Raw genomic sequence first — 110323 nt, forward strand, 5'->3', positions numbered from 1 at the left:
GAAACAATGAGAGTTATAACCAACAGTAGTGCCATAGGGATGGAGTCACCCATGCCCTTGGAGTTTGTATCTCACCAATATTTTCCCAGTGCTAGATATGAAACTACAGGATGGAATGCTTGCCCTTCTGAGCTTCTATCTTGCTTTGGTGCTGTTCCTCCCTTTTCTAATGTGAATGTGACTTTGCATCTTGTAAATTCTTTCTTTTGATTTTCAGGGACTCACAGCTAAGAGCTGGCCTAAATCTCAGAGAAGACTTTGGATTGGGGATTTCAGCTATGACTGTCAAGATTGTGGCTTTGCTTAGAGACGGACTAAATGAATTTTGTATAAAGAGATGAATCCTGAGAGGACCAGACATGCAAAGCAATAGTTTGCATCTAGAAGTTCCACAAAAGCCTCATGTGATCATAGGTTGGACTTTGTGAAGGTGATTGGATCATGAGGTGTGAAATTTATCAGTGAATTATACCACAGATCCGTTTATATTAAATGTGATGTTGGGAAGAAATGGGTCGCTGGGCATGTGGATCGAATACTGTATCTCCTTCATAACTCTCTGTACCACCTGCCATGCTATGAGCTGTTTCTCCTCTGCCATGCTACCCTACTTTGAAGTATGCTGACTATGAAATGAAACTTCTACAAACTGTGACCAAAATAAAACTTTCCTGTTGAGAGCTGTAAGTGTAGGGTATTGTGTGTCAGTGATAAGAAAGTAGCTAAGTCAAATAACACACAATAAGTGCCTCAGATATAAAATTGGAACCAGTGAATAATTGAGACAAACTTTCATGGATATTTTCCTGATGTGGAATTTTGAAATAATATTTCACAAAGGATAGAGAGTGAGGACCTGGGCCACACATGTATTCCAGAAAAGTTCAAATATGGCATCCTAAGAAGAATGAAAAGAGAATTGGGACCTTCTCTGAGAGATTTAAAGAAGTTATTTGAGTTTTTGTTGATAGCACTTAGCATAAAAAAGCCAGCTTTTTTGTTGAATTGCCTTAGTGTTTAAATGACCAAGTTGTATATGTTTCTCACATAGAGCATGATTTGGCTAAATAAAAATCTACTTTCAATCTAATACCCTATATTCTCTTTTTCTACTATTAAATGTCTACTTTAAATATGCTACTTGGAGTTACCACTACCCATTCAAAATTATTAAAGTAAAAACTGAGTTGAAAACAATACTCTCAAAATCAGCTTTTCCAAAAACCCTAGTTATTCCTGATCATCAAGTTCACACAATAATTTCATTATTCTCTCCAACAACTCAGTTGAAAAATCTCAGAAGTTCCCTTCACATTTTACGATTTTTTTTTCCCACTCAGTGCCAGGCTAGATCTGAGATCAATTTTAAACCTTTTACAGAATAAGTCTACAGATCAAATCTTCTAAGCAGTCTGTACAAATACTAAGTCCATCTTTTAGGATTTCTGCTCTCCTTGTTGGAAAGTAAATGAAAATAGGTTTGTTTAGGTGTCATGGCAAGTTTTAAAGTAGCAAAAGACTTGATCAACTGGAAAACAGAAGGCAGAAGTCTTGGCATTTAGAAACTTGACAAAGAGTGAATTGGTAAGAAGAGAAATATTTTAGTAAAACATATTGATAGAAACAGGCAGTGACAACATACACAAAGTATGAAATACTAATCAAAGTTTTAAATTCATAGAGAAACTGGTGATGCTGTTGAGACACAAGTCAGGAAAAAGTTTTACTCAGACAGTTTGAATAAAATAAAAAATCAGTCAGAAAAATTGTTGAAGTGGGAAAAGAAGCCTTAAGCTTACAGAAATGCAATTATTATGTGCCCTACATTTGTGTTTATTTCCAAAATATGTTCTTTCCATTTTCAAACTGGATGCTTGCGTTCATTTGATTAAGTCTATGTCACAGCGGTAAATGTAAGGCAAGCTAGGAAGCTAAAAATTTTTTAAAAAAGGAATTCATAAAAAATGAGTGATATGTCTAGGACAAAATTTAGTTTTGGTGGGAAACTGACATTATTATATTTTAATGCTATTCTTTAAATAAACTTTATGGCAAAATGAAAAAAGTGCTATCCTACTTCTTGATGTATTTACTCTCATTTTAGGACTCAGTTTGATTATATGTAAAGAATTATCCCTACTTCAGATTTTAATTTTAATTAAAATTCCACCTTGAAAAGGTTATAGAAGCAACACAATATTTTTCGTGGTTAAGGTAAATGCAAACACAAACTTCCCTCTGTTGGAGCTCTCACCTAAATGGACTTCTGACTGAGACCAGCATTTTCTGATGTGAGGGCAGCAAAAGCATCAGAGTCCATTGTTCTCAGCGTTATCTGAAGCACAAAAGTGATTCCCTCCTAAAATGTAAATGCACAATGAGGTTAAATTCTAAAAAAATAAGTGCTCACACATTTTAGTGATTATAATGGGAAAAGTTTAATGAAAGACATAGTTTCTACATGTACTATTAAAACAGACCAATGTCAGATAGCTGTAAGATTAATTCTGAAATGCTAATTTAAAATAATGTAACCAGGAAGGAAAAAGATACCATCATGCCTTAGCATCAAATGTCAACTAGATTAAATACACAAATGATCAGATAATGAAGAATATGGTTACAAATCTGTGTATTTAAGTTCAGGATTTTTACACAGTACTTTTGGAGAATTGTTCACTTTATTTAAGATACAGTTCTAATGAAGTTTTTGCTCAGATTTTTTTTTTTTTTTTGTCTTTTTCCTTTTTATCAGTACCGGGGATCGAACTCACAACTGCCTGCTTTCAAGGCAGGTGCTTATGCCGCTGCGCTAAATCCCCAGCCCCTTGTTGCTTAGATTTTACAGACAAATTAAATCAGACACAAAATATTAGTGTTAATCTATATTCCTATGTTATGAAGAACTGTCTGGTTATGTGATTTAATTAGCAGTTTTCTTTTCTTTCCATACAAGTCGGCTCCAAGTACCCTGAGAACAGAGATTGTGTCAGGTTTGACTCTGGTCTCCTGTCCCTGGCACAGCACCCTCAGAGCAGAAGCTCAAGAGAAGGTGCACAGCTGTCAGCCCAGACAGTATCACAGTCCTATCCGAAGCCCGGAATGTATAGAAAACATTTTAACCTGTTTCAATGCTCATCTGTGTGATTACTGGCTCTGCAGATTGTCCCAGAGCAATAAAATGAATGATGACCCCGCTTTCTTTCACTTCATTAACACAACCGCTCGCCGTGTGGTCTTCCCCATCAGTCAGCAGCAGTATTTCAGACCCACTCAACTGGAAGCTTGCATTTGTAATCACCTGCAAACGTATTTCAGGCACATTAACCGCTGTAGATCAAACAGATCAATGGAAGTAGACAAATATTAAGAAAATAAAGAAAAATATGTAGAGTAGAAGAGAATCTTTGGTTTAAAGTCAGAATCTACAATCAATATCTGAGTTATTTTTTTTTTTTCTTTTTATTTGGACTGGATGTTGAACCAGGGTCACTGCACTGAAATATATCCAAGGCCCATCTTGCCCTTTAATTTGGGACAAGATTCCTCGAAGACACTTCAGTTTGGCTCAACTTGTGCTGTGTCTGACTCAGCCTCCCAGAGTGCTGGGATTACAGGCACCTACTAACCTATCATGTTGTCCTAGCGAATCTGAGACATGAACGCTGCCCCCTGTTGCAGTATTTATCCAAATGAACATTGGAGGGAGGAGGGCTTTGGGAAATGCTGCTTGCATTAAACAAGGGCTCCATCGCAGCCCAGGAAACTCAAATCGTTCAGATACCCAAAAAAGACTTTTTAAAAATTTTCTTTAACTTGTTTATCCTTTTAGAAGCCTTTAGTATATAAAGTCTATGGTCTGTATAGTTTAATTCATTAACGATCCACCTTAAAAGAAAATGTCATTGATTCCAAGTTAGAAAATTTCTAGCATGCTTATAAATAAAAAATAAGTTCAGTTCTAAACATGGTGAGGTTTGAGATTTATTGGATAGCTATTAATTTACTTCTAGTAGAGGTTTTCATCAAAGTAGGCATGTTAGTGTTGATCAAAGACCAAACGAGAAATGTTTCTTGGGGTCTCTTTGTAGCTTCAACCTTTACTTATAATAGTGCCACATTTTTAAAGTCAGAGTTCTGAATCTAGCTGCCCAAAGAGGGGAGAAAAGTGATTTAAGTTGAAATTGCAATATATTTATTTTCTCTGCTTTAATTGGTAATGGCTTCCTTGAACACCATTTTAAGACAGTAATTCTAGGCCAAAAGAGAAAAATATCAGATAACTAGCAAATTTCTTGGACTTGGGAGAAGAGGTACGTGTAGATTTGGGTAAGAGGGTTTGAGATATAGAAATCCCTAATGAAACTGGAATCAGAGAAAAAATCCACTACCCTCACTAGAAATTTTGCATGCTCTGAGACAACGTGACCCATATATGAAAAACATACTTTGAACTAAACTGAAATATACATAAATGCTTTTAAACATTTATGGCATTAACAGAGCATGTCCCTCACACTTCTGATACAAATCTGAGTGCAAAATGAAAATCTGGGCGCGATGTTGTGCTGTCTATCTTCACCTCTCACTTTCTCGTGTGAGTTTTTTTCACTCAGAACCTACAGTGTGTCAGTTACTGTGGTGGGAACTGCATCGTTTCTCCAGTCACCTAAAGAACTGAATTTAATTTAACATTTACCATGATTTGTGTAAGAGACTGAGTGACACATGAGAAACAAAGGCACAGTTCACATGTACAGCAAAGAAGAGTGTAATCAAGATAAATTTAAATAATTATAGTGTTATCATTTTCTTAACATGATGATTTTCACCTCAAATGCTTTTGAAATTCCAGTGTAGGTGGAAGTTCCTCTGAGAGCTTGTGTAGGCAAGCTCTTCACCAGGGTGTCTTTTTCGCTGTTGCCTGTTATTTGTATTAATGTACTTTTAATGCTTGCAGTACTGTCAAAGTGAACCATTCCTACCCAGGATCCATTTTCCACAGTCTGCATCAAGAACAGTTTTGCTGCTTAATTCATTCGAATGAGGCGGCTATCAAAAAGCAAAAGAAAACAACCAAGTAGTTTTCAACTGGAAGATAATAGCATCACACATAATGAGTATATACATTTACCAATAAGAATTTTTCAATAATAACTACTATGACTGATAAAAATTGTTCTCTTTTTTCAACTGATAATGTTGAAAAATATGACTGTGTATTATGGGACACGCATGGTTTAGTAAGGAGTTTATATTTTTAAACTAGAGATGATTACTGGCTGCTAAATACTGCAGTTAGAGATTGAAGGAAGATGGAGATTGAGTTAAAAATGTGCATGATGATTCACCAGGTGGAGATGCTTCAGTGACACTGTTAGCCTATATGCCATCTACCTCAGATAAAGTCACCAATGTTCACCATGAATCAAGAATATTTTAGAGTTCATCAGAGTTGAACTTGCTTCATTCACTGAGGACTACTTTTCCCCAAGTGGAAAACTTTCCTGAGCTGAGATTAAATTCTGAGAACCCCATTCCCTACCCTGGCCTTTGTTTTCTCCTCTTAACTCTTCCCCCACAATTTTATTCACCAGCGATTTGATTGGAATTGCACTTTCGTAACCTGTAAAGATTCACGCCACCAACCTCACCTATTTCTGAGTGGCAGAAAACCTGAAAGAATTTCTTCTAAAATCAGGTATGAGAGAAGAATATTTATTCTCATTCTCCTGTTCAGTAGGTACATGAAATTTTATCTAGAACACTAGGCAAGAGAAAAAAATAACAGGGATTCAAATAGGATAGGAAAAAAACGCATTATTGCTATTTGTAAATGGCATGATCCTATATTCAGAAGTTCCAAAAGATTTCACTGATGATTTTTCAGATCTGCTAAATACATTCAACAACAATAGGAGGTAAAAAATCAACACAAAAATTAATACCTTTTCTATATACCAATCATAAAATAACTGAGAAAGTACTCAGGAACACTATTCTATTCCATAACTTGCAACATATTTACCTAAGAATCAACCTAACCAAGGAGTTGGAACTCTTCCACCATGAAAATTGAAAAAAGACAAGAAATAAGGAAGAGAGACATTAACAGTTGGACAGACCTTCCATGTTTATGAGTTGACAGAATTAATATTGCTGACATGGCCATATCACCAATAGTGAGGTATACATTTAACGTAATCTCCATCAAAATACCAATGTCATTCTTCACAGAACTAAGAGAAACAATCCTGAATTCATATGAAAACACAAAAAAGAAAGAAAAGCCAATGCAATGGTCAGCAAAAAGAATAAGCCTGGAGTCATTACAACACCTAATTTCAAATTATATTACGAAGGTATATTAAAAAACACTGTGCTTCTGGCACAAAGACAGACAGGTGGACAATAGAATAGAAAACAGGACTCAGAAACATGTTCATATGACTGCCACCTGGGTTTGCCAAAGAGGCCAAAAACTATATTGGATAAAAGGCAGCTCCTTCAACACACGGTGCCCAGAAAATTGCATATTCCTGTGGAGAATTTTAAATTATGTCATTATCTCTCACCTGGTTTAAAAATCAATTCCTAATGGATCAAAGACCTATGTATAAGTTCTTGCAATTTTGAAACATTTAGAGGAAACATATTGGAAATACTTGAAGCCCTAATTACGGGAAAGAACTTTCCAAATTGGACTCCAATAGCACAAGAAAGGATAGCAAGAATGGACAAACGGGATTATGTCAAATTAAAGTTTCTGCAGATCAAGGAAAACAATCAACATCATTAAACCATCTATAATATGGCACAAAAATCTTTTCTAGCTACTCTGCTGACAGAGCATTAATGTTTAGCACAGATAAGTTACTCTAAAAGCCTAATACCAAAAATCTAAGTAGCCCAATCCATAAATGGGAAGGGAATTGAAGAGATGCTTACTTCTCAAAAGAAGAAATATAAGTGGATGATAAGCACACGAAGAGATGTTCAGGTCTTTAGGTAAATGCGTACCAATCTACATGAAAATTTTAGCTCCACTCAGTGAATGTTATGTTTGATATTATTGTGTGTGAAGATAAGGTCAACTATTTTGAAGAAATTATGGTAGCCACTATTGATATCCTGTTTCTTTGTTGTGAAGACCTGTGTTGCTTGCATTGCTTTGTTCTTATTTGCTTTATTCTGTTCTGTTTTTTTATTCTCTTTAAAATAATAGAAGAATAAACAACAAACCAATGCATGTACAGATGGAGCAGGGAAAGGAATCCTTTTACACTCTGGTGTGGAATGTGAATTTGTATTTTCACTATGAAATTAAGTATGGAATTTCTTTTAAAAACTAAAAGTAGAACTACTATTCCATATAACTATAACACTCCTGGTTAGATGCTAGAAGGCATTAAAGTCAGCATACCACAGTGATACCTAAATACTCATATTTTTGCAGCATAATTTGCAACGGTCATGATATGGAACCTGGTTAAGTGACTAAGTGAATGAATAGATGAGAAAGTATGGTATGTGTACATAGTGGACTGAACTCAAGCACGAAGAAGAATGAAATTATGTATTCCTTGTCTTCAATTTGTGTAAAGATTTCCTGTACTTTTTTTTTGTATGGATTCTCTGGGTGACTAAAATAATTCTATAAATTATATATCTTGTATTAAATTATTTTCCTTCAAAACCCTGGCTATCATAGTATATTTACATAGATTATCTAGTGCAAAAAATTGCAAAATGTAGAAACTCCTCAATTCACATTTGATTGGGAATGAGCTTTGATATAGAAGATCACTTCTTTAGTTCCCACAAAACTGGTATGTAGAAGAGATAGGATTATAACCTGAGGTCTCTGTATCCAAAGTCTTCTCACTTAATCTGGGTCAGATCTGCTTGATAAAAATTAGATATTTGACAAAATTTCCTACCTAATGGTCCATATTCATTTTCTTTTTTGCCCAGTACAAAGTCAGGGGTGAAATGAATATATTCTGCTTTTTCTCCACCTTCTGTGAACTGCCTTGTATAAGGTTCATCTCTGTCAGGGAGGCTCGGTGGTGCAACTATCACATCAGCCTGAGAGTGTTGGAAAAGGTTGTTAAGCATTGGGAACATGAATGAAAATATTTAGTTAAAATATATCTGAAACAATAAATCTTGCAAAGGTGGGAGCATCAGAAAATTTCCTTTTTTGCTAGAGAAGATTTTGGCACTTACATGTTTGTAGCTCTCATGTTCTGGCCTCCTGTATTCAGGATTTGCTGCGCAAGTCTCAGGAATCAATATAGACACAGTTTTGAAAAAAAAATCTTTTTTCTGTGGCTTCCAAGAGATAAGTAGATGCTGTGGTCACCATGTCCTGTTATCAAAGGGAAAAAGTATGTGAAAACAACCAAGTGAGAGTGGAATAAGAGAGGAGTGGTTCTTTTCGGGAATTTTCTGTTTCATTTTTAATTCAAAAGCAACTGATAATGTGCAGTTTGCCCACTGTTCTAGCTCAGTCCTGAGCTACTACTTCATCCTGCATCATGAATTGCTTATCAATCTTCTTGCCCCTTACTTCTAAAAGCAACAGTCTATGCCTGGTTTTTGGAGAAGCTGATTAATACAAACACATATATGAACTGTGAAGTCATTTCCTTGTTTCCCAGGGTGCTGTTAGCACTTTCCGGGTAACAAATCTTACTTGATTCTTGTATTGCTCTGAAATTCAGTTTCTTTATGTCTCCATGGATCATTGCTGCAATATTTGATTTTATGTTTGGCATAAAGAAAGAATGTGGTCTGCACATCAGTAGTCCTAACACTGATATCATTTCTGATAGAAGAAATCTGGGTGAAGAAGAGCTTTAGCAGATGCAGGCTGAAGAAGACTGTGGGAATTAGTGTTAGAAGGGGTTTTTCTTTCGCTACTTCTCTTGCCAGAGAGGTACTTGGGCTGGGAAAATGATGAGGGCAGTTATGGAAAAGTGCTTAGAAGAAATACAACTTTGATCACAGAACTGTTGGTTTGTCACCTAGCAAAAAATAATCTGAACCTAAATTTACCATGATAAATAAGAAGTTGCCCCTCTTTAAAGCTTAGCATTCATTGGGAGAAATAGTTGGGTGAAGAGCAAAATAAAAGATACATAAAAAGAGTAGGGATCTGTATTGTTCTCAGAGGGGAAGGTGATTAAGACATGGAGGGATGATAGAGGAAGGGAAGAGATAAGGAATGTGAAAAAGGACTCGGGATGTTTCAAGGACCTGGTAAATGTAGTACCAACTCAACACAAGGATTGTAAACATTATGAACTGTAAACGTTTCCCCTGGCAAAAAGAGAAGAAAGCAATTCAAGAGCTGGGTGGAGAGGAGAGGTAGGGAAGAGAAAGAGGATGGAAAAGGGAATTAAAATGTATTATGTACACATATCAACTACACACAAGGAATGTGAATATCACATATTACACAAATGTATTAATAAACTTAAATTTAAAGAAAGAAATATTTGGATGAAGGGCATTTGCATCATTTGTTCTATGTTATCCAGCCCACTGAATAACTGACAAAATTCTAGGTGATGAGTTATGATATCATCTTTATCTTGTTGGAGCATCCCAGTCTACAGGGTAGACAGGCTCTTCCATGGTGCTTGCTGCTTTAGTGTGATCTTACAATATAACAGTTCTTCGGAGATTCCTGGGCTTTGTTCCAGGTTCTCCTTAAGAAGAGTCCAATGTGTTGACTCACATTTACTGTACAATGTCAGCAAACTGATTGAGTTCAGAACCATGAGTCAGAAGGCCAGAGTTCAGAGAATGGAAGCCCAAAGGACTGAGAGGGAATTAGGAAAGGAGCTTTGGAAAGCTCAAAGTGGGGAGAACCTATATAAGACAGATGAAAGAATTCTGTTTCTTTCATAAGGTTGCCTGTTTTTTCTTTTCTATTCTTTTTCTTCCCTTCCTTCCTAATCCTCATTTTTTCCTGTATAATGTGGATAATGGTGTTTCTCAAGATTACTTGATGGTATAAATGCAAGCACTTTGTAGGAAACTGAATACCAAGAAACTATGTGAAGTCTAGGCATGTCTGCAAAAAACAAAATTAAATATCTCTTTGTAACTTTCAAAAGATGATCGTATTAAGAAGTTTTCGCTTTTAGAAACAATTCTATCTAATAACGGTCTCTAGGCTTATAAAAGTTTGTACCAAATTTTATCTCTGAACACTAATAGTCTATAATTCTGAATCAGCTATGTTATCTGCTCCTCAAGCCTATGTACTTTATTAAAAGTTATCTTTATTGCTCCTGGAATTCAAAAAGCATGAGTAATTGAGCACTTCCGGGCTACAACAGCATTTATGAAGAATGAATGAAAAATGGTAACCATGGAATCGCAAAGTCTCACCTATAGCTTAGAAGATTTGAACAGTAAACATTAGTACCCAGGAGAGGAGAAATTGAATATAAGGAATTGTTAGCTGTTGAAGTCAGGAAAAGAGAAAATAATCAAATACCTTAAGTAGCAATCTCTATACTATATGAAATACTACTGTTGGAAAAATATAGAAAATTAGTCATTGGATCTGTGTTGAAGACTTTCTCTCCCTCCATCTGTCCTTCCTGACACCTACGGACTCATATCATCTACATGTTGATGACTGTCAATTTTTTTATTTTATAGAAGTTTTACAGTGAATTCAGATTCTCATTTTAATCTACATGAATAGGGTCTGAAATGCACATTTATTTAGAAATGGCTAAATTCAGATTTCTAAACTACCAAATTTTCTCCACTTTCAGTCTTTTCTTTCCAGTTGATAATAGTGCCATCTTTCCAAGTGTTCAGGCAAAATTTGAAGTCTTCTCAACTCTTACATTTTCTTCTTTCCTGCCTTACCCCACATATATCTAAATCATCAAGAAATCTTGTCTATGACACCCTCAAAATATATTCAGAATCATAAACATCCCTGTTTTAGTTACCATCACTTCTCACCTGTCCAAACTCCCTGCCTGGTCCTTCTGCACTTCTGTGAGGCCACAGTGTTTATACAGGATGAATGAGCCATAAACCCTCCTCCATATCCCTCTGCCTCAGTCACAGTGACCCCCGAACACGCATGGGAGCATGAGAAGTGAGCCCGTCTTCCCAGTGGTCTCTCCAGGTCCAGCTCCTATATTTTTCCTCCTCAGTCACCACTTTTTTTGTTGCCACATCAAGCAGCCTCTCACCTCCATGCTCTTCGGGTCCCGCAGGTTTCCAAGGGCCTCTTCCCCCACTCATCGCGGCCCCTGGCCAGGCGTCACATGCTCAGCAAGGTCTTCCTGACTCCCCCACAAACAGCAGTCCTCCCTTGATTGCAGCCACAACCCCCTCTGAATCGTCCTTATCTGATCTAACATACTCTGCAGCAATCTTGGTAAGAACCAATCTTGGTAAGAACTCGGCATTTTATTCATCTTTCCAAATTGTACTCCGTGAGGCTAAAGGCCTTTTCCCCTTTAATTCACTGTTCTCTCCTCCAGCACACCATGAGTATTTAGTAAATATTTACCTCATGTGACTCTAAGCGCTAATTTACAGGTGAGGAAAGTGAGGCTCTGGGATGACCTGAGTTTTTTGGTTTTTTTGGTGAGATCGGATTGAACCCTGTCCACGACTCCATCTCCCTCTGTCCCTCCAGCACTGACCACACTATCTCAGGCTGCTGCTTCTTTCCTGTAGCACTCAGAGTTCTATAATAGTCGATCATTATTAGTTTTTTACCTTCATGATTGGTACAGAAGAAACGCCCTTCCTCCTTACCTTTATGTGTTCAATTATTTGTCCATCTTCTGGCACATCAGGATCTATAGCAATGATGATGTCTTCATAGCCATTGTCCTTCAGCTGCACTAGGGACGCGTTTGAGCCCCCCAGCAGGTGCAGGACTAAGAGGGGAACGAGGGCTCTGAACAGCCCCATTGTTCGTCTCTAGATGTTCAAAAGGCTTTTCTTGTACCTTGTTTTTCTCCATGTATATATACTCCTAAAAATTATCTCTGCTGTTGATTATGGGATGGAGACTGTGTAAAGGTCAATGTTATTACACATACAGAAAAATATGTGACTTTAGCTTCCACAATATTTATTGCACATTATTGAAAAGTGTTCAAGCGGCATAATAGAAATGGAATATGTTTATCAAATGTACTGCACATTTTCTTCCTGATACTGTTTTATACTTCCTAATTTTCAATAATTCCCTAAATATAGGCATAAACTTTACAGTTTATAGAATGTAATGTGAACTTTATAGTTTATAGAATATAATGTGAACTTTATAGAATGTAACGTGAAAACTGAGCATTTCAGTTCATGAAGTATAAACCCGTTCAGTGTGCATCTTCCTATGTCCAAAATAAATTGAACAGATGTGATAATGATGTGGCTCAGTTTTGTAAAACAATTTAATTATTATCTAGGTCATTTTTTATCTAAATGATGGTATACAATCATAAGTATAAATACTTAAATGAGGTAAGATGTATTTAAACACAAAAATTTTAATGCCTGTGATAAACTTAAGATTTGATAAATTCAAATTTTTAAATTTTTAAAACTCCTGTTTAGTATGAATAGAATTTGTTTTATATCTATACACAACAAACACAACTGGTACTTTAGTGGTTACTGTAAAGGTAGCATGAATAACATTTATGGTTAACTGTTCATTTGTATTTACAAGGGCACAGGCTGTCTCACTCAATCCTTGCAGGTATGTGGTATATCATCTTCACTTGACATATGCAGAATCTGAGTCAAGCAGAGTTTAAAACTTGTCAAGATCATACAGATAGTGAGTGGCAGAATCACACTCTATATCTAGTTTTCTTATCCAGGGCTACGGATTTAATCATCTCATAAGAAAGAAGCATTGTTTTATGAGGCAAATAACGTAACCAGCTAAAAACTAGGAAAAAGAATTAGTGTAGGAGTTATGATGATAAATCAAGAATGTAGTGCTCTAAGGTAAAATTAACCAGGACACATGAGAACTCCACAGAGGATCCTGTCTCAAACAAATAATCCAATCAATAAAAATAGAATATAGCAACTGTCTTTAAGAATTCAGATGAGAAAACATAATTTTGAAATGTTGACCACATCCTAGGACAGTGTTTTATCGTAGGCGGTTACAGTCTGCTTTCTCAGGCTGCTTCACACAGCTTCCTTCACTCTCTCAGGAGCATCGCAGAGTAATTGTACTTTCAGAGACTGAATGGAGCGGTTGCACTGGAACCCCCGGGAAACTGAGATGACCTGGAGTAGGTGCAGGATGGGATATTAATAAACTTATATTTTATAATCTTGTTCTGGTTCCCTCATTGACCTCCCTCCCTGAGATTAGCTCTCTTTTCTACTTGTGTCCAATTAATAGGACGGGTAATTATGTTTGGACCTAGTGAGATAAGCATTTCCTTTTCAGACTGCATTTTTGAAGGGTGGAGGGAATGCATTCCTGAGTTCTCAAATGAAGGAGAAGCATTAGAATTCCTTATCACGGTCTTAGGTCAGACCATACTTATTACTTTTACTTCACCACTAATATGTGGACCATCTGCCTGATTTCTATGTCTGGTTGTAATCAGTTCCATACTCTGAAAGAGGAATGGCGGTGTTTTGTTTTTGAAAACTTAAAACCTCAATACGCTAAACTAGGAACAATGTGAAATCACATAGCATTTTACATTCTTTGGACACTGTTATTAAGGACTGCTCATCAGCCTCCCTCCCTCCCTGCATGTTTGTTTGTTTTCTTTCTTTCATTCATTTTCTTTCTTCTTATTGTGCTGTTTCCTCTTTTCTTCTCTTCTTCCTCATTCCTTCTTGGACTGTTAAGTTCTTAGAAATCGAAATACTTTCTATACTCCAAAGCATTACTTCACTCTTTCCTACTCTTCATCTCATCTTGCACACTCAAGCCCATTGGGGGAGGTAATTACGTCTATAAAGAGTTATATAGTCTGGCATAAACACAGGGATGTAGCTACCTCCCTACAAGTTCTCTGCATGGAGTTACAGTGTGGCTGATGATTTCATTTTCTGTCCCTGGCGGAGGACTGTGCTCTGTTCTACAAATTTCTTTAAAGTATTTATTGAATGATTCTGTTTTTAAGAATTTTTCCTCTACTGCTGGGTAATTTGTCAGCCTTTTTACAAATTTCTTAGCCAGCAGGATTTTTTGGCTCTGATTTACCTTCCTCATCTTGAAGCTGATGTATGTATAATATTACATTTTCTTTCCAAATTTTTCAAAAACTGATCATTACCTTTGGCAGCACGATCTTTTACTCGCTACTTAGAACTCATCACAATTTGGCTTTTACTTACCATTTCTAGTTGTATCTCCATACACTAATAATAAATCTTACCCTCTTGCCAAAGTGATATACTTAAGTTTTGTGAAAAGTTATATTTATTTTCCACTATTATATAATAGTTATATTATACATATTATATACTAACACACTCAGTTTTCTAATGCTGCTTGCTTCCTGATGAAGCCTTCCCTTAGCAATCTAGTCTCTCATTTCTCTTTTATTGACTTCTCTACCCTTTGTACCAGAAAAGAATTTTCCAAACAGGAAGTCCTCTAGACTTTGGTTTAAGAGTTGCTATTTTGAACAGTCATGTAACAGAGTTTTAGAATTTTCAGAACTTGTATCTAGAAGGAGTCTTAGAGATCATCACAAATTTAGAGTTGAGAATACTAATGTCCAAGTAAAACAAGTGCTTACTGGCAAAATCTGGACTGAAGAGACCTGAATTTTAGTCCATTGTGATCTCCTGCCATGACTTCCTACCAGCCAATGCTGAAACTTGTCCTCCAGAGTCTATTATCCTATTTATTTTTGTTATACTCTCTATATCCTGAGTTCAACATTTATTCTAAGTAGATGTGAGCATACCCAATATGACAGAAATATTTTAGCACATGATTATTAAAGAATTTCTTGGCTAGCAGTGGTCTCAGCTATTCTGCTGTCACTGCCTGGGACCCAGGGCGGTCCATGATTATTCTTCTTGTGATACATTCCACGCTGCACATACAGTCATCATCCCAGGCCTTTGGTGTAATGGACTTTGACAGACAGGTCCTGGCTTCCTAGGTATGAGTTTGCCAAGGTCAGCTGAAACAAAGTACCAATGACAGAGAAGTAGCATGTGAAGACATGTCCCAGGCTCAGTGTGACAACCTCAAGGGCCTCCTGCTGCTGTGTCCAAGGGGGAGTCTCTACTGAAGTCTTCTAACAAATTGTTAAGTAGATCATTCACAGAGTATCTATAATCTTAAATAGAAAACAGTTTGAAATGGTGACAAAAAGCTGTTGCTTCGACTTTCATAGACACAGAACTAAGGATTGATAGATCAGAATCTTATTCCCAAAAGATAAGTACCTATATATGGAGTTGCTGGAGGATATGTGACAGGGTTCAATCCTATTAAATTATACAGCTTGAAGGGATGAACAGTATCTTTGTGCAAATCTTTTAAAGCCCAAAATACATCACTGGAAAGCAGAGCCTAAGGGAGAGATACTCATGTCAACAGCAAACTCTCTTCACTGTATTTGGCCTCATCCCTCAACACACACACAAAAAGATGAAAAACAAGACAACAAAAGGCTCTCAAAGTCTTTTAACTCTCCCAAAAGCAGATGATCTAAGGGGTACTGGTTGAGAGGGAAAGCAAACACCAGTTAGCCTGGCTGTATGAAATGATTAAAAAAGAAGTTTAAAAAAATTCATGAGATAGAGCAATGAACAAATTGATCCATGTGGATCTGAGCGTAACAAACTTAAAAAATTAGAAAAGGTAATTAAAAATAGTTCAAAATATAGATGACAAATGAACCAACAAAGTGTCAAAGCAGAAAACCCAAAGATAGAATATTGTATTCATTAAGAGCAGGAATAACCAATGTGCAGACAGGGTTTCAGAAACTAAGGACAAAATGGAAATGCATGAAAATTTATTTAGAGAAGCCTTAAAAATGATAAGAGAACAAGAAAAATTCTTCCAACAGATACTAGATGATGCTAAGAAGACTAATCCTAAGAAATTAGAAGATAGCACACATATAATAAAAATTTGTTTACAGAGATCATTGCAGAAAACTTACCAAGTATGAAGAAAGATTTCAACATCCAGCCAAGCAAAACTTATAGAACATCAAATAACTAAGATGAAGAAAGAAACTCCCCATAACACACGATAGTCAAAATCCCAGATGTCCAACAAAACAGAATCTTAAAAGCTGTCAGAGAAAAGCAAAAAAATAGGTATAAATGCAAAACTTGGCCGTAATATCATCCCAGCTTAGCTGCGTCTCTGTTGCCACCTTGCCCCATTACACTCTTACCATTTTTCCCTGAGATCGTTCTTTGTAAGTTGGCTATACACAAATCCTTGTCTCAGAGGCTTCAGCTTTGATGCAACTTAACAAAAGGCATCATGTCTTAATTTATTAAGTAATATTTATTAAGCATTCATTGTGTGCCAAGCACTATGTGGCCTTGTTTATATATATTGATTCATTTTACCCCCATAACTCCATAAGTGGGCAGCATTTCTCATTTTACAAATGAGAGAACTGAGCCTTAACTGCTTGCTTGAAATCACACAGCCAGTAAACACCAAAACCAAATGTCTCTAAGTTACTTTCATAACCCTTATGCTACATTCCTCGAGGACACATCATTTTCCCTGGCAGAGATCCAATTCATGGTTGGTCTATGTTCCATCTGAGGAAGAATATTAAAAACAAATTATTAGTTTCAGTGCAAAACCTAATTCTCACATATTTTATAATTTGCTCCTCCTTATCCAGAAGATCTAAATTTCTATAGTTCTCGAAAAGTAGAATTATTTTCTGTAGGGAAAATATAATAGCTTGTATACTCTTTACACTAATCCTTTGAGTATCTATGGAGTATGTGTTTTGTGATAACCTCAGGAGATAAAAAAAATTTTTTTTTACTCAAGTAATCTGCCATTTACAAAGGGGAAGACCTGTGAAGACCTGTCATATAAGATGAATGTCACAATAAAAGTATATGGTGACAGGAAATTGGGAATCACAGGTTAGTGATTCCTAAAGTGAGTCAGAGCTGGTGCAGATTTGAGAAATGATATCAGTTAAGCTGGATCTTAAAGGATAGACAGAGCTTCAATATTTTACTTTATTCAAGGATTTTATCTTTCTAGTCTATCTTCATACTTTATTAAGAGGAACACATGTCAGAATTGTGCTTGAGTGACCAAAATCACAGAGGTAGAAGATGGTCTATAGCTCATCTTCTGATTAAAATTCTGCCATAAAAAAATAGATCCTAAAGCACTTGCTGTGGTGGACATGATATCAGTAGTTCTTTCCTTGACTAACTGTCACAGTGAGCAAAGCCACCATAGTCTTAACAATGACTCAGTCTCATTTTACAATTATAAGGGATAATAGAATTATATGGTGAAAAACATCAGAGTAAAAGGCACAATGTTTTTGTCCCTCCTAAAAATACTCCTCTTCACCTTTGACACTCATCCTTTTGGCTAAGCAGTTGTGGAAGGCCTTTTTCAATGAGTGTCTTTGTAAAGTGTGGTGAAAAATACAGCAAATGCTCCTGAGGAGTCTCATCCGATGGAAAAGCTGGCTTGTAAAAAATATGGTACATCCTCATCCAGTTTTTTTTTTTTAAATCAGCTTTGGCACCGCATGACTTTTGGTTCCTCCCCAAAGTCACAATTACCATGAAGGACTAACATTTTAAACTTCTTTAGGATGCTAGGTCAGTCAGAGACTACAACTAAAGGCATTCATCAAAAACACTTGGCAGCATTGCTTTGGAAAATGGCAAGAATGACAGGAAAAGGATGTTCAAAGCAAAGGGGAGTATTTTTATTTTAAAAACAAAGCAACAATAACAAAGCCAATAAAACAGTGATACAGAATTTCAAAATGAAACAGTAGAAAATTAATACTATTTAATATATTGCGTATTGTTATATTTAAAGTAGTTGCTCAGATTACAAGATTTAAGCATGAAAAAATTGATCAGTCAAACAGTGAAGCACAAAATGGTCTTTGAACTAACAATGCCCAAACTGGTCTCTGAACTGACAAAGATTAGTAGCATATCTTGTACACACACACACACACATAATTTTCTTCTTTTCCCTTCTTTTTTTTCCTTTCCCCATTCCAGTTCTTTCCTTTTGAGCACTTTGCTTCTCTTTCATTTTCACAATATCTATGGTACATTTTGGATCTTATTTACTTTTTCAGTTTTTTACACTAGAAAGACAATACAATATTTACACATGTGAGTCTGATTTATTTCACTTGAGTATGATCTCAATTTGCACCTATTTACCTTTTTTTTTTTGTCTTTTTCTTTTTTATCAGTACCAGGGATCAAACTCATGACCACAGACTTGCAAGGCAAGCACTTATGCGGCTGAGCTAAATCCCCAGCCCCTGGCACCCATTTACCTTTAAAAGTCTCAAGTTTGACCAGCATAGCTGGTCCTGAGCAGGCCTGTGGTGGCCTCCCTGCTCCCAGCCATGCTTGGCTGACTCTGGATTTCTAAACAAGCAAGCAAGCACCATTGGTTCCAGAGACTGGGCGGCCTGGACTTTTCCCTGAGTCCAGCTAGTTTGGGACCCTCGTTAGGCCAGGGACTGGGAACTTTGTGACTTCCCCGGTGTGCTGGACCAGCCCAGCAGGTCCTGAGCAGGCTTGCAGCAGCCTCCCTTCTCCCCGTCATGCTTGGCAGACTCTGGAGTTCTAAGCATTGGTTTCCAGGGCTGGGTGCCTGGTCTAAGTGCCCAGTGCACTTTCCTCAGCGTCCAACTATTTTGGGACCCTCACTCAGCCTGGACAGAGAACTTTGTGGCTTTCTGGTGCACTGGACCAGTGCTGCAGGTCCTGGGTGGGCCTGCAGCAGCCTCCCTACTCCTGGCTGTGCTTGGAGGACTCTGGAGGTCTGGGCGAATGGGCACCTTCTGTTCCGGGGGGTAGGCTTGGGCCAGCCTGCCCCATTCTGAGTGACCCTCTCTTAATCCAGGGAGCTGGGTGGCCAGAGTCCCAGAAGCTGAAGGCATAGAAGAGGGTTTCCAACAGAACCTGGGGAAGCCTTGGAATAACAGTTGAAACACAGAAATATAGGAAAATGACAAAATGAAAGACCAAATTACAATTTCAAACCTCCAGCCCATCCATAGAAACCTAAAGAGTGATGTACATAGAAGAAAATATATGCCATACACCAGAAATTTTGGTCATAATAGCAACTGAAATAAAGAAGGAACTCCAGGAAGCTTTAAAGGAATTCAAACTATAAATAATCTCCCAGGTAAAAGAAGAAATGATAAAAGAAATGAAAGACATGCTGAACATAGCTAAAGAAGACACAGTTAAAAAATTGGAGGAACTAAACAAAAAGAATCCTTGGATGAGCAATATAAGAAACCAACAGAATACATAAAGCAGATGCACAGAGATATACAGGAAATCAAAAATTCCATTGAAAGCTATAAAAACTACCTCAATAAAAGTGAAGATAGAATTTCAGACCTTGAAGACAAGATTGCAGCTAGTGAACAAGAATGGAAAGATCTTTTAAAAGTAACAAGGAATCAGGAAATAAGAATCAACAACTGCAAGATGATGCAAAGAAAAACAACATAAGATTGATAGGGATTAATGAAAAAGAAGGGACAACATACTGGATGTCAAGAGGATATTTAGAGAAGTAAAGCTGAAAATTTCCCAAACATGAGATTGGAAACTGACATCAGGATCAGTGAAGCTTATGGAACTCCAAATAGTCATAACCAAAATAAAATTCACCCAGACATATAATAATCACCATACGAGAAATCCAACATAATAATAGAGTATTAAAAGCTGTCAGAGAGAAAAGACAGATCACTTATAAAGGGCAACCTATCAGAATCACAGCAGAATTCTCAGCACAAAAAGTAAAGTCAAGAAGAGCATGGAGTGAAGTATTTTAAACCCTAAAGGAAAATGATTTCCAGTCTAGACTGAGGTACCTTGAAAAACTGTCTGTCAGAATCAATGGAGAAATAAAATACTTCCATGACAAAGAACAGCTGAAGAACTTCATGGTCACCAAGCCAATCCTGCAAAGAATATTGAAAGACAGTTCAGATACACAAAGGAAAAAATCACTAAGCAAAGCAGACAATTAAACAGAACAGAAAGATAAAGATGCAACAGCAGAAAGATAACATGTCAACATAAACAAACATATAACAGCTATGACCAGTAATGTAAAGAGTCTCAATGCACCAATTAAAAGAAACAGACTGGCAGAATGGATCAAGAGACAAAATCCAACCATATGCTATTTACAGGAAACCCATCTAACCCAGAAGGATACTCACAGACTGAAAGTCAAAAGATGGAAAACAATACTTCATGCAACAGGAACCCCCCCAAAGTGGTAGTAGCCATTCTGTTTGCAGTCAATGTAAACTTAAACCAATAATGATCAGAAGAGATAAAGAAGGCCACTAGATATTGGTTAGGGGAAATCTTCAAGAGGAAGAGATAACTATCTTAAATATATATGCACCAAACTTCAGAGCACCCAGTTATATAAAACAAGTATTAACGGAAATGAAAAACCAAATTATCAGTAACACATTTATAACAGGAGACCTTAACACACCACTAACATCAAGGGACAGATCAACCAGACAGAAAATCAGCAAAGAAATAACAGAACTGAATCACACCTGTGAATAAATGAACTTGATAGACATATACAGAGTGTTCCATCCAACAACATCCGAATACACATTCTTCTCAGCAGTACATGGGTCATTCTCTAAAATAGACCATATATTAGCTCACAGAACGTATTTAAATAAGTACAAAAGAGTTGAAATTATGCCTTGCATGTTATCGGATCATAGTGCTTTGAAATTAGAAATTAATGATAACAGATAACACAAACACATGGAAACTGAATAACACACTCTTGAGTAATCAGTGGATTACAGGGGAAATTAAGAAGAAATTACACAATACCTACAAGCAAATGAAAATACAAATACAATTTACCAGAATCTGTGGGATGCAATGAAAGCCGTCCTCAGAGGAAAATTTATTGCACTGAGTTCCCATATCAGGAAAACAGAATGAATACAAATAAATAACCTGATGTTACACCTCAAACAATCTAGAAAAAGAAGAGCAAGTCAAACCCAAAGCCAAAAGACAGAAAATCATAAAAATCAGAGCTGAAATCTGTGCAATAGAGACTAAAAAAAAACAATCCAAAGAATCAATGAATCAAAGATTGGTTCTTTGAAAGAATAAATAAAATTAAGCCCCTAGCCAACCTTATTTAAAAAAGGGAAGAAAAAGCTCAAATTCATGCAATAGAAATGAAAAAGGTGAAATCACTACAGACTCTATAGAAATACAGAAGATCATCAGCACCTATTTCAAAAACCTCTACTCTCAAAAAGGTTTGATAACACAGAAGAAATAGACAGATTCCTAGAAACATATGAAGTACCAAAGCTAGGTCAAGAGGATGTAAAACTGCTGAATAACCCAATCTCTATTAATGAAATTGAAAATGTAATTAAGTCCTTACCTACAAAGAAGAGCCCAGGCCCAGACAGATTCACCACAGAATTCTACAAGAAATACAAAGAAGACCTAATGCCAACACTCTCAAACTCTTCAATAAAATTGAAAGGGAAGCAATCCTTTCTAAGTCATTCTTGGAAGCAAATATTACTCTAGTACAAAAACCTGAGAAAGACCAAACTAAAAAAGAGAACTATAGACCAATCTCCCTAATGAACACAGATGCAAAAATCCTCAATAAAATATTGGCAAATAAGATGCAGCAAATCATCAAGAAGATTATACCCCATGACCAAGTGGGATTCATCCCAGGCATGCAGGGATGATTCAACATACATAAACCCATAAATGTAATCCACCATATCAATAAAGCCAAAAGTAAGAATCACATGATCATTTCTATAGATGTAGAAAAAGGTTTTGATAAGGTCCAAAATTCATTTATGATAAGAACTTTACAGAAAATTGGAATAGATGGTCTTTACCTCAATATAATAAAGGCTATCTACGACAAACCAACAGCCAGTATCATACTAAATGGCCAAAAATTGAAGGCCTTTACTTTAAAATCAGGCACAAGACAAGAAAGTCTCTTATCACCACTCCTATTTAATATAGTACTGGAAATACTAACCAGAGCAATTAGACAAGAGAGTGAAATAAAAGGGGTAAAGATAGGAAAAGAAGAAGTTAAATTATCATTGTTTGCAGATGACATGATACTCTACATAGAAGACCCCCAAAACTCCATTGAAAGACTCTTAGATATAATAAGTAAATTCAGTGGTTTAGCTGGATACAAAATCAATACTCAGAAATCAATAGCATTCCTATACACTAACAACAAAATCACTGACAGAGAAATAAGAGAAGCCACACCCTTCACACTAGCAACCAAAAAAAATGAAATATTTAGGAATTACTCCCATGAAAGAAGTGAAAGACATATACAGGGAAAATTGTAATTAATACACTGAAGACAATCTCAGAAAATGGAAAGACACACCTTGCTCATGGATAGGAAGAATAAATTTTGTGAAAATGGTCATTCTCCCAAAACTGTTATATAGATTCAATGCAATCCCAATAAAAATACTATCAAAATACCACATAGATCTCAAGAAATCACTCATAAAATTCATCTGGAGCAAGAAGAGATCTAGAATAGCAAAGACATTTCTAAGCAGCAAAGGCAAGGCAGGAGGCATCACAATCCCTGACTTGAAGTTGTACTACAAAGCAACTGTATTCAAATCAACATGGTACTGGAATCAAAACAGAGCTGAAGCTCAATGGAATAGATTAGAAGATACAACCACAACTACAAACACACTCAACCACCTTATCTTTGATATAGGGGCCAAACAGGTTCACTGGAAGAACGACAGTCTAATAAATGGTGTTGAAAAAACTGGCTTTCCATATGCCGAAAACTAAAACTAGACCCATGCCTATCACCATGTACTAAATTAAAATCTAAATGGGTCAAAGATCTGAATATTAAAACAGAAACACTAAATCTACTGGAAGACAAATTGATTAAAAACCTTGAAGACATAGGGGTAGGTAGAGAATTCATGAACAGGACTCAAATCCCACGGGAAATACTTCCCAGAACCAATAACTGGGATCACCTCTTATTAAAAAGTTTCTGCATGCCAAAAGAAATCTCCAGCATAGTGAAAAGAAAACCCACAAACTGGGAAAAAATCTTAGTGAACTGTCCCTCAGACAAAGGACTTCTGTCTAAAACATAAAGAATTTAAAAATATCAGACCCCGAATATTCAAAGATTCAGTCCAAAAATAGGCATCTGAGATGAATATACACTTCTCAGATGAAGAAATACAAATGGCAGCTAAATACATGAAAAAATGTTCACTATCATTACTCATTAAAGAAATGCATATTAAAACCACACTGAGATTTCATCTCACTCCGGAAAGAATGGCCAGGATTAAGAAAACCACCAACAACAAATGCTGGATAGGCTATGGGGAAAAAGGAACTCTCCTGCACTGTTGGTGGGAGTGTAGACTGGTACAACCATTATGGAGTTCAGTCTGGAGATTTCTCAAAAAGCTGGGATTGGAAGTCCCATTTGTTCTAGCTATTTGAGTTCTAGGCATATTCCCAGAAGAACTGAAACAGCATACCACAGTGATATATGTGCACCCGTGTTTATAGCAGCACATTTTGTAATAGCCAAATCTTGGAAACAACCTAAGTGTCCATCAACTGAGGAATGGATTAAAAAGTTGTGGTATTTTTATACAGTGGAGTACTACTCAGCTATAAAGAAGGATCACATTGAGATATTTATCAATAAATGAGCGCAGCTTGAGACCATACTCATAAATGAAATAAATCAAACTCACATGTATGAATATTGAATAGTTTCCCTAGTGTAAGAAATGATACAAATACATAAAAGTCTGTGGTAATCATGATTCCCCATTATATGGCTTTGAAGCCTAAAAAGTTTTCACTCATTAATTGGAATGTTTTATTCTGGGATGTTTGATATTATTCTCTGTGATAACATGAACAGCTATTTTGAAGAAAACAAGACATCATAATAGCTAGTGCTGATTTAATATCATCTTGTTTTGAAGTCCCATCAAACTGTTGTTCTTTTGTCTCCATTGCTTTTTATCAGGTTGTATCTTATTGGATTTTATTGTATGTTACAGTATAAACAAAATTTTTTATAGCCAAAGAGATAATATAGAAACCATTGTTCATTTTGTATTAGCTGGCTCTAAATACCCTGTAATACTTTCATCCTCTTGAATGGTTTCACACTGTCTTGATATGTTTGATGCTATAGTATACAAAGTTATACTCAAATATTTCAAGGAAAGAGACACTATGGTAACTACTATTAAGTCGGGTTATCTTGTGGTGATACACTATTTTGCTTAAATTGTTCTGTTCTGACCTGTATTGTTATGTTGCTATGTCCTCTTTATCTCAATCTCCCCATTTTACAAAAAGTTTGGTTTTTTTATTATTATTTTAATTAAGGGAAAAAATTTAAAAAAATTAACAGGATGTATTATAGTAACTTTTTTTTGATTTCCTATTAACTCGATTTTAAGCCCTGTATTGCACTCAGCATCTTACTCGACTGATTTTACTGTATTCTGTTCTGTTTGATAGTATCAATTTTGAGGGTATAGACAACTACTTTGATAATTTAACTTCTTCTTTTCCTATTTTTATTCCTTTCATTTCTCCCTGTTTTCTGATTGCTCTAATATTTCCAGAACTATATTGAATAGGAGTGGTGATAGTGGACATTCTTGTCTTGTTCCTGATTTTAGAGTGAAGGCTTTTAGTTTTTGTCCATTTAGTATAATGTTGGCTGTTGGTTTGTAATAGATGGATTTTATGAGATTGAGCTAGGTACCATGTCTTCCGAGTTTCTGTAGGGTTTTTTTTAATCATGAATGAGTGCTAGACTATATCAGAAGTCTTTTCTGTGTTTATTGAGATGATCATGTGATTTTGTCTTTGATTCTGTTGATGTGGTGTATTACATTCATTGATTTGCATATGTTGAAGCATCCCTGCATTCCTCGGATGAATCACACTTGGTCACTGTATATAATCTTGATGTTTTGCTGCATTCTATTTGCTAGTTCTTTATGGAGAATTTTTGCACTTATGTTCTTTAAGGAGACTGGCCTGTTGTTCTCCTTTTTGGTTGGATCTTTATTTGGTTTTGGTATCAGAGTAATATCAAAATGAATTAGGTATTCCACAGTGAGTTAGAGAGAATTACTTCCTGTTCAGTTTCTTTAAAGAGTCAGAGGAGTATTGATGATAAATCTCTAAATTTTTATTGAATTCTGCCATGAATCCATCAGGACCTGGAATTTCATTTGTTGATAAGTTTTCAATTATATTTTAAATTTTAGTAACTGATATTGTGCTACTCAAAATTTTTATATCTTCTTGATTCAGTCTTGGTAATTCATGTTTTGAGAAAACTATCCATTTCTTCTTGTTTTTCAGTCTATGTGAGTAAAGATTTTCAAAGTAGATATTCTGAATTTCCACAGGATCTGAAATAATTTCACCCTTTTGCTCCACATTGCATGAATTTGAGTGTTTTCTTTCTTTTTCTTGATAAGATTGGATAGAGTTTATCAATTTTATGTATTCTTCCAAGGGACAAACTGTTCAATTCATTAATTCTTTGTACCATTTTCTTAGTCAGAATTGCATTAATTTCTTCTCTGACCTTTATAAATTCCTCCCTTCTGTGAGATTTGGCCTTGACTTTCTCATCTTCTTCTAGAACCTTGAAGTGTAGCATTAGATTATTTGTCCTCATTGTGTTATCCTGATGTGAGACTTCACTGCTGTGTATTTCCCTCTTTGGACTGCTTTACTAGCACTCCAAAGGTTCCAGTATGTTGTATCAGCATTTTAATTTCATTGCAGGTATTGTTTAATTTCTTCTTTAATTTCATCTGTGATTCATTAGTTGTTCAGGAAGATGTAATTTAATCTCCATATGTTTATATAGTTTTTGTAGTTTCTTTTGCCATTAATTTCCAATTTCTGTGCACTGTGGTCAGATAATATGCATGAGATAATTTCAGTTCATTTGCATTTAGGTGAGCATGTACTATGAGCTATATATAGTCTGTTTTAGAGAATGTCCCATGTACAGCTGAGAAGAATGTATATTCTGATTTTTGTTGGGTAAGGCACAATGTAACTATCTGTTAAGTCTATTTGCCCACAGGTTTGATGGAGTTCTGTTATTTCTTTGCTGATATTTTGCCTAGGTTATCTATTTCTTTGTGACAGTGGGGTATTAAGGCCCCCACCACAATCACTTAATTGTGTACTTGACTTTTCATGTCTATTAGTGTTTATCTTATATAGCTGGGTGCTCCTATATTTGGTGTATATATATTTATGGTTTTTATGTTTTACTCATGAACTTTTCCTTAAACAAGTACAAGTACATAGTGACCTTCTTTATCTCTTATGATCATTTTTGGCTTGAAGTTCATGTTGTCTGCAAACAGAATAGCCCCTCTGGCTTTTTTTCTGGGTTCCTATCACATGGAATATTATTTTCCATTTTTTGACTTTCAGTCTATGAGTTTCTTTTTGAGTTAGATGTGTTTCTTGTTTACAGCAAATTGTTGAATCTTGCTTTTTAATCCATTCTGCCAATCTATATCCTTTAATTGGTAAAATGAGGCCATTTATATTGTGATTATAACTGATATGCATTGATTTATCTTTGTCAAGTTATTTTCCTGTTGTTGGTTCCCAGCTTCCCCAGCTTTGTTTAATTGCTTGCCTTGTCCGGTGATTCCTTTCTGTTGTTGTTCTGGGGATTGTGGTGATTTTTTATTTTTTATTTATTTTTTTGATACTAAGGATCAAACTCATTACCTCACACTCACCAGACAAACACTTGAGCTGTAGAGTTAAATCCTGGGCCCAATTACGATTCATTGTTCTTTGTCATGGAAGTTTCTAATTTCTCTATGAATTTTGAAAAACAGTTTTTCAGTGTACATCAATCTGGGTTGTTGGATGTTGTTTTCTTCAAGGCTTCAAATACTTCTCTCCGAACTCTTCTTGACTTCAGGGTTTGTGTTGAGAAACTGCCTATTATTCTAATGGATTTTCCTTGATAGTGATCTTTTTTTTTTTTTTTTTTCTCTGTTAAAACTATTTTTGCCAGGTCACTGAAACAATTTTTGCCTTAGATAGGACATTACAGCAGTGGGAGGTGGGACAAAGGGATGTTTACCTTGAGGTCATTTTCCACACCCCTAGGCAACTTACCTGTGGTGCCAAAAGAGCTCCAATCAGCTATTTACACATCAGTGATTCCACCTTTAGGCGCCACCCCAGACAAAATCTATATATATGCCCCCCACACCACGTGTCCAACAGAGAAGGTAGTCATGGAGTTTCTCTCCACAAGCTTAGAATAAAGGCCATTTTTACTTTATATTCTCTCCCTTTAACCATGGTGAAAATCCCATCAGTCACAAAGTCTATTTCGGTAAATTGTTGAAAGTGACCCTTGAAAGGATTTTGCCCTGGATGGGATGCAGCAGTGGTGGGAGGACAGGAGGTGGAACCAAGGGGCTTTATCTAGAGGTCACCTTCTCCGCCCCTAGGCAATTTACCTGTGGCATGAAATGAATTCCAATGGGCTATTTGTGCATCACTAAAGCCCCTTAGGCAACACCCCAAACCTAAGCTATATGCCCCCCACAACACGTGCCCCGCAGAGAGAAAAGCCAGACCTCAATGGTCAGGGGGTTCTCTCCCCACATTCTTAAAATAAAGGCCACTTTACTTCATATTTCTGTCTTTTTAGCAGTGCCGAAAATTCTATCAGTTGGTCCCCTGACTGGGAACAGCAGGTGAGTGACTCCTGGGGTTGTCCCAGTTTGAGTCTACTGCTGATTCACAGACTGGACCGTCTCAACATGAGGGAGCTGCTCAACTTGTTGCTGCTGGTTTGCAAACAACACTGATCTAAGTTCATTCACTGCAGGTAAGCCAATTTCTGGCCGAAGATTACTCCACGGTGGGCCAGGCCCCACACCGAATCTTCTTTCTGTCCCTGGACTGGGGTAGCGGTTCTCATGTCCCTTGGGCAGCCCCAAGGCAGAGCCATTACTGCAATCCTCGGGAACTTCACTCATGCCATTTGGTGACAATTAAAAAGCATGAGATTTGGAACCGATTAACTGTGTGTCCAAAATATTAGGTGACAACCTCTTATATTGGCCACAGTCCAGGTTGGCTCATTAATTGAACACACCTTTGAGGTGCCAGATTAAAGGCATCTCAACCTACCAAAAATGAAAAGGCTGACCTTTTATTTATGCTTATTATAATGGTGCCAAGTTGACAAAAACTCTCCATCTTTAGGCCTTTAAGAATGTGTCCCTCTCTCCCTCTGCTCCTCCAGGATCCCTCCCCCTCCCCACACTTAGAATACAGCTCCTTTACAGCTTCTCTCCTTCAGCGCCCATTCACCCATTTCTCAATCCCTCCCTGCACCATGTGCCAGCTTGACTTTCCCAGTGGGATGGGGGGAGGTGCGTGTGGACTGCCTTGGACTGCAATCAGGTGGGGCAGGTGCGGTGCTCACCTATGGGGCTGTGCTGGCTGCTCTGGGACCTAACGCCCTGTGCTGGCTCTGCAATCCCCCTGCAGGCTCCGTGCACCTCCTGAGCAGGTGTACCCTCTGAGTACTCGAGAACCCCATGACTCAGGCCAGACCCCAGCACAGCTACAGGCGGTGGTGTGGAGGAGGAGGCAATGGGACACGGCAGGAGGAAAAGGGGCCAGGAGGAAAAGGGACCAAAGGTTGGCCAGTGAGGCAGGGGTGCCTGGCCATTCCTTCTTAACTCTCTGAGCTAACCAGGTTCCTTTTCTGGTATTGTTATTTCAAGGGATCTCTATTAATTAATCTACAAAAGGATTCACACCAGTCTTATAGTTCAAATTGGCCAAATATATTTGAATACACTCTGATTTTGTAAGATATATCTGTTGCTTGTTCAGCCTGTTTATAATGCACAGATCATCTGTCCATGTCTGTCCTTTTGCCTGGTCTGTAAACAGCTGTTCCATTTATTTGAGCTCAATAATCTTATTTTTCCTTTTGCCAGCTGGTCAAAATGGTGCTAAAACTGGTTAAATAAAATCTCTTATGATGAGGAGACATTGGACAAGACTTCAACTGATAAACGGGAGAAGTGGCCACCTGGTAATTTTACCAGCTCTTGTTTATTAATTAAAACCTCCTATTCCCTAGCCTTATGGGAGACACCTCAGTTAAAGTTCACTAAAGTAATTAAGACAGTTCATTGTTGCTAATCTGATGGTATATTCATGTCTTCAAATATAAAACTAAGATTGTTTCTGCTGCTTTTTTCTTGTGTTCCGGTCAAGAGATACAAATCAGACCAACACAAGGTCACTAGTCAAATAATAATTTTTAAACAAAAATTTATATAATGTATGATGACAAGTCTTTTCTTTCAGATCCAGATGTATGCTTAGAGATGCTTCACAATTTTTTTCAGCGCTCAAATGTTAAAACACTCATGTTAATAGACATTTAATGTTCTATGTTAAGCTTACTGCCTATACTGTACTATACTGTTATCAATCTTCTGGATTTTGAACAACTGAAATTAAGGGATAATTATAAATTCATTTTGGATTCCTTTTGCTGCGATCCACCAGCTCTTTTCCAGAAAAAACGTTATATGATGCAGGCAAAACAACAAGACCAGCACTGGGGCAGAGGCCAGGCTTGAGCCTTTCCCAGCCTGTCCACCAGCCCTGCCTCAGCCCTCCACTGAGCCATAATACTCCACTGGTGTTAAATGACACCATAGCTAATCTCTCTCCTAAACAAAAAAGGTAAAGTTAATAAAACAGGCCATCTTCCAAAAATCAGGTGGCATTAGACATTCTAACAGGATAAAGAGATACTTACATATGACAAATAAATGATATGTCTGTTCCTAAAATTCCCTGGACTTATCCTCCTTATGGGAAGCCATTACTAAAGTTATGATCATAAATACCCTGTTGTTTGTATTATTTGACTCTTGCACACTTACTTGATTCTACAGATATCTTCCACTGTGGGCCACATCCCAAGACAAAAGGTTAAATTTGCCCCTCAAGCCCCACAGGGAGATCTTCTTAATAATGGCTTTTTATGTTTTCAACAACAGAGATAAAAATAACAATCTGATCTTTTAGCAGTGACACTTGGAGCTTTGAGACAGGTAAACCAGCACAAGGTGGAGATGCCTGAGCCCCTCCTGGACCATGCTTCAAATGCAGCTAAAAAAAAAAAAAGTTGTGCAAAAAAATGCCCCAATCCTTTGGGTGTTCCTTTGGGGCCTTGCCCTTAGGCCACTGGATTGACTGTCCCAGCTGCAAGAGAGTGGGTAAGCCATCATCCAACTCCTTGTCCTCACAGGAAATGCCATCACTACCAGATTCATCATTGACAAATCTGCTTGGACTTGCTGCTGATGACTGATGGGGCTCCGGGCCCACAGCCCACATTCAGGTGTCCTTCTCAGAGCCCCAAGTCCCACTAGAGGTCTCAGGTAAGACATTCTCTATACTTGTGGACATAGAGGCCATGTATGGGGTTCTTTCTGAGTTGTCAGGCTGCTATATTAAGTCCTTGGTCTCTATAGTGGGTGTTGATGGCCAACCTATACAGCCTTTATAGACAGGGCCTATTTTATACAGGTTCCAGACTGCTTCTTCTCTGGTCGATCCCATAGTTTGAGATAACTCTAATCCCACCTGTGCTGCCCATGCCATGCCTATTTTAATTCATCTCAGGGATCCTTCAATTTTTCCTTGTGTTCCCCAATATCCCATAGCTTCCAAACATTTACAGGGACTTAAACCTATAATTAAGTGTCTTTTAGACAATGGTTCTCTTAAACCTACCCATTCACCCTATAATACTCCTATTCTCCTGATAATCAAGCCTGATGGGTCCTATCCTCTAGTACAAAACCTTAGGATACTCAATAGCTCTGTTACCCCAATCCACCCAGTGGTGCCAAACCCTTATGCCGTACTCTCTCCCTCTCTCCACCACTCACTTTACAGTCCTAGATCTTAAAAATGCCTTTTTATTCCTTTGTGTTTATGCAGACTGACCCAGACACTCTGAGGTCTCAACAGCTTACACCTGTTATCTCTAGTAAAACTTCTCCTCAGGGATACTTAGCTCCCCCTTCCTTTCCTATTCATCAATTTCTCAAACATAACCCTCGTCAAAACTGACAGAAGAATTTTGCACACATGACTTGCCACAAAACTCTCAAATAGCTTCTCACCTTTGCTTGTACTTTTTCAGGATATATAAAAGACTTTCCCACAACCAGGGAACCGGCTGATATACTTACTAACATCCTGCTACAGCAAATCATCCCAAGGACTATAACCAAGATAGAGCGGCCCATACCTGGTCTTCTTCGCAACCTCAACAGCAGTCAAAGTTGCTAGACTGCCATCCTGGTTTCACATCACTCAGGCTAAGCAGTGCCCTCCCAGCCCTAGATCTAATCATCCTTTTGCCCACTCGTCTCCACCATAGCAAGGCTTCACAACCACAACTCCCAGGATGTCATGTTTTGGTATCTAATTTGGTTCCTAATTTCTTACATTCTATTAATTATCCTTTTTACAGAAGGACCTCAACAGTCTTTCCTAAAGACTCCCACATCATGCATACCAGAAACAAGTCTTATCTGCCTACCCTCTTAACTTTTACCTTTTCAGATGTGGGAATAATCACCTCTCATAACTTCACTGCTACTAACCCCACACTTATTTTTCAGAATTCTACCTCACCGTGGCAATGATTCTACCTCAACATGGTCCTGATAAATGACATCTAAATCAAAGGCACCTTTCATTCTACCTCACCTGGGTCGTTAAATATGATAGTGGCCTGCCTCCTCATGACCTTGTCTCTTTGTTTTTCCAGTCTAACATGTAGGCATTCACCAATGATAAAGTTTGTCCTGGTTGAAATACCTGGCACCAGCTTCTGCATGGGCATCAACCATCATCCCATCAACCCACCTAAACTCCAATACAGTTCCCCCTTTCAGCAGGAAGTAGTAAAAGAAAGAAAAACTTCACCCTTTTTCCTAACAATAAAAGATGGGAATGAAAGGATTTTGCTCTAAATGGGACAATGCAGTGGTGGGAGGCTGGGAGGTGGAACTAAGGGGCTCTATTTTGAAGTCACCTTCCCTACCCTTAGGCAATTTACCTGTGGTGGGAAATGAATTCCAATGGGCTACTTGTGCATCACTAATGCCCCTTAGGCATCACCCCAAATCTAAGCTATATGTATGCCCCTATAACACGTGCCTGGCAGAGAGAAAAGCCAGACCTCAGTGGTTGGGGGGGGGTTTCTCTCCAGATTCTTAAAATAAAGGCCACTTTTATTTCATATTTCTATCTTTTTAGCCATGCAGAAAATTCTATCAACCCTAAACTCGGCTTATGACTTTCATTTTAGTTTACTTCCAAATCAGCAAACAATTCCTGTCAACTATGCATGAACTAAGAAAACAAATTAGTGGCTGGTGTTCTTTCTTTAGGTCCTAAATTTGGGTAGTTAAAGTCTTTGTACAACATGGGAAAACTAACAGTTGGAAGAAAAAGAAAACTATATTGTTATAAACCTGGACCATAATAGGCTTATAAATATGGCTGGTTATATAAACATGTTTTTCTCAACCTACATTCTCTTCTTATTTATCTCATTCATTAAGATGGCTGCACTTCCAAGGCTGTGCCTATAAATGACTAATGGAAATATGTTTTAAATATATTTTAATTTTCTGAAAATAAAGTGAATAGATAATGACTTCTCTCATTCTTTCCCAAAGTGAAAGAAAATGTACATGGATTACTAAGGCTTTTAAGGGAAAAGAGAGAGATACATATTTCCTGATTGCAACTGAAATCAGGAAAACCTATGGTTTGATGGGTAGTATCTGATTTTTTTCTACTAGTGTCTTCCATTTATATGAATTACTATGAAAATGACTTTAGTGATTTTGGGAGTCAATTCTAGTGACTCCCTTTGAATCCAAAACAATTACTATGATGTTGATTAGTTAGAGACTCATTTCCTTATACTGATATGTAAAAGACTGGCTAGGGTATTTCCTTCTCTGTTCAACTGTCTCCCAGCATTGCAAATAAGGCAAGGAGGTGCTAATATGCAAAATGTATAGCCATCAGACAGTCCTGTTTCCACAATTCTTCTCCATAATACAAGATTGAGCAAATAGCTCTGGAAATGTTAACTGGGTTCAAACCTCAAGATAAGAGGCTATAACTCCCCAAGGCACTCATCCCTGAGCCACCCTCCCTTCTTGACAAGATAATAAATGCTGGGAGAGGAGTAGGATAGAGGCCTTTGTCTGCATGTCCTCATGAGGATTGGTGTTTTTACTCTTGCCGTGGGTTGTATTGGTGGTGATAGATTGGAATTATCTTGCTGGGATTCCAATGACATCTCAATGGGATTACAAATATAACGTTTTGAATTTTGAGGAAAACTAGGAAAAAGATTATAATACTAGAATGACTGAACTTGATATTTGGGTTTATAATAAGTGATTACAATATATAGTTGGAGACTTTCAATGACTATAGTACCATTAATTAATACTAATAGCTTCAACACTGAATTTGTTTCCCCAAATATTATTTATTTGTTCTTTTACCCTTGTATTTTGACTATTCAGTGTTAACCTTCTGAAAATGGAGTATTATTATTTCAGGAAACTTTTGCATTAGAAAATAATATACAACCAGGTATGACTATGAAAAATAATCTTTATTCATCACTATGATAAATATTAGTAAATAAAATTATTAAAGATTAGTATGGGCAGTATTTCACAAATCTATGGATATTTTCATTTAATCAAAATATTTTTTCTAAGCTTCTTAAAATTATTTTTGTGAGTTCATAAACAGAAAGGATGAATTAAAAATTCAGAAATATCCTTTACTTCTGTTGCTTTGTTTTTTAAAATCTGTTTCTAGGTCTGCTTAGAGATTCCCTTCCTTTTCTAAAAGACAAATAGTGGTACTACAGTACTAACAAGTGCAACAGATCCCACTGACAACACAATGGCAAAAAGATTAACTTTAGGACCATAATTTCCAGCAGAAGGAGTAGTCTGAATTTCACTAGTAGATGGTGTTGGATCAACTTCTGGGGTCAACAAAGCCACTTGAGCAATGTTGGACACTTTTGATGTCAGATTGCTTTTGTCTACACTTTGAATGGCAATGAAGATGTGGGTTGCATTTTCTTCTGAGATATTTCCTGGTTTAAATGTGAAGGTTTCCTTGGAGTTGGCCTCCTTTGGCAGCAGGTCAGTCGTGTCAACTTGAAGCGCATCATCAAAATTGTCTCTCAGATCAATCATGCTTCCACTTATCCTTATGATATACTGTTGAACTAAGAAAAAAAAGTTACATGTAGTTTAGTAATTGTAGCACATGTTTTTGAAATTCTTTCCATTTATTGTCAGTAATATTTAGTTACGTAAAATGTATGCTCATAACAGAAGTCTCACTCATTTTTCAATAAAAGCTGAAATTTAACTTTTTAAAAAATTTTGTTTTGAGACAGGTTCTCACTGTGGCACAGGCTGGCCTTGAACTCACAGCAATCCTGCAGCCTCCGCCTCCTGAGTGCTAGGATTACAGGTGTGTGACCTATAACCACATCCAACCTAAATTCTGACTGTTAGTCTCTGCCAAATGCTACTGTCTTTGTATGAAGAGTAGGATGAGGGTAAAATGTGTCATGTTTCATTGATTAAAAAGTACCACATTTTATTGTTAATACTTTACTGAGTTGTTAATTAAAAACTATTCTCCCCTAACCAACCCTTATACCCTGTCTTTTACAATAATGCCTTTCACTACATGAGTAAACCACCTGACATTTCATTCTTACCTGTTCCAGTATCAAGATTCTCTCCTGGTGCAGTCCAAGTTAGGGTGATATTACCATCTTCATATGTGGCCTCGAGGTCAGTGATTTGATTTGGTGGGAATGCTTCATTTAGGGGAACATTTCGAAATTCTGACACCACAAATGCACCTCCAGTTGCTGTTCTGCTGAAACTCTCCACAACCTTCAGATTATTATCATCAATTTCTGGTCTTGGTGTGTTCCCTTTAATTTCTCCTGCATTAAAAATCTCTTGTTTAAAATGTGCCTTTGTTTTTAGGACTTAATGAATTACCTTCAATGTGTCATTTATCTTTTCTTTTTCATAGTTACATTTTTACAAAGTCTTGTGACACAGTCTTAAGTAGCCAATAGGGAAAATTCTTTCTTTAGTATTATAACAAATCTCTTGTAGTTGAACTCCACATAACTAATTGCTTTGAAATGAAGATTGCACTGAGATTTATTTTGTATAATTCAATATATGTCTTTGAAGAAAAAAATCTAATGTGTTTCCCTTCAAATTCTCTCCAAGCTAGCAATGTATCTGGAGAAATTTTTACCAGTTCCCTTCCAACCACTTGGGTCAGGCCCTTCCCTCCCAGCTGCAAAAGTATTACAACTGCCAACAAGAAACCTGAAGAAGACACAAAACACAAGGCCAAACAAAGGAAAGGTGTCAAAGAATGCAGAGTTTATGCATAGCATCGCAGTGCTCTATGCACTTCTTCTTTAGACTTAATAAAGACATTGTAAATAAATACTGTTATAGCATGTGTATTCTTAAAGATAAATTCTGCTATGGCATGTACTTAAGCCCATGATATACTAGATTTTTTCCTGTTTCTTGGGCTGAAAATGCATGGTTTTATTGTTGACATTATCAAGGGTGTTCCAAAGTGACAGTATTAGCTGAATGTTCCTTAGGTGCCAGACATTTTTCACAAGTTGACTTTGGAGGCAATTAACAGAGATCTTCTTTCCAGAAATAGGAAAGGTTAAACTCTGAGTTGTAAAATGTGTGGTGCCTACCCTCAGGCAAATCAAATCACAAATATTATTTAAGCTATTGCTGAACTTCAGATACCATAAGGTACTCACCATTCTCAACCAAACCTGGTACAAAGGCACCTCTATTCCGTGGTAAGCTTAGTCTGGCAGAGTTTGTTCCTGCGTAAGCTCGCACTTTTAAGCTGTATCTGCCATCTTCTGAAAAAGCTATAAAATATCTGGAGTAGACTCCATCATCTTTGAAAGCATCAGCACCTTGTTATAGAAACAAGTAAATCAATTATTATGAATTCAAGAAAGAATTCATACATTTTGTAAGATAAGCACTGGTCTTGGTAAACAATATTCCAAATTTATCTTGCTATTTTGAGAAGGGCATCCTAGAATATTTCCATTATTCTCTGCCTAATGGAAATATTGTTCAATTCATGTCCATGAGTTATTTTGATACCTGAGTATCTATACTTCTAAACACACTTTTGCAAATGCATGTTTGTATATGTATAATAAGTACATACAAATGCATACATATAATAAATAAATACATAATGCACCTTTCTTTCCCACATCAATGTGTATACAAGTAGTAGTATTCCTTTTTTAACCATTGCTCTGAAATTGAATTTTTTATCTAATCACATTAATTTTTCTATTCATATGTTTAAATCTCATAGGTTCTCACTAAGAAAATACTATCCCTAATACTATCCTTTAAGTTTTAATATCGAAAGCTAAAACTTTGTCTTATCTTCAACAACTCTTTTTCTTGTTCTTTTTAGCGCTTGCCCTCCTGATGCATTAACCCTCTAGTTTGAAAGAATAAATTCTCTCCTACTTTTAGAATGACAAATTGGAGGAATTTAGAAAATCTGTGCACTTCTTAACCACCTGTTAAGTTGCAAAATACACTTCCTAGCACATTTAACACTCTAAGTCAAAGTATCTTAAATTGAGGTTTAGCCTTTAGATCAGAAATAGCTGTGTCTCTCAAAATCTAGAAATTTTCAAACATGCTAATTAGAGAGTATCCAGAAAAGGGTCTCAGTTTTACGTTTTACCAACGCCTTCAGAGGTTTCCTTTGCAGACTAAAGTGTAAGTATACCTGCCTTCCTATGTCATGATTAATTATTGATATCTTCTTAGGTAAAGGCATCCAAGTAAGATACCTTCCTAATTAGCCAAATATTCAGATGGCAGAGGGCAAAGAAAGGAAAGCACTTGCAGGTAAGTTTTAGTGTTGTACAGCTGAGGAAGAAGAGACAAGGGGTATTGGTGGGAGAGAGCACTGAGGTGCATCAAAGAATAATTTGCCAGCACTAGTTGAAGACACAATTATAGAATGAATAAATTACACTGCAAAAGGTTCATATGGAATTCTGCAATAATTCAGATATGTTTCAAATTGTTCATCTTCTTGTTCTGTGACCTTTAATAGAAGATGAAGTTCCCAGAAAAGCTCTGGGAAAATGTCTTTAAGCACCACTCATCCATACAGAACAGAAAGACAGGGCTTGGTCAGCACTATTCCATGTTCCTGACAGTCAGACCTGGTATCAGATGCCCATCGATGTGCCCTCCTTTCTTGTGGTGGTTTTCGCTCCTCCTGGACCTCAGCGCTCAGGACTGCATCTGTATTTTGTCCCAGGTCTTGGGAATTACTCCTGCTGCTCTCCCTTTCCCTCCCAGGGGCCTGGGTTCGACTACTTAGCTCTCTCTTGCCGCTTGTGCTTCACTCTCTCTGCCCAGGCTCTCTTGAGAATGCAACCTCCAAGAGGCACTAACTAGAAAGCCTGACTCTCTCTTTATGAGAATCTTTCAGTGAGATCTACTGGTGACGGACATTGGCTGTCCAGATGACCATACCTTTGATAATAAATAACATTTCCTGAGTACTTAGCATGTAAAACATACTTGCTAGGCATTTTATCAGTTTTACCTGATAGAATTTTCTGCTGGTGCTCTTATTGCTCTACAGTCTACCTCAATTCATTGGGTGCCTGTCTTCCTGCTTCACGCTACATCTAGGACTCATAACACATCCTTAGTTATAAAATGTAAACTCCTTCATAAAAGCCTGTGAATTACCTGCACCATTGTCCAGTAGATCCAAAACTGTTGTGTGTCCACTGCTTGATTCAATGATCGCAGTCACAGTGACTCCAAGAATGGGCGCATACCCTTGTCGAACTTCTGCATAAACAATCATGGGGTTCGGGAAGGTGTTTGTGACTTTATTCATTCTCGCACTCACTGTGATTGGAGGCACAGCAGCTTTTGCTGCCCGAGAAGTTACTGTAATAGTGAGTATTTGTGAGATTGCTTTGGCTTGAAGTTTGTAAAGCCATGTGCCCACCTAAAATGTTCAATGAAAACATAATAAGTATCATCAAGATATTTTCGGTTTTGACTATAGAGTTCTAAAATAAATAATATAAATATGGGCTACCATAAACAGGTGGTTGATGATTTGGAGATTTTAAAAGACTTAAGTTGTGGAAGTTTGGCTAGTCCACCCCGTTTAGAGTCATACATGGTATATATACTATGTGAAGTATCAACTGGGAAAATAAGTTTGCCTTGGTTGTAGCGTTTTTTGCTCACCTCAGTAACAATGTGCATATCGAGCTGCCCATACCCTTCCCATATTTCCTTAAATCTTCCTTTTTCGCAATACTTAGTTTGTTTTTCCTGTTTTTTGTCATTACAACTTTCAGGACACAAGGAAAGAACGTAGAATTTAATTTCACAGGTGCTGTGATCACTAACATTCAGAGTTATGAAATTTAACAGTTTATTTTCAGCATTAAAAAATTCAGAGGAAGTGTAAAAGCTGATTGCTTACCTGTGCATGTCCGGGAATAGTGAGATATGCCATTTTGGAGTCATTGTCCTGTTTGAAACCTTCTATCAGTGATCCATTGGGAGCCACAAGAGAAATAGCAGGAGTCTGCTCTTTGGACCATGTGATGAGAAAGAACGTGTCCTTTCCCACAGTGCTATCAATTACCACAGTGTCATTCATCCAGGCGCCAGTGTCCAATGTTAGTCCCTTACTTTCAAGCTGTTTAAATATATTTTAAAAGTTAACGACTATAGAAAATAATAATTTAAGTAATGTTTCTTAAAAAGATGATTCTTACTTTCTGGTCTGAAAACAATGTATACATGGCATACCACCTTAGACTGGTCGACATAGCTAACTGGGATTCAAATATTTGTCAGGCGAAGTGTGCGAAAAAAGCATTTGAAGGAAGGCGGGCGTATACTAAGAGGCTTGGAGCAGGAACAAGGGCTTTAGAGTGGGGTCCTACTATTGCTTCCCCAATTTTCTGGTTAAAACGCCAGGTAACCTTTAAATCTTTAGTAGCTACAATCACACTCATAGGCTAGGCCTACCTTAGGGCTGTGTGTGTGTGTGTGTGTGTGTGTGTGTGTGTGTGTGTGTGTGTATGTGTGTGTGTGTGAGTGTGTGAGTTTCTTCCAGTCTAAACATTTTCAAGATTACCCCAAGAATAATAGTAATGGGAGAATAGACTATTTGAGTGGAGGCAAGGTGAAGGCTTCAGAGATAGTAAAGAATTGATACAAACTCTCACGAATATTTTCCTGATGATATTTTAAAATACACCTTTTGATGTAATTTACTCTCATTTCAGCACTAAATTTTATTATATGTAAAAAATTATACCTCAGATTTTATTTTTAATTAAAATTCCACCATTCCATACACATTCCATAATGTGTATACGAGATACACATTATTTTTCGTGGTTATGGTAAATGCAAACACAAACCTCCCGCTGTTGGAGCTCTCACCTGAATGGACTTCTGAGTGAGATCAGCATTTTCTGATGTGAGGGCAGCAAAAGCATCAATGAGTCCATTGTCCACAGCGTTATCTAAAGCCAATTCCTGTTTTCCTCCTAAAATGTAAATGCACAAGCGAGGTTAATTTCTAGAAAATAAGTGCTTACACATTTAGTGATTAATAAGGCAAAAGTTTAATGAAAGTCAGCTTCCACATGTACTATTAAAGCAGATCAGTGTCAGATAGCTGTAAGATTAATTCTGAAATGCTAATTTAAAGTCACGTAACCAGGGTGCTGGGAATTTAGCTCAGCAGCGTAAGTGCATGCCTTGCAAGTGCGCAGTTGTGAATTCGATTCCCAGTACCAAAAAAAAAAAAAAAAAAAAAAAAAAAAGAATCACATATCACATAATCAGGAAGGTAAAAGATACCATCATGCCTCAGCATCAAATATCAATTAGATTAAATACACAAATGATCAGATAATGAAGAATATGGTTACAATTCTGTGTATTTAAGTTCACGGTTTTTACACAGTACTTTTGGAAAACTGTTCACTTTATTTAAGATACAGTTATAATGAAGTTGTTGCCTAGATTTTGCAGGCTAATTAAATCAGAAACAAAGTACAAACTATATTCCTATGTTAGGAAGAATTGTCTGGTTATGTGATTTAATTAGCAGTTTTCTTTTGTTTCCATACAACTCGACTCTCCAAGTACCCTGAGAACAGAGATTGTGTCAGGTTTGACTCTGGTCTCCTGTCCCTGGCACACCACCCTCAGAGCAGGAGCTCAAGAGAAGGTGCACAGCTGTCAGCCCAGACAGTATCACAGTCCTATCCGAAGCCCGGAATGTATAGAAAACATTTTAACCTGTTTCAATGCTCATCTGTGTGACTACTGGCTCTGCAGATTGTCCCAGAGCAATAAAATGAACGATGACCCCGCTTTCTTTCACTGAATTAACACAACCGCTCGCCGTGTGGTCTTCCCCATCAGTCAGCAGCAGTATTTCAGACCCACTCAACTGGAAGCTTGCATTTGTAATCACCTGCAAACGTATTTCAGGCACATTAACCACTGTAGATCAAACAGATCAATGGGAAAATAGACAAATATGAAAATAAAGAAAAATATGTAGAGGGTTGGGGATATAGCTCAGTGGCATAAGTGCCTGCCTGGCAAAGGCAAGGTCATGAGTTTGATCCCTACAAAAAAAAAAAAAAAAAGGTAAAGTAGAAGAGAATCTGTTTTAAAGTCAGAATATCTGGGTTTCTTTTTTCTTTTTATTTGGACTGGATATTGAACCAGTGTCACTGCACTGAAATATATCCACAGCCCACTTGGTCTTTAATTTGGGACAAGGTTCCTCTAAGTCACTTCAGTTTGTTTTGAACTTGTGCTGTGCCTGACTCAGGCTCCCAGAGTGCTGGGATTACAGGCACGCACTAACTTATGTAGTTGTCCTAAGGAATTGGAGACATGAATGTTTTGTTGCCCCCTGTTGCAGGCAAGATTTATCCAAATGAACATTGGATCCCAAATGAAAATTATCTGGCTAAAATTTCATATACTACATCAAACAGGAGTGGTGAAAATGAACATTCTGGTCATACCTGATTTTAGAGGAAATGTTTTCAGTTTTTCCTCATTCAGTATAAGACTGCTGAAGTTAATCCATCTAACATGTAACCAAGGAGTCAATTCCAATTAAACTATTGGTGGATAAATGTTGGTGCTTTGGGCAATGCTGCTTGCATTAAACAAGGGCTCCATCTCAGCCTAGGAAACTCAAATCATTTAGACACCCCAAAAGTACTTTAAAAAAAAAAACTCTCCTTCTCTTTACTGTACTCTTAGAAGCCTTCAGTGTACAAAGTCTGTGGTCTGTATAGCTCAATTCATTAATAATCCACCATAACATAAAAATGTCATTGATTCCAAATTAGAAAATTCCAGCATGCTTGTAAGTAAAAGAAAAGTTCAGTTCTAAACATAGTGAAGTTTGAGATTTATTGAGTAACTATTAATTTACTTGTAGTATAGGCTAACATAAAAGTAAGCATGTTAGTGATGATCAAAGACCAAATGGGAAATGTTTCTTGGGTTCTGTTTGTAGCTTCAATCCTTTACTTACAATAGTCACACATTGAAAATCTAGCTTCAGAACTCTAGATTCAGAACTCTGAATCTAGCTGCCCATAGAGAGGAGAAAGTAATTTAACTAGAAATTGCAATGCATTTTATTTTCTCTGTTTGCTTTAATTGAGTTTCCAGGAACATTTTCTTTCTTTCTTTCTTCTTCTTTTTTTTTTTTTTTTAGGTGCCGGGATTGAACTCATGACCTTGCACTTGCCAGGCAGGTGCTTAAGCCACTGAGCTAAATCCCCAGCCCCTCTGATTGCTTTAATTGATAATGGCTTCCTTGAGTACCATTTTGAGAATCAGGTTCTAGGCCAAAAGAAAAAAAAATGCCAGATGACCAGCCAATTTCTTGGACTTGGAGAAAAGGTACATGTAGAATCAGGAAAGAGAGTTAACATGCAGAAATCCCTAATAAAGCTGGAATCAAGAAAAAAATTCACTACTCGCATTAGAAATTTTACATGTCATGAGACAAAGTGCTATATATATGAAAAACACACTTTGATATGCATTGACATATACATAAATGCATTTAAACATTTGTGGCATTAACAGAGCATGTCCCTCACACTTCTGCTACAAATCTGAGTGCAAAATGAAAGCCTGGAGATGAAGTTGAGCTCCCTTATTTCACCTCTTACTTTCTTGTGTGAGTTTATTCACTCAGCACTTACAGTGTGTCAGTCACTGTGGTGGGAACTGCGTGGTTCCCTCATTCATGGAAAGAATTGAATTCAACTTAATATTTCTCACGGTTTGCGTGAGAGACTGAGTGACAGATGAGCAATAAAGACACAGCTCACATGTACAGCAAAAAAGTGTGTAATTCAAGATAAATTCAAAGAATTATAGTGTTATCATTTTCTTAGCATGATGACTTTTACCTCAAATGCTTTTTTAATCCCATTGCAGATGGAAGTTCCACTGTTAGCTTGTGTAGGTAAGCTCTTCATCATGGTATCTCTTTCGCTGTCGCCTCTTATTTGTATTAACTGACTTTTAATGTGTGCAGTAAGGTCAAATTCAACCATTCCTACCCAGGATCCATTTTCCACAATTTGCAGCAAGAAAAATTTTGCTGCTTGATTCATTCGAGTGAGGCGTTTATCAAGCTGAATAAAAAGCAAAAGAAAACAACCAATTAATTTTCGGTTGGAAGGTAATAACATCACACATAATGAGTACATAAGACTGTCTTAACATGAAATTACGTCCCAGAGTTCACAAATACCACTAGACCAGATGGACTCCTTTCGGAGTTGGAATTGCTCCATTTGCTGAGAACTAAACTGAGATGAGGCTAAATTCTGAGAAGCCCTGTCCTTACCATCCCGTTTTCCTTTTCCACTCCTAATGTTAAACCAACATTTATCCACCAATAGTTTAATTGGAGTTGACTCTTTGGTAACATATTAGATGGATTAATATATTACGGGAGTTAACTTCAGCAGGCTTAAAATGAATGAGGAAAAACTGGAAGCATTTCCTTTAAAATCAGGTATGACCAGAATGTTCACTTTTACCACTCCTGTTTGATGTAGTACATGAAATTTTAGCCCGATCAATTAGACAAGAAAAAGAACTGAAAGAGATAAAAATAGGAAAGGAAGAAGGCAAGCCATCCTTATTTGCAGATAATATGATCCTATACTTAGAAGAACCTAAACACTGCCAAAAAGGTTTTAAGATCTGGTAAATAAATTCAACAAAGCAGCAGGAGATAAAATTAACAAGAAAGGAATAGTTTTTTTCTGTACATTAATTAATAATTTTTTGGGTAATGAAATTGCTGAGAAAGAAATCAAGAAAACAATTCCATTTACAACAGTTTCAAAATTTGCCTAGAAATCAATCTACCCAAGAAAGTGAAAGTTCTCTACAATGAAACTGAAAGGAGACCAGAGGTGATGTAAAGACTTGCTATATTTATGGATTGGCAGAATTAATAGCATTACAATGGCCGTATTATCAAAAGTAATCTATGGCTTCAATACAATCTCCATTAAAATATCAGTGATACACTTTAGGCAAGTAGGAAAAACAATCTTGAAATTCATATGCAAACATGAAAAACTCAGACGAGCTAATGCAATCTAAGCAAATAGCTAGGCTGGAAGCATCTTAATGCCTGCCTTCAAATTATATTATAGAGATATAGTAACAAAAATAGCATACAATAGACATGTAGGCCAATACAATAGACTGTAGGATAAACAAACACACCCACACAACTATAGTCTTCTGAGTTCCCTCAGATGAGTTAAAAACACACACTGGAGTAAACACAGTCTTTTTAACAAATGGTGCTCAGAAACCGCATATCCATATGCAGAAGTTTGGAGCTAGATACTTATCTTTCACCTGGTACAAAAATCAATTCAAAATGGATCAGGGACCTAAGAATAAGACCCCAAACTTTGGAACTCCTAAAAGGAAGCATAGGTGAAATACTTGTAGTCACAACTTCAGGAAAATACTTCCTGACCAGGATTCCAGGAGCAGAAGAAATGATAGTAAGAATGAACAAATTTGACTTTAACAAATAAAAAATTTCTGTATAGCAAAAAAATCAAGAGAGTAAAGATACTACAGAATGGGAGAAAACCTTTTCTAGCTATTTTCTAGACAAAGCATTTGTATCTATAATATATAAATGAATCTAAAACTTAACAACAACAATGTAAATAGCCCGATCAGTAAATAGGCAAATGAATTGGATAGCAATAACCACACCTCAGATAAACCTATTAGTTATGATATTGCCTCTGCTCAAAGTTGGGCAATTGAATTGAAGAGACACTCTCAAAAGAAAAAACAAAAATGACTAATAAGTATATTTTTAAAAGTTCAGGTAGCCATTATGTAGATGCAAATCAAAACTACATCAAAATTGTAAATTGTGTCTCATATCAATGGCTATCATCAACAATACACAAAGCAAAAAATGCCCATGAGGATAGGAGTGGAGGCAAGAATTCTTCCATACTGTTGGTGGAAGTGGTAATTAATACAGCCACTATGAAAATCAGCGTGGAGGCTCCCTTGCCAACCAAAAGTAGAACTACCATGTGACTCAAGTACAAGTCCTTGTTATATGCCAGAAAAAATTAAAGCCTGCATATGGCAGAGATACCAGAATAGACATGTTTATTACCATGTAAATCACAATAATGAAGCTATAGAATCAGTTTAAGTTCCAAAAAATGGATGAATGGAGAAAAGAAATGTGGTACATAACAAAGTATCATTCAGCCAAAAGAAAGAAAAAATTATTTATTTTTAGGGATATAAATGAAATGTGAAATTTTCATGTTAAACAAAGTAAGCGTGATTTGAAATGACAAAATTGCATGTTTTCCCTAAATGTGGAATCTAAAAAAAGAAAACAAAAAAGAAATGAAAGTAGAAGAGACTCAAGAAGAAGGGAACATGGGGGATGCAGAATGGTAAACAGGATGGGGATGAGGTGCTAATACGATGATCCTAGAATGTTACACACCTATATAAGAATACCATGCTGAGATGTAATGTTTGGCAAAATTAACAGGCACTCATGCAACAAGTACAACAAAAAACCAGTGCTCTCATCCCTCTTTCCTAGATGACTGCCCAGGTTGTACACGTCCTCATACATTTTCTTCTCCATTCCCTCACCAGCGCTCTCCTTAGCAGAACCTACCCACGACCTCTACCCAAACTTCCCTCTTGAATTGCTGAACCGAATCACAGTGAAAAATTCCTGTAAGTCCATAGTTGAGGTTCTCTGTCACTTTATTTTATCTGTAAGCCTATCTCTAACAGCACTCTGCCTGGAGGAGCTCATCTTTCTATCAGGAACCTCTTCTCTCTTCAGTGACATTTGTTGGATCACCTGTGTGTGCTGGTGTCAGCACTTTGCTGGCCTCTTTGAAATCCTGCATTACTGTGGCTCATTTCATTAATCTGTATCATCCTCTGCCCTTTTCAATAAACATCTCCCAAGTATTGGCTGAGGTTTTTATTTCTGGTCTTTAGCATGTCCTATTCTACCTCAAGCATTTATCCTTCTTGACAGCCTATCAGGTTACATTGCTTGTTTGTAGTTCACTCATTTCAGCAATTATTTATTGATCACTCCTATGTAATGAACTCTGTTCTATGCCACAAGACTACAAAGATGCATTGGACAAGATTCCAGTTCCTAGAGAATCTCCCAATCTGGTTGGTAGAAGCACCCGTGCTTTCAAAATTATATATGGTAATAGAGGCAAGCACAGGGAAGTATTGGGAGTTAGCAGAAAGGCCTACAGCAACTGATACAGCCAGTTCATTTCCTAGAGGAAGTATCTCTCCTAAATTGGGAGGTAAGTCTGACTTAACCAGATAATGGGGAAAGCGAGAAAGAGCATTCAGTATTGAACCATGAAGGACATGGATCTCTATCCTCAGAGCCTAGCACAGTGCCTTTCATTTGCTGCATGATAATGGAAGGAATGACTGCATCTAAACATACATTCTTCCTTGTGATATTTTTGTTTGTTTCTTTGAGTATAAAGAGGTCATTTATAGTACAAATAAGGTAGCACAAATAAGGAAAATCCATGTTAGGGATCCTGATGAATGTTTCCATTCCTTAACCTGAAATGTGGTTTAATGTCCACTAATCCTCATGTTCTCAAGCATTTTCAAAGAACGAATCATGGCTAAAAGCAATTAAGTCCTTCAATCTCTAGTACTGACCTTCTAACTAAAGCTTTACCAGAGAGAGCTTCACTCTCCATAGTAAATCATTTTCTGGAAAAAAAAGACACTCTGGGGTTAGGTCTTTTGAACTCTACTGACATCTTTCCTTTACTATAAGTTTTATTGCAATATCTTGAGGACATGATCACCAGAAATGATGACACCTTATGCCACCATATAATTTGGAACAATCCAGGCACAGGTAGAATACAGTGTGTTCCTAGCATTTAACTACCTCCACTGCTATGCCCAGAAAAATAGGCCTACTGAACTTACAGCCATGCTTCCAGACTTATCAAGAACAAGGCACACAATTCTCTCATTGATCCTCAGCAATGAGAAGGTAGGTGGAGGAGGTAGTCCCTTCATCGGTGTGGTGCTGTTAAAGTCCTCAGACTCTCTGATGACCTCCCAGGTACTTCTGTAATTGCACTTTAGATTTTGTAGACTTGGAGCTTCTCGGTTATGGTTTTTTTCATTGCAGAATTCAACAACCTAGAAGGTTGACAAAATGAAAACATCATTTTGCTGCAAACCACCATATATTAAAAAAAACTAACTATAAACCTGATCAATTTAAATTATTCTACATATATTCTTTTCTTGGGTGAAATATAATTAACACAAATCAGCATTAACGTTGGCTGACCATAATAACAAGAGATGATATTAGCTGAATGCTTATTGTATGCCAATCAATAATTAACAAATTCTATATCAATGTATTTAATCCTCATGTCATCTGGATGCATATTTCAAAATCAGGTAAAGTGGGGCTAGAGGTGTAACACTTTCGAGTAGCGTGCATGCCTAGCATGTGCAAAGTCCTGGATTAAATCACTAGCACCATAAAATAAAATAAACAAATAAAATCAGATATATGCTTTGATTATGAGTTTTGGAAGCAAGGATTGACATACTTACAGAATCAATACTTTGCATAAACATTATGGATGCTTTTTCTGTTTGAACTTTATCAGGGAAGAACTGACAATCTTTTTCATATAGTTTCGAGGTAGAATTTATTTTGCAGTTTCTAGTTATACAGCTACCTCCTTGACATGTGTAGACTCTGTTTAACCCAGAGATACCTGCAGAACACCTGAAAATATGTGACAGTTAACTTTTTAGTCCTTAGTGCTTTTAAAAAATCATAAATTGTTCTCTTGATGATACTTTACCAAAGTTTTTCTTTTATGTGTTCATGTATTTCCCATGCTGATAGCAAAGTTTAAGAGTTGCAATCAAAGTAATTATCTATTTTTCAAGAAAGTATAATGTAGACATTTAGTTAAAATCTATAGATATACATGACTGAGTTTGCTGGTGGGGTTAAAGATGCTATTCTCTTGCTTAGACATCTCTCCTGCTGAACTTATACTGGTGAATCACTGCAAGCACCTGGATGAGGAAACCTAGGGATCCATTTACTCTGGGTAGCACCTTAGCTTGAAGTTTGCCATAGACTTCTTTCCAAAGAGATATCTGTGTTTTGCTTACTCATTTTTATTAAAAAGGAAATGTGACTGTAAGCAAAGAGTGAAGTTCTATAAAAAATGACGTAGAATAAAGAATGATAGAGGCATTTCAGAAATGAATTATATTACCCAAAATTGGTAATAGGGGGTAGAGATTAGAGCAGATATGTTGGGATGTGGCTATATCTCATTTTTCCATTGGTTTCCAGTTCAAATTCAGAAAGTGATGACTGCATTTCATTTAGCCATTTAGGGGTTCTCAAACATGTTTATGTTTCTATTCCCTCATACTTGGTTAACATAATGTTGTCATCTATATGAACACTCATGATAAATAGTCTAGGGCTGAAAAGTAATCCGGGAGAATATGCAATCAATGTACTACTTTTCAAAATATATCCCTAGCTGGGCATGGTGGTGCACACCTGTAATCCCAACATTTAGGAGGTTGAGGCAAGAGGATTGCTGTGAATTCGAGGCCAGCCTAAGTGAGTTCAGAGCCAGCCATATGGTTTCAAAACCAAATCAAACCAAACCGAACCAAATCAAATCAAATTAAAAAACCAAAACTAAACCAGACCAAACATGTCCTTAAAATCTGGTGCGATGGGACAGAGAAATGGTCTTCATTGAAACCATGTACCTTTTAATTTGCACATTAGTGACAATTTCTAGCTCCAACAGGGCATGTAATACAGACGAGGCTGATAACACCCTACTTTAAATGGATTCCTCACAGTAGTATTGCTCTTTTGATCTCAAAATCCAAAGGAGAGTTTGTTATTAATTGTGATACTAGATCAATATTTTAAACTGATCTTCATAAATCTCGGAGAAATTCCTAGTTGGCTCTGTGAAGCTACTTGATGTTTTACAAAGTGATTCACTAGTTAAATACTTAAATATTCAGTAGTACTTAACCATTTTTGTTCATCCTTGGTCTATTTGGATCAATTTTGGTCTTCAAAACTATAGTAAGTCCATTTACACCATGCATAACTTTAGTCAAAGTGAGTTCAATATAGCAGGCAGGTATAGGATGTGTCAAATTGCCAGAAAACATTTGCCAGTGAAGTTATGTGCATTTTAAATAAACAACCATGTACTTTAAGAAAAAATTCCTAAAAAAGTAAAACCAGTTTTTGTGATATTGCATCTACCATCTGCTTTGGGACTGGTAAGTGATTATCATTCATAATAACAGGTTAATGAAATGAAAGCCTGATGTTACGTTAAGAAAATGTAAGTAGCCTTGCCTTGTGGCTTCAAGTTTATTTAACTCGCTCCTGTAGAAAGGCTTCTCTTCATTATATTCATCAAACACTCCCCAGCGGAGATGGGCCCACTCATGGACAAGTAGTCTCCCTGTGGGAAAACATTTCAAACATGTGATAAAAATTCTCAAAGATCTTAAGATGTTTCAGGCACAAATATTGGTAGATTTAGGTTTTCATAACTGAACATTTGTGTTTTTGTTTATAAAAGGAGCCTATTGCTTTAAATAAGCTTATATTTTTCCTTATATATTATTTTATTCCACACACGTGTTTAATCAACAAAACATTTTTGGAATGCATAGTATTGTTGGAATAGACTAGGGTTTGGGTTTGTGTCCAAAGAGGTCAAAGGTCTTACGTATTATAACAGTACACGGCTCTCCCAACTTCAAGCCTGTTAGCCATGTAATTGGATATGAAATAATTCTGTTGCTTTAAATACAATGTGAATGCAAGTAGAAAAAAATGTCTATAAAAATGGTCCTGCTAAGGATGACAATGAAAAAGAGACTGAGAAATAGACTATATAGTATTCAGGAAATGTCAAAATGAAGTGATTCATTTATGATACGCATAAACATTGTTTATATAAAAGAATATTTTCAGGTGCATATTAAGTACTAGGAAATGTCTTTAAATGAAAATATTTTGAGAGGAGTTTGAATAAAGCATTTTTTAAAATAAGGTTTCCAGATGAATGGAAAAATAAAAAAGAAAACACATATTGGGATGCAGAAAGAAGAAACAAGTAGAATTTGCAGCCTGGGGAAACCTTTAGTTGGGATAACTTCAGAGGAAACAGATGGAGACAAGAACAGGACAGTAGAGTCAGTTGTGCCGCAGTGTGTGTTACCTAAGCTCGGATAATATCCTGTAATATCTGAAAATAGGGCGGAAATACCAGTAATCAGGAAGAAAAGTCGTGTTTCTCACCTAAGCCCTTGTTACCCAAGAGGGTGAGGCAGGGGCATCGGCAAGGATACTTGGAAAAGCAGAGCTTCCGGCCCCTGAAACCTGCAGTTGAGTCAGAGTCTGCATTATAACAAGTCCCCAAGTCACTCCTTCCCATGCTAAACTTTTAAATTGCTGGTTTAATGTTTTCTGGGCCAATGGAGTCAGGTGAGTGGGAGAGGACTGTAACCTTCAGTATGAGAGCGTAAAGCCTTCTCGTGGGCTGCTGACCTGAAGACCACATGAAACTGCCTGCTCGGGTGCCCTCCCAGGCTTGCTGTCTCCTGCGCCTGTCCTGCCTGCTATGCTTCTCCCCAAAAGCAGCCCCTCTGACTTAGTATTCTCCCATCTACATTGTGGTCTCATTTTGGGCTACTTCGTTCTCATTTCTAATGCGCGTACATGTGTGTATGGTGGTGGTGGTGGTGGTGGTGGTGGTGGTGTGTGTGTGTGCACTGCCGTGCCAGCCTGCAGTCATGCAAAGGTACTTGCCTTAGTGGTTTAAATGCTCTTTCGAGGAAACTGTTCTTACTGTTCTTGTTATTATACTTATTAGAAAATTAGATTTTCCAAGCTTTGTACTTTATCTTATTTTTCTAAAAGCTTTGTTGTTTTAGAGCATGATTTGCAAAATGTGAGTTTTTATTTCACAAACACACATATCTCTTATGTAATATAGACATCTCAGAGAAAGGGCAGAATCAGCAATGGAATATGACTGAGGGGTGCAATATGAAGAAAGATCAGGAGATCAAATGGTAGCACTGTCCTTAAAAATTGTAAAAGTTTCCCTTTTTTATGACATCTGGAAATAGAAGACATACAGCCTGGTCAGATCATTCCATACTGGAGATTTAGTAGGTCAAATAAATGCTAAGCATGAGAGTGGTGGGGGAACTGAATTGTTTATCCCTGTGCTTAAAGAGTTTGATAGACATAAATAGAAAGACCGAACAACTTGGGAGGGGGGTGCAGAAAATTAGAGGGGCCAAGGAGAACAACCTGGCAGGATAAAATCTGGGGGAGAGGTAAGACTGAGACAGGAGGAAATACAGAGTTTTCAAGATTGGCATGGGGATCAAGTTCAGGTTGATGAGGTTGGGTGAACTTTGGCAGAGACAAGAGACTGCAAGAATGCGTACTTCACAGGGATTTGGAGGGGGAGAGAGGAGTCTGCTGTTTGGGGGCTCATGAAGGGTTTTATTGAATAATATACATAAATTGACCTTTATCAATAACTTACCTTTTAAAAATAGTATGATTTAGCTCAATTGAATAAGTAATCATAACATTTAGATTGAATGAGATGAAACACAGTTTTAATAGGTCCAGGTGCTGAATTACTCAGTTTCATTGACCTCAAACAAAACGTTTAATTGTAGTAGCCAGTAACAGCCTGTGACTGTTTTCTCTTGACAGTTAACTGGCATCATGGCTGTGTCCACCTTACCATACATCTGCAGTCCATGGAGCTGACATGAGACTGATTAATGTGCCCCTGTGGAGAACTGGAAACATGAAACCTAAAAACTGCTTCAGAAAATATTTAGTATTGTTCCTGTTCTCTGTCCAAATTTCTGAGGATATTGTTACATACTACATTAAGTATATTTACATAGATTTTCTAGTTCAAAAAATTCCACGATGTAGGGATTCCTTTATTCACGTTTGGACGGGAGGGTAGATTACCTCCTCAATGTTGCACATAACTAATATACAGAAGGGCAAGAATTTGAGCCTAGGGTCTCTGGCTCCAGAGCCCGCTTATTTAATCTGGAAACACATTTGCTTGTTGAAAATTAGATATTTGGTGCAAATTTCCTACCTAATGGTCCATATTCATCTTGTTTTTTGCCCAGAACAACATCAGGAGTCAAATGAATGTATTCCGCCTTTTCTCCACATTCTGAGAACTGCTTGGTGTATGGGTCATCTCTGCCTGGCACGGCTGGTGGTGCAACTATAACATCAGCCTGAAAATGGTGAAAAAGAGCACGAACCCATCAAGAGGAGAAATGGTGATGTTTAGTGAGACTAACTCTGCAACAATCTATGGTCTAAGTATGAAGCTTCAGAATATATTCCTTTCCATTGGAAACAAATTTGACACTTACATGTTCGTAGCTCTCATATTTTGGCCTTGTGTATTCAGAATTTTTCTGCCAAGTCTCAGGAATCAGTATAGACACGTTTTTGAAAAAAAATCTTTTTTCTGTGGCTTCAAACAGGTAGGTTGATGCTGTGGTCACCATGTCCTATTATCAAAGGGAAACAGTATGTGAGGATGGAAGAGTAAGCGTGGAGTCATGAACACTGCTTTATGTCAGGCATTTCTCACTGTTAGTAACGCAAAAGCAACTGAGCTAGGAGTTGGGTCTTGCACATAATTTCGGCTCCTTCCACTCCATCTGCAGCATGAAAACCTCTTCAGTCTTTAGTCTTCCTACCACAACAGGTGACTGTTTCTGCACAGTGATTAGAAGAGTTGGTGGATATGATTATAAATATGTAAATGAACTTTAGAGTCATTTACTTGGCTCTAGTAGTGGTATTAGCACTTTCTGGGTGTTGTAGCTTAACATAACTGATGCCATCTTGTGCCCTGTATTTGACCCAGAGGAGCGAAAAATTACTCAGGGTACAAGTCCCATGAGAAAAGCAGAATGAGTTGTACCCACAAGAAAAAAATTAACCTGCTCAACAAAGAACCAGGATACAGGTGTCAATCAAATTAATGTAAGATTCTAGCTAAATTGTTTCCAACAGGATGTGTTTTTGTGGTTCTCTGTTTTAAAAGTTCTATAATTTTCAGTTCAGAGCCCCTTGTTTGGACTTTGAAACAAGGGTCCATGGGTAGTCACTGAGCTCACCTAATAAAATTCCAAATTTATCAATTTGGCTGCGTGGATTCATATTATGTTCATGAACCCACTTCACTGGATAGCAGATCTTGCTTGATGTTTGCCGTGTTCTGAAAATCAGTTTCCCCGCTTTTTAATGGGTCACTGCTACACTGCCTATTTTTGTGGTTGTCATAAAGATGGGATGAATTAAAAACTACTCTGCATATCATCAGTCCTAAAACTGACATCATCTCTGATTATATATTTTTTTGTCTTTTTGAGACAGGATTTCACTATGTAGTTCAAGCTGACATCAAACTCAGCAATCCTCCTGCCTCAGCCTCCTAAGTGCTGGAATTACTGGTACATGCTATTATAAAAAACTGAGTGAAGAACAGCTTCAGCTGATGTAAGCTGAAGTAGGAAGTCTGCAGAAATTAGTATAACAGGCATTTCCTTCTCCCTACTGCATTCCCAGAAGAGGTCTCTGGGTTGGTGCTTTCGTGGGTGGAATTGAGAATATTCACATAGATGTTGATCACAGAATTGTTACTATGCCAGCAAACTGAAATTAATCATATACTCAAATTAAATGGTGAATAAGACAAACTGGCTCTCTATTAAACTTTCTATCTGGTGGGAGAAATATACAGGGAAAGGAACTTAGGGTAATTGGTTCTATGTGATCAAGGCTAATGAATAACAGGAATCCTAGAGGCTGGGTAGGGACATAAACTTCATCTTTCTGGGAATGCCCCAGTCTTCTTCAGCTGGCTCCTCCATGATACTTGAAGTAATTGTTCTTCCTCAGGAATTCCAAAGTTTGTGTCCTGGTTTCCTATGAGAATTTAATGTGTTGATTCATCTGTAGTGCATGAAGTCAGCGAACTGATCAGGTTCAGAACCATGGATCAGTCTGAAGGCTAGAGTTTAGAGAATTAAGGGCTATCGGGTCCTGACTTAGATCCCCAATCTCCTAAACAAATGTATGGCCAAGGCTTAAATAAAATAAGAAAAGTGGTATGATTTTAGGGCTCCAGGAGGGTCTTCTCTGGATGCCCGTATTTATTAGGTCCAACTACAAAGGGCGGGGAAACTGAGGAAAGCATGGGAAATGAGCAGGACCTTGGGAGTCACTTCAACCACATCACTAAGTAGTAAATTATGCCAATTTAGGAGACCTGTCTTATCTCCAGGATGACATTTGTGGTAGGAGTGCCACTGCTGAAATTCCTTCAGCTGCAGTCTCTATTTACTTAATTAGTGTTGGAGCCAAGGCATCTGCAGCTGTGGCCTTATCTTGCCTTTTGAGGTATCGCTGGCCTCACAGGACACTACAGGCCTCAGCCAGGACCAGTGATTCATAGAGGTTCACTTACTATGAATCAGCTCCCATCGCCAGGCAAGGGCTAAGACCTAGGACAGACTCCAGATAAACATAGAAGGCCAATTAGTTAATTTTAAATCCTGCTCAGAGCCATTGGGTAATGGTCTCCAAAAAGGGCTGAGTGGACTAGGTGGGGGTTAGGGGAAGAGTTTGAAGAACTCAAAAATAGGATAGAGGTTATTTTAGCACTGATGCAAGACAGGAAATAATGTTTCTAGAGATGCCCATTTTCTTCCATCCCTCCCCCAATCCCCTCACATTCTCTTCCTTCTTTCTCTCTCTCTCTCTCTCTCTCTCTCTCTCTCTCTCTCTCTCTCTCTCTCTCTCTCTTTGTCTTTTTCCTTTTTACCGGTACCAGGGATTGAACTCAGGACTGCCTGCTTGCAAGGCAGGTGCTTATGCCGCTGAGCTAAATCCCCAGCCCCCTCTCTCTCTCTTTTTTTTTTATGTATATATTTACATCTCAACATGTTAGTACCTTTTTCTTTTCTTTTCTTTTCTTTTTTTTTTTTTAATTATCAGTACCGGGGATTGAACTCACGACTACCTGCTTGCAAGGCAGGTGCTTATGCCACTGAGCTAAATCTCTAGCCCCACGTTACTACCTTTTTAAAATAATGGCTTTCTGAGATAAAAGTATTTTTGGTAGTTCAAATTGAGTTATAGATTGAACAAATAGGATCATTGTGTACAGCTGTCTGGGCTGTTCATTGTACAATTGAAAAGGATCTTTGCTTTGGCCACCTGGCTGACCTGACTAGTGGGGTATTCTTATGTCATGAAATATTTCAAAGATCCAAGAGATGGTTATCACTTCCTGGATATTCCAGAGTCACTAATAATGCTTCCTAAAGATTTTATAAGCAGGATTTTCATTTTATATAGTATTATTCCCAAATTCCTACTTAGAAATCCTACTTGGGTCAAAGAAGTTACCAGTATTTGCAAAAGTGATTACTTTCAAAGTAAGAGGAAACATGAATCTACACATAAAAAGTTGAAAATTGACCATTTTGGGGCATGAATTATAAACTAGTCCATCATGCATCTTACTATGGTTAGGTAGTATACCTAAGAATAGGATCACAAATTGATTCATCAGCATTTTTTTTCTTTTTGCTGAGGATCGAACCCACAGTCTCAGTTAGAGTTACATTCTAGGTTTTTATAAATTATTATTTTTAAAAATTTGAGAAGGTTCTTGCTAAATTTCCCAGAGTGACTTTAAACTTGCAATCATGCCCCAGTAACTGGGAATATAGGCTTGTGTCACCGCAGTCGGCTCATAAGTTTTTAAATGTGATTTTCTGGTTTGTTTTGTTATCTTATCTAAGCCATAACCCAAATCCATGTTTATCAATCTTCAATTTCATGACCTGGATCTTAATTCTGACTGTGCTACATAATGTGAACTTGAAAAAATCATCTGGCCTTTTAGAACCCAAGTTTCCTTTAACGTATAATGTGAATGGTGGTATTTTACAAAGTTTCCTGGTTGTATACAGATAAAGACTATGGAAAGGGTTCAATTTTAGAGAACCTCCGAAATGATTCTCAGAAACCTGAAATGGTTCTCTGAAACCTGAAATGGTTCTCTGGAAATGTCTGTGAATAGTACAATTTCTATTTGTGTTGTCTAATAGAGGGTCATGTTACGAATTTTTTCCCCTCACACATAATTCTATCAAATAGCGATTTCTGGGTTCAGAAATGTTCAAAAAGTTAATTATCTGAACACTAAAATCTATCATTCAGAATCAGCTGTGCTATCTGTTCCCCAAATCCACACTATTTAGTAAAAGCAATCTTCATTTTCTCCTACAATTCCATAGGTACCAATAAGAAAACACCTTTGTGTGGCAACAGAATTTATGAGGAATGAATGATAAATGTCATCCATGGCATCAGCAGCTTTCCACTCAGGTCATGCACATTAGAAAGTTTAAACAGGACCTAGGAATGGAGGATTTTAGGAGAAAGAACTGTTAGATATTGATGTCAAGAAAAAGAAAAATAATTCATATAGCTGAAATAGCAATATCTGTGCTACATGGAATGTTAGAGTGGGAAGAAATTTTAGAAAATTGGAGTCCTTGAGCAACTTCTGGAGTGATTCCTTTTCTGTTTTTACTCACTCAGTGGACTCATATTATGGCTGAGTCACTGATGTCATTGATTGGCTTTCAAATTTTTATGTATGTGCAATTATTTTTTACCATGAATTCAGATTTGTATTTTCTCTACTTGGAGGTCTAAAGTGCATCTCATCTTCAAAACACCCCAAACTAACTCTGCATCTCCCAACTGCCAAATATTCTCCACTTACAATTTTTTCCCTTCCCAGTTAAAGAAAATCTCATGTTTCCAAGTGTTCAGGCAGAGCCTTGAAGCCTTCTTCAGCTCTTACATTTCCTTCCTTCCCTGCCCCACATACACCCGACCATAGGCCATATCACCTGTGAAACCCGTAAAATACCTTGACAATCACACATTTTAATAGTCTCTACCATGACCTCCCTGTCCTACTCCCTGCTCACCAGCCTTAGCTCCTTTCCTGGTTCTTCTAAACTTCTGTGTGACAACAGCATTCATGCAGGAGAGGTGACAATGGAAATCTTCCCCCACTTTCTCCACGCTTCAGAGGGATCCCGGAAGACATACAAGAGCACACACCTCTGCTCAGAAGCCTTCCGTGGGTGCTCTTCTCACTCAGGATAAAAGCTCAAGTCTGTCCTGTGATCCGGAGAGTGGCTGCCACTGCAGCTTTGCCGCCCCCTTGCCCTTCCTCCTGCTCATTGCTGTTGTGTTCTTGGGCTCACCAATCAGTCTCTTATCCTTCGGTGTTCCCATCCAGCAGGTTTGGGGGGGGGGCTCCTCTCTCACTCATCTCTGTCTCTGCTCAGATGTCACATCCTCAGTGCTGTCTTCCCTGACTCCCCTACATTCAACAGTAGCAGAAAATCTCCCCTCTGTTCCAGCCACATCCTCATTCTGTTCTCTTTTCTTGATTTACTGTACTGCAGAGAAACTCCCTGCCTTCTCATCAGCTGCGTTACTCATTTCTATCATGTCTCTTAAAAGAATACACAATCCATGAGGCCAGGAACCTTTTTATTTAATTCATGGCTCTTTCTTCCAACATGACATAAGCATTTAATAAATAATTATTTCAAGATCATGTGAACCAAAGAACTAAGTTCCAGATGAGGAAACTGAGGCTCAGGGAGGACCTGAATGCTGTTCTGCTCTTGAGAGAAACGGAACTCTGTCTAGGACTCCACTTAACTTCTGCCCCTCCAGCACTGTCCTTATCTGTTCCAAGCTTCTTTGAAACTTCCTGCAACAGTTTCCATAATAACCAGTCACTACTAATTTTCTTTCCTCATAATTCAAACTGAAGAAATTTCCTTTTTGCCTTACCTTTATGTGTTCAATTATTTGGGGATCTTCTGGGACAGTGGGATCTATAGCGATGATGACGTCTTCATAGCCATTGTCCTTCAGCTGCACTAGGGAAGCCTTTGAGTCCCCCAGCAGGTGCAGGACTAAGAGGGGAGCGAGGGCTCTGAACAACCCCATGGTTCCTCTCCAGAGCTTTCCCGACGCTTGTTTCCATATATATATACACACCATATATATATGTATATATATATATGTATATATATATATATATAATCATGAGTGTTGGCCAATTATGGGATGTTGGCTGTATAAAGGTCATGGTAGTATATGTGGGAAAAGGTATGACTTCAATTTACACAGGTTTTATTGTATGTCAAGAGACATGCAGGAAATCAAATCTTTTTACAATGTACTCCACATTTTTCTCTTCTGAGACATATTTTTCCCATGATTCATATATTTTTATAGTGCCTAATTCTGGTTAATTTCCTAAATGTAAACATGGAGTTTATACTCTGTGCAGAGTATACTGTGAAAATTAGTACAAATTCATAATGAACTGAACAGATGCATTGATGCTAATGATTTTCTTCAGTTTGCAGAACAATTTAATTATGATCTAGATTATTTATCATCTAAATAACAAAACCAAATGTAAGATCATTCTGTTGTAAATGATAAACAATAAACAAAATGGGTATGGAATTTGAACATTTTAAGGATTTTGATAAATTTAAGATTTGATAGTCAATTCATTAAACAAAAATTACTGTACAGTAAAGAAGGAATAGAATTTATTTTTCTCCAAACATGTTAAAAATATCTAGTACTTTGCCAGTTATTATTGATGCAGTGTAAATAATATTAGTAGTTAACATTTCATCTGTGTTTTCCTGAGCATAGAATATTTAATATTTTAGTAGAACTCTGTCTTTGGTGTGTATGCTTTTTTCAGTTAGGGTATGGAGAAACAGAGGTGCACAAAGTTTAAAATTTCCCAAAATCACAGAGATAGCCAATATCAGAATCAGGATCTAAAATGAATATCTTTACCCAGGACCCAGTGATTTGATCACTCCATATCAAGGCAAAATTGGTTGATTGAAAAATCACGTAATGAGTTTTAAAAAGAAGAGGGGGTGGGGTCAGTTTAGGAGTTCAGATAGGAAATCAAGAATGCACCGTCCTGAAATAAAAGGAGCCAGGACACATTAAAATGAAAAAAAAAAAAAAGACTGAAAATAGAATAGCAAAATAGCCTTCAAAAGCTCAGTTAAGAGGACACAGTGTAGAAATCTTGCCCATGTCCTCAAGACAGAGGTTTTATTGCAGGCACCCAGACTCTGTCTTCCCAGGCAGGATCCTATGCTTTTCTTCTGCTTTTCAGGAACCCTGCAGGACAATAGGACATTCATAGAATTACTAGGGTGTGTAGGTTCTGCATGGGGCTGTTACTATGGCAACCCTGGGAAAATTGAGATGGCCTAGATTAGGTACAGGATGGGGCATCAACAAACCCATCCTATGCAGTTGTGCCCAGGTTTCCCCACCATCTTTCCTTCTGTTGCTCTCTGCCCCTCACATAATTACAGCGTGGTGGCTTCAGGCGCCAAATGTGCTCCCATTCCATAGTTTTTGCTTGGGAAATTAGTTTTACTGTTGGATTGAAAGATGTAGTGAATGATTATTTTAAGCAAAAATAACAACATCTAAACAGTAGTTTATTCAACATCATTGAAATTCTGGAGGTATCTGGAGAACTTGGAGCCTCTCTACTATTTGAGGAATTTTTCAGTTTATTTTAATTTGAGAAGATTCTATCCCTCCCTCAGGAAGTTCTGGAAAACCTTGGTTATAAGGTTAGAAGGGAGACATTTCCTTTTTGCCAAAAGAGGCTAAGAAAATTCCTTCAGGCACTGAACACGTGTAGCCTTGGAAAAATAGGAATGTTTATAGTAGTTCCCTTCTGCTTGTTCCTGGTATCACAGGAACCTTGGAATTGAAGATAAATATGTGTCTTTGATTGCTTTCTCACCCGTATCTAGGGTTCATAATATTAATTGGGTTTGCAAAGACAGAAATGGGCAGCTACATCCGTGCCCTCAGAACCATCCCTTCCTTCACTTCTGGTAGGTTCAGCTACTAGACCACTGTCCCCATCAGGCAACCAAAGAAAGACACTGTGGTACAGGCTGAGCTGCCACAAGTCAGAAAGGAGTATGCCACCTGGGTCTAAACCAGATCCAACTTAGGCAGTCATGCTCACTTGCATTACTCAAGAGGATCCCTTGTCCATGACTGGGTCAAGAAAGAGCCTTGAAAAAATAATTTGCTATGCATTCGTTTTTTAACTCTGTGATAGGCAGATATTTCCATCAGACTTGTATTTTCACAGCATTATTATAGAATGATATGAAGTTTGTTTTTTCTTTTCTTTAAAATGAATCAAAAATGTCAGGGAAATAACAGCATTAGCACATGAATGTGGCACAACCCCAAGGCTGGCTGGTTATGTATGAGATATGCAAACCTACTCTACACTAGCACATAAATCATCTCCTCTTAAAATAGCGAATATCATTTTATATGTAAATTAACTATCACTAAAGAATTCTATTTATGTGATTTTAGATTTCTGGTGCGGAGCATTAGAAAATATAAGTAGAAGCTTTTCCCTGTCTTTACTAGTCTTGGAAATTGTACATTAAAAATTACTTTTGCTGCTTTTCATTATTGGTGGTGCTTATATTTCATTATTTCATCTTTTACCATTATTGTTGCTTTTGTTACTTTTAGATTTGTGATGTAATTCTAGCTTCCTCAGTTGACAGTTTAGCTACATTTTTTTTTTGTTCATTTTATTTTTGCCTAGGAACAGATGTTGATACAATTCTGCTGAGTACTATTTTGGCCATATCCCATAAATTTTAATATACTGTATTATAGTCTAGATGAGGTTTTTTTGTTTGTTTGTTTTATTGATCTATTAGACATTTGTTTCTACATGGATTATTGGTTTAATTTCAATTTTGGTTTTCTCTCTAATTCTATACCCATTAGTAGTATTTGGTATATTTTTTGGCCAAGACTATTTTGCTAAAAATTTTTCCAAGGAATCTGACTATCTTACACTAACTTCATATTTGATTGTAGGTGTTTTTACTTTTATAAGATCTTTAGGTTAATGTGTGTAAAACTATAAGACTGGCAAATATTTTATTTTGAAAATAGAGGTATACCTTCTTTTTATACACCTTTATTATGCACAAAATTATTTATTCAACTTCAAAATACAGTTTTGAGGCCTAGTTATCATAACCGCTTAAAACAAAACAGCTTATAAAATTTAATTCATAATTTAGGTATGATCAGAGCAATCTATGTGCATGTAAGGAAATGTTGTTGGATCCCATTAATATGTGCAATCGCTGTGTGTTAATAGGAAAGCAACTGATTTAGGCGGGTAGTAGTTTAATAAATTCTGTGATACAGCATTGAAAGGCAGAGTAAAATTTAAAGTCTTAGGAGAACTTACCTCTGGTCTGTTAGTAATTATCTTTATAACTTTCTTTGTATTTCAAACAGCTGTTTTATTGGCCCAATAACACTCAAGAGCTATTAAATAAATGGACTTCAACTTGCCACGTGAAATTTATTGTGAGAGAAGTTCCTTATATATTCCTCACCTAAAGGATAGCATCCCAAGAACAGAAAACAGAGTGTTAATTTTTGTTTCTGTTTTTCCTGTTAACATGCCTTTACAGGTTCTTCTCTAGGACTTCAGATGAAAAACACTGAATTCTCTAGGGAGAGTTCTGATTCCCGTGGCGACAGTGATCTTCTTCCGTGGGGCTTTGAATCATGAGTCAGCCACCTACAGGGCTGTAATGCCACATTCTCTATCAGAAGGAGACTTGGATTGTAATTGGGGTTGTCATGTAGTCTATGATTTCATTTTTGATTTTCTGGGAGGAATCACATTTTCCAACTATGAGTTAGCAAACCCTTAAGCCATAAATCTGAGTCATTCACTCGTTTGTTTTTCTGAAGGCAATTCTGGATCATAGTTACTGTAACCTATTCATCTTAGCACAGACCCTGAGATGTAATTGGTAGCTTGGAATTTTTTGTGTGATGCTTAGTTTCTTTTTTCTCCTCTTACATCTGTCTGCTGGAAATGTGTGTGTGCTGCTTTGAACTCCTGTGTAAGCCCTCACAGCCTAGGTCCTTTCTCAAGGCAGATCTGGGTTCCACGCTGTTTCCTTACAGTGCCCAATTAATGGGAGGGGTGAGTTCCTTGGTACCTCGTCAGAAAAGTATCTATTTTTAGGCAGTGTTTTAGGATGGCAAAGTCTTTCTGAATTCTACGTGTGAGGAGAAATATTATAAATCTCACTGGTGGCTTTAGGTCTGGTCGTACATGTTGGCTTTACTTCACCGTATATAGAGTTAATGTTTTGATAACCTGCCTCTTTTTTCTATTTGCAAATCACTTTCAAACCCTGAAAGGGGAATGACTGTGTTTTGCTTTTGCAATTTGAGATCTCAGCCTGTTGCACTGTCTGAGGACACTGTAACCATTCAGAATTCTCCTTGGCCTGTATTCTTGCTTAGTGTCCAATTTCCTCTTGTTTTATATTTACTCTCTTCTTCCTCCTTCCTTCTTGGAGTGTTACATTCTTGGAACTCCAATGCTTTCTGTCTATTCTGCAAAGCAGTGCTGGAGCTCTTTCCTGCTCCTCCTCCCAAAGTCGTACACTCTAACCCATCATGGGGAGGAGATGATGGCTATAAAGAGCTTTAAACTGAGGGAAACCTACCTCCCTACACATTTTCTACATGGAGATTGGCAGTGGGAGATAATTCCATGTTCTCTCACTGTTAGAGGACTGTGCTCTGGTCCACTACCACGCCAAATGGTACAAAAAGTTCAATTTTCAAGCATTTTCTTTCTCTAACTAGGCAACTTGACAGCCTTTTAAAAGATTTCTTAGCCGGCAGTATCTCTGGCTCTGATTTATCTTGTACATCACCAAGCTGTCCTATGTGTAATGCCATAATTTTTTCCAAATTCTTTAAAGCAGATCATTAATTTTGGTAAAATGTTTAACTTTCTATTTATACCTCATCACAATGTGGTTCTAGGTTACATTTTCCAGTTTGATCTCCTGAGATGGTATGTAATAAAGCTTACCCTTATGTAGAAGTTGTCTATGCTCTATGAAAAATTATCCTTACTTTTAGTTACTGTACCTTTGAATACCCTCATTCTTCTGTGGTGCCTGTGCCTCAGTATCCACCTTGGGTTCTACCTTCTGTTAAAGCCTTCCTAGAGCACTGCAGCCTGAGATTTTCCTTTTCTGTACCCTGGACTGACCTGAGGAACTCCTTCCTGGTTTCCCAACATTACAGAGCCCTTAATTATCCCTTGCATGTCTTTGTGGAAATATTTTTAATGATTAAAGGTAATGATTACAGCTAATAGGCAGGTCAATTAAAAGAATAATCCATTACTTGCTCACCCCCTCCTAGATCAGGTATAACAGTCATATAGTGAAGAGAGACGTTCTTAGAATAAATGATTGGGGAATGGATGATGGAGTTCTTAAAGAAACAAATGCTGGTTTGTGACTAGGTCTGAGTTTCTGCTGTGATCACTGTCAGTGTTTTTGATTGCTGCAACCCCTGCGGCGAGGAGTACTACAGTGGATTTCTTACGGAGGATCGCTTTGTGAAAGCCGCCCTCTGAATTTTGGTAGTTTTCAAATGTCTGTAGTTTAAAGTAATGAATATACCCAAAGCAACTTATTTTGGAGTGGGATTTCCTGACCTTCTTCAACAGGTAGTTTTAAGTGGCAAGTCAAGCATATTTATTAAGAAGGAAAAGATTAGGTAAAAGTCAATGAGATAAATTTATAAATGAAGTTGCCATAGTTTAAAAACTCTTTTCCAGTAGTGGAATCTTAGTCATGCTCTTTTAAATAATGCTATTTATGAAATCTATGAATTACTTCTTTTTAAAATTTTACTGGTATATTTTAGATATGTATAATGATGACATTCATCAGAGGGAATTTGTACCTGTACATCATGTACCTTGCTTCTGTTTTCCTATTCCCTTCCCCTCCTGTCATGCCCTCTTCCCCTACTTCTTTGCAAACATTTTGTTTCCTTTTTTTCCTTCCATTTTCTTTTTCTTGTCCCTTCTTCCTTTTCCCTCCCCCTCCCTCTCTCTTCTCCTCCACATTTGCACATTTCCTTTCTATTTCACAGTATCTAGAATATGTTTTGGTCCTTATTCACCTTTCAGTTTCTCATATCAGAGAAACAATGTGGTATTTACACATACATGTCTGATTTATTTCACCTAAAAGTATGGTATTGAGGTGTATCTATTGATCTAGAACTGTTTCAAGGTCATCCTTCTTTATAGCAGAATAGTTATAAACACATACACACACATCTGTATTTATTCAATGATTGATGCATTTGCAGGTTCTAAGACTTAGCAATTATAAACTGTACCACTATAAACATGGGTGTGCATATATAGCTGTGATATGATGCTTTTAATTCTTTCAAGAAGATACCAAGAAGGGAAATAGCTGGATCCAATGGGACCTCTAGTCCTACTTTTTAAAAAGAATTTCCCCCACTGATTTGCATAGTGGTTGCACTAATCTACACTCCCACCAAAAGTGGAGAAAGGTTCCTTTTACTGATAAAATCAGTAAAATCCTTTTACTGATTTTATCAGTAAAAGGAACCTTTTACTGATTTTATCACAGTAGCTTTGTAATATAATTTCAGGTCTGAAATTGCAGTGTCTCTTGCGTTGCCTTCATTGCCCAGGATTGTCTTTGCTGTTCTAGGTCTCTTTTATTTCCAAATGAAGTTTAGGAATGTTTTTGTGTCTATTTCAGTCACTAGCCATGTCCTTTCTCTTCTGGTCACCATCTCAGTAATCATTTGAGAAATTATTTCTGATTTGATTTTATTCTAGAATAAATTGAGAATGCTTAGGAAATCACTACCTCTCAGAGATTTCTTCCAGATGTAGGTGGCTTTTGGGTTTTGACTGTGTTGCAAGATCCTACCTGTTCAATATATTGGGATTGAGAATTTGTTTCCTATTTGATCTACCCTCTGGCTCTTTGGCACTGGTCTACAGTATTGTTATCAATCTTAGGCAATCTCAGTCTTGGCATACCAGGAAAAACAACTGATTAGGATCATTATGTCACCTTTGCTGGAGTAGTACAATCAGTAATAACAATAGCTTCCAACATAGCCTAGAAAATGACAAACTTATAACAATTAATTTGTCACCTTTAACCATATGAACTGTATTTGTGGTTATATAATAAAATGTAAATCAGACCAGAGGTCAGGCGTTGTGATGCATGCCTCAATCCTAGCACTCAATCCTAGCACTTGGGAGGCTGAGGCAAGAGGATCATTGCAAGTTTCAGACCAGCCTGGGCTACAAAGTGAGCTCAAGCCCAGCCTGAACTGTCTAGTGAGACTCTGTCTGAAAAAGACAGAAACAAAATTAAAATAACAACAGCAACAAAACAGACTAAAAAATTTTATACAGTAAATCTGCCCTCAGTATAGTGCATTTACTCATAAGGAGAAAATTTTAAAGGGTTTGGATAGGAAAAATTGAGAAAAAGGAGAAAAGGAAGATATTAGAAGCTGGGCAGGACAAAGGAAGGTTATGGGAACTTAGGGAAACTACTAAGGCAGAATCAAAAGAGAAGGAAGAAATAAAAGCAAGAACAGAACAACAACAGAAAGACTAGAAATAATGTTCATATTCATGTAACAAGCAAGAAAAAGTGAAGCAAAGCAGAAAACGAAACAAAACAGAAAATAGAAGAAAGAAAGAAAAGAGAGACAGAGACAGAGTCAGAGACAGAGAGAGAGAGAGAAAGAATTCCTCTCTAGGCTGTGTCTCTGCTGTCATTGGTAAAGTGGGCAGACAGAGTCCAAATCCATTTTATGAGTCCCAGTGAGCCAGCTGAGCAATACTGGATAATCTGTGGTGTAATTGTGGATAATCCTCATAAACCTGCACCTTTAGTTCCTCTGAAGTTAAGTTGGCTTTTTGGCTGTGAAGCTAGAACCCAATTTGTTCAGCCTGCAACACGCCGTGTACCTCTTGCTGGCTTCAGTTTAGTTCCTTGACTGCCTACTGACTTGATCTTGGTTTCAACTTATCTTGTCACTGGGAGCTATGGGGAGTCAACCAAGCTCAGTTGACCTCTCTCCAAGATGGCAGCTGGCCAGTTGCCCTCTATGAGGAAATGTCTGAATCTGATAAACTAACTCATCAACCTCTACAGTCTACTGCATCCACTACTCTGTTCCACTAGGGCGTTTCTCCATGGAGGCTGATGGGTCACTCGTAGTCACCATCCAACTACAAGTTTGAGCCACTCCTTTTTCTCTGTGACTCAGGGCTTAGGGAGAAAATGCTACTTTCCACCTCCTTTTTCTGAATTGAGGTCTCTCTTTGCTCTTCCCCAGGCTTCAATGATAGGGGATAAATACCATTTGTTCCATTAGCAAGAGTCCCTTGTTAATGGAAAAACTACATGCTTGTTCGGAATCTGAGGGTGAATGGAATGACAGTGGGTGGAAAAGGCAAGATTTTCTTCACGTAAAAAATTGAGGAGTCTCATGGAAGATACATCATTAAATAAGACAAAAAGCACTTTGTAACTTTTAATTATTTACATTTGGAAGTTGTTTACTATTTAGGACCAAAATGAAATTTTTCTTTAAAAATCTTTATTTATAATTTAAAATTACATATATATGGTATTCAGCAATGCGTTTTAGTGCATATATGCTTCAGAAAGACTAACTCTAGGTAATGACATTTGCATTACTTTATATAGTTATCTTTTTGTAGCTAGTTCTTTTAAATTCTTTTATTTGAACAAGTTTCAATTACACAGTATCTTATTATCTGTAGGTAGCATATTGTACAATGGATCTCTTAAACTTGTTCCTTTTATCTAACTTTAATTTTGTGATTTTGACCAACATCTTCACAATTCCCTGAACCCTCAGCCTCTGCTAACCACTATTATGCTCTTTAATTTTGAGTACTGCCAGGTATGATGCTGCACCCCTGTAATCCCAGCACTTGGGAGGGTGAGGTAGGAGGATTGCTGTGAATTCGAGACCAGTCTGAACTACAAAGTAAGCTCAAGGCCTTCTTGAATGACATAGTGAGACTCTGTCTCAAAAAGCCAAAAAATTAAAAAAAATAATAAAATGATTCTGAGTACAATCTTTTCTGATCCCATTTGTAAGTGAATCTTTTAGACTCCTCAGATTCTTTACCTGACTTAGGTTACTTACCATAACTTTCTCTAGGTTTGTGTACATTTTTGCAAATAATGATACTTCCTTCTTTTTAAAGACTGGTATTCCATTATATATGTACCACATTTTCCTTATGCATCCATTGCTGGTGGACACTTAGGTTGGTTCTAACTCTTGGGTGTTGTACATCATGTTGCAATGAATATAGGATTTGAGATCTCTCTTAACATACTGATTTCTTTTCCTTTGGTATGTACCAAGAAGTGGGATTGCTGGGTGACACATATGTTATCTTTCTGTTTCTGGGAGAAAATACTGAGCTAAACGATGTATGAGGTAGAAGGATTATTTTGGCTTATGGTTTCAGAGACTTCGATCCAAGGTTGCTTGGTCCTACAGCCTGAGTCTTATAGTGAGGAGTACATCATGATGGGAGGCCCTGTTAGAGGATGCTGTTCACTTTAGAGTGGCTGAGAAACAGAGAAAGAGAAGGGGCTGGGGTCCAATTCCCAACTCCGAGGGCGTGTCTTCAAGGGCCTACGTCTCTCCCACTAGGTCCAAGGTCTTAAAGATTCTACTGCTTTCCGATAGTGCCAATGGTTGGTGGCCAAGTCTTTTACCACATGGACTTCAAAATCCAGACTATAGCAATATGGTAGTCCTATTTTTGATTTTTAAAAGAACCTTCATATTGGCACTAATTTACATTTCCATCAGCAGTGTACCTGGGTTACTTTTTCTCCACACCCTTGTGACACATATGATCTTTTATAGTTTTAATAGGTGTGAAGTAATAGTCTGGTTGTAGTTTTAATTTGCATTTTTCTGATGATTAATTGTGTTGTGGATTTTCAAAATACACCTGTTGGTAATTTGTATGTATTCTTTTGAGAAATTCTGTTTAGATCATTTGCCTATTTTAAAATCATTATTTGTTTTGTTTTTTGCTATTTGTATAGTTTGAAATTTTTACGTATTTTGGATATTAACTTTTTATCAGATGTATAATTTTTGAATCTTTTCTCCCATCTGAAAGTGATTTTTCCTTCATTTCTCTATTTATAACTTAATATATGTAGGAATGAGGCCAAACACCAGCCATCACTTAGTGAGTTCTATACGACACTTGGAGGTTAGTATTGTTACACCATTCTACAGATTGCAAAACAAAGATTTAACCACGATTTACTTTTATACCCTAGTATGACTCCAAAGACTTGTTTTAAGTTTAAGTTTTTAGTCAGTTTTACATATACAGAGTTAAAATTTAAATTTTTCTACAAATAAAGCCCATCCTTGTAATATGTTACTTATAATTCTAATACTCATCTCTGCTTTATTTCATTATGAAGAATATTAACAGAATCTGTATATACTCACTCTATTCTTTTTTTAAAAAATCTCTTACTTAGATGGCTAATTTACTTTGCACTGTGCAAGCAATGATGTTATTGCACAGGAGCTTCAAAGAGGGAAATAACTGGCCTGAAAAACTTGCTGTAAGTTAGGGATGGCTGGGTGGGAAGGCGACAGTGAAAGTGGACTGTTGTATGGTACCTCTATTGCGTGTATAGAACTTTAGAATTTTGTCTATCTCCTGGGAAAAGGCCAGGTGTTTCATACTCCTTTTTCACATTTTCTTCATGAGTATGTGTACAACTTCAGTCATTAGTCCCGGATAGGCAGGTGATACTGCTGAAAGAACTAAAATTGCCGTGACTTTTCTGTGTCCAAAACACAGTCTCTGAAAGCCCAGTGCACTCTGCTCCACGTGCTGTGGGACCAATCACACCATCCTGCAAAATCAGGATTTTTCCACCCAGTTCTTGCCCCCTTGCTTTTATCACGTTCAGCGTAAATTACAAGCCCTTTCGGTCAACCCTGCTAAGCAGACTAAGGTAATTATGTCAGGTCAAAGTCTCTTCTGTGTTCAAAATGTTAAAAGTCATCCTGAGGTTCAGCTTATATCATGTAAATTCCAGATCAGCAAATGATTCCTGCCCAAAGTACATGCAGTAAGGAAGTAAATGAGAGGATGCTTTTGCTTAGATGCTCTCCAGGTCCCTGGGTTGCTAGCTAGGGAATAAAACTGCAGTGTGAGAAAACCAGCAGTTAGAAGAGAATTAAAACCATATTGATGTAACCCAGCACCATGACACACTTACCAAGAGCGCTGTCGTGTGAACCAGGTCTTCTCAACCTGCATTCTCTCCTAACTGAACTTTCTTAGTAATATGGTTGCAACTCCCAGGCTGTGATGCTGAGTGATGAATGAAAATATGTTTTAAATATATATATATATATATATATTTTTTTTTCTTTTTCTGAAAATAAAGTCAACAGATTATTGCTTCAGTGATTCTTTTCCGTGATGAAAACAAAAATTATAGGGATTATGGCTATTCAAGGAAAAGATAAATGTTTGTGTTGAACTGAAGTTAGGAAAATCTGTGGTTTGACAGGTAGTGTGTGATATTTTTATTAGTTTCTCCTATACTCATGAATTGCAGGAATAGCAATGTAGCCATTACAATGTATAACTGGAGATTTCTGGTGAATATAATGCCACCAACTAATATTGATAGCACCAACACCAAATCAATGTTTCCCAAATATTATTTATTTGGTATTTTAATCTGTGTTTTGAATACTCAAATGGACAATTTTAGCTTCTTTATGAAATTGAACATCATTTTAGAAAAGAATTCATCACAAAATGATACACAACTAGGGATCAATAGGAAGAACGATCTTTATTCATCACTATGATAAAGATAATTAAAATGAATTCATTCAAATGATAAATATAATTAATAAAATGATGTATTCACAGTTGCTCTACATATTTGTGAAGTGTTTATTTCTACCCAAATATCCTTTCTAGACTTCTTAATATAATTTTTGTAGTTCAGGACTATAAGGATGAATTTAGGAATTCAGAGATACCTTTTACTTATATTATTTTGATTTTTAAAACCCTGTTCTAGGTCTGTTTGAAGAGTTTTTCTTTTTTAGTATACAAATAGTAGTGCCTAAAATAATACTAACAACTACAACAGACCCTACTACTGACAAGACCAGAATAGAAATATTAACTCCAGAATGATAATTTTTATCAGGACTAGGATTAGGACCACTTTCATCAGGACCACTTTCATCAGGACCAGGATCTGCTTCAGGGATAAACAAAGCCACTTGAGCAATGTTGGACACTTCTGATGTCAGATTGCTTTTGTCTACACTTTGAATGGCAATGAAGATGTGGGTTGCATTTTCTTCTGAGATATTTGCTGGTTTAAATGTGAAGGTTTCCTTGGAGTTGACCTCCTTTGGCACCAGGTCAGTCGTGTTAACTTGAAGAGCATCATCAAAATTGTCTCTCAGGTCAATCATGCTTCCACTTATCCTTATGATATATCGTTCAACTAAGAAAAAATTACATCTAGTTCAGTAACTGTAGAATGTTGTATTAAATTTCTTTCCATTTATTCCTGAAGACATTCTTTTGTTATACAAAGTATATCGTTGGGCTGGAGATATAACTCGGCAGTGCAGCACTTGCCTAGCAAGTGTGAGGTCTTGAGTTCAATTTGCAATACGCCAAAAAAACAAAAAAATCCAAAAGAAACAAACACCAAACCAAAACAAAATAAAAAATCAACCACCCCAAATATATCCTTATTTCAAAGGTCTTAGTGATTTTTAATAAAAGCTACATTTTCATTTTTAAATTCTGCCAAATGCTACTACCTTAGTATGAAAAGAAGGGCCACGGTAAAATGTGTCATGTTTGATTGATAAAAAATTCTGAAGTTAGCAGTATGCAGAACTGTCAGGTAGGTACTATTCTCCCTTAACTTACTCTTATATCCTTGCTTTAGCAAACAGCATCTTTAACTATATGAATAAGACACATGACACTTTGTTCTTACCTTTTCCAACATCAAAATCCTCTCCTGGTGCTGTCCATGTTAGAGTGACCTCTTCTCCTTCAGGTGTGGCAGCCAGGTCTGTGATTTGACTGGGTGGGTATGGGTCAGTGACTGGAGTATTTGGATACCCTGATACCACAAATGCACCTCCAGATGCTGTTCTGCTGAAATTCTCCAGAATTATCTCAGTATTCTCATCAGCTTCAGGTCTTGGTGGGTTTCCTTCGATCTCCCCTACATCAAATAGTTTCCAGTTTAAAATGGGCACAACTGAACTGGTGTTTTTTTTACAACTCGGTGAAACACTTCCCTTATCTCGTTTGACTTTTTTTTTGCCATATACACAGAAACATTTGGCTAAGTCTTGTGAAATAATATTAAACTTAGGAGACTTCTGATGGGAGACTTCTGTCATTAGTATCCTAAACAAGATGTTATAGGGTAAAAATAGATAACAAATTGCTGTGTCCTGAGCTGAAAGTTGGGTATATCATTGTTGATATCATACAGGTGTTCCAAAGTAACAGAACACAAGTGGCCAATCTGAGTACTCACAAGGGCCTGACTTCTTTCCAAAGCTGAATTTGGAGGCAATTACCTGAGTATCCCAGTTCAAAAACAGGACATCTGTATTGAGTTGTGAAAGGAAGCCCCCTCTGTCATACCAAATTGCAAATGTTACTCCAGCCAGCACAGGTTTCAAGTAGCAAGCGGCACTCACCATTCACTACCCAGCCTGGTATATATGCAGCTCTGCTCAGCGCATGCTTTAAGCTTCTCCTGGTAGAGCTTGTTGCCGCGTGAGCTCGCACTTTCAAGCTGTATCTGCCATTTTCTGAATAACCTGTAAAGTACCTGGAGTAGACCCCATCATCTTTGAAAGCATCAGCACCTAGTTGTAGAAATGAAAAAACAAATTATTACTGAAAATAAGACAATAAACAGATGCATTTTCTGAGACAGGCATTGGTCTTAGTAAGTGTATCATCCAGTCTGGAGGAAGTATTTTGGGAACAACATTCTGGAGACTATTTCTGTAATGTTCTGTTAAAACAATATATTGATGCCCTTAAGTTATTTTTGTATCTATATACTTCTACCTATATAACACATATACACACACTTTTGTTTCTGCATTTATAATAGTTACATATCACATCTTTCTGTCCTTTATCAATCTGTCCTTTATCAACAGTTGATAACTCCTCTACCATTTCTCAGCCAGTGGTTTGCTTACATTACAAAATTAATCATGCTGTCTAAAAGGTCTTTACTACAAAAAACCCCATCCTTTGGAGGATTTACCTTTTTGAGTCCTCAAGTAAAAGTACTTGTTTTCTCTTATTCAGCAATTCCTTTTTACTTTCCTGCTCTTATTATCCTCATGCATTAACCTTTTAGCCTGACAGAGCAAAACACCATTTACTACTGAAGGAACATTTGGAAGAACTCAGGACTACCATGAACTTTGTGTCTAGCATTAGAATCTCCTATTAAATTTCCAAGATTATTTCCAACCACATTTACCATTCTGTGTCAGACGATCTTAAACAAGCGAGGTACAGCACTTAGGGCACCAGTATCAGTATCTCTTAGAACTGGAGAGTTTCAAACATGCTAATTTCTCACACTATGTATGGAAAAACCTCAGAATTATATTTCACCAAAGCCTCCAGATATTTCTTTTACATACTAAAACAGTGGTGGTGAACATATTGAATGTGGGTTATTTGTTTTTCTTTTAGGACATTTTAATGTGTGACTTGTTTTTTCTAAACAAAAATGTTTCCGGTGTTTTCCCTCTACAATAAATAAGTGAGTTTTGGGTTGCAGTTCTGCGAATTATCTCTAAAATGTTCATCATCCCTGCACTAAAGTATAAAAAGGCCTACTCTAAGCCATTACTAATCACCCAAATCTACTGTAGGGAAAGACATTCAAAATTAAGTAATTTCACAGTTAGCCAAATATTCATCTGAAAATATTCCAAGATTTAAAACAACACACAGGAGGTAAGTTTTAGTATTGTGTAACAGTTTTTTCAGACAGGGAAGAGACAGTTGGGGAAAAAGGCATTGAGGTTCTTCAAAGAACAAGTTGTCACCTGCAGGTGAAGATATGGTTAAAACATAACTGAATCAATTGCATTGTTCACTGAATTTTAACAGAAGTTTCAGTCTCTGGAGCAAGGTCCACTCACTCACACAGATCAGGAAGACAGGTAAGTCCAGCACTGCTCCTTGTTTCCTGGTATCTAATGCCCCTGTCATGAGCCCTCCTCTTTTGTGGCAGTTCTAGCTGTTGCTAGACCTCAGATCTCTGGCCTGTGTCTGTATTTGTTCCTGATTTTAGAAATTACTTCTGCTCCTCTCCTTTTCTCTGCCAGGGTCCCAGGTTTGGCCTCTTAGCTCCATCTAGCCATATTGGACATACTTGCTAAGCACTTTGAGATTTTACCTGATAAAATGTCCTACTGGTCCTTGTATTCCTCCATTATCTGTCTGAATTCGTTGAGTTCCTGTGCTATTCTGCAACACTGCAACAGGGACCGAAAAAAAAAAAATCCCTGAACTATAAAATATGGGTTGACTCATAAAAGTGTGTAAATTACCTGAACCATTGTCCAGCAGATCCAAAACTGTTGTGTGTCCATTGCTTGATTCGATGACAGCAGTCACACTGGCTCCAAGAATGGGCACATACCCTTGCTGAACTTCAGCATAAACAATCATGGGGCTGGGAAAGCTGTTTGTGTCTTTATTCATTTTAGCACTCACTGTGATTGGAGGCACGGCAGAATTTGCTGCCCGAGAAGTCACTGTAATAGTGAGTGTTTCTGAGTCTGCTTTGGCTTGAAGATTGTAAATCCATGTGCCCACCTGAAATGTTCAATGAAAACATAAGTATTCATAGTCAAATTATATCCTGTAATCTGATTATGCAATTCTAATACACACCGTAGATACTTGGAGAAGAATAAACAGATGTTGATGGTTTTGCGATTTTGTAAAGTTTCCAACTGAGACAGTTTAAGCAGTGCACCCCAACTAGTGACTGCATTGTGTAACATCTGAACTCAAAAAATATATTTTCAAAGTTTGTCTTGGTTTTGGTCTTTTACTTTGACTTCAAGGAAAATCTGCACATTAAGTAGCCTAGACTCTTTCTATACCTCTTCACAGAATTATTCTGTGATTACCTTGTTTTCTTTCCTCTGGTACATGAGATTTTTCTCATTTTCATTATGGTTCTTACTTACAGAATTACACAATATGGAAAGTACATAGTATTTTGTATTCACTCAACATGTTGTAAAATCATTGATATTTACAATTATGACATTAAACACTTTCAACTTTCAAAATGCAGAGCAAGTCTACAAGGTGATTACTTACCTGTGCATCTCCTGGTATGCTGAGATAGGCCATTCGCGAATCAGTGTCCTGAGTGAAATTTGCTGTGAGTGTTCCATTAGGATCCCAGAGAGAAATGCTGGGAGGCTGTTTGGTCCAGGTGACAAGAAAGAAAGTGTCCTTTCCCACAGTGCTGTCAACTGTCACAGTGTCGTTCATCCAGGCACTAGTGTTCAGATTTAGTCCCTTACTTTCAAGCTGTTTAAAGGTATTTAAAAATGAATGAATACAGATAAGACCAATTATATGCTAATGAATTTTATTATTCTTTTTCCTTTTAATGATAACTCTCAATTTATGTTCTAAAAACAAGCTTGAATATGGCGGACCATCTCAGACTGTTCCAAAAGCAGATTGGGATGCAACAACTAGGCTCCAAGAGAAGACTCTCTACAATCAAAGCCAGGAATATGGTTTTCACGAGTAGAATATGATTCTTTAAATTTTTCCACAATTCATAGGGAAATATTCACTATAATTTTTATATTAATGGAGGTTATAGCAACAAAGAAAGATTAGTTTTAGTGTGTGTGTGTGCATGTGTGTGTATAAGTTACCCTCAGTTTAAATTCATGATGATTCACTGCATATTTTTAGGGAACTAGACTGTCTGAGTAGTATAATGATTTATATCTACATGTGCATTATATGCTTATAGGTGGGGATACTGGGAGGTGGATAGATTACGGGTGTGTGATACTCAACTCTGCATTATTCCACTGGTGAGTTTCTAGCTAAAAGTTTTATTGGGACCAGATGGGCCAGTGGCTTTGTAGCCATGAGCGATGCCAGCTGAATATGGACTGAAACCTTCACAAACTGTGAACTAAAACAAAATTTTGCTGCTGAGAATTTTGGGTGTTAAGTATTGTGTCTGAGTAATAACAGCTAAGATAGATTGTGGGGTCACTGCTATAACCCTGCCTGTGGAACTGACATGCAGGAGCAGTTTGAAAGGTGTGGAGATGCTGGCTGAAAAGGAGCCCTAGAATGCTGTGAGCCAGCTTGATGGGAGATTCTGTTCAGAGCTGCGAGGACCAACTTGGTGACAGACATACACTGGAAAGATCAAGTTCAGGAGGTTTCACTGGGGAATGGGACCACACTGGCAACGGACTCCAGGCCATGTAATGCTTTGGTGGGAATTTTGTTTTGAGTAGAAGGCCTGGGAGGACAAGCAGCACACTCTTGAGAAAGAATTTTGTGAACCCATGAGTGTGAAGCTGAAAGGACAACAGAGATCTTAGAAAATTGAAGAAATCAGCAATGTGACACATTTGAGGAAAACCAACAAGAGTGAGAAAATTCGCCCCAGATAGAAACAGTGAATTATAACCAACAGCAGTGCCACAGGGATGGAGTCAGCCAAGCCCTTGGAGTTCATATCTCACCAATATTTTCCCAGTGCTGGACATGGAACTACAGGATGGAATGCTGGCCCTTCTGAGTTTCAAGCTTGCTTTGGTGCTGTTCCTACCTTTTCTAATGTGAATGTGACTTTGTACCTTGTAAAATCTTTCTTTTAGCTATTAAGGGACTCATAGCTAAGAGTTTGCCTAAATCTCTGAGAAGACTTTGGATTGGGAATTTCAGCCACGACTGTCAAGATTTTGGCATTGCTTAGAGATGGACTAAATGAATTTTGTATAAAGAGACAAGTCCTGAGATGACCAGACATGCAAAGTAATAGTTTGTATCTAGAAGTTCCACAAAAGCCTCCTGTGATCATATGTCGGGCCTTGTGAAGGTGATTAGATCACGAGGTGTGATATTCATCAGTGAATTATACCACTGATCAGTTTGTATTAAAAGTGATGTTGGGAAGAAATGGGTCACTGAGGTGTGGATCGAATACTATATCTCCTTCATATCTCTTTATACTACCTGCTGCTTGCTACCTGCCATATAAGCTGTTTCTCCTCAGCCATGCTACCCCACTTTGAAGTAAGCCGACTATGAAATGAAAGTTCTATAAACTGTTACCAAAATAAACCTTTCCTCTTTAAAGCTGTAAGTGTATTCTGTGTCAGTGATAAGAAAGTAGCTAAGTCAAATAAGACACAATAAGTGCCTCAGATATAAAATTCATGCTAATAAATAATTAAGACAAACTTTCATGGATATTTTTCTGATGTGGAATCCTGAAATAATATTTCACAAAGGATAGAGTCAGGAACTGGACTGGGCCACAAATGTATTCCAGAAAAGGTCAAACAGATGTGTGGAGGATGGCATCCTAAGAAGAATGAAAAGAAAAATAGGACCTTCTCTGAGAGGTGATTTAAAGAAGTTATTCTTTAGCACTTAGTGCTTGGCAGTACTTAGTAGAGGAAAGCCAACTTTTTTGTTGAATTGCTTTAATGTTTGAATGACAAAGATTGTATATGCTTCCCACATAGAGCATGATTTGGCTAAATAAAAATCTACTTTCAATCTAATACCCTATATTCTCTATTTCTACTATTAAATGTCTACTATATTCTCTATTTCTACTATTAAATATGCTACTTGGAGTTACCACTACTCATTCAAAATTATTAAAGTAAAAACTGAGTTGAAAGCAACATCCTCAAAATCAGCTTTTCCAATTACTGTACTTCTTCCTGCTGGTCAGTTTCACACAGTAATATCGTCATTCTTTCCATACTGGGTTGAAAAATCTCAGAAATGTCCCTCACGTTTGATGATTTTTTTCTGCTATTCACTGCCAGGCTAGATATCAGATGAAGTTTTAAACTTTTACAGGGTAAATCTACAGATCAGATCTCCAAAGCAATCTATATAAATGCAAAGTCTATTTCATGTAATTTCTGCTGTCTTTGTTGGAAAGTAGAGGAAAATGTGTTTGTTTATTTAGGACAAAGTCTGGTATTCGTGGGAAATGGATATTATTATTAGACTTTAATGCTATTCTTTAACTAAATTTTAAGAAAAATGAAAAAAAATGTATATTTTGACCTTGCTTACTCTTATTTCAGCACTAAGTTGATTTTTCTTCATGAAATTAAGGAATCATATCTACTTCAGATTTTAATTTTAATTAAAATTTCACTTTGAAAAAGTTATAGAAGCAACACATTATTTTTCGTGTCTCTGGTAAATGCAAACACAAACCTACCGCTGTGGGAGCTCTCACCTGAATGGACTTCTGGCTGAGACCCACATTTTCTGATGTGAGGGCAGCAAAAGCATCAATGAGTCCATTGTTCTCAGCCTTATCTGAAGCCAATTCCTCCTTTCCTCCTAAAATGGAAATGCACAAGCAAAGTTAATTTCTAGAAAATAAGTGCTTACACATTTAGTGATTAATAAAGCAAAGGTTTAAAGAAAGTCACAGTTTTCACATGTCCTATTAAAGCAGACCAGTGTCAGATAGCTGTAAGATTAATTCTGAAATGCTAATTTAAAATAAGATAACCTGGAAGGACAAGATACCAGCATATCTCAGCATCAAATGTCAGCTAGTATAAATACATCAAATGATCAGACAATTAAAGTATGGTTACAGTTCTGTGTGTTTAAGTTCATGGTTTTTATGCAGTACTGTAGAGAATTATTCACTTTATTTAAAGTACAGTTCTAATGAAGTTGGTGCTTAGATTCTGCAGGCTAATTACATCAGACATAAAACATTAGTGTTAATCTATATTCTTTTTTTTTGGCTTTTTCCATTTTTTTTTTTTTTTTTTATCGGTACTGGGGATCGAACTCACGACTGCCTGCTTGCAAGGCAGGCGCTTATGCCGCTGAGCTAAATCCCCAACCCCTAATCTATATTCTTAAGAAGAAGTGTTGTCTGGTTATGTGATTTAATTAGCAGTTTTCTTTTCTTTCCATACAATTCAGCACCAAGTACCTTCAGGACAGAGATTGTGTCTGGGTTGACTATGGTCTCCTGTCCCTGGCACAGCATCCTCAGAGCAGGAGCTCAAGAGAAGGTGCACAGCTGTCAACCCAGAGATTAACGCCTTCTTACCCAAAGCCTAGAATGTATAAAAATATTTTAACCTGTTTGGTTCCTCATCTGTGTGACTGCTGGATCTGCAGATGGTCCCAGAGCGACAAAATGAATGATGACACCGCTTTTTATCACTTCATTAACACAGTTCTTTACTGTGTTGTCTTCCCCATCAGTCAGCAGCCCTACTTCAGACCCATCCAATTGGGGGTCTACCTTTCTAATCACCTGCAAACATTTTTCAGGCACAGTTAGCACTGTGAGTCATACAGATCAATGAGCAAACAGACAAATACAGAGAACAGAAAGAAAAAAAAAACATGTAGAGTAGAAGAGAGCACCTTTGTTATAAAGTCAGAATCTAGAATCAACATCTGGGTTATCTTTTTGTCCTGTGTTTGTACTGAAGATTGAATCAGTGCCATTGCACTAAACTATATCCCCAGCCCATTTTACCCTTTAATTTGGGACAGTGTTTCTCTAAATCACCTCATTTTGGCTCACACTTATGCCCTGTCTCACTTGACCTCCTAGAGTGCTGGGATTACAGGCAGACACTGACACATCTAGTTGTCCTAGGGAATCTGAGCTATAAATGTTTCCTACTCTGCTGATGTAGGGAATATTTATCCAAATGAACATTGGCTGGAGCAGGGCTTTGGGAAGTGCTGCTGGCATTAAACAAGGGCTTCATCTCAGCCCAGGAAGTTCAGACACCCAAAATATATCCAAGATATGCAGCTATAAGTACTTTTTTTTTTACTTTATTTAACTTGATTATCCTTTTAGAAGCCTTCATTATATAAAGTCCTTTGTATAGCTTGATTTATTAATAATTCAACTTAACATAAAATGTCATTGATTCCAAATTAGAAAATCCCTAGCATGCTTTGAAGTGCAAGATAAGATCAGTTCTAAACATGGTGAGGTTTGAGACATTGGATAACTATTAATTTACTTTTAATAGAGGCTAACATCAGAGTAAGCATGTTAGTGTTGTTTAAAGATCAAATGAGCAAAGTTTGAGTTCTATTTGTAGTTTCAATCCTTTACTTATAATAGCCCTAGAATTTGAAAGTCAGAGTTTTAATCGAGCTGCCCATACAAAATAGAAAAATAATTTAGCTTAAAATTGTACTTATATTTTATTTTGTCTGATAGTTTTAACTGGCAATGACTTCCTTGAGCACCATTTTGAGAATCTGATTCTAGGCCAAAAGAGAAAAAATGTCACATGACCAGCAAATTTCTTTGACTTGGAGAAGAGGTACATGTAGAATTGTAGAAAAGAGGTTGGGACATAGAGACCTCTAACAAAGCTGGAACCAGAGAAAAAATTTACTACTCACTTTAGAAATTTTGCATGCCATGAAACAAAGTGTTACATATATGAAAAATACATTGTGATATGCATTGAACCAAACTGAAATATACATAAATGCTTTTAAAGAGAGCATGTCCCTCACACTTCTGCTACCAGAGTACAACATGAAAGCCTGGGATGAAGCTGAGCTCCCTTACTTCACCTCTTACTTTCTTGTGTGAGTTTATTCACTCAGCACTTACGGTGGGTCACTGTGTTGGGAACGGCATGGTTCCCCCATTCACAGAAAGAATTGAACTCAACTTAATATTTCCCAAGGTTTGTGTGAGAGAGTGCGTGACAGATGAGCAACAAAGACACAGCTGTGTAAGAAGTGCGTAATTCAAGATAAATTTAAAAATAGTGCTTTCATTTTCTTAACATGATGATTTTCACCTCAAATGCTTTTTCAATCCCACGGCAGATAGAAGTTCCTCCGTTAGCTTGTGTAGGCAAGCTCTTCACCAGGGTGTCTCTTTCGCTGTTGCTTCTTACTTGTATTAACTCACTTTTAATGCTTGCACTACTGTCAAAGTGAACCATTCCTACCCAGGATCCATTTTCCACAGTCTGCATCAAGAACAGTTTTGCTGCTTGATTCATTCGAATGAGGCGGCTACCAGCCTGAATGAAAAGCGAAAGAAAACAACCAAGTAGTTTTCAACTGGAAGATAACAGCATCACACATAGTGAGTATATACATGTACCGATAAGAATTTTTCAATAGTAACTGCTATGACTGGTAAAAATTGTCCTCTTCTTTCAACTGATAATGTAGAAAAATATGACTGTGTATTATGGGACACGCACTGTTTAGTAAGGAGTTTATAAACTAGAGATGATTACTGGCTGATAAATACTGTAGTTAGACTTTGAAGGCAGATGGAGATTGAGTGAAAAATATGAATTATGGTTCACCAGGTGGAGATGCTTCAGTGACACTGTTAGCCTATACGCCAGCTATCTCAGATAAAGTCACCAATGTTCACCACGAATCAAGACTATTTTAGAGTTCATCAGAGTTGAACTTGCTTCATTCACTGAGGACTACTTTTCCCCAAGTGGAAAACTTACCTGAGCTGAGATTAAATTCTGAGAGCCCCATTCCCTACACTGGCCTTTGTCTTCTCCTCTTAACTCTTCCCCACAATTTATTCACCAGTGATTTGATTGGAATTGCACTTTTGTAACCTGTAAGATTCACACCACCAACCTCACCAATCTCTGAGTGGCAGAAAACCTGAAAGAATTTCTTCTAAAATCAGGTAGGAGAAAAGAATATTTATTCTCATTCTCCTATCCAATATGTACATGAAATTTTATGCAGAGTGCTAGACAAGAGAAAAAAATAAAAGGAATTCAAATAAGATAGGGAAAAACCATATTATTGCTATTTGTAGATGGCATGATCCTATATTCAGAAGTTCCTAATGACTTCACTGATGGTTTTTCAGATCGGCTAAATACATTCAACAATAATATGGGGTAAAAAACACAAAAAATTAATGGCTTTTCTACATACCCATCAAAATAACTGAGAAAGAACTCAGGAACACTATTCTATTCCATAACTTCCAACATATTTACCTAGGAATTAACCTAACCAAGGAATTGGAAGTATTTCACCATGAAAAGTGAAAGAAGACAAGAAATGAGGAAGAGAGACATTAGCAGTTGGAAAGACCTTCCATGTTTATGAATTCACAGAATTCATATTGCTGAAATGGCCACATCACCAATAGTGAGGTATACATTTAATGTAATCTCCATCAAAATACCAATGTCATTCTTCACAGAACTAGGAGAAACAATCCTGAATTCATATGAAAACACAAAAAAGAAAGAGTAGCCAATGCCATGGTCAGCAAAAAGAATAAAGCTGGAATCATTACAATACCTAATTTCAAATTATATTATGAAGATATATTAAAAATACTATGCTTCTGGCACAAAAATAGACAGGTGGACAATAGAATAGAAAATGGACTCAGAAACATGTTCATATGACTGCCACCTGGGTTTGCCAAAGGACCCAAAAACTACATTGGATAAAAGGTAGCTCCTTCAACACATGGTGCCCAGAAAATTGCATATTTCTGTGTAGAATTTTAAATTATGTCATTATCTCTCACCTGGCTTGAAAATCAATTTCTAGTGGATCAAAGACCTATGTATGTCTTGCAACTTTGAAACATTTAGAGGAAACATACTGGAAATACTTGAAGCCGTAATTACAGGAAAGAACTTTCCAAATTGGACTCCAATAGCACAAGAAACAGCAGCAAGAATGCACAAATGGGATTATGTCAAATTAAAGATTCTGCACATCAAGGGAATCAATCAACAGCATAAAACAGTCTACAGTATGGCACAGCTACTCTGCTGACCGAGCATTAATGTTTAGCATAGATAAGTTACTCTAAAAGCCTAATACCAAAAATCTAAGTAGCCCAATCCATAAATGGGCAAGGGAACTGAAGAGATGCTTACTTCTCAAAAGAAGAAATATAACTGGATGATAAGCACACAAAGAGATGTTCAGGTCTTTAGGTAAATGCACAGCATTCTACACGAAAATTTTAGCTCAGCTCATTGAATTATATTTGATATTATTGTGTGTGCAGATAAAGTAAATTATTTTGAAGAAATTATGGTAGCCACTGTTGATACCCTTTTTCCTTGTTGTGAAGACCTGTGTTGCTTGCATTGCTTTGTTCTGATTTGCTTTATTCTGTTCTGTTTTTTATTCTCTTTAAAATAATAAAAGAATAAATAACAAACCAATGCATGTTAGGATGGAGTAGGGAAAGGAATCTTTTTACACTCTGGGGTGTAATGTGAATTCATATCTTCACTATGAAAGTAAGTATGGAATTTCTTTTAAAAACTAAAAGTAGAACCAGTATTTCATATAACTATACCACTTCTTGTTAGATGCCAGAAGGCATTAAAGTCAGCATACCACAGTGATACCTAAATACTCATATTTTTGCAGCATAGTATGTGACACTCATGATATGGAACCTGGCTAAGTGACTAACAAGTGAATAGATGAGAAAGTATGGTATATAAACATAGTGGACTGAACTCAAGCATGAAGAATGAAATTATGTCATTTACAGTATATAGATGGAACTAGATGACTGCATTGGGTATGACCGAAATATGTTATTTGCATGTATAAAAATATCACACTGAAAGTTTTATAAAATTATCAGGAATGGGTTATTTTAAAAATAATTTAGACCCTTTTTTGAGGTGATACCACAATGTGTACAACTCCTCATATATTTGTCTTCTCTAGTTCCTCATCACTCCACTCCTCCGTGCCACCTCCTCACAACCAGTACCCCAATTTCCTTCTAATCTCCTTGATCCCAATCACTGTGAAGAACTCCTACCTGCCTGTGTTTGCGGTCTCTCCACTACTGGGCTTTGTCTTTCACACGGATCTGCTATCACCCTGCTCATCTTCTCCCTATCAGAACTCTCTCATCCCAGTGACTTTTCCTGGATCACTTGTAGGTGACAGAATCAGTACTTCACGACGGTCTTTGAAATCCTGTGTCACTGTGGCCCATTTCATTAATCTCTATCATTCTCTGCCCTTTTAAATACTACGTTTCTCCCATAATCTTCAACTATTTCTGATCTCAGCATGATTTCTTTAGCCCCAAATACACCATCTTTCTGGGTTCCTAATCAAAATTCAGGCTATTGATAGAATTTATATACACATAATGATTACACTCATTACAGAAATTTATACTTGCACATATCTTATATCTTTTTTTCTTCCATTTCCCCTCCTTTGTATGAATTCCCTATCTGCCTCCTTTTTTACGTAGGATTTTTTTTCCATTTTATTCAACTTATCTAACATTTTTCTTTTCCTTTTCACCCACTCCCTGAATTGCCTTTCCTTTTGAACAATTACTTACCATATCACAATATCTATAATAAATTTTGCTTATTTACACTTTCACTTTCTCACATCAGAGATACAAGGAAATATTTACATATGTATGTTCAATTTATTTCACTTAAGACACAATGAAAGAAATCTCCAACACACTACAGAGGCAGTTCATATACTGGGAAAAAAATAATCTTAGCCAGTTGATTTTCAGACAAAGGACTTATATTTAGAACCCATAAAGAACTGAAAAAAAAAAAAAAAACCAGACCCCGCAAATATAAAGACCCACTCCAAAAATGGGGATGGTAACTGAATAGATACTTCTAAGATGAAATAGTAGAAACAGAAAATAAATACAAGAAAAATGTTCAAAAGCAATGATCATCTGACAGATGCAAATTAAACAATGCTGAGATTCTATCTCATTCCAGAAAGAATGGCTATTATCAAGAAATCAACCAATAACAAATACTGGAGGGGGCATGGAAAAAAAAAAAAAAGGATCCCTTTTCCATGTTGAGTGGGAGTGTAGACCAGTGCAACCACTGTGGAAATCAGTGTGGAGATTCTTCAAATAACTAAGAGTAGAGATCTCACTGGACCCAGTTATTCCTCCTCTAGGTGTATTCCCAATAGAATTAAATGCATCATACCACAGTAATATATGCACACCCATGATTATAGCAGCACAGTTTATATTAACTCAGTCATGGAAACGACCCAAATATCCATGGTTAATGAGTTACGGTTTCTTTATACAATGGAGTACTAATCAACCATAAAAAAGGAAAAAGTTGAGACACTTATAGATAAATGGATGGACTTTGGGACTTTTTTCTTTAATATCCATATATTTTTATGATGATTTTGTTTGTATGAGTGTGAAGAAGTCACTCATACAGATGGTACAAATAAGATAATACTATGTGAGGAACACTGCTGATTGATCTTTTTAAAACCTGGGATAGTGCTTAGCAGCCATTACTCCTCAAGGTTCTCACACATTTTCAATAAAAGGGACTTAGCTTAATAAAATTTCATTTTCAATCCCCAGCTCTTATCTTTGAAACAAAGCTTCACTATGAGCTCTCTGCACTAAACCATCTATTTCCTTGAGAAAACAATGGAGACAGCTGGGTAAGGTCTTGTTAACTCTGCTGACATCTTTGTTTCTTAACTGCAAGTGTTCTTTGCAGTATCTGGAATCATGATTCCAAGAAATGATGGCACTTTATCTTAGAAGTTTGGGACAATCCAGGGACAGGTAAAGTACAGCATGTTCCAGTCAGTTATCTCCATTTCTAATCTCAGAAAAAATGGGCCCAACTTACACTCATGCTTCCTGACTTATCGAGAACGAGGCACACAATCCTGTCTCTGATCCGCAGCAGTGAGAAGGTAGGTGGAGGAGGTGGTGTCTCCATAGGTGTGGTGCTGTTAAAGTCTTCAGACTTTCTGATGACCTCCCAGGTACTTCTGTAATTGCACTTTAGATTTTGTAGACTTGGAGCTTCTTGGTTATGGTTTTTTTCATTGCAGAATTCAACAACCTAGAAAGTTGACAAATAGAAAAGTAATTTTTATTATACCATACATTAAAATACTTACTTGTAAACCTCAAAAGCTAAACTATGTCCTGCAAATATGCTTTAATTGAATGAAATGTAATTAATGGGAATCAGTGTTATACTAAATGAAACATAGCAAAATGGTAATAGTAGGCAACATTAGTCAAGTGCTTACAATATTTCATACAGTGACTGAAGAATTTTATATAATACATTTAATCTTCCTGTGATCCAGATACAAATTTTAAATCAGATATGTTGGGGAAGAGGGTGTAACACTATGAACACAATACATGCCTAGCATATGCAAGACTGTGGGTTCAGTCACCAGCACCACAATAAAAGAAAATAATCAATTAAATAAAATCAGATATGGCCTTTGATTATAAATCTCAGGAGCCAAGATTGACACACTTACAGAATCAATACTCTGCATAAACATTATGGAAGCCTTTTCTGTTTGAACTTTATCCGGAAAGAACTGACAATCTTTTTCATACAACTTTGTGGTAGAATTTGTTCTGCAATTTCTAGTTGAACAGCTACCTCCTTGACACTTATAGACGCGGTTTTTCCCAGAGATACTTGCAGAACACCTGAAAATACGTGACAGTTATTCTTTGAGGCAACTTAGTCATTATTACTTAATAAAATCTTAAGTGTTTCTATTCTTGATGATGTTTATAGCAAGGAGTTTCATTTGTGTGTTCCACTTGTTCCCTATGCACGTAATGAATTTTAAGAGTTCCAGTAAAAGCAATTTTTTATAGTAAAAGGCTGTGATTTAGAAACATTTAAATGGCATATATGACAGAGTTCTCAGAAGTAATGGAACCTGCCAGGCCCTTGTTTACATCTGTCTCCTGCTGGCCTTATGTTGGTGAATGCTCTGTAGGCAGCTTGATGTGGGAACTTGGGAAAACATTTTCTCTAGGTACTACATTATCTTGTTTTCTGTATGCTTCTCCAAATGTGATAAGGTGGAGTTTTGATTATTCAAGGGCTTTCTTATCTAAAAGAAATGTGGCTGGAAGCAGATTGTGAGATGCTGTCATAAGGGACAGTAGAATAAAGAGTGGTGGAGGCATTATAAATGTGCTTCCATGAAATTGGCAACAGATTGCAATGTCTATAGCATAGAAGCAGTGATGTGACCGTGTCCCTTCTTTCCCATAGCATTTCATTTGAAAGTGAGAAAGTGATGACTAGATTTCCTTCAGTCATTTATGGAGTCTCCTAAATATGTCTATGCTTCTATTCCCCCAAACTTGTTACCATCATGGTACCAATCTATAGGAACACTGATGATGAGTGTAGGACAGAAAAAGCTATTTGGAGGGACATGACATAAACAAATGGAATCTATGAGATATTTTTCTAAAAACCGTGCAATAGAATTGAGAAAGAGACTTTATTGAAATTGTGTATGTTTCAATTTACACATTAATGACAATTCCTTCACACTGGCAGGACAGTACATCCTGAGGTTGATGGGCACCTGATTTTAAGTGGATTCTCCAACCCTTTTGCTCTCTCTATCTCAGAATCAACAAGAAAAACACTTCATTATTAATGGTAATGCTTGTCATTTTAAAATGGATTTCATAGAACCACAAGGTGTTCCTAGTCAGTTCCTTGAAACTTCTTAACCATTCAGCAGTGCTCAATTATTTTTTGTTCGTTTTTGCTGTAAGGTGAACAACTCTAATCTTCTCACAGTAGATAGTAAGTCCATCCACATGGTGTTTACATTCAGTCAAAGTGAGTTCTAGCAGCTATGGTAGGCAGGTGTTAAATGTGTCAAATTGTCAACAAATGCTTCCCACTGCAGTTATGTATATTTGAAATGGAAAACTAGCTGCATTAAGATAAACTTTCTAGAAAAATGAGAGCAATTTTGTGATATTGCATCTATCCTCTGCTTTGGGGCACAGCGAAATGATTGTCATTTATAGCAAATCAGTGTAAAGAGAATAAAATCAACTAAGTCTGAGGTTATCTAAGGAAATTTAAGCAGTTGTACCTTGTGGCTTCAATTTTCTTTGACTTGGCGCTGTAGTAAGGCTGATCTTCATTGTACTCATCAAACACTCCCCAGCGGAGATGGGCCCACTCATGGACGAGCAGTCTCCCTGTGGGAAAACATTTCAAACATGTAACAAAATTCAAGTGACAAGTTTCTTATCTGAAAAATTTGAAGATGATCTTTCAGTTACAAAAGGATTTGCATTTAGGTTTTCCATCACCCCTGATATTTATATATCTGTTTATAAAAGAACCTATTGCATTAAATAACATATTTTTACCACATATATTATGTTTTTACTCCATGGGAACATATTGAATCAGTAAGTCATTTGTGGAATATAACCTATGAACAGAATGAACTAGGATTCCTCCTTCTATTCTAGAAGATAGAAAGGTCTTAGATATTACAATGGTTCATAGATCTCCAAACAAGAACCCTATCAGTTACATAATTTGATACACACTGATTCTATTGTTTTAAGATGGATGGACCTAGGAAAAATTTTCTAAAAATGTTCCTGACAAGGTTGGGAATGAAGCAAAAATTCAGAAACATTCTTGCAGATAATATAGGCTTTTAGGAATTTAAAAATGAAGTGACTCATTTATAGTATATATAATATTATTTATATAAAACAATATTTTCAAAAGTAAGGGCAATATGCAGTATTAAGAAATATAAAACTTTATATGATATGGAATAGTCTTTCATTTGGAGATGTCTTCAGAGCACGAATTAGGTAAAACATCTTCAACAAGAATTTCCAGAGAATGAAAGAATAAAAGTGAATCCACAGCTTGAGATATAGAAAAATAAAACTTTGTTTTAGCAAAGTGAGGGAAAATTTCAGAGGCAATGAAAATGGCGAGAGTCTGAAAACAGTCAGTTCTGCCACATGTGTGCTTCCCTTCCTCAAATAACCTCATATGAGACCTGAAAGTAGAACAGAAGTGTCTGAACAGGGGAGAAACACGAGGGTCACCTCTAAGCTCTTCCTTCTCAGATAGCGGCCCAGTGCAGGGACAAGGGCATCCCCTGGAAGCTGTTGCAAACAGTCTCAAGCCCACCCGAAACCACTGCTTGAGAGTCTGCATTGTAACTGGTTCCCTAAGTTAGATCGTTACACACTACTCATCAAAATTAACGGTTTACTTTTTGGTAAACAAAGTCATATTAGTGACAGTGAGACAGTAACCTTCATCATAGAAGGTAAAGGTGGCTACTGAAACAGGGATTCAGCTGCTTTAAAGACAATGTGGAATTGCCTGCCCCTGCTGCTCCCTTCTTAAAGGGATCCTCTCTCAGACATGCTCCCCTCCACCTGCCTTGCCTCGTGCTCACCTGAAAAGCCGCCCTTCTCACTTAGAATTCTAGTCTCATCTACATTGATGTCTCATTTCTAGTTCCTGTGATCTTAGTAGTATTCGTGTGTGTGTGTGTGCGCGCGCGCGCGCGCGCGCGCGCGCGTGCACACGCCCGCACTCAACATCAACTGTGGCAGTCTCTAACCACAAAGAGGTGCTGCTTGACTATTCCAAATAATCTTTCTAGGGACCTATTCTTGTTATTATAATTATTATTACATCGCATACATTTTGAGGGCTTTCTTCCTCATCTTATTTTCCCAAATACTTGTGTTTTTTAGATGATGGTTTGCAAATGTGAGTTAGCGATAGAATAAAGAGCTATCTAAGAGGAGGGGCAGGACCTGGCAGCAATGGAAGATGGTGGAAAAGTGAGAAAGATCATGAGTGCCAATAGGGGCACTGGCCTTAAAACTTGGGATAGTCTTCCTCATTTATCACAGCTGGAGGTGGGAGATAGAGACTGGCCGAGTCTTTCAGTGCTGAGCATGAGAGTTGTGAGGGAATTAAGCTATTTGAACTATTTGCTGAACATGCTAAGTAGAAAGAAAGAACAGCTAGGAGGGTGCAAAGGGTTAAAGGGGCTGCAGAGAACAAAACTGAGGATGAGACTTAGGCGAGATGCAACATTGGTTTAGGAAGGGCTATGGAATTTTCAAGGGTTGGCATGTGGAACCAATCTGGGTAATAATTAAAGGTCAGGATGAGTTTTGTCAGACACAAGAGAATGAGTGAATGCTGACTTACTGAGCATAAGGAGGAGAGAGATGAGTCTGAGATTTGGAGGATCATAAAATTTTTTACTGAATAATGACATATGAAATGGCTATCCTTATCAACTTTTTGAAAGTAATATGCTTTCACTGTTAAAAATGGCCTTAACATATGGATCAAAATAGATGACATTGAATTAGATGATTTAGTAAACTAGGTCCAAATAATAATCAGAGATAATTTCTTCTGCCAGAAACAAAAATTTATATAACTGTATCATCAACTAACAGTTTATGAATGTTTTCTCTTGATCAGTAACTTGTATCATGGTGGTTTTCAGTTTACTATATACTTGAAAACTTTTGAACTCATATATTCATAGTTACTATTCAGTTGTGGTGAGCTGGAAAATTAAAATCTACAAAGTAATGCTTTAAGAAAACATTTAGTATTCTTGCTCTATGAAAATTTCTAAAGACCTCATTATTCATTTCATGAAGTATATGTGGTGATTGACAACTGGTGAACCATTTGTAAAACTCAGCTGAACTGAATCAATGTGGTGCTGGGTGGGGATGGCCCACATGAGGATTGTTGCCAACAACATAAAAAGGAGATCAAGAGAAGAAAAAATGGTGTTGTTGGTTCTCCTGTTATCACTGGTTCTCCTAGAGGAGATTGTTGAGCTTCTTTCCTGATATGAACTTGGCTGTTCTCATTGTCAGAGGAAGATGGGACCTTGTTGTTCCTGAGAATGCCTGTGGTTCACTTTGGGGGAGCTCTGGTCCTTTAGGCATAACTTCCTGGTTCCAGAAGGCAAGACGGTGTACTGTTAAATCTCCTGGAGAAGGCTGTCACACTGGCTTCCTGATATGAACTCAGCTGTTAGAGGAGCTTGCGTGCTCGCTGTTGCTGCATTGACTTTGGCACTTTTCAGGGGAGATCTAGTCCTTACTTTGAACATGATTTCTTGGCCCCAGTGCAGAACTACTGTAGCCTACTGGCAGAGATCCTTTATCCTGCTGGCACAGACTTTTAGGCTTCCACTGTTGACCTTTGAGCCCTCCCAGGGCAGATCCATGAGATGGATTTGCATGAGACCCTTTCATTGGCTCTAGGTCTTCAGCTGGACTCAGGCAGGATATTGCCCTGGGATCCAGGCCCTGGGCTGTATTCCTTGATTTTAGTTTGTGGAAAGATTTCCTGCACTTTTTTTTTTTGGTATGGATTCTTTGGGTGACTATTATAAAATAATTCTATAAATTATGTATCCTGTATTAAATTATTTTCCTTGCAAACCCTGAGTATCACAGGATATTTATATAGATTATCTAGTTCAAAAAACTGCAAAATGTAGGAACTCTTCCATTTACATTTTACTGGAAATGAGTTTTGATATAGAAGATCACTTCTTTAGTTCCCACAAAACTGATATGCAGAAGAGATATGATTATAACCTGGGGTCTCTGTATCCAAAGTCTTCTCACTTAATCTGAGTCAGACCTGCTTGATAAAAATTAGACATTTGACAAAATTTCCTACCTGATGGTCCATATTCATTTTCTTTTTTTCCCAGTACAAAGTCAGGGGTGAAATGAATGTATTCTGCTTTTTTCCCACATTCTGTGAACTGTCTTGTATAAGGTTCATCTCTGTTGGGGAGGGTCGGTGGTGCCACTATCACATCAGCCTGAAGGTGTTGGAAAAGGTTGTTAAACATCGAGAACATGAATGAAAATATTTACTTAAAGTGAATCTGAAACAATAAATCTGTGGCAAAACTTGAGAGTATCAGAAAAATTGTTTTTTCGCTAGAGAAGATTTTGGCACTTACGTGTTTGTAGGTCTCATGTTTTGGCCTCCTGTATTCAGAATATGCTTTCCAAGTCTCAGGAATCAATATGGACACAGTTTTGAAAAAAAATCTTTTTTCTGTGGCATCAAAGAGGTAAGTAGATGCTGTGGTCACCATGTCCTGTTATCAAAGGGAAAAAGCATTGGGGATAGCCAAGTGATATTGGAGTTAGGAAGGTGTCACTCATCTCAGGGATTTCCCACCTTTTAATTGTTAATTAAAGAGCAAATGACTTATGAACAGCATCTCTGCCCACCTTAAGCCTGAACTATCAGTTCATCCTGCTGAATGAAAAACTCTTTAATCTTTAGTCCTTTTACATCAAAAGGCAACTTCTTCTGGATGGTGTTTATAAGAATTGATGAATATAAATACGCATGTGATCTTTGTAATCATTTACTTGACTCCAATACCTGTGTAGCAAGTGTTACTTGATTTTTGTAGCACTCTGAAATTCAGTTTCCTTACCTCTCAGTGGAACACTGCTACAGTACTTTTATGTTGGCATTTAGAGGAATGACTTAGAAAGTATTCTGAATACTTGAGTTTAAAATAGTTTAAAATTGATAAAGTTTCTGATAAAGAACTCAAGTAAAGAGCTAATTTAGCTGATTGAAGCAGAGCAAGACATTTTGCAGGGATGGGTATTAGAATGGGTTTTCTTCTTAACTCACTCTTAGGAGAAGCAGCTAGTTTGGGTGCCTGATAGATAAGGTTATGGAAAAGTGTGTAGAAGAGACAAAATTTTGATCATAGAACTGTTACTATACCACCAAGCTGAAAAAATTATGAGTCTAAAATTAGCATGATTATTTGGAGAACAACCTTCTTTCTTGCTTGCTTTCCTGTCTGCCTTCCTTCCTCTGTTTTGACTGTGCTACTTAATGTGACCTTGGAAAAATCATTTGATTTTGTAGTTCTTGTGTTTAGTTTTTGGTATCATGTAGATGGTGGTATTTCATATGATTGCTTGATATAAGTGCAAGCATTTTGTAGAAGGCTGAACATCAAGAAACAACATGAGGGAGAACCTAAATGATGGAAATGCAACCTCTCTAGGACCTGGAATGCAAACTCCTGGAAAATAACAGCTTGACAAAATGAAATAAAGAAGTAGATCTCTGGGATTTGGGAGGAAACTGAAAGGCAAATTAGCAGCTACAAAGAGGTTGGAGAAATGGACCCCAATGCAGAGGAAAGAATGAAGCAGTGCAGCAGCTTACTGCAGCTCATGGGGAGTAGAATCTGTAGCCACAGAAATAAGGTGAACCCCGAGGCTCAGTAGCTTAGGGGAGCAACACTGGGCTGCACCAGAAGAACTAACCCCAAGAAAAACCATGAGTGTTTTAGACTGTAAACGCTTTCTGGGGTTTTATCCTAAAAGTGATGTCTTTACACGGCAGGCAACAGTCTGAGAAGGAATCCAGTGTTGTTACCTTCAGAGTAAAAATGCAGTGAAGCCCTTTCATGGATAAATCTTTCAAATTTTACTTCTTAAATTCTCTAGTTTTCTGCCCTACCTACCTTTGCTAGTATAAGCATAAAGCTTTATGGATCATCAGGTAGCTAGTTAACTCTATGCAATTATTGTTTAAATATTACTCTGTTGTTAGTGGAAGTAAAATAGCTCCATTTAGTAGATATTTACTACAGGCCGGTATTTGGTTTTTCTTAATGTTCATATTATAATTATAGATCTTATTCCTATGGTTAAGGGTGGCACATGGTTCTTAGGATATGTCTATATCCAGTTTGTTTTTTATGCCATTACTGTAGATGATTTTATTACTATAGTAATATACAGTTGCTAATAACTGGTCTTTTCTAGATGCCAATATTTAGATGGCCTCTGTGTCATTGACTGTATTGCACTTTGTTCCCAGAGAGCTAGGTACTATTCAAATATACTTGCAACCTCTCTACACAGAGGCAGTTAGAACCTGGGACATTCACAAAAGAAAATAGCCATATTCAGAAAGTATAGCTGAAAAACAGATATTAGCTAAAGTGGTCTCTGAAGCAGCTACAAATCTTTCCCTTCTAATCAACCTGAAAGCCTCAAGTAAAAAATGAATCAAAAAATAAATAAAAAGATAGAAATTTGAAGAGCAAAATGCCTCCCTAAACTCAGATCTCCCCCAAAACTGATACTTGTAGCATCTAAGGGGAAAAAATCAAAAGTAACATAGCTGATTATACAAAAGAAACAGGGATGATCACCAGATCAGTAAGGCACTTGTTAAGCTCAAAGAAGATATATCAAAACAATCAGCTAATCTATGGAAGACAGTAAAAAAGCTAGATGAGCCAAAACAATAGAAAACATGAATGATCAGCACAAAAAAAGTAAGAGTTCATAAAAAGACACCAAACAGAAATTCAAGAGATTAAAAATTGTAGTGGAAGTATCGGCAAAGGAAGTGACCAGTGTGAGGACAGAATGCCAAAACTAGAAGACAGAGCTGTTGTCAGAGAACAATTAATGAGATACATTAAAAACAACAACAGAACACGAAAAATGGCTATAACAACTGCTAGATGACACAAAGAAGCTAATGTAATTTTAATTGGAATTATGGAAAAATCAGAATAAAATCAAAATGAGATGAAAAACCTATTTACTGAAATAACAGAGGCTTTTCCAAATATGGGAAAGGAATTTAACATGTAGATAACTGAGGCATTTAAAACCCACATAACTATGATCAGAAAAGAGCTTCTAAGCAACATATTATAGTAAAAATGTCAGAAACCCAACACAAGGACAAACTTTAAAAAGCTGTCAGAGAAAAATAAGAAATCACCTGTAAAAACTACATCCATTAGAATTATAGCTGGTTTTTCTATACAAACTAAGGCCCTGAAAGAAATCAGCTTCTACCCCAGACTGATATATCCTGCAAAATTATCTTCCAAAATTGATACAGAAATAAGATATTTCCATAATTAAAAAATCACCTAAAATTCATAATCACCAAATCAGCACTCCCAAAATATTGCCAAGGATACCCTAGAAAGAGAAAATGAAGCTGACAATGACAAAAAAGGGTTGATTGAATACAGTGGGTGGGCAGAGCAGTTTAATAAAAGGAAAAAGAGAGGAAGCAATAGGAAACTAATGTAATTACAGGAATAAATAAATATCTTTCAGTAAGAACTGTCAATGAGAATGGTTTCAATTACCCAATCAAAAGATACAGACTGGGAGAATAGGTGAAAACAAAACAAGTGGTATGTTTTATACAAAAAACACATTTAACCCAAAAAGAAGTTTATATTCTAAGAATTTAGAGGCTAAGAATCAATGTTCAATGCAACAGGAACTCAAAATCAAGCAGAAATTGCTCTCTTATCATAAAAGTGTACTTCAAGCCAAAACTGATTAGAAGAGTCCATGAAGGCCACAACATATTGGTTAAAGGAATAATGAAACAGGAAGAGATAACAATTATCAGCACAAATGCGCGGAACCATGACACACCCAAACTCACAAAAATGAGTACTACTGAAAAATAAAAGATCAGATAAACATCAATACAATCATAGTGGGGGAACTCAGGGTCCCATTTTCAATGATTGGCAAATCAATTAGACAAAATAAACAATAAAATATAACACTTGAATGAAATATTCAAATAAGTGGAATTAATGGATATCTACAAAGTGTTCTACCCAATAACAGAACATACATTCTTCTCAGAAGCACATGGAACTTTCTTCAAAATAGACCACATAGTAACTCATAAAATACACTTAAGTAAATGCAAACAAATGAAAAGTATCTCATACACATTATCATATCATAGCCCAATAGAACAGGAAATCAAGGGCAAAAGAAATCATACAAAGTGTGCAAAGGCTTGGAAATTAAACAGTACTCACCCAAGTGAACAAGGGATGACAGAAACTATCAAGAAAAAAAATGTGTCCCTAAGGTTAAACAACAGCAGCAGTACAGCATACCAGAACTTAATGTATACACTGAAAGTAATTCTAAGATGAAATTCATAGCTGCGAATGCCCACATCTAAGAAATAAAATGTACTCAAGTATAACCTAATGATTCACCTTAAAGTTGTAGAAAAACAAGAACAAATTCAAACCCTAAGCGAGTAAAAGAGAAATAAGTGAAATTGAAACTTTCAAAAAATACAAAGAATCAATGAACTAAAGAGTTGGCTCTTTGAAAGAATAAACAAATTAGACAAACTCTTAGTAAATCTTACTAAAGAAACAAAAAGAAAAAAGTCAAAAATGTTATATGACAAAGGATCCAAAAACATGCAAAAGATAGCTTTTTTAACAAGTGCTGTTGGAAAAACTGGCTCTCCAGAAGATTGACTTCATACCTATATCTTTAGCTATGCAGTAAACTAAGAATGAAGTAAAAATCAGAGATCTAAGTGTGAAAACAGAAACACTTAATCAAATGGAAGATAATACAAGTAAAACTCTTGAAAGCATAAGTGGAAGCAAGGTGTTTCTAAACAGAACTCTACCTGCACATGAAATAGTACCAAGCATACACAAATGGGATCATATCAAATTAAAAATCTTCTGCAAAGCAAATGAAACAACGAATAAAGTGAACAGACAACATACAGAATGGGAAAAAATTTTTGCTAGCCATCTATTAGACAGAGAAATTATATCCAAAATACAAGGAGAATTAAAAAAAAATAGATTCCTGATAATAAAAGACACAGTCAAAACACGGGCCAGTGAAGTGAATAGACACTTCTTAGAAGTGCAACTGCCCAATAAATACATGAAAAAATGTTTAACACCTTTAGCCATTAGAGAAATGCAAATTAAAGCTATACAAAGATTCCATCTTACTTCAGAAACAATAGCTACCGTGATGAAAACAAATGATAAAATGCTGGTGCGGCTGTGGGGGATAAAAGAACCTTTCTATATTTTTGATGGGACTATAAACAAATATAGCCATGATGACAGTAAATATAGAAATTCCTCCAAAAGTAAAAATAAAATTCCATTTGATCAAGCTACTCTTTTCTAGACTTCCTGAAAGGGTTAAAGACATCATATTACAGTGATGTAATCATTATGCATCACAAATGTGTACCAATAAAAAATAAAATTAAAAAAACAAAAGGGCTAATGCTGTAGCTCCATCCTCAGCACCACTAAACTAAGTTATTTTAATGGATTTAGAATTTTTTTTGAGGTGATAAAGCAGATAGTGGTGATAAGTGCATTGCATTATGAATATAATAAATGCTCCTAAATTGTGTCTTTTTTATTTAGAGAAAAAAAGCAAGATAGAAAAAGGGTATAAATAATACAGAATTTCAAAAAAATAACAAGTAAGAAATTGCTAGTTGATAAATGGCATATTGTTATCTTAAAAGTAGTTGTTCAAGTCACAAAATCAAAACATAAAAAGTGGACAGACAATCAAACAATAATAGTACAAACCATTCTATTTGTACATCAAACCATTCTGTTTGATGAACCAGCAAAAACTTAGTATGGTTATCTATCTTGCACACTTAAACATACATACATTTGTATCCTTTAGAGCACTCTCTTTCCCTTTCATTATGAATTGTATTCTTAAAAAATAGTCATAGTGATGAATTTTATACTTTATGTAATTTAGCATAGTAAAAAAAAAAAAAAAGGAAAACAAACAAACAAACCAAAAATGAAACTTTGTGAACTCTGGGTAGATCTGAGAAGAGTTTAACTTTACTTGTAATATTCAATACAGAACCATGTTAAGAGGTTACAAATACTATCAGATGCTGATATTTGAGTTAATAGAAGTTTGAAACTGACTACCTCCAAACACTAAAAATGTACCATTCAGATTCAACCATGCTACTTCCTTTTCCACTTTCTTTAGTAAAGGCCATCTTTATTTTCTCCTGTAATTCAAAAGGTAACAATAAGTAAACAACTCCATGCTGCCACAGAGTTTATACAGAATGGCAGCCATCACAATGTCAAATCATGGCTCAGATCATGTACATTAGATGGCTTGAGCAGAGCACACTGGAGGACTTGAACATTAGGAACAGTTAGATGTTGATGTCAGAGACAGAATAAACAAGCATAGAGATGAAGCATCAATCTTTATACTACATACTACATGGAAGTAACTTTAGAAAATGAGAACCAATGATTTAGACCAGTAGCCTTTCTCTCCCATTGTGGAACTTCTTATTGTCTATAAACTTGCTATTATACACTACTGACTCTCAAATTTTTATCTACATATAAATTTTTATTATAAATTCAGATGCCTATCTCCATCTCTTTTGATGTGTGAAAAGCATCTCAACTTCAAAATATTTCAAATTGACTTTACATTTACAAATTGCCAAATTGTCTCCCTGTGTCTCTTTTTTCTACTTGGTGGATTTTCTATTCTTCCAAGCATTAATGCAAAATTTTGAAGCCTCCTTAATTCTTGCATTTCCTTCCTACTTAGCAGTGTTCTACAATCATCAAGAAATGTTGCCTTAAAATGCCCTGGCATGCTTGAGATACACAGATCCCCACTGCAGGCCTGCCCCTCAGCCTGGAATGCCTGAGATGCCCCCTGCACAGCCGAGATGTCCTCAACTGCATCTGTGGGCCCACCCCTAGGCCCAGCACTCTTGGGAAGCCCCTGACCACTGCCCTGGACCCACGACTCGACCCAGAACACCTGAGACACCCCTGGCATGCCTGAGATGCCTCAGACTTCCTCCACAGGCCTACCCCTTGGCCCAGCATGCTTGCAACACCTTGTACTGCTGCTGTGGTCTCCCCCCTTGAGGAATCCCCACCTCCTGGACTTAGAACTAAAGTTGATCTTTGGCTCCAACCCCTTCTCCTAGAACCCTAAACTACAGTGGATTACATTGCAGGCTCAATGGAAGACTCAGGAACCCCTCACCCAAACAGTGTGGTGAATTTTCTCCTAAATATGGGTCTGCAGTGGGTAGATAGGAGCAGAAGTGAAGCTCCCTCCAAATGTAAGACCTTGGTGAGCTTGGCAAGAGAGTGGGTAATTCCCTCCTCCACACAGAGAACATCAGACAGGTTGAGGAGTGTGCCAATAAGGACTCTCCCAACATGGAGAAAATTAAAAGAGCTTATGAGACACCCAGTGACACAATAGGGCTTCAGCTGACAGAAATACTATAAACAGGGAGATCTGATGACCTGCAACAACCTGAGGACATAGCAACAGCAGGAACTAAGAGTTGATGTACATCAATACTTCTAGGCTAGTTAGCCCAGGAAGAATATAAACTCACCCTACAGGCCCTGCAGGAGGAATTCAGGTGACTGACTCTCCTCTTCATTGCAGGACCCAGCAATTGGACAAACATCAACCACACATTAGGAACCTAAAGTTCACACTACAGACAGTTGAGACTGTGGGGATTGAAAGACCAGATATTTACCCAAAAGATAAAAATGACAAAATGAAAAGGCAAAACCCAGTATCAAGCATCTAGTCCATCAGGAGCAAGTATAAGCAACATTGAAATAGAGGACTTTAAAAGTTATACACCAGATATCTCTGAAAAGATAGCAAATGAAGTAAAGAAACAATCTATGAGGTATAGAGGAAATCAAACTAGAAATAATGTCTTACGTTAAGACAGAAATAACAACCTTAGTAACTGAGTTGCTCAACATAGCTAAAGAATAGATAGATAAAAAAAATACAGCAGTATGGGAAATTGATTGAAACTTTGAATGAACAATGTAGAAAACAAACAGAATCCATGAAATAAATTCAAAGAGATATCCAACAAACAAAAAATTCTATTGAAAGCTGGCAAAACCGTTTAAATGAAGCTGAGGACAGAATTTCAGACCTTGAGGACAGGATCACAGATAGCGATCATGAAATGGTAGAACTTATAAAAACAGCAAAGCAGAATGAAATGACAATCCAGCAGCTTCAAGATGGTGCCAAGAGAAACAATATAAGACTAATAGATATCAGTGAAGATGCAGGAGTTGACGAAAATGACATAACTAAACTATTCACAGAAGTAATAGCAGAAAATTTCCCAAACATGGGGAAAAAGTCTGACATACAAATAAGTGAGGCATACAGAATGCCAAATAATCACAACCAACATAGGTCTACACCCAGACATATAATAATTAAGATCCCAGACATACAGCATAAAAACAGAATACTAAAAGCTGTTAGAGAAAAGACACAATTCACCCATCAAGGAAAGCCTGTTAGAATCACAGCAGACTTTTCAGCACAAACTTCAGGTTAAGATGAGCTTGGAGTGAAGTTGTTCAAACCCTAAAAGAAAATAACTTTCAACTCAGACTGATGTATCCAGAAAAAGTTTCATTCAAATTTAATGGAGAAACAAGATACTTCCATGACAAAAGAAGAAATTCATGTCCATCAAACCAACCCTAGAAACAGTATTGAAAAACATACCAGAAAGACATAAAAATGGCTACAGTCTCCAGAACAACAACAGCAAGAAACCACCAAATAGGACAAAAAATTAAACAAGGGGGAAAAACAGAAAGCAAACAACTAGAACATAACCTGACAATGCTGAGCCAGTACATATCAGTGATATCCATAAATGTAAATGGCCACAATTTACCTATCAAAAGAAATAGGTTGACAGAATGGATCAAGAAACAGGATCCTACAATATGCTGTATACAATAAACATGTCTGACCCAAAAGTAAACTCATAGATTAAAAGTCAAAGGATGGAAAACAGTATTCCATACAACAGGAACCCAGAAAAATGCAGGGGTAACTATTCTATTTTCAGACAATGTGAACTTCAAATCTAAAATGATTAAAAGAGATAAAGAAGGTCACTACATACTTGTTAGTGGAAAAATTCAAGAAAAAGAACTAACAATAATAAATATATATACACCAAATACAGGAGCACCCAACTATATGAGACAAATACTAATGGACATGAAAACACCAAATACACAAAAACACAATTGTAATAGGAGACTTTAACACCTCATTGTCACAAAGAGATAGATCAACTAGACAAAAAGTCAGCAAAGAAATAATAGAACTGAATACCTGTGAGCAAATGGACTTACTGGATATTTACAGAGTGTTCCACCCCACCACATCAGAATATACATTCTTCTCAGCTGCACATGGGGCATTCTCCAAAATAAACCATATATTAACCCATGAAGCATTCTTAACTAAATGCAAAGGGAGTGAAATTATCCCATGCATACTACCTGATCATAATGCACTAAAATTGGAAATCAATGGCAAAATCTCTGCAAAAACTGCATAAATCCATGGACATTAAATAACAACCTTCTTGAATAACCAGTGGGTTACAGATGAAATTAAAGAAGAAATAAAACAATATCTACAATATAAGAAAATGGAGATACAAAATACTATAACCTATGGGATGCAATGGAAGCAGTCCTAAGAGAGAATATATAGCAATAAATAGTCACATCAAGAAAATGGATTGAGCACGAATAAATAACTTAATGCTACATCTCATGCTTCTAGAAAAGGAAGAGCAAGTCAAGCCCAAAGCTCATAGGAGAGAGGAAATTATAAAGATTAGAGCAGAAATAAACTAAACTGATAAACTCCTGGCCAACCTTATCAAGAAAAAGAAAGAAAAAACTCAAATCCACACAATAAAGACCGAAAAGAGGGAAATTACTACAGATCCCATGGAAACTCAAAAGATCATGAAAATCTCTACTCACATAGGGTAGAAAACACAGAAGAAATGGATAGATTTCTAGAAATATGTGAACTACTAAAGCTCAATCCAGAGGATATGACAATTTTGAATAACCCAATATCAGCTACTGAAATTGAAAACATGATTAAAATCTTACCAACAAAGAAATGCCCAGGTCCTGATGGGTTCAGGGCTGAATTTTATAAGAAATTTAGAGACGATTTAACACTAATACTTCTTAAACTCTTCAATGAAATTGCAAGAGAAGCAGTCTTCCCCAACTCATTCTTGGAGAAAAGTATCACTCTGATACCAAAACCAAGAAAGACCCAACCAAAAAGGAGAACTATAGGCCAATCTTACTAATGAACATTGATGCAAAGATTCTCAATAAATAGATTACACACCATGACCCAGTGGGGGATTTATTCCTAGAATACAGGGATGGTTCAACATATGCAAATCAATAAATGTAATACACCACATTAGCAGAACCAAAAATAAAAATCACATGATCATCTCAATAGACACATAAAAAGCTTGTGATAAAGTACAACACCTGTTCATGATAAAAACCCTATAGAAACTCAAAATAGACGGTGTATACCTCAATCTCATAAAGGCCATCTCTGACAAACCAACAACCAACATTACACTAAATCAACAAAAACTGAAAACCTTCACTTTAAAATCAGGAACAAGGATATCCACTATCACCACTCCTACTCAATATAGTTCTGGAAATATTAGCCAGAGCAATCAGACAAAGGGAGAAATAAAAGAAATAAAGATAGGAGAGGAAGAAATTAATTTATGATTATTTGCAGATGACATGATAATCTACCTGGAAGCCCCCAAAAACTCCATTAAAAGACTATTAGAGGCAATAAACAAATTCAGCAGTATAGCTGTACAAAGTCAACAATCAAAAATCAATAACATTCTTTTACACAGACAAAAAAACCAAATATAGCCTTTCACAATAACATCTAAAAAAATGAAATAAACCTAACCAAGAACGTAAAAGACCTATATACTGAAAATTATACTACTCAAAAAAAAAAAAAAAAAAAAAGAAGATCAAAGAGGATAATTAGGCTCTTGGTTAGGAAGAACCAACATTGTGAAAATGGCTATACTCCAAAAACTGTTATACAGATTCAGTGCAATCCCAATCAAAATACCATGAACATACCTTACAGATCTAGAGAAAATATTCCTAAAATCTGGAAACAGAAGAAACCTAGAATAGCAAATTCTGGGCAACAAAGGCAAGGCAGGAGGCATCTCAATTCCTGACCTGAAACCATACAACAAAGCCACAGTGATGAAATCAGTATGGTACTGGCAACTGAGGATCAATGGAATGAATTAGAAGATTCAAACACTTCTACAAAGACACTCAGCCACCTTATATTTGACAAAAGGGCTAAACATGTCCACTGGAAAAAAGATAGCCTTTTTAATACATGTTGTTGGAAAAACTGGCTTTACACATGCCGAAGACTGAAAATAGATCCATGCCTATCACCATGCACAAAACTAAAGTCAAAATGCATCAAGGATCTAAATATTAAAACAGAAACACTAAATCTACTGGAGGACAAGATAGGCAGAAATCTTGGAGACATAAGGGTAGGCAGAGAATTTATGAATAAAATGCAAACCACATGGGAAATGCTTCAAAGAGTCAACAACTGGAATCTCATATTACTAGAAAGTTTTTGCACTTTAAAAGAAATAACCACAAGGTGAAAAGAAAACCCACAGAACAGGAAAGAATTTTAGCCAACAATGTCTCAGACAAAGGACTTATATCCAGAACATATAAAGAATGCAAACAACTTTAAGCCCCTCAAATTCAAAGACCCTCTCCAAAAATGGGCATCGAGATGAACACACAGTTCTCAGATGAAGATATACAAATGGCAAATAAATATATGAAGAAATTTTCACCATCACTGGTCATTCGAGAAATGCAAATTAAAACAGCATTGAGATTTCATCTCACCCCAGAGAGAAAGGCCACCATCAAGAAATCAACTGATAACAAATGTTGGCAAGGATTCGGAGAAAAAGGAACAGTTCTGCACTGTTGGTGGGAGTGCATATTGGCACTGTGGAAATCAGTATGAAGATTCCTCAGAAAAACTAGGATTGGAAGTTCCAATCAATCCAGCTATTGTCCTCCTGGGTATTTTCCCAGAAAAATTGAAAAGTCATGTCACAGTGATATATGTGTACCCATGTTCATAGCAGTACAACTGATACCTAAATCTTGGAAACAAACAAAATGTCGATCAACCACAGAGTGAATGAAAAAGTGTGGTATTTTTATACAATGGAGTACTATTCAGCTGTAAGGGGGTATGATCTTGAAGCCTTTATAGGTAAATGGAGGCAACTTGAGAATGTCATTAGTGAAATAAACAAGGCTCACATTAGTAAATTTCACATTGTGTCTGTAGTGTAAAAAATAATAAAAACTGATACAGTAATGGGGTCCAAAAAGTATAATAGATATTGTAAAAGTGAAAGGGAAGGAAAGTGCCCTAAAGGGTATAATGGTATGTATAATATATCTATAAATAAGATAGATATCTATACATAAGATAGATAACCACATTGCTAAATTTCTGTTAGATCATTGAACAGAAGGGTTTGCACTGTCAATTTTTGAGTGTCTAGCCACTTTTTATGCTTTGGTTTTGTAACTTAAACAACTATTTTTAAGATGACAATATGTAATGTATCAACTAGCAATTTTATCATGTTAATTTTTTGGAATTATGTAGTATTGCATCTTTTTTCTCTTTTTTAAAAAATTTTTTCTTTTCTTTCTTTAAATAAAGTTAAAAAAAAGAAATGTTGCCTCTGATGCTCTCAAAATATGTTCAGAATCACATACTTTAATGATCTCTACAACCACCTCCCTGCCATGGTCACCATAGCTGCTCACCTGCCACAGGTCCATATCTGATTCTTCTATGTGTCTATGCTGTGGCAGAGTTCATGTAGCATGGGTGACAGTGCAGCTATCTCCTGTTTTCTTCGCATCACAGTCAGAGTGATCCCAGAGCATGTCTCCTGCTTAAAAGCCTTTCATGGATTATCAGCTCAGAGTAAAAGCTCAAATTATCCCAAGGGTCTGGGCTCTGCTCTATCAGCTTCATGAACGCCAGTCCTTCCTCCTGTTCAGTCACTGTCATCACCTTAGTCATCTCAAGCAGGTTTCTAACCTTCATTCTAGTGCTATCCTGCAGGTGGCCAAGGGGGTCTTCCCTCACTCCTCTCAGTCTCTGCCTAGATGTTACCGTGCCAGTGAGTTTTTCCCTGACTATCCTCCATGAGAGAGGTTCTCTCTCTGTGCAAGCCACACCCCTCAATTTATGTCCTCTGTCTATATATCGTAACCCTCAGAAACCTAATATCTGACCTGCTATTTTATTCATTTTTCTTAATTATATGTCTTAAATGTATGTATACTCCATGATGCCAGATGCTTTATTTTCTGTAGTTCACTGCTCTCCTTCAGCATGCATAAGCATTCAATAATTAATTATTTATGCAATAGATATATCCTACAGCTAATTTACAGATGAGGAAACCAAGGCTCAGAGAGGAGCCTGTCTTTGGTCTTGTAGTGAGACAGGATTGAACCGTATCCAGGACTTCATCTCTCTCTGCCCCTCCTCTGTCCACACTACATCAATATGCTCTAAACTTATTTGGCATTCAGAGTTTCAAAATAATCAGTCATTATCAGTTTTTTAACCTTCATAATTTGTACAGAAGAAGTGTCCTTCCTCCTTACCTTTATGCGTTCAATTATTTGTCCATCTTCTGGCACATCAGGATCTATAGCAATGATGATGTCTTCATAGCCATTGCCATTCAGCTGCACTAGGGACGCGTTTGAGCCCCACAGCAGGTGCAGGACTAAGAGGGAAGCGAAGGCTCTGAACAGCCCCATTGTTCCCCTCAAGTCGTTTGAAAAGCTTTTATTGTGACTTGTTTTTCTCCACGTATATATATACTCCTAAAAATTATCTCTGTTACTGATTAGGTGATATTGACTGTGTAAAGGTCAGTGTGACACATGGGAGAAGATATTTTACTTCAATTTGCATAATATTTTATTGTATTTTACTGTAAATCAAATGATCAAGAGGCATAGCAGAAACCCAAACTTTATAAAATGTATTGCACATTTTCTTCTTGATACTGTTTTATACTTACTAATTTTGATTAGATATATTTTATGTAGAGTGTAATGTGAGAATTAATAAAAATTCATAATAAATTAAAAATAAATTACATCATATTAATAAAGTTGCTCATCTCACAGAACAATATTATTATATAGATTTTTTACCTAATAATGATTATTTATGGAATAAATAATGCTAGTGAATGCAAGATCATGAAGCATAAGTAACACCAAATGAGGTAAAATGGATTTGAAATCTAGAGCTAAGACTTTAATGGCTTTGATAAATTTAAGATTTGATAAGGTGAAGTTATTAAACTAAAAAGAAATCCTATCCTGTATAGAATGAATGGAACTTGTTTTATACCCATGCATAACACAAGTACTTGCTACTTTGCTCATTACTGTTAAGATTATATGAATACAATAGTTAACATTTAATAAGTTCTTATAAGGGCATAGATTGAGATCTTACTGAATCTCACAGATAATTATATATATATATTATTTTGATTTTATGTGTGGAGAATCTGAGGCATGCAGAGTTTGAAACTTGCCAAGATCACACAGATGTTGAAAATCAGAATTAGACTTTAAACATAGCTTTTTCACTCAGCTCTGAAGGATTTAATCATCTCATAAGAAAGCAATATTGTGTTATGAGGCAAATAGGGTAAATTGTTTTTTAACAAGGGAAAGAAAAAGGAGAAAATAAGTTAGTTTAAGCGTCATAATGATAACTCAAGAATGCATTTTGATGGGACTGAATCAAGTAATGAAGCTTGACTACAACTTTTCTTTGAAAATTTTGGTTGTTTCAAATGTATTTTCTGGAGATAACCCATTTATCTTTTTCTCAAGCTGTGTGTAGCTTATCACAATCTAACAGATTATATTTTTATAAATGAATATGGACCTTTAAAAATACATTGTTCTAAGGTAAAAGAAACCATGACTCATAAGAAGTCAAAAGAAGAAATGTCAGAAAATCAGTTAATCAGTCAATCAGCCGAATAGGATAGGATAGCAGAAACTTTCTTTAAGAATTGCGAAAAGAGGACACAATGTTGAACTCTTGATCACATCCTCATTACAAGTCTTTATCATAGTTATCCAGATTCTGATTTTTCACGGTGCATCTTATGCCTTCCTCCCCCTCCTCCAGTCCTACTGGAGGTTAATTGTACACAGAATTAGTTTGTTGTGCAGATTCTGCACAGATTTGTCACCCTGGCAACCCCAGGGAAATTTTCATGACTTGGAATGGGCATAGGATAGAGCATTAAACAAAAATCCTATGGAGTCTTGCTCCGTTTCCCTTGATACTTACCCTTTCTACTGTTCCCTGCCTTTCACATAACTCCAGCGTTGATAACTTTTAGCACCAAATGTAATCTCATCCTATAGAATTTGTGTTCAGGAAATTATTTTTGATTATTGGGCTGACCAACATAGTGAATTGTAATGATTTTAATAAAAGTAACATATCACAGTGTCTAAACAGCAGCTTGTTCAAAGTTTTTGAAATGTTGGAGACATCTGGGATACTTGAATCCTTTCTATTGTTTAGGGGATTATTTAGTTTAATTTGAGGAGGTGCTATTATTCACCCAGTAATTTCTGGTAACTCTTAGTTATAAGATTGTCAGAAAGAGATTTCCTTTTTATAAAAAGTTAGGAAAATTTTCCTCTAGACACTGAGAACATACAGTTTGGGAAAAATATATAATATTGGGAAAATATAAATATGTATAATAATCTCCTCTGCTTGTTCCTGGAATCAGAGAAACCTTGGGATTTGAGGCAAATATACATCTTTGATTCTTTTCCATTGATCTTTGTGGCTGATAATATCAATTATTTTTGTAAACCAGAACCATCCTCTCCACAACTTCTAATGGGTTCCAGTTAACTGGTTCAGCGACCAGTCCTTGTTTTCCATGAAGCAACTTCAGAAAGACATTCTGGCATAGGCTGTCTTGTCATGAGTCAGAAAAGACCATGATAAGTGGGTCTGAACCAGAGCCAATATGGGTATCAATCTGATTAGTATCAAGTCAGGCATACAATCAAGAAAGCCAGGATTCCTTGGCCATAACCGAGTCAAAGAAGAGCCTTGAATAAAATAATTTGTTATGCATCCATACTACTGTGCGAGAGAAAAATACATCCAACATATCAAGCTTGCATTTTCATAGACATTATTGTAGAATGACAAGAAGTTTATTCTTTTCTCTTTAAAGTGAGTCAATTTAAATAAAAATATTGGGAAAATAAAAACCGGAGTGTGGCCCAACTCAGGGCTGGCATCTGAGATTATCAAATCTACTCTGTTAGTATATAGAGAACCTCCTTGTAAATTATTGAATACCATTTTGTAATGTAAATTAGCTATCAATGAAACATTCTATCAATGAAACTTTTTGTGTTTTTAAATTTTCAGTTTTGGGGATTAGAAAATGTAAGGGGAAACTTTTCAACATTCCTTTACTAGTCTTGGAAATTGTACAACCCAAGTTATTCTTGCTGCATTTCATTGCTTTTGATATTTTTAGGTCTATAATGTCATTCTTTGTAGCTTCTCAAATTGATTGTTTAACTAATTTATTTTTGTTCACTTTATTTTTGCCTAGGAACAAATATTGACACAAGTTTACTAAGTACTATTTTGGCTGTGTTTTGCAAATTTTAAAATATTGTGGCCTAGCCAAATAGTGTCTTTGGTTATACTGATATGTTTGAAATTTGTCTCTTCATAGTTTATCAATCTAATTTCAATTTTGATTTTTCTCTCTAATTCTCTACCAGATTAGAGGCATTTGATATATTTAATGCTAATTTGCTAAACTTCTCCCAGTGATCTCAAATATAATATGCTAGTTTCATATTTGGTTTTAGTTATTTTTATTTTTAATAAAATCTTTAGGTTGATATGTGTGATTCTAAAAATTTGGCAAATATTTTATTTCACATATATAATTAGTCTATTTTCTCGAATAATCTTTATTATGCATTAAGAGATTTATTCAACTTCAAATGCAGTTTTAGCTATCATAACTCAAAAAATTAACTTATGATAAGTCAAAAAAGAAATATATAAAGGTAAATTTGCAATTCATTTAGATATGACCAATACAACTACATGAATGTAAATAAATATCATACTGATTTCCATGAACATATACAATTAATATGTGTTAGTGGCGTAACATGATTTCAGGTGAGACCAGGTACATTTAGGGGGATATTGCCTTAGATAACATAACTGATTTCAGCGGGTAATACATTAACAGTATAGAAAGGCTGAGTAAATATAAAAGTCTTTGAAGAACTTCCCTCTGATATGCTAATAATTCTCTCTTGAACTTTTTTTTTTTTGTATTTCAAACATACACTTCGTTGGCTCAATGACATTGTTTCTCAAGAGCTATAAAATAAGGAGTTGGACTTTGCCATGTGAACTTAATTGGCCAAGAAGTTCCTCATATATTCCTTTGAGGAAAAATAGTGTATCATGTGGCAAAAAAAAAGAATGTTCATTTTTTGTTTTGTTTTTGTTTTTTAACATTCTATTGCAGGTTCTTTGCTGGGATTTCTCATGAACAACAGTCATCCCACAAGGAGAATAAGAGCTTCAGATTACCATGGTGACTGAGCTGAGCTGTCTCCTCTCATAGGACTTTAGCCAGCCGCAGGCTAGGGGAGTAATAACCACATCCTTTATGAAGGGAAGACTTGGATTATAAATGAGGTAGTCATAAGGTCTGTATTTCATTTCTCATTTTAGGGAAGGAATTATGTTTGCCAGATTTTTTATTAAAAAACTGATATTTCTTTTTGAATTTAAAACTCACCCCTTTATATATTTCTGAAGACAATTTACATTTCAGTTGTTACGAGTTACTTGCCTTAACACAGAATTTGGGATGTAATAGCTTGAAATTTATTGTGTGACGTTTGGCTTCTTCCCCCACCTCTTTAAATCTTTTTGTTGCTAATGTGCGTGTTCTGCTCTGGACTCCTGTGCTAAGCACACATGGGTCAGGTCCTGTCCTAACTTCCAGAGCAAGATCTGGAAACCAGGTTCTCTTACCCTAACAACATGACATCTTGGTAATTACGTGTTAAGCGTAGTCTAATGAGTCGAAATCATTTGTTTTTGAGTTAAACTAATTACCATATTCAGTTCATTCTAGGCCTTTTTGGGTTCATTCGTAAGCTAGGCCTAATGTTAAAACTAAAATTAATATAAGTGCAACTAATAATAGCATCTAATTAATAGTTTGTGGGGGTGCATTCTTTTGACCTAGTAAGTATCTGCTTTTCAGACAGTGTTTTGAGGGTACAGAGGGAATGTCTTTATGTATGCGATGAAAAGCATGAGAAACCCCAATTTTGACTTTAGGTCAGACCATTCTTGTTAGTTGTACTTCACCATATATGAAGCTAACATTTTGGTCATCTGCTTGATCCCAGTGTCAATTTGCATATCGGTTCCAAACCCTGAAAGGGGAATGGCTATGTTTCTGTTTTGACCAATTTAAAGCCCAGTACACTAAACAATATGCCATCACAGTGTTGTATATTCTTGGGAAATTCTACCATTTAAAGCATTTTTCACTGAGTTCCCTTCTTTCTTAGTGTCTGGTTTCTTCCTACCTTCTCTTTTTCCTTTTACTTCTTGCATTATTAAGTTCCTGGAACTCC

The 110323-nt window shown here is 36.7% G+C and overlaps 3 protein-coding genes across 4 annotated transcripts in view; all 3 read right to left on the minus strand.

Annotated features, from left to right (window-relative positions):
* The window catches only part of LOC100726992 (calcium-activated chloride channel regulator 4-like), an 18255-nt gene extending 6291 nt beyond the window's left edge, over positions 1-11964 (minus strand). Inside the window, 9 exon segments of the mRNA XM_013142741.3 lie at positions 2255-2312; positions 2314-2359; positions 3124-3301; positions 4833-5052; positions 6126-6254; positions 7886-8088; positions 8230-8304; positions 8306-8371; positions 11806-11964. Coding sequence (XP_012998195.3) covers positions 2255-2312; positions 2314-2359; positions 3124-3301; positions 4833-5052; positions 6126-6254; positions 7886-8088; positions 8230-8304; positions 8306-8371; positions 11806-11964 — 1134 coding nt within the window.
* A 22104-nt stretch (positions 11965-34068) lies between these two features.
* On the minus strand, positions 34069-58469 carry LOC100727272 (calcium-activated chloride channel regulator 4-like). Its single transcript, XM_003479054.2, has 14 exons — positions 58267-58469; positions 52731-52871; positions 52442-52589; positions 49645-49753; positions 47835-48012; positions 47187-47405; positions 43073-43300; positions 40917-41094; positions 40050-40156; positions 39076-39294; positions 38319-38586; positions 36323-36487; positions 35225-35458; positions 34069-34720 (listed from the first exon to the last, which is right to left on the minus strand). Exons 1-14 carry the CDS (start codon positions 58423-58425, stop codon positions 34326-34328), a joined length of 2748 nt encoding a protein of 915 aa, XP_003479102.1. The 5' UTR covers positions 58426-58469; the 3' UTR covers positions 34069-34325.
* A 545-nt stretch (positions 58470-59014) lies between these two features.
* On the minus strand, positions 59015-105391 carry LOC100727546 (calcium-activated chloride channel regulator 4-like). Of its 2 annotated transcripts, XM_063257225.1 has the most exons (15): positions 105221-105391; positions 91682-91822; positions 91390-91537; positions 87764-87872; positions 86159-86336; positions 85504-85722; positions 80650-80877; positions 78941-79118; positions 78069-78175; positions 74915-75130; positions 74131-74398; positions 72241-72411; positions 71520-71753; positions 69753-69847; positions 59015-59640 (listed from the first exon to the last, which is right to left on the minus strand). In XM_063257225.1, exons 1-14 carry the CDS (start codon positions 105377-105379, stop codon positions 69783-69785), a joined length of 2421 nt encoding a protein of 806 aa, XP_063113295.1. In that variant the 5' UTR covers positions 105380-105391; the 3' UTR covers positions 59015-59640; positions 69753-69782. The 2 variants fall into 2 exon arrangements, with proteins under 2 accessions (XP_063113295.1, XP_003479103.1); XM_003479055.2 differs by lacking the exons at positions 59015-59640; positions 69753-69847 and adding an exon at positions 70322-71012.
* Positions 105392-110323: the final 4932 nt, after the last annotated feature.

This window comes from Cavia porcellus, unplaced genomic scaffold (genome assembly GCF_034190915.1).
Source record: "Cavia porcellus strain 051 isolate PalLab524CR breed Dunkin Hartley unplaced genomic scaffold, mCavPor4.1 scaffold_1, whole genome shotgun sequence".
Lineage (NCBI taxonomy): Eukaryota > Metazoa > Chordata > Mammalia > Rodentia > Caviidae > Cavia > Cavia porcellus.

Coding starts and splice junctions, on each gene's coding strand:
- LOC100727546 (XM_003479055.2), bottom strand. CDS start 105,379: ATGGGGCTGTTCAGAGCCTTCGCTTCCCTCTTAGTCCTGCACCTGCTG. Junction 74,399..74,914: donor GCATACCAGGAGATGCACAG/GTAAGTAATCAC, acceptor TGAACATTTCAG/GTGGGCACATGGATTTACAA. Junction 71,754..72,240: donor ACCAGGCTGGGTAGTGAATG/GTGAGTGCCGCT, acceptor TATTTGATGTAG/GGGAGATCGAAGGAAACCCA.
- LOC100727272 (XM_003479054.2), bottom strand. CDS start 58,425: ATGGGGTTGTTCAGAGCCCTCGCTCCCCTCTTAGTCCTGCACCTGCTG. Junction 43,301..47,186: donor ATAAGTCTGGAAGCATGGCT/GTAAGTTCAGTA, acceptor CTTTTTATTCAG/CTTGATAAACGCCTCACTCG. Junction 35,459..36,322: donor ACCAGGTTTGGTTGAGAATG/GTGAGTACCTTA, acceptor TTTTTAATGCAG/GAGAAATTAAAGGGAACACA.